A 116,735-nucleotide genomic window follows, 5' to 3' on the forward strand; every position below is an offset into this window, starting at 1 on the left:
AATAATTGTTAAAAGGTTATAACATGGCAACTGTAGAAATCATTAGTGCTATTTGTTGATTTCTGATTCTCCTCCTAAACACATAGTAGGGTTCCATTTCCCCACCTTTCTGAAGTTATGCATGGCCATGACACTTGCTTTAGTCCCAGAAATATGAAGCAACATGACAAGAGCCACTTCAAAATGGAAGACTTTAATAACAAGTGTGATTCTCTACCTTCCCTTCTCCCTTCATGTTGCCTAGAAATATTACAAATGGTGAAGGTTTCATTAGTCTGAGTCTCTAAATGGCCAAGAGCATTACAAGAAACAAACCTTTGTGGTTTTAAGCCACAAAGACTTTGGATTGTTTGTAACTGCAACACAACCTCACCCATTCTGATTGTGGCAGTTTTAACTGGTGTCGACAAATATTTACATTCCCCTCTTTAAGAGATGGAGCTTAATTTCCCTCCCTTTTTGTGTGAGCTGAAGTTAATAACTCATTTCTAACAAGTGATGGCATGTAACTTCTCGGATTAGGTCTGAGAAAAACATTAGGACTGTCTCTTGGATCACTCACTTTGGGGAAAACCAAACTGCTATAACTTGAGGACACTCAAGCAGACCTATGGAGATCCACATGCTGAGGAGCTGAGGCCTCCTGCCAACTATTAGCATTAGCTTGCCAAGCTCAGGAGTGAGCCACCTTGGAAGAGGATCCTACAGCCCCAGGCAACATCCTGAATGCAACCTCAAGAGATACACTAACACAGCTTAGCTGCTCTTGGATTCCTGATCTGCAGAAATTGTACAAGATGATAAATGCTTACTGTCTTAATCCACCATGCTTTAGGCTAATTTGATACACAGCAATAGATAACAAATACATTGAATGATATAGAAACACACTAAAATTGAACACTGAGGATAGAATGAAATCAAAGATAGTTCCTAGGCTTTGAGCTTTGAAAAATTTGGAAAAATTGTGATATCACTGACTGTAAGTTATTTAATTCCATTGTATTTTTGAGGCAAGAGCCATGTCTGCTCAACAAACATTTGCTGGAGTCTTGTAAATGTTTAACAAATGAAAAAAAAATGTTTAACAAATGTTCAGAACTGAAAAAAATATTCCACTACAGATAGGGGAGTACTCTCATCTCCTCTTGTCTAGACACTATACTTCTATTACAATTTTGTTCCCAGTAGTACCACATTGCTAGTACACACCAACTGCAAGTTTAAGTTCCCAAAGTATTTTAAGATGAAAGTAAGCCCACAGGCAATTTCCTGACTATATTTCCTCCCACTTACCTCAACAGTCATATGAGAGATGTGCAGTTATGCTACTTTTGTTTCCCTGATGATTACCATAGTTTCTAAACTAAAACCCTAAAAGGAAAAAGGGAGAAGTAGTATAGTTGAAGAATGAGTATTCTGTAATGAACGGTTTCAGTTCATGTATCAAATGCAGAATTGAAATATTTTCCAGCCATCGTTTTATCAGTCTAACAGCTTCACCTCACAGTCTACCTTTAAAATCCTTAAACTAACCTTTATTTACAATCAATTTTTAATCCTTCTATCTATTATCACATTATCTCTCCTGAGAACTCACTCTAAGCCTCAAAGATTTGGCTTGAACAGTGGCTAAATCCATTAGGTATGATCTCGGAATCCCACCAAATTTAGAAATATTGCCATCTTAGCCACAAATTTCACACTAACAGTAGACAAAAACCATCACTAAAGCACCACTTGTTAAAATGAAAACAGACTAGAAAGTTATGACTTTTATTAAACTTTATTTTTAAATAGTTTCAGATTACAGAAAAGTTACAAAAATGGTACAGGGAGTTCCCAGACACCTGTCATCCAACTTCCCCTATTGTTAACATCTTATAATACCGTGTACATTTGTCACAACTAAGAAAACAACACTGGCACATTACTATTAACTAAATTCCACACTTCATTCACATTTCATCAGTTTTCCATTAATGTCCTTTTTCTGCTTGAGGATCCCAGCCAGGATACAACATTACACTTAGTCATTATGTCTCATCTCCTCTGGTGTGACAGTTTCACAAACTTTGTTTTTCATGACCACAACAGTTTGAGTACAGTTTAGGGAATTAGTAGAAGGTCCACCAATTTGATTTTGTCTGATGTTTTTCTCCTGAGTAGACTGGGGTTAGAGCTTTGCGTAAGAATAACACAGAAGGAGGTGAAGTGTTCTTCTCATCACATCTTATCAGGGTACACACTATCAATATGACTTACCACTGATGTTGATATTGATTACCTGGCTTAGGTAGTATTTGCTAGATTTCTCTACTGTAAAGTTATGCTTTCCCCATCTTGCCTTACCCTACCCTTTGAAAGCAAGTCACTAAGCACAGCCCATACTCAAGATGGTGTTGGGGTAGGAAAGGGGGATTAAACTTTATCTCCTGGAGAGAAGTGACTTTTTAAAATAAATATAAAATTTACTCAATTCCTGAAATACATACTGAGTACCTCAAAGCATTTGCTAATGCAATTTAGTGCCCATTTAATGTGAATCACTCTGCTAGGCACTTCAAATAATGGTTAGAAACTGACCTGCATCATGAGGAGTTTATAATATAGTGGAGAAAATATACGACAAGAAAAATGCTAGTTAAGTACTATAATGCTAGTTAAGTCACAAAAAGGGAAAAATCAAATTCAGTTGGAGTTATGAAAAGTTTCATAGAACAAGAGATATTTAAGCAAGGTATTTAAAGCTGAGTATAATTTTGACAGATGGAAATTCAACAACCATTTATGATTTTAAAAATCTCAAAAAAGTGGGTATAGAGGGAATGTACCTCAATATAATAAAAGCCATATATATCAATCCCATACCTAATATCATACAGTGAAAAGCTAAAAACTTTTCATCTAATTTCAGGAACAAGACAAGGATGCCCACTCTCACCACTTTTGTTCAACATAGTATTTGAAGTCCTAGTCAGAGCAATTAGGCAAGAAAAAGAAATAAAAGGTATCCAAATTGGAGAGAAGTAAAACTGTCACTATTTTAGATGACATGATTTAATATATAGAAAACCCAAAGATTCCTCCAAAAAATTGTTAGAACTAATAAACGAATTCAGTAAAGTTGCAGAATACAAAATCAATATACAAAAATCTGTTACATTTCTATATGTTAATAACAAACTATTGGAAAAAGAAATTAAGAAAACAATCCCATTTACAATTGCATTAAAAAGAATAAAATACCTAGGAATAAATTCAACAAGGAGGTGAAAGACCTGTACACTGAAAACTATAATACACTGATGAAAGAAACTGAAGACACAAACAAATGGAAAGATTATCCATGCTCATGGATTGGAAGAATACTGTTATAACATCCATACTATGCAAAGCAATCTACAGATTCAATGAAATCCTTACCAAAATTCCAATGGCATTTTTCACAGAAATAGAACAACAAACCTAAAATTTGTATGAAATCACAAAAGATCCCAAATAGCCAGAGCAATCTTGAGAAAGATGAACAAAGCTGAAGGCATCATGCTCCCTGATTTCAAACTATACTACAAAGCTCTAGTGATCAAGAGAGCATAGTGTTGGCACAGAAAGAGACACATAGATCAATAGAACAGAATAGAGATCCCAGAAATAAACCCACACATATACAATGAGTTAATTTATGACACAGGAGCCAAGAATATACAATAGGGAAAGGACAGTCTCTTCAATAAATGGTGGTGGGAAAACTGGAAAACCACATGCAAAAGGTTAAAAATAGGCCACTATCTTACACCATACACAAAAATGAACTCACAATGGATTAAAGACTTGAATGTAAGACTTGAAACCATAAAACTCCTAGGAGAAAACATAGGTGGTAAGCTCCTTGACATCATTGACATTGGTGATGATTTTTTTTTTTTCAGTGCCATACAGCATGTGGGAACTTAGTTCCCTGACCAGGGGTTGAACACATGCCCCCTGCATTGGAAACACATAGTTTTAACCACCAGACCACCAAGGAAGTCCCTTGGAGATGATTTTTTGAAACTGACCCCAAAAGTACAAGCAATAAAAGCAAAAATAAACAAGTGGGGCTACAACAAACTAACAAGTTTTGGCACAGCAAAGGAAACCATCAAAAAAATGAAAAGGCAGCCTACTGAATGGGAGAAAGTATTTGCAAATCATATATCCTGCTAAGGAGCTAATATCCAAAGTATATAAAAACTCATACAACTCAATAGCAAAAACAAACAATCCATTAAAAAAAAAAAATGGGCAGGGACTTCCCTGGTGGTACAGTGGTTGAGAGTCTGCCTGCCGATGCAGGGGACACGGGTTCGTCTCCTGGTCCGGGAAGATCCCACATGCCGCAGAGTGGCTAGGCCCGTGAGCCATGGCCGCTGAGCCTGAGCGTCCGGAGCCTGTGCTCCACAACGGGAGAGGCCACAACAGTGAGAGGCCCGCATACCGCAAAAAAAAAAAAAAAAAAAAAAAAAAAAAAAAAAATGGGCAGAAGATCTAAATAGACATTTTTCCAAAGACATGCAAACAGCCAAGAGGCACTTGAAAGGATGCTCAATGTCACTAGTCATCAGGAAATGTACATCAAAAATATAATGAGATATCACCTCACACATGTTAGTATGGCTATTATCAAAAAGACAAGGAATAACAAGTGTTGGTAAGAATGTGGAGAAAAGGGAACCCTCATGCACTGTTGGTGGGAATGTAATTGGTGTGTAGCCACTATGGAGAACAGTATGAGGGTTCTTCAAAAAAATTAAAAGTAGAACTAGACGGTGATCCAGCAATTCCACTCCTTGGTATTTACTCAAAGAAAACAAAACACTAACTCAAAAAGATATATGCACCCCCATGTTCACTGAAGGGTTATTTTTAACAGCCAAGATATGGAAACAACCTAAGTGTCCACTGATGGATGAATAAAAAAAGAAGATGTGGTACACACACACACACAAAGGAACACTATTATGCCATAAAAAAGAATGAAATCTTGCCATTTGTGACAACATGGATGGATCTTGAGGGTATTATGCTAAATGCAATACATTGGACAGAGAAAGACAAACACTGTATGATCTCACGTATATGTGGAATCAAAAAAACAACCACCACCACCACCACCCATAGACTCATAATATAAACTCCCAGTTATAAAATAAGTAACTCCTGGAGTCACTACAACATAGTGACTATAGTTAATAATAGTGTATTGTACATTTGAAAGTTACTAAGAGTAAATCTTAAAAGTTCTCACCGCAGGAAAAAAAAATGTTGTAACTATGTATGAGGATGGAGGTTAACTAGACTTACTGTGGTGATCATTTCACAATATATACAAATATCAGATCATTATGTCGTACACCTGAAACTAATCTAACGTTATGTCAACTACAGGAAGAAAAAAAGAAAATAGATGGGAAATAGATGGAAAGACATTCAAGATGGAGAAAAGCATAAACAAAATATGAGGGTTCTCTCTCTCTCCCTCTCTCTCATTCATCCAGTGTTTTAGCACTTTAACCCAACACAAACATTCATTTTAAGATCTTCACTAAATCTTACTAGGTTAGCGTAAGTGAATGGTGTTAGGGGCTATATTGAGTCCTCCCGAAATTCATTATGCTTAAGTCCTAACCGCCCCCCAGTACCTCAGAATATGACTATATTTGGAGATAAGGTCTTCAAAAAAATAATTCAGCTTAAAAGAGGTCATTAGAACAGGCCCTAATCCAATATAACCGGTGTCCTTATAAGAAGATATTAAGTTATAGATAGGCACAGAGAGAAGAGGATGTGAAGAAACAGGCCCATCTACAGGTCAAGCGGAGGTCTCTGAAGAAACACACCTGTGGACACCTTGATCTCAGACTTCTAGTCTTCAAAATTATGAGAAAATAAATTACTGTTGTTTAAGACATCCTGTCTGTGGTATTTTGCTAGACCAGGCCTAGCAAAACAACACATGCTGTTAGAGTTTCTAAATCAAATCTAATTTGGCAAAATTTCCCACTGTGATGTTATTTAAACCTTATTATTGTGTAGTTCTTTCCATTCACTAGTATCATGAAGAGAGTAAAGTTAAGGTGAAGAAAGGAAAACGTGAGCCTTAAAAACAACTTTAGTTCTTTCAAATTTTATGCCCTATAAACTTGTCCATTCCGACCCTAACCATAACAAATTTTTGCCCTAAATTCTTTCCCCTAGAAAAGTATGTAGTGATTTCATGAAGCTTCACAGATCTCTCTTGTAGCACTTTATTCACCAGATCGCTAGATAACATTATCCCTGACAGCAACTGCTGCCACACAGTGCCCCAAATGGTCCACTACTAAAAGCTTCACCTCGACCCACCTTTTTGTCTCATACCGGAGGAAAATTAAAAGGGAAAATAGAAAATAAATTTAAATGGCATTTAACAAGCACATATCTAGGACTAAAAGTATTCCTAAACGTCTGTAATTCCCCTTTTCAAGAAATAGACCTACCATATTTTTAGCTGCATCCCCAAAGAAACGTACAGCAGGGAAGTTAAGACCCAGGTGTCCACTTGCAAGAGTCAACAGACTTTCTGGAGCGGCTAGATTGTGGACCACAAACCCTGGCTCCGAAGGCAACACGGGAAACGTTCACACACGCATGTAAAAGGGTCTCCCGCACGCTCGTCCGGTCTACTACCCTTTCCTTTTCCTAATCTTGTGTTTACAAAATCGTTTGGCAAGGCTTTCAGTAGAGTGCAAATACTCCTAAGAGATTAGGCGCCCCCAAAACAAAACAAAAACTGATTGCAGACCACTGACACCTGCGCTTCAGGAACAGCAATGTCGGCGGAACACGGGAAAATACGGAGTTTTTTAGCAGAGAGACCAAAAAAAAAAAAATCAGCTAATTCCATGAAAACCAACCAACAAAAAGGTTAAGCAGAGAACTATCGAACCTGGCGCTTTGGTAACAGGGTGACTTGTAAAGTAACTCTCCTAACAAAACAGCCCTTCCGCCTTCTTCACTCAGCGGACGCGCGAGTCCAGCAAGATTTCCTGATTTCGCGAGAACTTTTGGCAGCTCTGAATGCGCACGCGTCAGACTCGGAGGCCACGTGAGCAGCCCAGATCTAGCGCGGGGGCGAGGCGGGGTGGAGAAGCTGAGGAAGGGGAGGGCCATCAAGAAAGCGGTGGCCAGGCCCTCTCTGGTGGCGCAGTGGTTGGGAGTCCGCCTGCTGATGCAGGAGACGCGGGTTCGTGCCCCGGTCGGAGAAAATCCCACATGCCGCGGAGCGGCTGGGCCTGTGAGCCATGGCCGCTGAGCCTGCGCGTCCGAAGCCCGTGCTCCGCAACGGGAAAGACCACAACAGTGAGAGGCCCGCGTACCGCAAAAAAAAAAAAAGAAAGGCGGTGGCCAACGTATGGGGTGGAACCTCAGCGGAGCTGGGAAGGCGGGGCGGGGAGAAAGCGCGTAGGCCCCGCCCCTCGCGGCTTTTCCCCGGAATAGCGTCACCCGCTCTATAAGAGAGCGTGTGGCGAAGGATTCGGCCTTTTACATCCGGGACGCGTCGAGTTTAGGTGGAAGTACTCCGTTGTGTTTCGTGCGCTAAAATACTTAAGACAGAACTTTTGGCCAAGTTTAAAATGCAGGAGATGCAACAGTCTTGTAGAAGTAGATCGACGTCAGCTTGGAAAACCTCTAGGTTCAAACTCCTGAGTGGGCTTAAATGTTCATTGATTCGCGGGGCAGCCACGTTCAGCCGGGGGCGCTGAATCGTAAAACTAGCGCCCGTGGGCCGTGGGCCTTCCGGCAAAGGTTAAATGCAGCTGATGACTCCGGTTAAGGTCATTAGTTCTGCTGTTGGTGTCATGTGGCCATCTTGAATCTACTCCGACACTATGAAATAATAACACCGCATCCTGATAACCCGCCAGTTTGATCCAGGTGGTGAGTAGTATCTGTAGTTGTCCTTGCTGGTCTTTTCTGGGATTATGAATCTCCATGTATCTTTGGGACCTGTCAGCTGTGGCAGTCTCCCTTCCTAGCCATGGAAGAGCATATTCTTGTTTATTGGCAAAGCTGTCACCATCTAATTGGTATCAGATTCTGACTTGCACAAGTAACATTCTTCACTTTAAAAATCTGGAGGGTACTGGGTTATTGGGCAGACATCTAACTACTGTTCAAATGTTTTTAGGAAGCTGAGCTAATTGTTCCAGTGGATGATGGAAAACAACAAGGTACGTTCCTGTTTTTTATATTTATTTATTTATTTATTTATTTATTTCTGAATCTGAAACCCTTAGTGCTAAGGATTTGGAAGGCCAAAATTGGCATATTTTGCTGGCGTTTTGTAATTTAAAAGAGTAAATAGCCAACTGAATAGAAAGTAACTGAAGTAGCTGCTAAGACTCAGCACCATGAGGTAAGTACACAAATTAGAGTTTTATAAAGCTGGTTTTCTTCTCTTGCAGAAGTCAAGAAATCCAAAGCGATATGGGTGAAGTCTTATTAGCATCCTGAAGTACACTGCCAAATGTGATTTTAAATCTCAAGTATGGTATTTAAATGGAGAATAAATAAGTGCTTCCTTGCCATATCAATAAAATGCTCGATTTGTACAGATGTCAGCGTTCCCTGACTGAATGACTAATAAGTGCAAAGGTAACTACAAGTAGTGAACAGGCTACCTCCTGTTCCACTGTTGGGAGCTCGAGTGGAAGTAACATGAATTAGTATCGTTGTGTAAGGTGTTATTTGGGGAAAACTGTTATACATAAAAACCAGTTTACCCCTGAGGAAGAGAGCAGGGTCATTTAATACCACACAGAAGATTAAGGAAACTGCACGGTGAAAAGCTATGCACTTTATTTACACAGATGTGCACTGAACACGTGCATCTTTAAAACTCACACTTAACATTTAACAAGAAAAAAAATTAAGCTATAATAAATGCATATTTTATGAACCAAGCATTCTACCTCAAGGTTGAGCAAACTGCAGGCCATCTGTTAACTATCTGTTCTTTAAGTTTGCCAGCCTCTGGTCTAGTTAAAAAGCCAATATAAATGTTTGCATCAGTGCTGTAGTTCAATTACAAGGATGGCCTGTGAGAAACTTTCAGGAAGATAAATTTTCTCACCTGCATTGCAGGTTTTTCCTTTATCAAAGTCATGAGTGTTTAGAAAACGTTTTAATGCTATTCTGCTTGAACTGCATTGCAGTTTTGCAAAGTAGTAAACTATAAAGCACTTTCAGGTTAGCACCAGTTGTTTTACATAGCTCAGAATTTACAAAAGGGATGCAATATGATACAGAAGGGAAAGGGATGGGGGTGAAGTCCCTCCATGGCGAGTTAGCCATTGAAGAGGATTACTTAAGCATTCTTAATCCTATAGTTTGTACTCACCGCTTCACCTTTTTTTACTACCTGGGATTTTGAGAAGGACTCATGATAGCAGTCTACTCAAGTATCCTGAGGGCTTAGCTTTTATATTTGGGCAAAGATTTTGTGCAGCTACCAAGAATGCCCTGTAGGATACATAATAAGCAGCTATCCCTTACTCCTTTGGGAAACAGCCGGAGGGAAAACTTGCCTTTAGACAGGAGAACCATGGGTTAGAGGGGTGGGAGGAGATGCTCTTGTCTGCATTGGGACTCTTCCTGTTCTGGAGTTTGGATTCAAAGCCTTTCAACAGCTGTCTCATCTTGGCCTCTGCCTGTTAACCCATTTGAAAACTAGAAATATTATAAAATCTTACCTTTTATAAATTGTCAATGAGGTGCATAGCCACCTAGCACATAAGTGGCATATGGATTAAACATAACAGTTATTTTAGACTTTCCCAAACTATAGACAGGGAAAACATTTTTAATAGTCTATTTTTATTAGATGGGACTGTATCAGGATAGTCTGCAGGTTTAAGTTAGTTACCAGAAGGTTGCAGTAGGTGGCACTCTTAAATCATGGTCTGGAAAACAGCATGCTGCTAAAGAAAAAACATTTTTTTACCAAGCTGTAAATTTGAAGTGATTAAAAGTAATCAAGCAGATTGAATTAGGTTGTGCATTCAACAGTTTGAAGGCATTCTTTATTATGTTTTCAGGAATGCTGAAGTGTGCTAACAACATACAAGGTAGCTAGAATGTTTCTCTTTAGTTGCCATAGTGCTTGGTACAAAGGCTTCATTCAGGAATGTACTGTGACAATGATATTCCTTTCCAGTCAGTTTATAATAGAATTCCTTTATCTTTTTTGGCCTTCGATTTTCTCACGAAAGGCCCGAAAGATGTGGTCTGATATTTTTATCAGCCTAAGGAAAAAAGTCTGAGCTTAAAAAATTACATGAACAGAAAACAATGCCACTCTTATTTTTGGGGGGGGGGTGCGGTACGTGGGCCTCACTGTTGTGGCCTCTCCCGCTGCGGAGCACAGGCTCCGGACGTGCAGGCTCAGCGGCCATGGCTCATGGGCCCAGCTGCTCCGCGGCATGTGGGATCTTCCCGGACCGGGGCACGAACCCGTGTCCCCTGCATCAGCAGGCAGACTCTCAACCACTGTGCCACCAGGGAAGCTCGCCACTCTTATTTTGAGTATAGTAAAGAGTATTTTTTTATGTCAAATGTAGGCTCTTTATATGAATATATACCATATTGATTCAGTTACAAAGGAGTTCTCAATCCAAATAAATGTAAAAACAGCCTGACTGCACAATCAATATACAATAATCTTTGGAGAATGCTGAGAAACAGGCAGAGACAAGACTCATGAGAATAATGAATTTAGTGTCCATTAAACTAATTTGGGTAGGCAACAATGCTAAATAAGGATAATCATTACTACACTGAGGTATCTGTAGCCAAAATGTTCACATCACAAATTCTCAAGCAGCAAAGGGGTGCACAGTTCTTACGACAACACAGAAACACGGATCTCCGTTCCCATTAGTTGGCATCTCAGCTAAATGCCAATGTTGGAAAGTTTCCAACAGATTCTCTAAATATTATTTTCTTGAGGTTTCCATGAAGGATTACAGTTTGGTGATACTTTTTATCCAAGGTACAAAGGCTGAAACTTTGGTATAAACACCAGGGGAATCCTTGACCCCACAGCCATATCCCCAGGAGGTCACCCCATATACAACCCAGCTCTCTCCTGGCCGTTCACACATGAGTGGTCCTCCGCTGTCTCCCTGGCAGCTGTCCACACGTTTGTGTTCATGGAGGTTTCCAGCACAGAGCATCCTTCCTGTAAATCGACCCTTATAACGGTCTTCACAAAACCTCTTGGGAAGTAAGGGGATGGCTGCTTGTTGCAGAGTTCTTGAGTAGGCTCGTCCTATGCAGGCCAAATAACTGAATTAGATGCCAGGTAAAGATGGTAGTGAAAAGAGCTACATTTAACAGTTTAATGAACATTTAATAGCCCTATTAAAATAAAAAGCCCTATTGTGGCATTAGTGTAGTGATAACTATAAATGGTATTTTTTTATTGTTTGCACTTAACCATACTCTAACCCTTCACTATTCTGTTTCTCAGTACTGCATTTTTTGAAGAATACTTTAGTAACGCTTACGGACTTGCCCAGTAGAAAAAGGTAACCTACAGAAAGCACATTTGTGCAGACTTTAGAATTTGAATTCTTTATATTAAAACACTGAGGGTGCATTCATGCTGGCTCTGTATTAGCAAATCCACTGCTCTAGGACTCATCTACTTCACTGACTTGAGGATTACTTATAAATAATTCTATATAAGCACATAAGGTGGCAATTACTGTCCTCAATAGAAACATGGTATTTCATAAAGATGATTCAGAAACAACATTCTTACGTAGAAACAGGCTGAAGTTTAGCCACTTGTTAACATATTCTATTTACTAGTAAGCCACTCATTCTCTATTTAGTGGCTAAAATGTATAATTGATAGGTTCTCCATGATAGCCTTTTCTTGGATCTAAACTCCACATTATTCTCCAATCCTATTTACTCAACTGGAGTGATTCATCCATAATAAAATATTCTGTAAAATTTACTTTCTTTGTCATCTCTATTCAGATGTAGTGTCTAAAGGGAGGTGATTGATTCCCTTTCCTGATGAAGTAATAATTTCAACAGCTATACTCCAGCCTTCAGTTTGCCTCAGGTCAGCATAGCGTCGTGAGAAGGCATTTACTCTGACCTGATTCTATTTTATCATTCAGGAAATGTTTCCACTTTTTAAGGTTTATTTCAGGATTGGTCGCAGAGCTTTTTCAGTATTGTGTATCTGCTACAGATGTTCTACATTTTGCTGCTATGAAATAATGTAAGTTTAAAGCCCAGATTTAATGTAGCATGGGATAAAATGAAAACAAATACTTATATTTACTAAATATAACCTTATTGAAATTATCACCTGTAGAAATACTTATTTGATGTTTTCAGTTTTAATTACTTTTAATGGAGAGCAGTCAACCCAATCATTTCTCCTTACTCAGTCATTTGTGAGTCGAGCACCTAATCCAGGTGAGACCTAGATGTTTCGAAGACCATCCTGAGCAAGCACTAGCTGATGTTAACTCTAGTGAGGCAATACAGAAAGCTGTTTGCCTGAGAAGAGCACAGGCTGAACACTATCCTGCTTGGGGATGGGGAGGTGGGAAGAATGAGAAGGGGGTTGTGGAAGGAGAAACCCAAGTAAGTGAGCTGGATCCTTCCACTTGAACCTCAGCAGCTCTGATTTTTGTCTGTTCTTCATTTAGGAATTCTGCCTAAGATTTACTTTGATAAAGGGCTCCATGACAAAGAAACCATCAAACACCAAAGCCCTTTGCTGGGGTAGCTACATCAAAGTCATTAGGAAAACTTTTTAAAATAGAGACAGCTAGGCCCAAGTCCTGAGTCGGGTCTAAGTTCTCATGGGAACCACAGTACCCTCAGGGTATGAATCCAGATTACACGCATGCATCTCACACTTGGCAGAATTTCCAAACAACTAAGCCTGAACCCCCTTTAAGATTTTGCTACCCACTGAACACTCAAACGTATGGATAATCCCAGACACAAGCAGGTGCCCAGATTTTAATTGTTTCTTTGGGTTATTTGTTACCTGTGTCTCCCCATCCTGTTATGTAACAATTGGAGGCTGTTTTCCGTGGCCTCTCTCTCCGGAGTGGCAAACAGGCTGGCAAAACGTGGCTGCTGAATCTGGCACATTGTTCTTCTGGTCCTTGTAATCTAACCAGGGCGATGTCGTAGTCACTGCTGTCTGGTCGATACTCCCGGTGAATCACAATCTGCTGAACTCCAATTTCTTCCTCAAACTCCTCCGGCACCAGAGTATGATAATCCCCAACCCGAACAGCATAGTTCCTAGTGCTGTTACCATACCTGGGGGGCAGAGAGAGCTAATGGGAGGCTTGTTTCAAATGTTGTAAATTGGTAACTGTCAGCCAGGAAGGTTAATAGAGATGCTTGTAAGTCTTTCTTCCAAATCATTAATCCCTTTTATAAGTTTAACCTTCCTTTCCTTTTCTCTGATCCCACTGCTCTCGGGCTCACACTCTAAACCCACTGTCATCACTTTTTTTCTTCATTCATTTCACTATTTAACCCAGGTTACCATCTGTTTTCTGAGAAGGAGCAAATGTGGAAAGTAAGGACTAATCACTAACCTGTCATTTCCCCACCATGAAAAAGGATCAAAACAGGAACAAAGAGTATAGGGCAAAATTACCATCCTGTGTTTGCTGTCATCATTTTTCTATCATTTCCAAGATTGTTAGTTCATCATGAAATTCCATGAGGGCAGAAACTATGTCTGATTTAACTCTGTATCCCCCAAAGCACTTAGCACAATCCACTTTACTCCCCTTTTCTGTGAACTGAATGCAAACCAAAACTATCTTCAGGGCAACGTACATTCGTTATATGCTCTCATCTCTTAAATCTTTGTTCAGACATCACCTCAGTAAGACCTACCTTGCAATCTAAAATTGCAACCCACCCTTGCTTGTGCTCCCATCCCCCAGCACTCCCAATATCCTTAATGTGCTTTACTTTTCCTTTTTATTAAACACTACTTTCTAACAAATTATCTAACTTACTGTTTATTGTATTTATTGTTCTCTGCCTCCCCCCCCCCGACCTTGAACAAAAGGTACTCAAGGGCAGGGATCTTAGTGTTCACTGATGAATCTTACACATTGAGAATAGTGATGCCAGTTAAGTAGGAATGCAGCATATGTTTGTTGATTTAGTGAATGAATGAATGAATGTTTATTTTTAATGAATGTGTCTTTTTTTCCATAGGAACTATTCAATTAAAATAGAAATACAATATTTACTTGATTGACAGTTCTCAGCCTGTTTTTCAGCCAGCATACCTTGATTCTGATACATCTGCCTAAAGCAGTTTCTCAACCTCAGCACTACTGACATTTGGGACCAGATTATCCTTTGTTGCAAGGGGCTGTGCTGGGCATTGTAGGATGTTTAGAAGCATCCCTGGCCTCAATTCACTAGATGCCAGTAGCATGCACACTCACATACACACACCCCAGTTTGACAGCCAAAAATGTCTCCAGATATTTCCAAATATTCCCTAGGGTGCAAATTGTCCCCACTTGAGAACCGCCAACCTAAAATACATCATCCAACCCACCTCCTGATCACTTCCTCTTTCTCACTGAAGAGTATAGCACCTTGCTCGCTTCCCCTCTATAGCTACTTAAAACATTCTCAATGACTTAATTCCCAACACCTTTCCCTTTTAGTTCCCTAACCTCCTCACCTGCAGAGAGTGTTTTCTCTACTTGATCTCAGCCCCCCACCTACAGCTCATACTCACCAAATATTACACATTTTTGAAGTCTTGATTTCAAGCATCTCATCTTGACAGTTTTACAGCTCTACTCATACTTAAGTACCTCCTATCTTTACAGTTTTACAGCTCCATCCACAGCTCTTCACCCCCACTGGACTTCGATCCGTCGGCCCCACTAGTTTTTTCATGTCATTCTCACTCTGCTCATGACTTCTTACAAGGCTTGGATTCCATCATCACTCTCTTGCAAAAACTCTCAATCCTTCTTTCCCTGATCTGCCAAAACTCCAACTCTGGTTTCATCATCTCACCACCTACTTACCGCTAGCATCTGACTGTTCAAAGGGAAAAACAAACATTTAACAGCTCACCTTAATTTTTTTTTTTTTAATCAAAACTTCAATATCTTCCACTGGAAACGGGGCCTGTTCTTGAATGTGAATTTAGAGAAGTGGTATTCAAACACTGGAAGTTTCTAGTGACTGCCTATTTGAAATAACCTTTCATTTATTCCTATAACATTTCTGGAAGTTATAAGTTGCTCAAAGATTCTTATAGCCCTAAGTAGGGCTCTGACAACATTGCAATATATAAAGTGATTTTCTTAACTGTGTCAGCTCAAAAAACTGACCAATGCAACAAAGATGATTTAGCTTATACAACCACCTACCAGTGATCTATGAAACTAATAATTTCCTGTGGTTCCTTGAAATTCTCCATTTTCAACCTTAAATTATCACATATCTTTAAAGTTCAGAAGGCTTTTCATATATTGTACCTAGAGACTATCTTCTTATGGGTTCCACTTCAAACTTTAAGTTGAGGATTATTTCATATCCTGAAACTCTAAAAAGTAATAGTCATGAAGAATAATCAGATATTTAAATAACTCTCACTTCTACTTTCTGTGTATTGATACTAATGTATTATAAAAATTCAATATGACTCATTAATATATTCAGGTTTTAAAGCAAAATCCCAAGTGATTTATGTTTCTAACAAGAATAACTGTCAGTGCATCCTTGAAAGTGCTGCTGAAATGTTTCATAGATCTTTGGAATGGAATTTAAGAAATTATCTCAAGCTTCACTGTCCAGTACCGTAGCCACATGTGGCTAATGAAGCGCTTGAAATGCAGTTGGTCCAAAATGAGATGTGCTAAAAGTACAAAAATATGCACAAGATTTCAAATATTTACTATGAAAAAAGAATATAAAATATATTGTTTCTCTAGATAATAAGACTATCAGATATCTCAATTTTATATCCTATTTTGCAATGATATTTTGGATATACTGAGTTAAATGAAATATATATAATGATATATAATATATCATATGGGTGAAGTTAATTTCACCCATTTGGTTTTTTAATCTTTTAATGTGGCTACTAGAAACTTTAAGCTTATATACATGATTTGTATTTGTGGCTCACGTTATATATCTAGTAGATAACACTGGTCTAGAGAAATACTACGGCATAAAGTAGGCATCCTATTTTTAAATTTTTCTTTAATGCAGTTTCTTGTGTTGCTTATAACTTTTAAGCTCGAGTTATGAGACATACCCCTCATATGTCAACTTTTTATATTTAAGACAATTACATTACTGTTCAACCAAAAAAAAAAGTTATTGCAACAATATTTTCCATTCTTTGAAAAAGAGCTGTGACACAGCTAAAATAATCCTTGCATCTAAACTGGCTATATAAATACATCCTGCATTATCTAAAAATTGAGTCTTCAGCCAGTGAACAAAGAAACAGGACATTACTACAGCAAGGAAATTTATTTTTTAAATATCCCAGTTTTAAAGTCTTGGGAAATCTTGCCTTAACACGTCACTTCATGCCTGGATTACTACAGCAGTCTGCTAAATGGCCTTGCTGCTTCAAGTTTCAACTTTTTCAAGCCATCCTTCACATTGCAGCCAGAGCAATGTTTCTATCTAATAATATAACTACTCTTCTGGACACCCTTCCAGATAGATACCCATCACTGTCTACATAGTAAAGTTCAAATTCCTAAAATGATAGACAAACCCATCCAAGAATGGCCCTTGTCCACCTCTCTGATACCACCCTCGTCCTCGTGTCTGTGTCCCTGTCATTCTGGCCGCTTGAAGAGGCACCTGACAAACCTGTCTTTATTCAGACTATTTGCAATATCATTCCCTCCACCCCTTATCCTAATATGGCAAAAACTGATTTTATCTTTCAAGTCTCAAGATCTCCTAGGAAGCTCTTCCTGCCCTCCCCGAAAGCTAGCCAATCCTTCTTTTGAACACTCCCAGTAGCACCGTCAGAGCGTTTATAACAGCTTCTACAACTTGTTAAGATGTCAGGTCTCCCCAGTTAAAGGCTCCTTAAGTGTAAAGACTATGTCATGCTCACTTTTGTATCCTCAGCACCAAGCAAAGTGGTTTGCACAGAGAAAGCTCTTAATAAATATATGTTAAATGACTTCTTTTGGAAGACACGTTCTGTTCACATACACTCTGATCCCGAACTTACTGAAATGAGACCTCCTCTCACCAATTCCTACGTTATAACAACACCATCACAAAAGTTACTTTTTAAAAAAAGTCTCCACAAAGATCTAATGTTCTCATTAATACTGGCTCTTCATCAGAATCACCTGTACCACTTTTAAGAATACAAATGTCTAGGGGCTTCCCTGGTGGCGCAGTGGTTGAGAGTCCGCCTGCCGATGCAGGGGACATGGGTTCGTGCCCCGGTCCGGGAGGATCCCACATGCCGTGGAGCAGCTGGGCCCGTGAGCCATGGCCGCTTAGCCTGCGCGTCCGGAGCCTGTGCTCCGCGGCGGGAGGGGCCGGAACAGTGAGAGGCCCGCGTACCTCAAAAACAAAAAAGAATACAAATGTCCAGGCCACGCAAACTCTGAGAACATTAAATTAATAGGGCTGATGTAGGACCATGGGTGATCCAAATTCACAGTCAGTCTGGAGAATTACTGAACCAAAGACTTAAAGGCACGGGCATAACACCCGCCTCTTCATGCCTGGAATTTCACTGGGTGAAGTAGGAGATGACTAACAGACTGCCATAACACAAACACGTACACATTCCATACTTATACTGTGTTCTCAGGTCAGGTAGATTTCAGCGGGTATTTTTGAGTATATTCCCAAATTAATATGCTCACCAAGCAGGAGTTGATATTAACCTGAGAATAAAAATAAAATATTTACCTGACAAGAAGGAAAAATGCATCATTCTTGTTAAAATGAAGTTCCTTATTAGAATCTATACTTTTAAAGTCGTCCTGATTTAAGAAATGGACCAGCTAAACCCAAGCAGTGATTCCCACACTCCTTTCACTCCAGTTATTCTTAGAATAGATTTATGCTTGGAATTTGAAAAGCATCTGACACAAGCCTGGATTAGTTTTCTAACCAAATATTTGTCTTCCAGTGTCACCTCTCCTAGTGAATGCGATTATATATATATATACTTCAGGGATAACACTTTGGCTGAGGTTACCAGTATGATTTTGCACTTCGAAATCATTTTCTATGGTTCTAGGCTTCTCAAGAAAAATATATCAAGGAATTCTTTTTCAATGCATTTTAAGGTCTTTCTAGTTGAGCTTTTGTTATTTTGATACACTTTATTCAAAAACGCTTCTAAAACAAACATTTCAGGTTTTGGCTGACACGCCATTCAGTTGTTTGCTTTGCTGAAATGCTTTCAACTCCCCCTCAAATAAAAATTGGATGAAATTCCTGGACAAGTTTGAGCAAGAGAGGATCTGAGACAGGGCAGTTAGTAAAATCCACTATTCCAATTTCTCTGAGATTCTGGAATTAAAATAAACTACAATTAAAATTTTCTAGAATTAGAAGAGTTAATTCAGGTGACGGTCATTTTCTTTATGACGGTCATTTTCTTTCTTTATAGATTCATCTCTTTAAAAAGACAGTATTTTACATCAGCCTGTACACATCTGCTACTTCTAGAATCTTTTTTTTCTCTGTTGTCTGGATGAAACTCAAAAAGTAGTTGACTGAAATTTCTTGTGTAAATGGTTCCAGTTGCTTATGGAGAAGAGACCTTCCCTGTAGAACCTCGCACTGTCCCTTACATACATGTAGTGTGTGTTCAGGAAATGGTTTTAGCATAGTTGATGGTATTGTGTATATCACCAAAGACCATGTTCTTAAGAACTCTACCATATACTAGGTCATGGTTGAACATATGTTAAGTACCGCACACATTTTGTTCTTAAAAAGAAGTCCTGGGCTTCCCTGGTGGCGCAGTGTTGAGAATCTGCCTGCCAGTGCAGGGGACATGGGTTCGGGCCCTGGTCTGGGAAGATCCCACATGCCGCGGAGCAACTAGGCCCGTGAGCCACAACTACTGAGCCTGCGCGTCTGGAGCCTGTGCTCCGCAACAAGAGAGGCCGCAATAGTGAGAGGCCCGCGCACCACGATGAAGAGTGGCCCCCGCTTGCCACACTAGAGAAAGCCCTCGCACAGAAACGAAGACCCAACACAGCTATAAATTAATTAATTAATTAATTTTTTAAAAAAAAAAAGGTAAAACTTTAAAAAAAAAGAGGGCTTCCCTGGTGGCGCAGTGGTTGAGAGTCCGCCTGCCGATGCAGGGGACACGGGTTCATGCCCCGGTCCGGGAAGATCCCACATGCCGCGGAGCAGCTGGGCCCGTGAGCCATGGCCGCTGAGCCTGCGCGTCCGGAGCCTGTGCTCCGCAGCGGGAGAGGCCACAGCAGTGAGAGGCCCGCGTACCGAAAAAAAAAAAAAAAAGTCCCATTACTCTGTGGCTCATCTTTCTAATTATAATGTCTAATAATTTAGATATTTCTGATTTTCAGAGCAGCATTCTCTGACAATTTCCAGTTTCTTTGGTGATTCTAGGCAAAAAAGTCAAATAGATAAAATCAGGTGAAGCTATATTCTTGATCAAATCAAATTTGCAGAAGAATTACAGAAATGAAAGAATCCTTGTTTTGGGCACATTCTTTCCTCCAAAGTGGCATTTGTTATCAGAACAAGCAATTAAAAGAAATTAGTTTAACATTCAGGAATTTTTCTCTCAATTACATTGCCATACCACCATAGAGAGAGGGTCATTTTACAGTACTTGTAGTAATGATTTAAAGTAGAAAATAGTGGGAGTTCACTGGCGGTCCAGTGGTTAGGACTCCATGCGTCCACTGCAGGGGTCAGGGGTTCGATCCCTGGTCAGGGAACTAAGATCCTGCAAGCCACATAGCATGGCAAAAAAAAAAAAGTAGAAAATAGCAAAAGCAAGCAATTTATATTGTGTAAAATTCATAGGGCAACTGCAGAAAAAATTTATCCAAGTTTCTGCTTCAAACTGCCAATGGGATACTGCATTCCAAAGTCTGTATTAACACTAGGAAAAATGTGAAAAATGGGATAGAAGGCCTTTAAATGGTGATTCACCAACTACCTCAGTTACCCTTGTTAACGTTGGCATAAAAGAATGTTTTGGACACCTCACAATACGTGAAAGCCATGAATGTAGAGCTGGATTACTAGAACTGTCAGCCTTCCAGTAAGGTACCCTCATCTTACAGAGACAACTCTATAGGAAATGAGTATAACAGGATGGTGGATGTGAGTAACTATGTTCTGATCTCATCATCCGCAGGCCATCATTCCTAGATTATTCTGATACAAGGATTACATAAAAGAGTGACTACTCTGTGGGGGCAAAACAAATAAACGTAAAAAACTGTCATCCCGTAGAATAAAGTAACACAGAAGGTGATAGCAATCTGTGCCTATTGTTCAGAATGGCTATTCAAGAGCACTGGCCTACATCATCACTGCAAGATTTAGGCACCAAAGGAGGCCCCATGAACAAGAAGCTATTTTATATATTGAAGTCCAGTAGTTAAAGCAGCAGAGATACAAACAGAAAGGAAATGGGGGTGAGAGAGATAATTTCAAAATATGAAATCTAGGTCCCCTAGCAGTGGATCTTAAGTTAGACTCCCAAGAAATCTAAAAAAAGGTAACCTCTCAGAACCTGACCACATTGCTTCTGTAGTACAGTGTCTACAATTCCAGAGGAAAACTATTTTTTGCAAACTTCAGAGTTTCTGATGATTAAAGGAGGGTTGCTTTAATCCAGAGTCCCTGAACCCAGAAGACAAAATTTGGAGTTTGTTCTAATCACTGGTAACTCTCCTTATGGCTGTCAATAAACTTCCTGGAATAAAGATGTGAGTTGTAGCCTCCTTGGGCACTTCAGAACAAGTCTATGAAATCCGGTAAAGGTTACAAACCAAGTCAGATGAACTTGTAACGCCTTTGCAAAACAATTTTCTCCCTACTCACATTAAAAGAGTCTTGCGGTCTATCCAAAGCACATCAAAAAGTTGCATATCATAATCTGCTCCTCTGTTTTTTAATCAGCTGTCTTTTATACCGCACAGATACTGGGAAGAAACTCAGAATGACGTATGGAAGGAGTTATCTGTTGATCTAGGTTTAAAATACCACCATCCTCTAAAGAGTCCAACATCCTTAAATATACCCACTGCCTGGCAACCGAGCCCCACTTTCATCCTGCATCCATCATTTGGGAGGGTCTAGTATGTGCCAAGTAATACACGAGACACTTGTTTTATAAACACAAATGAGACCATTACTGACTTGAAGCAATAACCTAGAAGGCGCAGGTCAAGGGAGGAATAATGACATGTAAACAAACAAACCCAAACATGTACCTAAAAAAAAAAAAAGACCTTTGAGGGAACTTAAAGGTCAGATCAAAGTTTTCAACCTCAAGTGGAATTTTGGGGCAATTTCCTGACTTTAATACTTTAAGCCTTGGACCCCTAAGTCTATAACTTTTAGCAGAGAAAGATTTACTTGAAAGAGAAGGAGTCTTGAACAAGAGGAGAAAAATCTAAACTGAACGTACTGAATTATTTTGCTTAAATTCTAAGCGCAAGACGGGCTTCTCCAGTTTCTCTGCAGTTTCCTACCTAGTTTTTCTCCACTAGTCAGTGGGATAAAATCATCCTGAATTCTCTACTTTTGCTCATAATAATCTTTGATTCCTTTTTGTGAACCCCAACATAATAAGAGCCAACATTCGTTTTGAATTTTACAGTTTATAGAATACTTTCACATACTTTGCAGATCACTTGTTCCTCACTGTAGAACGTTACTGCCTTCATTTTACAGATGAGAAAATTGAGGCTCCCAGAGGTTAAAATAATCCCCACAAAGTGAAACAATTAACAGCTGGAGGAGCTGGAACTGTAACCTTGGTCTTGATGGCCAGGTCCCAGTCGCTGGTTACACAGTACCAAGTTCTATTGATTTCTATCAGGGTCTCTACCTTCCCTCCCTCCTTTTCTTTTCTACCTTCTATCTTTATTACAATAGCCTTATAACCAGTCTCCCTCCAGTTCCTACCACAGTGGGTTTAATCACTTGGTAACATGGACCAATTTGAGTCTCTCCAGGAAAAGGCACAGAAGCATGTATGCAAATATTTCCCATATAATTTGAAGCCTGTTCACAGACCCCTAGATTAATAACTTTGCTTTCCCCCCTGCCCCCAGATCTATCCCATACATCTCCTAAAACTCCTCTTTGATCATATTTCAAGCCTCAAAAACCTTTCGTGGTTTCCCACTGCCTAGTGAATGAAACAGATTCAGCACCCTGGCATTCCAGACCTTTCCTGCTTCTTTACTGTAAGTCCGCTATACAAATTCCAGATCCACGATCCTAACTAATAACTGGCATCCTTCAAATATGCTTTATGCTTTCTTTCTCACCACTGTGCTCTCAACACGAAATGTTATCTACCTCCAGCCTCTACCAATACACGAATCCAGCCTCTTTGCTTGAACAGACTTCATAACAGAACTCACTCCTCCTCCCACATACAGCCCATCCCAGCTTTGTCTTGTGTTAAAGAAATAAAAAGGAAACAACAGACCTCTTTCCTATGTTAAAATGAAAATTACCTTTCATTAGCATTTGTGGTATTTGAAGTAACAGGTAATGAATTTAATCTGATTCCACATAGTCTCACCTTTCTGCTTGCCTTCCTTAGTGCACCATGTCACTTTGTCAGAGGATGGCACTTGGAACTGAGCACAGTTCTCTCTGTTTGATAGCGACAGTGCTTTTGCCCCCTACAACAGCTTGAGCACAGGACAGAAGAGCAAGCATCTTGCTGTGCTGGCGCTGTTCTGTCAGGGCTGCCCAAGGCTGATTAACTTTGTGGGCAACCACATGGCATCCCTGACTCTATTAAGGTTGCAGGATGCTAAAACCCATAAGGTCTTTTTCACGTGGGCTGCGTTCAAGCCAGGTTTCCTGAACTAAAGGCAGCATTTTACTTCCTCTTTATTCCACATTACTTTTTTTTTTGTGGTACGCAGGCCTCTCACTGCTGTGGCCTCTCCTGTTGCGGAGCACAGGCTCCGGACGTGCAGGCTCAGCGGCCATGGCTCACGGGCCCAGCCGCTCCGCGGCATGTGGGATCTTCCCGGACCGGGGCACGAACCCGTGTCCCCTGCATCGGCAGGCGGACTCTCAATCACTGCGCCACCAGGGAAGCCCTCCACATTACTTTTTTATTAGAATCAGCCTACCAATATTCTTTACCACCATGGATCCAATCTTCTAAGATATTACGTGTCCCTCCCAATCTCCTGGCATCAAAAATATGATTAATTTATCATCAGTGTCCCGTTTCAGTTTAGTGATTAGTATGTTGAATAGGGCAAGGATAAGTATCCTGTTAACTCCATTATATCCTTCCTCATCATCATTCTTCAAAAGTCCAGACCACATTCTATTCTATCCAGGAGCAAGAGGGTCTTAACCTTTAACGTTCATGAGAATCATCAAAGATGCTTGATAAAAATGTAAACTCCTGGGTCTTAGCTCCAAAGATTCAGTAGATCTGGGATAGGGGCCCAGAAATCTGGATTTTTAATAAGCTGAATGTATTGGGTTGGCCAAAAGGTTCATTCGGGGTTTCCCGTAACATCTTACAGAAACACCCGAACGAACTTTTTGGCCAACCCAATACCTAATATTGCGGTGAAAAGACCACACTTTAAAAATGGTGCTCTAAACTTTTTTTTGATCCCATATGTCTCCCTCCTCTGGGTTCCTGTAGCTGCATTAAAAACTCATGGTACCAAGGGTCCTATCCATCTTATTCTCCAAGATATTTCTAGTGCATGGCACATTCCTGGGAACATTACAGGCTCAATAACTTTTTGTTAAGTTAATAAATGAATCTTTATTGTCTGTGCCATTCATGTAACACAGGACTATATTAAACCCACTGGTATACAGGTGAACTCTCAAACTCAATTATTACTGCAGAAATGACAAAGGCTATGTAAAATACAGATTTGTGTCTTCTGCAGCACCTTGAACATGGAATATTACTCCATAATATTTATCAAAATAGATAAGAGGAAGTGAATAGAGATTCTAGAAACAAAGATACATGAGAACTTGGCAAACAACACAGTTGACATAAACCAGCTGGTAAAGAATGGAATGTTTAGTTTTAAAAGGTACTGGGAAAACTAACTATCCATAAAGAAAAATATAAAATTAGGTCCCTTCCTTATACCATATACCATACACACACACAAAAAAAACTGTAAACAGATTAAAAATCTAAATAGGAAAAGCAAAATTGTAAATTTTTTTTGTAAAAAACTACCATCTTCATATGGGGCTAAAGAAGAATTTTTAAAATAAGATATACAAAGTTTTTATAAGACTTTAAAAATTGACACATTTAAATATATTAAAATTAAAACATCTTCATAAGAAAGAAACCTTAAACTAGTGAAAGGACATGCCCCAGATTGAGAAAAGTTATTTGTAACACATAATAACAAAGATTCTGTACAAAGAATATATCCCAAAATATGTTTAAATTACAAAAGACAATCGAATAGAAAAATAAGCAAAGGATGTGAACAAATAATTCATGAAAGAGGAAGACACTAATCAGGAAAATAGAATTAAGAAGAAATCCGAAAACTCTAAGACTGGCAAAAATTGAAAATGTTGATGGTATCAAGTTGGGGTAGGGATGTGAGGAAACAGGAACTTACACATTGCTCTGACATAAACTGATGCAGTTACTTTAGGACATAAGTTGGTAGTGTCTAGTAAAATTGAATGGCACCCATACTCCAGGACCCAGCACAATGCTCCCACATGTCTGTACCAATGAGACACGTAATGGATATCTAATGCAACATTGTTTTTTAATAATGAAAGAATGGAAACCACCTAACCTTCCACCAGTAGGAGAATAAATAAACTGAGGTTGGTTTTGTCTTACAATAGGAGTTAACACTCATATGGCAGTTAAAATCTACATGGATGGATTGTAAATACACAATGAAGCCATATATTTTCACATGCGAAAAAATACAAAACAAATTTTTGGTTGTAACAATTTTTCAACACTATGGTACATGTTTTACTTAAAACATTTTATGAGTATTTTTAAGTACACAGAATAGTGAAACCCCTTGTACTCATCACCTTGATTCAATAACTATCAATATTTGCTAAGCAATGGTATACATTTTTAAATACTAAAATTTATGCTGAGGAAATGGCCATTAGCCAGGGCCCACAAAAGAGCACAGGACAAGGAGAAAGGACCACTAGGTGCTAGTGCAGGTGCTGTCACCATAAGCAGTGTGACTCTGGCACACTGAATCTCTCTGCATATCTTCCCCTCTGAACTGGGAAAACTTCAGATTGGGCTGATAAAATGCCTGGGACAAACGGAAATAATCAGGATGCAACCTGACAGGTACAAATAGAGAAATCTAAAAGACACAGAACACCAAGAAGACCCAAAGGTTCTAAAATTCAAATCAAAACACCAAATCCACACACTAAACCTGGACTCCCTATTCCTTACCATTCATAATCAAATAATCTGAGGTCTCTTCTAGCGATATGGGGATATGATTTCATCCTCAGATATGTTCTTGGGGGAAGCACAAACACAGCTGCCTCCCCTTCAAAAACCGATCTTGTCTTCTCCTTAACTCTAGAGTTTGCTTTAACACCAGGTAGCAAGTAGCTTCCTGAGAGCTCTGTTCGCTCCTGATGTTACCCCCTCACTTCCACAGTGCCGCTGGTAGAGACAAGGAAGGCCTACAGCCTGGCTCTGACACCCCAAGTTTCTATCACGCTGTAGAGCAGGAAGGGATTGGAAGAACTGGCAAATAAGAGCCAAACCGAGTTGTTTGGAAAGGTGGACACATACCTCTTGAAGCAGTGTGCTGCTGTGAGGACCCAGCAGCTACTCAGGAGTGTGGCCCCGCAAAGGAGTCTGCCATCTCCATGGGATGACTTGAGCCGGAGGGACACTTGCCAAGGCCAGCCACCCCTAAGAAGAAAGTAAGCCACTCATCAATACCCATAAAAGGCCGAAAAGCAAGGACAGTCATCCAGCAAAACAAGGACTTAGAAGGCTTGCTGGTGGGAGGAAAGAAGTAAAAAGGGGACTCTAGGATGTAGACTCCCTTCCTACTTTGAGAATGAATATTCCTACAACTTTGAGCAGAGCACCCTGAAGACTTGCCTATAGCATGTGTATGCATCCCACCAAATTCTGACATTTTTGGAAACAATCTGTGTCTTCTTTATATTTCATGATTTGAAGCATATTTTCTCCCTCACCTAAGCAGCCTGAAGAAGTTTTTTTTTTGTTTTGGCTTGTGGGATCTTAGTTCCCCGACCAGGGATTGAACCCAGGCCACGGCAGAGAAAGCACCGAGTCCTAACCACTGGACCGCCAGGGAATTCCCCAGAAGAAGTATTTAATAAGCAAAGCACTGGTTTTTCACTAGTAAATTCAACAAATAAAAAAATTATATTAAAATGAGTCAAGTCCAAAACAAATATATTCTAAATTAAACGAATTTGTAGTTATACATTTTTTTCAGATTTCCTGTTAAATTAGTTTGTTTCTGCCACATAACTTTTCAGCAACCCAACTATCTCATAAATCAGGGGATAGTGATTTGAAGAACATGGTCTATATAAAGTAAATATAAGTCAAAGGACAGTGAAATTATCAGTGTAATCTGTATTTGAAGAACGTTTTACCTTAAAGAATTTTTCCCACCAATGATCCGCTTCTGCCGACGGTGCAGTAATCTCACACCACAAACAGATAAGAGAGACTCTGAAGCAGAAAGAGGTTTTTAATTAAACTATCATATTGCTGATAGTGGGGTAAAGACACAAGTGACACATTCCTGATGCTTAGTGACACATTCCCCTGATGCTTCCTCTATTTTAAAGTGCTTTTTCTCTTCAAATTATAGGCTATTTTTCTTACAATAAAAATTAAACTTTTTTAAAAATGTATTTATTTTATTTATATATATTATTTATTTTTGGCTGCATTGGGTCTTCACTGCTGCACATGGGCTTTCTGTAGTTGCGGCGAGCAAGGGCTATCGTTGCAGTGTGCAGGCTTCTCATTGCGGTGGCTTCTCTTGCTGCGGAGCATGGGCTCTAGGCACATGGGCTTCAGTAGTTGTGGCTCGTGGGCTCAGTAGTTGTGGCACATGGGCTTAGTTGCTCCGCAGCATGTGGGATCTTCCCAGACCAGGGATCGAGCCTGTGTCCCCTGCATTGGCAAGTGGATTCTTAACCACTGTGCCACCAGGGAAGTCCTATCTTATAATAAAAATTAAAAGTTGTTTTCTCATTTAACCAAGGCAACAATAATTTCACAAGTAGACAAGGAACTTTATGAGGTTTCCTACAATCAGCTCTGTAGAGGTTTCACAGGCTGCTGAATGATTTGGCCCTGTCTAGTACATCATCCTTGTGGTACACATCTCCTCCTCTGCTGATTATAGAGATTGTTCGGGAGTTCAGAAATATTAAACAAGAAAACTACAAAAGGCAACAATGCTCTGAATTATTTGATTTTCACAGACAACGCTCTTCCAAGCCACATACACAAATGTAACTCATAGGAGCAAAGCACATTCCCAGGATGAAATTCTGACATAAATTTACATTTACTCATATAGCATGTTAATATATGGAAAGGATTTACTAAGCCAATTTAAGTGGCAAATTGTATTTAAGGATATATATAGTCAAACTTCTCAAGATAACAGAATTCTGTCAAAAGCATAAAAAAAGAAGAGTTAAACTAAAAGTATATGAAAAGGTGGTGTATAAAAGAAGAGTAAATAAACTATGACTAGCTTTAAAAATAATTTTAGAAAGTAGGAGAATCTATATGGGGATACGCTGTTTCTTTGGTTAAGTACACGTGTATAAAGTATAGATATATACTGCTTTTCTATCTGTTTAAGAAGAGAAGGGTAGGAATTGTGCCAAGACCATGGAAGTCTAGTCAGCACTAATGTTCTCCCATAATAACCAGGTAGAAGGGAGCCCAATATGGAATCAGCACTAGTTATTTCTTCATGGAGAGAGAGGTTCAACAATGTGTACCAAGATCATTAATTTGTCAAAGGATCTCAGAGACATGCTGTCAAACCTTAATCCTCATCTCTTAGGTTATGAGTCCTCTACATGACACTGCAAATTATAAGATACCAGAAAAACAGAAGTTTCCAGTAATGTTCCAAGTCAGGTCAATGTATATAATGCCATGACAAGGAATGATGTAACACTAAGCAAGCAGAACTGGAAGTTTACATCATTCTGGAGTAAAGAAGAAGATTGCAAGAAAGCAAAATCTATTTAAAGCCATAAAACCCATTATTATAAAAAAATTATAAAGTAAAATGAAATTCATTTATAAAAGGATCCCATCAGATGACCAATAACCACTGGCTTGGGTTTGAATCACCTTATAGAAATTATTGGGTCTTGAGCCTCCACACAAAGTCAACAGGTTAATAATAAACCAGATTCAGTAATCCAGCTGGTCTAAGATGAAATTTTTTAATTTCAGATATGGTAGCATTAAGACCATGGAAAGGTATCAAAATAAGCAGTGCTACACCTTTGGAAGGCATTAAAACAAATGTATTAATAATGAAGAAATAAATATGGTATTTCATATTTTAAAATAGGTTTACATAGAAATATGGTAGAACATTTTACAATTACTGAATTTTTATGCTTTTCTGCTGCTTAAGAAATTTTCCATAATCCAAAGAATTAATTATGTTCACTTTGCAACTGTAGTTTAAATTATTGGAGGGAATTTAATACATTAAATTATAGTCAATACTTAGGAAAAATTGGCTTACCAAATCATATTTATGTCATGTAATATATATGTGTGTATATATATTATATATATATAAAACAAAGCACAAAGGGTTCTAAATATTCTTCTCCAGACTCAGAAGACCCTCAGATAGTGAAGAATCATATTAACAACATCCAATTTATTTATTGCATTGTCTTTAATGGTTATTAAAAGATGTTAGAAAAAGAGAATGCTCAGATACAGGTGCACTTGATTTTTTTTTAAATTAATTAATTTATTTATGTATGGCTATGTTGGGTCTTCGTTTCTGTGCGAGGGCTTTCTCTAGTTGTGGCAAGCGGGGGCCACTCTTCATCGTGGTGCGCGGGCCTCTCACTATCGCGGCCTCTCTTGTTACGGAGCACAGGCTCCAGACACGCAGGCTCAGTAACTGTGGCTCACGGGCCCAGGTGCTCCATGGCATGTGGGATCTTCCCAGACCAGGGCTCGAACCCCTGTCTCCTGCATTAGCAGGCAGATTCTCAACCACTGTGCCACCAGGGAAGCCCTAGATGCACTTGATTTTAAGAAAATCTTAAGTATCAAACCATGGATTCTTAATCCACATAAATAAATGACTGTTCTTTTCATAAAACATAACCATAGTTTTCTCCAAAAGAGCTAGTTTTCCTCCTTATTCATTTAAAGCTGTATTTGTTTCATAAAAATTAAACTCAGAGCTTTTAAGAACTCTTCTATTTATATATGTATGACACATCCATTACTGTATTATACTAGAAGATTACTTCTATTTTCCTTACATTTTTATTTTTATTTAAATTTTATTTATTTATTTGGTTGTGCCGTGTCTTAGCTGCGGCAGGCGGTCTCCTTAGTTGCAGCTCACGGGCTCCCTAATTGCAGCAGGCAGGCTCCTCAGCTGCAGTTCGCGGGCTCCTTATTTGCGGCATGCGAACTCTTACTTGCAGCATGCATGTGGAATCTAGTTCACTGACCAGGGATCGAACCCGGGCCCCCCACATTGGGAGCACGGAGTCCCATCCACAGCGCCATGAGGGAAGTCCCCCCTTACATTTTTAAATTTCAGAGAGTAGAATCTACAAAAGATAATTTTCTTTTTGCAATTAATTTTAAAAATTATCCTTGCTGTTTAAGATATTAATAAGAGTGGAAGAAGTGCCCTTCTGATTCATCTTTAAATTTTCATTTCTTCTTTTTATGAAGCAAATATAAATTCTGAATCTTCAAGAATACCAGCAAGTTTGATAGTTTTATTACATCCAGAGAAGGAACGGTTAGAAATGGCTAAGAATGTCAAAACGGGACAATCTCAGAGATTACAAAATCCTGTAAATCCACTCCTGCCCCTGAACCCTGCTCTCCCTTGTGAGTCCCATCCAGTAAAGTTTGTCAAGAACCACTGCCTCTAAATACAAGCAGAAGGAACAAGGGATTGAGTATATTCTTATGGAGGGGAGTTTCATTATCAAAGTACTGCTTAGAATAATGAAGTGTGCCTTTGTATTCTTTGACTTGTATAGGTCCCAGAAGGTTACGTACCTTTATTACTGTTACCTGATGCTTTCTTGTCAAAATAATCACAAATAACTCCCGCATCTTCACCGTGGCGGCAGTTGTGTCTTCCAATATCTTGTTTGATACAGTCAGCCAGGGACCTCTCATTTCCTGTGCACTTCACATTATCCACGTGGATGGGTCCTTTTCCTTCCCCAAAATAAGCCATGGTTCTTGCTCTGGCAGGACCCCTGGAAACAGAGCATTCTTGAGGATGTGGAGAATCAGTCAAACATACAATTGAATAAATCACAACATATACCCTCATTCAATTATATTTCTTAACTCATACATTAAAACACTTATTTCATGACTCTGTCAAAAAAAAAAAAAAAAAGCTTGAGCGCGCAATAACTATACATTCTTTGTTTTCATATCTCAGAACTTCTTGATTACATCTTAGCTCCTACTAAGAAAGTCACATTTAATGGCATGTCAAAAATTTATGGTAGTCTTAAACTCTAGTTTAATCAGGAAAAAAAATCACCTCAAAATTTTCTACTCCCTTCCAGAGCATAATACTCTCTTAAAGTTGGTATAGTAAGACTTCCCTGGTGGTGCAGTGCTTAAGAATCCGCCTGCCAATGCAGGTGACATGGGTTTGAGCCCTGGTCTGGGAAGATCCCACATGCCGCGGAGCAACTAAGCCTGTGTGCCACAATTACTGAGTCTGTGCTCTAGAGCCTGCAAGCCACAACTCCTGAGCCTGCGTGCCACAACTACTGAAGCCTGCGCACCTACAGCCTGTGCTCCACAAGAGAAGCCACCGCAACGAGAAGCCCGCGCACCGCAACGAAGAGTAGACCCCGCTCACTGCAACTAGAGAAAGCCCGCACGCAGCAATGAAGACCCAACGCAGCCAAAAATAAATAAAAATTAATAAAAAAGAAATTGGTGCAGTATTTCCAAGAAAATTATGAGAATTAAATAATTACCTAGGGAGCTAAGAATTTTTAAAGCCTACTCTAGAAGTACAAAAGCACAATTTTTAACTGAGAAAGAGAACACCAGGAATCATGAATAGAAGGCAGACTTAATTTGGTATATCACTTTTCTTTGGTTTCTGTTTTTTTAAATAATATATTACTTCTTTTTAAATATCCAAATACAAAATCTTTTTAGTGAAATATTTCAAACTAACACCATATTCAAAACTCAGCTCCTGCTAAATTAGTGACATAAGAACGGAAAAGTTTTAAAGTTTGAATTATAGGAAAATTATCCTTATAACCTCAAGTTAGGGAAAGACTTATTAAACAAGACACAGATGTATACCTTAAATTAAAAGATTGATAAATTCAACAAAAATTAAATTAAGAATGCCACTTTACTAAAAAACACCCACAGGAAAGTGAAAAGATAAGTTTTAAAGTTGACGAATATATATATATATATATATGTTGGTGGATGCATTCTCTGATAGAGGGACATAGCATACAATATACAAATAACTCTCAAATTTCATTTATAGAATAAAAAACCAGCAACCTAATAGAAAAACAGGCAAACGACAGGTTTTAAATCAAAAGAAACTATCTTATTAAAAATGACAATATGAACCAGATTTCTAACATTAAAATATTCTACTTAGTTAAGATAAGGTTATTATACTTTCCTTATAGTTATGCAAGGAACTCAGGCAAAGTAGTTTACTGATATGAATTATCTGAGGAATTTGCCTGAATAATCCTCTTTCATCAATGAGACCTGGCCTCACATGCTTGTAGTTGCCAGTACACTCATTTCAAAAATATACCCCATCATTTCTTCTGTATTGGTAACTGCTACTCTGACATAAATTGCAAATAAAAATAAGATTTAACCCATTAAAAATGCTTACAGTCATGGAAGATCAAACAGGTAACTCTAAAGTTACTCTTTTTTGAATCTGAATCGACATTTCTTCAAAGAAGATATACTCATGTCCAACAAGCACATGAAAAGATGCTCAGCATCACTGATTATCAGGGAAATGCAAATCAAAACCACAGTGAGACACCACTCACGCCTACTAGGATGGCCATTGTCAAAGAGATGGACAACAAAGAGTGTTGGTGAAAAAAAAAACTTTTGTATCAATTTTGATAATTATATTTTTGTTGAAAATGTACAGTTTCCTAGATAATTGTTCATTTCATCTAGATTTGCAAATTCATTAGCTAAAAGTAGTTCATAGTATTTTACAATTTTTAACCCTCTGTGTATCTGTGCTTATATTCCTTTTCTTTTCTCTAATGTTTACTTGTATTCTCTCCTTCTTAATCAGAATTGTCAGGAATTATTTTATTAATCTTTTTAAAAAATGGAAATAATTGCTGATATGTGCATGCGTAATGTAGAGCAACTTAAAATTCAAATAGGTATACTTTGAAGAAAGTTAAAAACTAATAGCATCCTGAAACTAATATCCCAGATGATTCCCATCAGTTTTGGGTGTGAGGATGAGTAGAGATAGAAGGTAAATAACAGTATGCTAAATCTCTTGATGTATTTCAGGAAGGGGAAGTTACAAATAATTTTTGAAATTGGTAAGAAAATATGCCAGTATATTTGCTAAAATTTTTTTCAAATTTCTAGTAAAACAACAAGAATGCTGAAATTCCAGACAACTAGAGAAAGGAAAGAAAGAAAATTGGATTGTTTGCAAATCAGAAAACCGAAGATTACACAAAGAACAGAAAATAAAGCATGATAAATAGCATAAAAGTAGATGACAGATGGAAGTAAACATGTAGAAAATAAAATTAGACTCATTAAATAAAACAAAAGGATGATTCCTTAGTAATTTACCAATCAATGCACAAACTAAAGAGAATGCACCATTTTAGATATATCAACAAGTAGAATTAGAGAACATTTTAACTAATGAAAGTACATAATTAAAGACATTTTCAATGATATAGTGAAATCTAATAAATTTTTTTTGACTTTTTAAAAAATAATTAAGGACTGTGTCACCTATAGAGACTTCTCACTGGACTACAAGCATGCAGTAATTCATAGCTAAGAATTCCAATGAGACAATAGGCTCTAATACATTAGTCTTTAAACTGAGTATCAAGTGCTCCTGGGAGTAGGTGATGACTTTCCAAGGGATATAAGGACTTTATGGGAACTGATATGCAGATCATCAAAACCCACGTGTATTCTCTCCTAAAACTGGTCTTGCTAAAGTCAAGGTCAACTTCTCTTTCAAAATTTCCCTTTTCCCACTGCGCAAAACAAAGGTATATCTTTCACTCATCCCAAATCCAATCACAGTGCATTGCTCCAAGATTTAAAAGACTCTAAAGTGGCCAAAAGAACAATTCAAAATAAATTTTATCCAAGGACCAAAAACCCAACCCCTCAGTCTAGGAAATGGAAGCTTTGGTCAACTTTTCTTTCCTATGTTTAATACTTATTTATCAAATTTTATTTTTTGTTGTTGTTTTTAATTAGTTGTGTACTAGAAATCATAAAATCCTGAGAGGAACTTGTTAGAAGAATTTAATTTCTCTCTTTCTCGCTCTCTCCATGTGTGTACACACACACACACACACACACACACACACACACACACACATACACACACACATACACACACATTTTTAAAAACATAGGACATTAGGATTCTGTGGGGAAAGAAAATTTAAACCACAATTTCAAGGAGAAAAAGGAACTATGTAAAATTTGTGAAGGTCAAAAAAGAGCTTGCTCATGTATTTTTTAAATGAATGACAGAGTATCAAAGCACTATATTTATATTTTGTTGGATATAATTAAGAGTGAAGTAACTGTTCTGTTTTTAAATGTCATATACAAATATGCCAGAAATTAAATCCTTTGCAGCTATTTAAATGTAAGATAAAAATTAGATATACTTACCTTTAGGTCTCTACTAAGACAATAGGGGTACATCATTTTTTAAATTCTTTTAAGGGATACTACTCTAATAAATACACAGTTCAAAAACAATGTCATATTGAAATATATGCTAATGGATTCACACAAAGTTCAGATAGAATGGAATTTCCATCATGGCTATTTAGTCTTTCTTAACGAGGCTGATAGCAACACATTCTCTTTCAGCCCTCTAAAAACAATGTGCTCATATGCTAGACTTTGTCAGACATCATGTAATACATCATTAAAGAGTGCCTTTTACTTTCTGTTCACTCTAAGCATATCTATGTTAGTTACCATTCATGTTCCTGGTTTTTATTACTTCATTTCTGTTTCTCCCATTATGAAAAAGCTTTCTAATGCGACTTTGATTCTCAGTGTTTCCAAGGACTAATCCTCAAGTGTGATATAGCTGGCTGGGGGACAGTTCTCTGGAATTCTTATTAATAAAACTCAAGCCTTTTGACAGTTTCAAAGTTTTCTGGATTGATTTCTACAAATAAATTGCTCTATTAAAGACTTTTATTAATTCGAAGTAACATGGGGAAAAAAAATCCTGTTCTAATCACATACCTATTTACAATTATATATATGTTCTTATATGAAATTCCATCTCCCCTTGGTGGAAAATTATAAAACGTTCAAGTGTATTTAGATTGATCAAATATCGAAATGATTTTCTTTTAAATACTATTTGATGGCAAATTGTAGCTTGTGCACTAGATGTCTATCCAATTTGTCACAGTTATATTAAATTACTGAATTATGTGTTAAGAGGCTTTATTTTAAAAACAATTATGAAGTATGATCTTCCTTTAATGCTTTTCTTGATAATTGTTACAGAAATAGTATTGAAAATTGCTACAAACTTTGTTCACTTAATCTAGATTGTTCTTACCTAAATTCACCATTTGAGTTGAATGTAAAATGGACTAAATGATAAGTAAAAAGCAATGAAAAATTTAGAAAGAAATCAAAGTGAAAATGCATTGATGAATATTCTTACAAATTTTTTCTCCTTAAATATGACTTAGACACACAATTCAAGGATCAAATTTGACCTTTTCTTTCATATTTTCCTTCATATTTCCAAAGGTAACACTAGGTTTCTTGGATCACCTCTACCAAAAAAATAAAAGTAAGCCAAAAAACCAGTCTCAAGCAGTATATACTTTAATGGCTGATTTTAGGTAAGGAAATTCACTGGGCATGTAATATAAGAACAATAATGTATATATGTGTGTATATATATATATACACATTTTTTTTTCAAATGGAGAACGAAATGTTAGAAATGTAGTGAGCAAAGGAAACTTAAATTGTTGACTGAATTCATCTAGGCATCTAATGTAGATGCTTCCTCCCTTCCTCTATTACCCCATATTTTGAAAGCTGAAAATATGTCACATACCACCAATTTTGAATACTGAAAATCTATATTACAAATAATGGACCCACTAACCATAGGACAACTGGAATTGCAACTAGGTCCAAAACTGAACCGTAAATTGAAGTAGTATCTGAGTAACCAAAAACAAACTCTGACTTAAAACTTCAGGGAAAAAAAAAAAAAAACACTTGAACTTTTATCAAAATAGAAATAATTTTAAAAATAAAAATGTATTCTGCATAGGAATAACCAGTTAAATTTATCAATATTTAGGATACACATAGATGTGTAATTAAGGATATATTTTAAAATCCAAACCACTATTAGTAATCCAATATAAGCGAGGCAAATTATGTATATTAGCTTAAATTTCATGACCCTCTAAACTGTAACATGTTCCATATATTTGCAACTCCAAAATCAATCAGCCCTTTCACAGTCATTTGCAGACATGCGTAAAATCTCAAAAAATTTGAGTTGCCCAGCTGAGGTCTCACAAGGAGATAAACTGCCTTTCTAGTTCAGCTCTCAAACTGGAAATAAGTGTCCTTTCTCACCTCATTTAGTGCCATATTTTTCGTGCTATAACTCATGCCTGAATGAAGCCCATTTAACACACTTATATTCTCTGTAAGGCATATCACAGCATTCCTTCATTCAAGAATGTTAGACAGCACTTCAGCAAAATTCTTGGGGACCATTTTAAACAGGGAAATCATCAACAAAAAGGTACAGAAATGGAAAAAAAAAAAAAGCACTAGGAGACTGCAAAAAGGGCAATTGTTTGCAAGCACGAGAGCTAAAACAAGAAGGCAGAACATGGCTTGGTTCAACCTCAGCTCTAGAAGCAATGGCTTGGTATTTTCTAACTTGATGTTCACAGTGACTTTAAAGAATGTAACTACTGCAAATAACAAGAACCAACTGTAATTTCAGTAACAGCAGAATCCCTTATAAGGCTACTGTGTTACGACATAAATCACAGAGAAAAGGTTAACACCTTTGGCTGACAGAAGCAGTAGAATGAATAGTCAAGAGTTATTAGACTGTTTGTTACTAGATAAAAGCTACGTTTCTTAAGTAACATAATGTATATTTCTTGTGAGAAAATAGAAAAATTTAGAGACTCTACTTCGTATTTCTTTATAATTCTGAATCAAATAAGCATGCTGCCAGTATTTTCAATTGAATCACAGAAGTTAATTTTAGGCAAAAACAAGGATAAAAAATCAGAAATTTTCATCAGATGAACATCCCAAATAGAGTTAGGTTTTCCTTACTTGTAGCCAAGCTGTCGACAGATCACAGTTGCATCCTTATCAGTCCACCCATCATCACAAATTGTTCCCCACTGGCCATTTATAAAAACCTCCACTCGTCCTTCTTTCTTATTTTCTCCATCCATCAGTCTGACTGGAAAACCTAAGTCATGATTCAAAAGTATTAGAAAAGCCAAAACAAGCAAACTGATACTAAAGCATGAGAGACTTTATAAAGTACTATTTGTTTGTAAAAGGAGCTAAAAATCAGCTGGGCAATGAGAGAGAGAGAGAGCGAGAGAGAGAGAGAGAGAGAGAGAGAGAGAGAGGAGAGATACCAATTTTTTAAAAAAACTGTATCTACTTTTGCAATATCTTCTGTAGCCTTGAAGTCAGAGCGCTGATCCTGTCTAACTTTGTATTCCCAACACTTGAAGCGGTGCTTGGCATTACAGTGTAGAGAGTACATGTAATAGCTGTTTCTTGAATAAATGAATATATATCACTGTAAAATCGTGGATTATTTTATTACCACTAACTTCTAGTTAGTAAAAGACATTAACTTGGAGTTGTTTTTGTTCTACACCTACTCACTTATCCATGAACACACCTAGAAATTTATACTCCAAAGCTAGGATTTTTAGGAAGGATTTTCAGATATACCTTTGCATGCATGAGTAACTTGAATGATGGAAGAGAAAAAAAAAAGGCAAGCACAAGGACAATTTCTATCTCAGCCCTCCTATTTACTATGGATTCCAAAGGAAGGGCTTAAATCATAAAAATTATTAAGATGTAAAAGTTGAGAAACTGACCTCTAGCAAATTGGGATTTATCTAAATTATGCAAATAAAGTGGTTTATAGAGTCTTTCACACATCTCTATCACCACCAATAAATATGGTCTTGTTTAATCAAAAGCCCTCACTATGGCTTGCATACTGCCAGGGGTTGAATTGTGAAGTCATTAGAGGCGGCTCTAATCCAATTTGTGCACAGAAATATACAGAAGGAAGACAGAGTGAAGAGACATAGGATAAAATGGCCACCTGTAAGCCAAGGAGAGAGGTCTTGAACAGATCTTTCCCTCCCTGCCCTCAGAAGGAACCAACCTCTGTGGACAACCTCAGTTTTGGACTTCTAGATTCCAGAAGTGTGAGACAATAAATATCTGTTGTTTAAGCCACCAGTATGTGATACTTGATTACAGTAATATACATACTTTAGATTACCTAGTTACTAGAAGGAGCCCTTAAGATTGACTGATAAGGATTTAGGGAATACCATCAAACACAGTGAAATTAGCAGAACCAAGGAGGTGAAGTAAGCAGCTAATGAACAGAGTATCATTCTATATGTGTTTAAACCAACATATGTAATCACTAGACAACATTTGTTAACTGAAGAAAAATACTGTTGGCAAGATGGACACATCCTACTTTGATTCGTCTGATTCTTCTTTGTTGCCCCCAGAGTTGCTGGCTCTCTAATTTCTGTCCCTGATCATACTTCGTGGAACAGGCATCACAGTAGAATCAACATAGCAAAGTCAAAATCAACAAATGTTTGTGAAGTGCCTACTCTATGCACTGCTTACATTAGCTGAAAATCTTGGTGTTTTAGGTGTGTCACAAAACACAGTGTATTTGAAACTTAACATTTCTTATTATTGTATCTGAAATGTGGGGATTCTCTGCAAGAGGAGCAGGGCCAAAAAGTGATTCTCAATGAAAAAATTTAAACAGATGAAATTCTTAAATTTTTCAATTTTTACACTTTTTAGATCTTTGGTACAAAATTAAGAAATCATATGTACATGGAATTAGACCTCCACATTCCACCCTAGTTGTTTTATGGGCAGCTTTTCACATACCATAAAAATAAAAATGATAAAGTGTTTTTAAAGCCTAAGTTGCATACTTTGTAAAAATAATAATACAGTATTCTTAACCTAATTTTAGCCATCCATTTTATAAAATCATTGGATTTTCAATGCCTGAAGGGAAACTGAATGACAGAAGCCATTCTATCAATACCACCCTACCGCTTAAGTTCTATCTGTTATGGCAATAATAATATACATGTTTTATTTCTAAAATCTTAAATAAATATAAAATGCTTGGGAAAACTAAACAGTCCTGTGGATATACAGCATCTTTAATTATATACCTCAAACTCTGATCACAGTAGAATTTTCTTTATTTCAATTTTCCTGTAACACTGATTTAATACATTATCTTAAGAAAGTAATATTTTTCCTAGAAAAAAGATAAAATCTAGCATAAATTAAATTAAAAGTCAAACTTTATTTGAGTAAGAGACACTCTCACTGTGAAAGAAATCTCTGCTAAGATTTAATACTCTAAACTTTAGAATTAAAGCAGTATTAAAATGAGAAATCTACATATTGACCATCCCACAAATTTCCCCCAATTCACATAGGCATTAACTGCATTCTTACTAAAATTACTTTTATTGACCTAGAATATTGCTTTTGAGCATTCCATCTACCACACACCCAAAATTAGAAAGTGTCTATTGAACTACTACTAATTTTGAGAAAAGTTTCATTCACATTTAAAGTTAAGGTCCACAAGTTACCCTTCAAATAGTTGAAAACTGTAATAGTCTAACAGCTCTTATCACAGTGCCAAGGAAGTAAAAAAATCTCAATTGTTTTTAAAATGCTGTTGTTTATACCACTATTCCATGATCTCCTCTTTTTGTCATGCAGTCCTTTTTGATAAGTGGGAAAGTAATGATCTCTTTGGATGAATAAATGGTAATCTGATTCTATTCCAAAAGGATAATTTGGCTCAGATATAATATCCTTTGAACAAATGAATGGTTAATAGATATATTACCAAAATTAGGACCAAAGAATTCATAATAATGATCCCATATTTTATTAATAATTATCACCCTCGGAAAATTAAAGATTTTTAGGGGAATTTTTAGGATTAGATGTCCTAACTGTATGTGTTTCATCACCTGGAACACTGATGGAATGTGCCTGAACATATCACTCCATGATCCAAATACCCGCTCTCTGGGGCTAAGAGGATCCAGTTCTAGCAAATAGGCTCTATCTCCCCCAACCACATGCAATGATTCATCACATAATCCTGGGAGGATCATAAATCCTTTATAAGAAGAAAGGTGCAAGGGAAGAGAACAAACAAAAAGAAACAAAATTGAAAATAGGACCCATAAGGGATGGGGTAAAAGGCTGTATTTCTACCTGGTGTAATGCTAGATTAGTGCAGTGAGTCACTATGATCTCACAGGATAGAGTACAATGAGGAATCAACCACGTACCTTGGCAAACTTAAGTACACAAAACAGTTAATACTGTGGGATTCAACACGTTCCATTATTTTATAATGTGAAGATTCCAGCTTCACAGTCTCAAAACAGGAGGATACAAAAAGGGCTGATTCAAGCCTGAGGTGAAACTTAAGAACCACCTGTGGTTATTTTAACATCTATGCACCAAAAAATACACGTATAGATACAAATAGAGCTATGGTAGAGTCCTGGCATGTCTTTTAAATATGTCCCTCTATATTTTTCATTCATATTTATTCTGCTCTCCTTGTTGGATGTTAAGTCTGTCAAGGATATATAGTTATTTGCTCTCTGCTCACAAAAGGACCTTCATCTACAAATATTTAAGACTGTTAGATGAGCTAGGTACCTTTTATCTGACAGTAAGTCTGAAGAAATTTGGAAATAGGGAGCAATAAAGGACACTAATGGATTTTTAGTAACAGGGTATCTTAAAAAGATAGGTGGGCTATTTACTCCAATGAATCCACCTAAGAGCCCAGTGAGAAACTTGAAAGATCTAGGTTAGGACAGAGCAAAGGCTTGTTGGTAACCAATGATTGATAAGGCCTCAGGACTAAAGAAGAAATGAATCATGGAGGGTGGGAAAGAGACCTATTATTTTGTTCTGATTTATTTTTAATACTTTTTCAAATAGTTCATTAGAATTCAAGGTAAATGAGAAGCAGAATAGGTGACTAATCAGTTGTGGAATGGACATCGTGACTTCTTTAATCCATCTTTCAGATACATGAGAAATTTAGGCTTACAGGTAAAGAAAAATTAGGAGCAGAAATTTATAACATTGGTGGAAAGACTCAAAAGACTATTTTTCTCTGAATGCAAATTACTAAAAATTAGAGCATTTGGGGAAACAGACAAAAAAAAGAAAAATAGACAAAGATGAGAAATGCTTCACATTCCAGACCAGTGGATAGAGGTGTAGTGGCTACTGAAATACGGATACTCAAGAGCTGTGGCAGGACCTCACCCAGAGACAGTCTGTGTCCATCCCTGCCAGGGTAGCAGGAGACAGCAACATCTTCCCGATGGCTGCAGTCATGCCTTTCCCAGGGTCTCCGAGAACACTGAAGGAAACTGGTTTCCTTTCCTGAGCAGGTGACATCATCCAACCATATGGGCCCTATGCTTTCTTCAAAGTGGTTTGCAGAGGCTTGTTTGCCATATCTGTGGCAATAAAATAAACACTGTGCATAGAACTTTTGTCTCTTGTTTCAAGGAACCATAAAACATAAAACAAACAACCTAATTAAGTGGCATGACTTCAGAGGGTAAGTATTTGTTCTTTCTCCTATCTTGAGAACTCAGTTCTCAGAGCAGTAAAAAATCTGCTAAATCTCCATCACAAATTTTGTTTTTTTTTTTTTTTTTGTGTGTGTGTGGTACGCGGGCCTCTCACTGCTGTGGCCTCCCCCGTTGCGGAGCACAGGCTCCGGACGCGCAGGCTCAGCGGCCATGGCTCACGGGCCCAGCCGCTCCGCGGCATGTGGGATCTTCCCGGACCGGGGCACGAACCCGCGTCCCCTGCATCAGCAGGCGGACTCCCAACCACTGTGCCACCAGGGAAGCCCACAAATTTTGATCATCTTAACAATGTTGGTTAACTAATCCACTAGTTAACCAACAATGTTTGCTTAACTAGTGGATAATTAAACCTTTTTTCCCAACCATTCTTGTGTTTTGTCTACAATTTAACCCACCAACCACAGAGAATGCAGACAGAGATAAACCTCAAATTCCTGACCATGGAAATAACACAGTGGACCAGAAAGTAAGAATGTGTGTCTTATATCAGCCTCTGAAGAGCCATCAAAGCTCATTTGATTTCATTAGCTTCTCCAGGCCTCTTTGGTATCCTCTCTTCCAAAATAAAAAGTGTGTATTAGTTCAGTGATTTCTCAAGCACCATTTCCAAACCATGATGAAACTTGGATTTCAGCCCATCAAAATCAGATTAATGACAATGTTCTTAGCTTTTCATAAGGTTACATAAATCTGATTTTTAAGATTTTTATAAATATATTTGTGTTTCAATTGACTTTATTTGTAACACTGCACTACAAAAAACCCTAAATGTATTAATAGAAATAGGAAAGATCTGCAAAATTAAAAATTGGTAACTAAGTCAGTCTCTACCTTCATTCATCCTCCCCTCAATTTTGTTTTCTTTTGTTCTGTAGAATACAAACAAATCTCCAGAAATTCCTGGGCTAAAAGATATTTGAAGTGTCTTTCAGTTCTCGGTCTATATAATTAAACTTTTACTCATAAATTTTATGTCAGTCACTTCCACCACTGAATGTTTTTATTATTTCTGTACTAAGAATATGAAGAGATCTTTATGTTTGAAAGATGAATTTTCCTAATTGTTTCCCCATGAATTTTCCTAATTGTTTTACCATGCACTTATTTATTAAATTTATTTAACAAGATAAACATTTCAATAAATTAAAACAATGCGACTTTGAATGAGTCATTCTAAGACTTCTATTGTGCTGACTAATCAAGTCTTAGATAGAAAAGTAATTATCCCTAATCCCATATTGCTATCACTTTCAACTTATACCATGTTTCCACAAAATGCATCAGTGTGATTACCATCTGTCCATATCAACTATATAACAGACAGCAGGAGGTCGCTTTACTTTAGGATTTCATTTGTATGAAGAAACCCAGAGTTCACCCTTTCTCATTCCAAGAGTATTTTCTTTCAGAAACTCCTCCATAAACTAAAATGTAAATGTAGCACATGCTTATTCTACCTTCTAACACATTTAGAACTTTTAACAAATATTGAGAACATTTTTAAAACCATTAAGTTCTGATACTCTGTGTATGCAAGAAAAACTGAATGTATTTGTGAAACAAAATAAATAAAATATGGAAAAAAAATCAGTCACTCAATTGTTTTAATTAATAAGGAAAAATATGAAAATAGTAAATAATAGTATTTTTGAATCTAAGTTTGTGACAACAGGATACAGTTCTCAGACTAACAGAGGTTTGCTCAGATGAAATGATATTTTTGAGTAATTCTTATTAATTAAACAACAATATTTATTTGGCTGGCATGTCATACCCCTTGACCTGACAATTATATAATAATAACTGCACTGCCCATGAAAATTCAAAATGTTAGTCAATAACATGCATCTATATCTTCAAGATGTCATTATTTATAACAGGAAAAATTAAACTAATCTAAATATTAAGTAAATGACAGTATGAACATTCAATAGTTAGTATGTTATTAAAAATTATGACTATGTAATAATATAAAAGTAAAAAACATGAATAGAAAAATTACATATCTACTACTAGAGCTGTTATAAAGTTATATACACAAGTTATAATAATGATGGTGTAAGAATGGAAAAATGAGGGGTATTTTTTTTTTAAGGGGTAGATTTTTATTTTCTTTATTTTCCAAACTTTCTCTAAAATTTTATATTACTTTTACAAACTTAAAAATATACGTTTAAACATGGTCATACCTAGCTTGAATGAAAACATATTTTTAAGGTTTAATAAATATTTTCAATGAGGTCTATCTCAAGCTGAAATGAAATAATTTTGCTCATTTTTTCAAGCATGAGACAATTACTTCAAGCATGACACAGAAATATGGAAAACAAGAAAGAATGGGCATTCATGGGTTTCATTCAGATATTCGCTCAAAGGCATCATTTGCAGTTACTTCAACCAACTTAAGTCTTTACTCTGGAATGCATTATGTGTGTGACATGAAATGTATCGCCCAAAGTGTGATACTCAGTTTTTAAGAGAGTGAGGTCAAGGGTGAGTTCTAAAGGTCATCTCATGACAAGAAAGCTGTTTTTCTCAAATAAAAGTGATAATTATCATCACATTCTGAGAAAGGAAATAATGTAATACCAAAGCATTTGACACTGGACTTCTCTGCAATTTTATATACAGTGATGTCAGTACTAACAACATCCAATAGTAGTGAAGCATCAGAATAAAACTGAGCATTCAAAGCATACAGTCTTACTTGAAAAGACACAATGAGACCTAAAAGTCATCCATGGCTCCATTATTCAAGAAGAGGGGTGGAACTTCCCTGGTGGCGCAGTGGTTAAGAATCCACCTGCCAGTACAGGGGACACGGGTTTGAGTCCTGGTCCGGGAAGATCCCACATGCCGTGGAGCAACTAAGCCTGCGTGCCACAACTACTGAAGCCCGTGTGCCTAGAGCCTGTGCTCTGCAACAAGAGAAGCCACAGCAGTGAGAAGCCCACGCCCCGCAACAAAGAGTAGCCCCTGTTCGCTGCAACTAGAGAAAAGCCCACGTGCAGCAAGGAAGACCCAATGCAGCCAAATAAATAAATAAATTTATAACAAAAAGAAGAGGGGTGGTGGCAGGAAAGGCAAATGAGATAAACAGCAAGATATGGTTATTCATCATCAAAGAAAATGTTATTGGTTTTTTTGTTGTTGAATTTCCATATAGAGAAGGTAGATAAGGTAGGTAGGAAGGTAGGTAGAATAGATAGGTAGATAATGATTGTGAACACATATTTTTAGTATTATAGAAATTACAAGTAAGGATTACAAAATGAGACTCTTAAAGATATAACTTGGCATTTAGCTGCCTCCTGTCAATGGATCTTACTTAAATCCCAGCTGTCGGCAAACCACATATGTATTCAGCTCAGTCCAGCCGTCATCACAGACAGTGCCCCACTGTCCCCTGTAATACACCTCCAGGCGACCCTCATGGTTGCCTTTACCACCTGCAAGTCTGATGACCCCATCTGTGACAAGAAGGAGACATAGAGACTAATCAAATAATTATCAAAAAAGGTAGAACAACATTTTAATTGCACGAGAAATATCACCCTACTCAGATCTCTCTCTAGGCCTTTCGTTAAACTTCCATTAGAACTGTGCTCAATGACCTGAGGTCACTGGATTGTTTCTGGAGTAAAAGCCATAACACATATCTGTCCTAACAAAATAGTCTTTCCTTTTTATTTGTACTCCTATTTCTAAGTAGAAAAACGTATTCTGATATAACTCCAAAGTAGTTATTTAGATTTTTCCAGATTAAATCATATTTGGGAAATTTCCTATGGCTTCAATCTCCTTAAGTATGAGCAGTATTAGTCATTTAAATTTAAAAGTTAAAAAAAATAGTAACTTGGAAATAGTTCAAAAATTTAACTGTGAATGAAAAAATATTGTAATATGGAGACAGAAAAAGCTATTCTGGTTAAAGAGTGATCTATCATATCAAGGCATTTATTATTCCTTAGGCATTCGTAAGTTACAAAACTGGGGTTCATGTTTTCCCTTTGTTCTTTTATCAATAATACAAATCTGAATTTGAACCTTGTGAATTCAATGAATAATTAACTCCCAGAGAATTCCATAAAAAGCTTCTAAGCAGATACACAATACAATACACTTATTCCCAAAAAAGTATATTAAAAAGCTATTTCCATCCAAAATAATCCAAACACCACCCCCACCAAATGAAACATAAATAATCTTGGGTAAAAGTCATACTTCTCATGACTTTCTGGGATCTTTTAAAGTAAATGAAGGTCTCCTAGCAACAGAATCACTTACAAATGTAAAACTTCACTGTCTGCAAGGCACTGTTACACCTATTATCTCATCTGACCATCTCAGAAACATTACAAGACTATCCTCATTTGAAAGAGGAAAAAATGGAGGGTCAAGAGAATGAAGTGCTCTGGCTTACAATCTGGTGTAAATTTTCTATTTCTATTGTGTATAAATGTGTTATTCTAATTAAAAACAACAGTGTGTATAGAACTATGTAAATAAAAAAGTAGAACTTCAGCATTTCACAGTCCCTAAGAAGTGTTTCATTTGATTTTTTTAAAGAAAGATTAAAGCCCCCAATTTTTTTCTTCAAGCTCTTTTTACTATAGAAACAACAGATTTGTGATGACCCAACTTCTCTTGCCTCTCCATTTCCCTCTTCTTCCCCCCAAACATATAAGTGCATACACATACACTCATTTGCACTTAGAAATGTCCTTCTTGCAACACAAGACATATCTTGACAAGCATGCTGTGATTTGGAATAGTCTGAATATTGAGCACAGCAAAGGTAACTTGCTTCTTTAATAGTGTGCTTTAATCAACAATCCCATCAATATGGTTTTACCAGCTACAAACATATTCCTAGAATCCAGATAGGTTAATGTATGAATGGACTAAATATAGAATTATAATACCTAACACATGAAATTTATCAATGCACACTGATTTTGACTACTGGGTACTATATATTGCAACAAGATCATATTTTCCCACCTAGCTTTATAGGACTGTATAACTTGCAACTGAAAAATTCAGAAATATCTATGTATCATTTGTATTACCTTTTTTTAAAGTTTTATTTGGGGGCTTTATTTGTAAGCTCATTTAGTAATATCAGCTAAATTGAGGAGAAGGGAAGGTAAGCCCAAATGGTGCTGGGGGCAAGAGTTGGTTAAGATTAATGGGGTGAAGCTCTTACCTGTTAGAGGGGTACAGGACACTCCAGCATCTTCTTTATGGCCACAATTATGCTCTCCCCAGGAACTCTTTGGACACTGCTCAATAGAAAGCTCGTTCCCAGTGCAGCGTACTTCATCCAACATTACTGGGCCAGATCCTTCCCCAAAATATGCCTGATTCCATGCTTTGGCAATGCCGCTGAACAAACATAAGAACATAAGTCAGACCAAAGGTTGGTCTGACTTTTTTCTTTTGCCCCTGGCAAAGGTAAAATTATGATTAATTCATAATTTCCCTTATCAATTCACTCCATAGGTCACACGTGACGTGCTCTATTTCTTTTTTGTTTGCTTGTTTGTTGATCTTTATATTTTCAGCTATCACAAATCTTTCCAAGACTGCTAGTTATTCTCCAATATTTACTCCCCTTTTCTTCATTAGTAATGGAACCTCAGAGTTTGAGGAGGATAATGGCTATCCAGAATAAAGACCACATTTCCCACCTTCCTTACAGTGAAGTTTGTTTGTTTGTTTGTTTGTTTTAAAATATGCATAACGTAAAATTTACCATTTTAACCATTTTTAAGTGTACAGTTCAGTGGCACTAAGTACCTTCACCTTGTTGTGCAACTATCACTAGCATCCATCTCCAGAACTTTTTAATCATCCCAAATTGAAGCTCTGTACTCATTTTATATGACTATGTTTTGACCAATAACATTTAGGTAAAAGTGTCATGTATCACTTCCAGGAAGTATCCTTGTCCCACTTCCTCCTTCCTGCTGACTGTTAGAGGTGATGGCTAGAGCTTGAGAAGCTATCTTGGTCCATAAGGTGCCACACTGAGAATGAAAGAACTGCAAGCAAGAAAGAGACTGGGGCCGTGATGACTGTGGAACCACCATACCAGCCTTGAGCGATCTCTGGTCTCTTGAGAGAGAAGTAAACTCTTGTCTTGTTTAAGCCACTGTTATCTTCAGTTCTCTGTTACTCATGGCCAAATATCTCTTCACTCAAATTTATTTGACTAAATTTACTTCTCCCACAATTCAACGTGACACCATCTTCTAGAACCCCAGATTTAAATGAAGATCACGATTGCCTGTCAAAATGGTTAATGACTTCAGAAATTGCATCTTCAGCCGCTTTTAGCCTTTTAATTTTTAGACTAGAGCATTTATACTTGCAGTTTGTTTTTCAATGATTCTGCATCTATTCCCCATTATTTAAGTTGCCCTTTTCTTATAACATTATAACTATCTTAAGAATTTACAACCAAAACAAGAATATAATTTTTATATATGTAATTCAAATTTTACTGTCCAGAAATAAGGTTTTATCGGAACAAAGGCACACTGATTCCCAACTTACTGTCTGTGGCTGCTTTTGCACTACACAAAAGCTCAGTTGAGTAGTTGGAAAGTCTAAAATACTCAATATCTGGCCCTTTACAGAAAAAGTTTGTTGACCCTTGCTCTAGAGGAAAGAGATTAATGAAAGCAAATATGGAAACTGATTTAGAGAACACTGAAAGTTGGAGAACAGAGGAGGAGGAGACAGGATGACTAATGCATAATGCAGGTCATGGGGAAGCCAGATAGGAAAGCTTTGGAGAAAGGCAGATTAACAACCTCCTTGGATCTTTGCCCTGGGATAAATGCTAGGAAAGAAAAAGATCTGTTAAAGAAAATTTCAATGGGTATAATTCACTGAGCCAAGATTAGGTGCTATAAGAAAACCAGGGACCAATATGAAAGAATATAAAATTTGATCCCAAACTCATAACAGAAACAAAAAATAAACTCCAGATGGTTTAAAGACCTAAAGGGAAGGGAAGGGAAGGGAAGGGGAGGGAAGGAAAGGGGAAGGGAGGGAAGGGGAGGGAAAGAAAGGGGAAGGGAGGGAAGGAGGAAGGAAGGAAGATGGCTAAAAAGTAATATAATGAAATAAGAAGAACATAGTTATTATAACCTTGGTAATAAGAGAATTTCCTGAGCAAGATAAAAAATAAAAAACCCAGAAGTCAGAAAACAAAGACTAAAAAAGTTAAATTTAATCACATATAAATTTGAACTACTGTATAGCAAAATACACCATAATCAGTCAAAAGGCAGACAAGCTGGAGGATATATTTGTAAAATGTAACCACAATCAAAGAAAAAAACACTCCTAGAAATAAATAATAACTTATTATTATCATAATGCAAGACAAAATGGCCAACATAAAAAAACAGGGCAAAGGAGAGGGACAGGCTATTTACAGAAGAAGAAATACCCATGGCCACTGACCATATGGTAAGATGCTCAACCTTACAATGGTCAAATTAAAACAATAAGAATGCATTCTTACATATCCTTAATATCATTTTCATTAAATATTTAGGCTAAAAGTTTACAAACTAAAGCCTTTTTATTCTCACGAAAAAAATAACAAACCAAGCCTAAAATATTTGTTAGTTGGAAGTGACTTGAGATGGGCTGGACAGAGTAACTGAAATATATTGTATTTCAAATGTGTTAAAGATTATGTGATAGAGGTCCTAGGAAAAAACAAAAGGCCTGATTAACTGCCTCTGAACTGTGTCCCTTCCTTAAGGGAGGACACAGGATGGGAGAGCAGAAGCCCCAAACAGTGACTCTGGGGAAAGTCATCTATGTTATAATGCAGTCTTTTTTTTTTTTTAATATTTGGCTGCATTGGGTCTTCCTTGCTGCACGTGGGCTTTTCTCTACTTGCAGTGAGAGGGGGCTACTCCGTTGCAGTGTGCGGGCTTCTCACTGCGGTGGCTTCTCGTTGCGGAGCATGGGCTCTAGGCGTGCAGGCTTCAGTAGTTGCGGCACGCAGGCTCCGTAGTTCTGGCTTGCGGGCTCTAGAGCGCAGGCTCAGTAGTTGTGGTGCATGGGCTTAGTTGCTCCGCAGCATGTGGGTTCTTCCCGGACCAGGGCTCGAACCCGTGTCCCCTGCATTGGCAGGTGGATTCTTAACCACTGTGCCACCAGGGAAGTCCTATAATGCAGTCTTAAAACACCATTTGGGTGTTTTGTTTTCTTCCTTATATATTTCCATATTTTCCATTATTTACAAACATTATTTTAATGATCACAGAAATGTTTAATTAAAATAAACTAATCAGAAAAACTAATATAATAAATTCAAGAACCAAAAAAGAAACTGACTAGGAAACTATGATGTAAAACAAAGTAGGTTTCCTAGCTAATTTTTGAGTCTATTAAAATTAAGATTATAATATTTATAAATACACACATTCCTTCAGCCAGGCACTAGTATTTCCTGGTGCCCTGGACTGTGCTGGCTCTCAGGGGAATACCAAAGAAATTGATGACTCTGCCCTTCAAGAGACCGTGCAATACTAGGGAAACAACATAAAACTCATGGGTTGGGGGCTTCCCTGGTGGCGCAGTGGTTGAGAACCTGCCTGCCAATGCAGGGGACACGGGTTCGTGCCCCGGTCCGGGAAGATCCCACATGCCGCGAGGCAACTAGGCCCATGAGCCACAACTACTGAGCCTGCGCATCTGGAGCCTGTGCTCCACAACAAGAGAGGCCGCGACAATGAGAGGCCCGCGCACCGCGATGAAGAGTGGCCCCCGCTTGCCGCAACTAGAGAAAGCCCTCGCACAGAAACAAAGACCCAACACAGCCAAAAATAAATAAATAAAATTTAAAAAAAAAAACAAAAAAAACTCCTGGGTTGTTAAAGGCAAATAAGTGTTATGTGAATTCGATAAAGCTGTGTATTCTCTGTCCTTCCTTTATGGAAATTATGTCCACACCAGCCCCGGCAGTTCATTTGTAGTAATAGTCCCAGTGTTACCTACTCTCTTACCCTCTGACCGCAGAATAAATTTGTGGGGTTCTCTGATATAATACACGGAGTTATTAGGTTATTTTCTGTAAAGCTGTTTGACCTACATAGCAGCAATCCCCAATAAACACTGAATTGATTCTATGTCTGATCATTACCCAAAACATTCCTAAACCTACTTAGCTAATCTGACTGTATTCATATAAAGTTTGTTTGTTTTCCATAGAAAAAAAGCAGCAAATAAATAGTACCATCTGACTAACTCAATCCCCAGGCTTAGCCACTACTTTGAATAGACACAGAATAGAGTCAGGCAATTCTATCGTGCAAGATAATTACTTGTTAGGTTATAAAAGATTGGTCCTCTGACTGCAAATATCAGTTTGTGGCACTTGTAACATATGGATGAAAAAAAGCTCATTTTTAATGATCAAAGAGCCTATATTTCTCCCTGGAAAACAACCCCCTCCATCTCCAGTTATGATATTTGAAGTACGCTGAATGATTACAGCATGCCAGACACTGGTCTAACAGCTTTATATGTATTAACTCTTTGAATCCTCCCTACAACCCCATGATGTTATTATCCCTAATTTACAAATGAGGAAACTGAGGTCCAGAAGTTAATAATTAGCCCAGTATTACACCACCATGAGATGGTAAGGCTTGTCTGGCTACAGAGCAGACCCTGAAACACTTGGCTTTCTTGCAGTCTGCTGGGGCATTTTCAGTGAGACGGCTATGGCATCGCAAATACAGTCTGTCTACAATGTGTTCATCATTGTTTCTTCCTACAATTAACTTTTCTCTCTTGACTTACCTATTTCTTTCAGCCCTATATTCATATGTATTCTTATTAACACCTGTCTATTTTGCAAACAGTATAACATGAAAGAAAAGAAATCCTACACTGGAAGCCATAAATCTCAAGATTCTGTCCCTCACTCACAGTATGATTTAGGGGATTTGAGTAATCTCAGAGGGCCTAACTTTCTTATCTTGTTATATAAGGCCTCTTTCCTGCTCAATAATTCCACATACCAGTAATGTTTATAAAGTATTTTAGAAATTAATAAACAGTAAAATAAGAGAACAAAGAAAGAAAGAAACTTTTTTTTTTTTTCTTTTGGCGGTACGCGGGCCTCTCACTGCTGTGGCCTCTCCCGTCGCGGAGCACGGGCTCTGGACATGCAGGCTCAGCGGCCATGGTTCACAGGCCCAGCCGCTCCGCGCATGTGAGATCTTCCCGGACCAGGGCACGAACCCGTGTCCCCTGCATCAGCAGGCGGACTCTCAACCACTGAGCCACCAGGGAAGCCCCAAGGAAACATTTTTAATTGTACCAGAAGAATTTTTATTCTGACCACTCAGTAGTATGGTTCTATATGATAATTTTATAGCAAAAAAAAAAACCTAAGAAGAAAAAGTGTTCAAAAATTTTAAATTCTTATGTAAATTATGGCGTATCCACACATAAAATATGATGTCACAGTTCTACACTACGCTTTTAAGAGTTCTAAAAGACATAGGAAATGCTTCAATGTTAAGTGCACAAAAGGAACTCCAATTAAAATGTCTCTACCTGAAACTTCGCTGTGTACATATGCATTCTCAAGTTCAATTTTCTAACATCAGGCTGCCTCCTTTCCTGCTCATCTTTCTCTGAGTTCTAGGCTAATCAAATTTCAGTATCATAAGTACAGTAATTCCTTTTGCGTTTTAGGAAGCTTGCCAGCTACCAAAATCTACAGACACCATTAAAAGATGCGGGTCAACAAAGACAGCATCTCACAAAGAAATTGTAACTAGCACTCCAGAGAGGCATGGTGTAGTTTCCCTTTGGGAATTCGACAAGGCAAGTATGACTGAGATGAAATTTGCTTAAGAACAAATCATAAATGGAGATAAGCTATGATTATGCTGTCTGCTATCAATCTTGTAACGTTAAAAATTACTTCATCTGAAAGTACTGTGCCTTTAAGTGAGCAAAACAAATTCTAGGGGAAGAGCAGTTGCAGAATATTGCTTTGTTGCAAGCGTATGAGAGAAGTATAAAATCAAGGGAAAGAAAAGCAAACGAACAATGTCAGCTCAGAACCTGGAGTACTTATAATAAAAACAAATCTCCACCAAGCTGGATTGTTGGTGATTACATAGGCTTGTGGAGGATCTTTGCTGCCTTGAATATTTGAAGATATTTTTCCTTTTAATCATTTTTCTGAACACAAATCTTCTCATACAAAAGATAGCAGTGAGCCAATGCCTGAGAAAGATGTAAACACTTTACTCAACCCACGCATGTGTTCAACATTAATATAGTCTTCCTTGTGATTCTATCTGTACATTCTTTCCATGTAGTAGACTCCTGTTTGCAACATGGTCTTTGTTTAAACAACAGTTTATATGAGTGAAAAAAGAAAATTTGGCTCTCAAGAAAGAACTCTATGTTAAAACATGAATTTTTAGAATAACTATAAATGTAACTAAAATTTAGTGTCATTTAAATTTTCTACACATTTTTCTAAGCAACAAAAGCTTGCCTTTTCCCACAGAAATATATAAATAATAATAAATCCCTTATACCTTAAATTTAGAGTAATCTATACTACAACTTGTAATGTTAAATATTACATTACTATACCCTTAAAATTCTTGTATTTTTGGCAAAGACATTGATTTCTTAGTAACTAACATGAAAATCAATTAGCATACCACTGATACCATAATTGGTAACACAGTAAATACACATATATCCACATTAGAGTCTTTTAAAAATATGAAATGCATAGATACAGCTAACTAAATAGAAGTTCTAGATAGAGGAATGGTGTTTGATGATCTCCTACCAAATGTCCAGCTTACTTTGAAATGTTTAATAACATTTTTCTTTGAATGTTTAATAACATCTTTCAGCTATAAGTCCCCAATTATACTCAATGTATACTGTATACCTACTATGTGTGCTAACTGCTTTAAAACCACTAAACTCTACATCAGGAAATGTGTTATAGATGAGGAAACTGCGGCTAAGAGATATCCTGCAATTTTTCTTATCTCCAGAAATACAACTCAAATTCAGGTCATTCTGAGTACAGGGCACATGCTCATAATCTTATGCTATGCTGACTCTGACACCATCTAAATTTTTGAGAAAAATTGGTCTTGAAATTGATACCCAGTCAGAACGTTTTGAAAATCTAGTCTCAAAATTTAATGATTAATAACAGTTTTTCTCAAAAAGAGCTAGTTGGCCCTATTCCTGACCCATCCAAAGAAAATGATCATACCAGTCAGATCATACACCACCAGTAATTATAAGCCCTATGGACACAGGACTTTGCATGTTTATTCCTTTCCCATGCATAAACTGTGAAAGAGCATTTAGGTTGCAGAATCAGTTACAGGGGGAAAATGTAATCTACAGTGAAGGATTAGGCTGATGCCACCTTAATTCAGTGCTTAACCTTATCCTTATCAGTGGAGAAAACCAGAGCTGTTCTGTGACTCCTGATGAGGTGCAAGATGAGAACATATCACCTGTGATGGTTTCTAGCCAAAATACTTGATTGATTTGATCTAATCAAGCTGTTGGACCTAGCCTCCCATTTCAGGAGTTACAAGAACCAGAGGAGTAGGCTAAATGATACCAGGAGGAAGAAACGAGACAAATCCAGAAGGTGGGATAGTCTCCAAAACAACTGGCTTGGTTTTTGGTCTCTTCAACAAGACAGTGTCATGAAAAACAAGAGGCTGTTCTAGATTAAAAGAGATTTCAGGGACATAACATCCAGATGCACTGCAAGGTCCTGGACTAAATTCTGCTGCGGACAAACTGTCCGTCAAGGACATGGTGGGAACAACTATGGGAATTTGAGTATGACAGGGTATTAGACAATTTAAGAATGATTACCATTTACATTAGTTGTGATAATGATAATTTGGCTGTGTAGGACAATGTTCTTATTTTTAAGAGATGCATACTGAAGTATTTAGAGGTAAAATGTTGAAACGTCTTTATTTTGCTTTAAAAGACTTCAATATTAACATACAGTTTTGAAAAATAGGAGGGTCAGCTGCAAAAACAATTGCAAAAAAATTACTGTAGATGGTTCAAGGTACAAAATTCATGCTCTAGTGTCAAAGATTATGCTTAAATGGACAAAATGATACATAGAGAAGATTTAGAGGCTCCACATCCACCCACCCCTACCTGCCACGACATGCTAAATAATTTTTTTTTCTAATTTAAAGTAAAATATCAACTTTCAAAAGATTCCCTAATATAATTTTAGAGAAACTTTTAGGCTTGCTATATCAATGTTCAACATCACTAAAGACAGGGGTTAGAGGATCCAAAATTATAACATAGTATTCCAAAATAATCACAACTAAAGCAACATTTAATGTTGGTTTTCATATTGCTGTTTTTATCGCACATGCTTCATTGCCATATCCTGCACAGGAATTATTTCCTTCCTACATTAATAAACATCCTTTGTTCTAAGCACATACCTCACAAATAAGGAGGCAAAGGTCAAAAGTTTAGACAGTATCTGGAGGAAAGGAATTGAACTTCAGTTAAAGCCTAACAACTAGTTTCATCATATGACTCTGGTTAAGTCGCTGCAGCTGACAATGCTAGTCATTACCTGGGAGTAATGTAAAGGCTCGTGATGAAAAGTGGTAAAAGGCTTAGATTCTTAGGGATATAAAGTCAGCTGAATTCAGATACAAATAGGTTAGACCTAAGAGTACATAACCGTTCTCTTCAGGGAGCCTACAGCCTAATACAAAGATCAAAAGGTGGCTTTTTCCATTTGTTCAAAGAAATCTGCAATATAAACACACCTACCGGGCTTCCCTGGTGGCGCAGTGGTTGAGAGTCCGCCTGCAGATGCAGGGGACACGGGTTCGTGCCCTGGTCTGGGAAGATCCCACATGCCGCGGAGCGGCTGGGCCCGTGAGCCATGGCCGCTGAGCCTGCGCGTCTGGAGCCTGTGCTCCGCAACGGGAGAGGCCACAGCAGTGAGAGGCCCGCGTACCGCAAAAAATAAATAAATAAATAAACACACCTACCTTTGGGTATGGAAATAATAAACTCAAAAATTCAAGCAAAACAAAACAAGAACAAGAAAGACCAACCTCAGGCCCAGCTGCCTGCAGACCACTTCTGCATCTGCATCATCCCACTGGTCGTCACAGACAGTCCCCCACTGACCCGCATGGTAGAGCTCCACTCGGCCCTCACGCGCACTGCTGCCCCCAGCAAGGCGTAGGACGGGGAATGCAGGGCCTGCACAACGTGAAATTAACAACAAAGTAAACCTACGGATTCACACTGGGAGAGAAGATCAGGTATAGTTTATTTCTTTGCCATTCTCTATAATTAAGTTATATTTATTAAGTGATATGGACATACCCCCGCATGTCTAATATATTTTATGGTACTCTCTACCAATTAAAATACCTCAACTTGAATTACGCTCATACAAATAGCTCTCAAGAGGAAATAGTCTAAATTCACTTACCCCCAAGGACCTCAGAAACCAGAAAAGACACACTCAAAACTGCAGTTATTGGAAACCCATTTGATTTTTACGGGGTTGCTGCCACCATTGTGGTGGTGGCATTGGTTTTTTATTTACAGTAACTTGAGCATTACCAATATGTAATTATTAAGAATGGCGCTTATGTCTATTAGATACTTGTTTTCAGCATAGAAATATTTTTACATTTACATAGAAATCAAGACAAAGTTAACATCTAACACATTATAACAAGTTGGTGGACATCACAACCAACACCTTCAAAAAACAATATTGAAAATTCATTTAGGTATGAATCAGTACATACTCTGTGAAGAACCACCAGAGGATTCCCACTGCAAATTCCGTATTGTACTCTACAGTGCCCTTATCTAGCTTCATCAGTTTCTGAATTTCTCTCTCCCTCTTTTTTTTTTTTTTAATATTTATTTATTTATTTGGCTGCAGCAGGTCTCTGTTGTGGCGTGTGGGATCTTTTAGTTGTGGCATACGGGATCTAGTTCCCTACTAGGGATCGAACCCGGGGCCCCTGCATTGGGAGCACGGAGCCTTAACCACTGGACCACCAGGGAAGTCCCTGAATTTCTCCCTCTTTATCCTGGTCTAGAATTGAGGACACAGGGAATGCCCTTCCCTTTTGCCTGTGTACCTCAGATACCCAGCTATACAGAGGCATGTAATAAATATTTGTTGACTGAGTGGATTGGCAAGTGATAACTAAAAGCCTAGAAAGGATATCCCAAACAAGTAAAAATAATTAGCAATAGCCGTTCATTCAATTCAGTTTATTAAACGGGTATTAGGCAGAAAGGCACTGCACAGACACTACCCTCAAGAAGTATACTGCCTCAGGACATGGACAACATGAGTACAGACGAGACAGCATCGAGAAGACCCTGCAGGGGTTCAGGTGGAAGGGGTGCTTGCTCACCAGTGGGGGTAATTAGAGAATCTCTTCTGAAGAAGTTGGTAGCTGAAAAGGGCCAAGATGATGGATGGGATTTCAGAAGTCAGACACGGGGGAAGTGCAGTTTAGGCAAAACGAACAGTATGAACAAAAACAGAAGCACAAAGCCATACGTATTGGGGAAACAGTATGGCAGTCTAATTTTTCTGGAATAAAGGACGTGAGATGGTAAAAGTTTCAGAACAGGCTGGGTCCCTATTAGGAAATTTAGTTGACTCTTTTGCCAAATGTTCATCATTTATCCACATGAAATGTGCTCCTAATTCTTCCACAGTGTTAGTGGCATCAATAAATGGTATTTAGACATTCATATTTATATTCAAATGTCACACTTGAGGAGGGATTTAGAATAGTGCACATTTGCATCTACTCATATACTAATACTTGTAATATAGTTTTCTTACATAAGTCAACTAACACTTGTAATTTGTAAAAGGATACAAGACAGGTTTAATAAACATAACTGGGCTTCCCTGGTGGCGCAGTGGTTGAGAGTCCACCTGCTGATGCAGGGGACACAGGTTCATGCCCTGGTCCAGGAGGATCTCACATGCCGTGGAACGGCTGGGCCCGTGAGCCATGGCCGCTGAGCCTGCATGTCCGGAGCCTGTGCTCCGCAACGGGAGAGGCCACAACAGTGAGAGGCCCGCGTACCGCAAAAAAAAAAAACAAAAAAAACTGGTCTCAATATTGTATATTAGGTTCTTATAATGACTGATCACTGAATTATGCTAATAAACTTAAATTTGCGTGTTATTATATTTATTTTTCCTTTAAGAAGCTTAGAAAATATAGAAAAATGATGGAAAAAATGTATAAATTTCTTAAATTATTATATTCTCCTCTACCTCCCCTCCCCCCATCTGCATGGTAAGCTTGGAGAAAACAGAAAAACAAAATTTTTTAAGAGGAAATTTAAAATCACCTACAACCTAGAAACATTGTCGCATATTACCTTACATTTTTTTCAAGGTCATGTTTTACTTTAAAACATACAGTTTTTCCACTGGTTGTATAAGTAATTGTGAAAATATAGAGAAGCTCGAAGACAAAATTTAGTCAACATCTCACATCTTCCCAAAAAATACACACACACAAAAAAAGCATTTGAAAAAGATTTCAGTGAAGTAATTGACTCATATTTAACTTATGGATAAATAAAACTCCCAGACGTTTCATTTAGATTGCTATTTCCTACATCCAGTACTCACACACGATCTTCTACTTTGTAAGCGTTGGAAGAGTACTAGATGCCAAGACGCCAAATGTAAATTCCAAACTAAAAGACTGTATTAAAAGTCTACCGCTATGCCTTAAGATGGACTCCATGTTTGCTGAGCTATTTGCTTTCACATTCTCATTTAATTTACCATAAAAGCATCTTTTTTCACTCTCACTTCTAATTTATCTCAACCTTCTATGTTTTATATATGCTTACAACCAACCTTAAATTTATCTTTGCAACCAGAGAATAAACAAGTGGACAGATCACAGAGAGTAGAATTAGGTTTTTTTAAAGTAGATAGAGATCCTGGAAAAAAAAGAGATTGTTTTCAAGATTTTACTTACTTCACGACTTGAAAAATTTTAAACATATTTTATCAATTGGGTTGAACATAGAATGCAAGCAATATCTACAAAACGCAGTGCACTGTTTAGCCCAATTCACAGCATCCCTGATGTAGCAATGTGTAAACACGTATTTGCCAAAAGTAGTATTACCCAAAGGTGGAGAGGCAAAGGAAGAAAAGGAAAAACTTATAAGACATCAAGCTGTAATATGCAAAAAAAAAAAAAAAAGATGTAACATGCACCTTGCCTACCCACAAAAGGATTGTAGCTCTCTGAGCACACACCTGTACCATATCCTGTACCATTTCCACTGGTTCTTCCAGCCAATTCACAGGAATGACCCTAAATTGGGTCTCTGTATGTTTTGCAGTGGAAACTTTTCAATTCCTCCCCTGATACTTGCACTCAAACAGAAACCACTGCCCTGCGCTGCCTGCTGGCATTCTAAGACCTGGGACATCTGGTCAGGCTGCTATCTCCAAGGAAAATGTAAAAGGGATACTGTGACAGTGTGGTAGCCTCAGGTTGTGGTCACACATTAAAACAACCATGGACCCCAGAAAACCCATCCGCCATTGTGAAAGGCAGCTATTCCCTCCTCTGCTTCCTTTCTCATGAACATATGCATACTTGTTACTGAAACCATACTCTAATCACCTCATGCCTATTATATGGTGCTTAGAAGGAGCCCTTATCCAAGGAAGCTCAATTTGTTTTATGAAATGTGCCATCTACAGCTCAAAAGAGAACACTGGTACCATGATTCTATTCCATTCTATAAAGTGAGAATATTTTGTTGTAATTGCTGTATTTTATGTTTGGTTTCAAGATGATTTTTAACTTGATTCCATCACATTTTTCCGTTACTAAAATAAGTGTTTTCATATACAGTATATAATATTTCTATAAGCAAATTAGATAAAACAGAAAATACGTAAAAAGTGAGGTCAAATGGAAATCCAATTGTTAGATGAAATCCTATTGAAGACTATCTAATTAGACTGGAGATAGACTATGATGGTTCCACTTAGGTCTGTATTTAAACTCTTTTAGGAAATGATTTAACTGAGACACTTTTATCATCTGGAATCAGGCTGAAACCACAATAACAGTAAAGCAAGAGAATAAATATTTTGTTTTACCATGGGAAAAGCTACACGTGACAGCAGCTGCCTTCTTCTGAGGACACGTCCCACCCTGCCAGATGTCTTTTTCACAAAGCAGTATATTTTCTTCATCTCCTCGGCAACGGACATTGCTCCAATAAATGGGAATAAGGCCCAGTCCAGAAAATGGAGTTTGTCTTGCTACTCCTTTACCTCTGTAAGTACAATGATAAGGTTAGGTTTATCAAATGTAGGCTAATTTTTATCAAAGCACTAGGACTTTTAAAAATGGAAGAAATCAATAAAGACAGATATGGAAGAAAAAGAAAAACATAATGCATTATGTAAATTTCAAGCAAATCAAAACATCAGATCAGAACCTGCATTGATTACCTATGGTAATCTTTTAAGTTAATCTTGAATAACTAATGGTAGGCATGTGCCTTTACTATCTATGGCTGATTTTAGAAGAAAATGGGCAAACACTACAGATATAAATAAAGAGGGAGTCTGGGTGGCTTTGTGGAAGAAGTGTGTCGTGTGGCCCAGTGGGACTTGGATTCTAGTCTGAACTCAGTTGCAAATCACTCTAAAGCCTCTCTAAGCTCCGCCTTCTGATATGTAAAAGAAGTCTGGATGCTTGAAGAGTCTTTCCTACTCCAGTATTTCAGGCTCTCATTTTCAAAACGATTATTATTACCATGTCTAAGCAAGATAATATCAAGAGAGGCAATCCATTCATATTTTTTAAACTTTATATATAGTATTTGCTAGCAAGACTTTGAAACCAATTCATAAGATAATAACTCATATAATCTACATATTTTTAACTCTGATATGTACAAAACTGGTATTACACTTTTAAAAGATTAAATGCTTATCCGAATAACATGATAATCTCTAGAACTGTCTTCATGCAACAGCTTCCATTAACCAAACAGTAAATATTTGGGGTTTATCTACAATATGAATGTGTCTTAACAGCAATAAAGCTGGGTCGCCCTGCTCTTATTGTGCAATCCTTTTTTATTAATGGACTTCTAAGAGATGATAGAAGGAATCAGGTCAGCTTATCTGAAGTTTATGTTTGCAGAAGGATAGTTTACATTCTTTCATCAATCAAGAGACTAGTAACCTACCACTGTAATTCACATCTCCATTGCAATGTTCTTGTTTTCTTTATTTTTTTTTTAATTTTTAATGGAGTATAGTTGATTTACAATGTTGTGTTAGTTTCTGCCGTACAGCAGAGTGAATCAGTTATATATATAAATATATCCACTCTTTTTTAGATTCTTTTCCCATATAGGTCATTACAGAGTATTGAGTAGAGTTCCCTGTGCTATACAAGGTCCTTATTAGTTACCTATTTTATATATAGTAGTGTGTATATGTCCATCCCAATCTCTCAATTTATCCCTCCCCCCTTTACCCTCCGGTAACCATAAGATTGTTTTCTACATCTGTAACTCTATTTGTTTTGTATTGTAAATAAGTTCATTTGTACCTTTTGTTGTTTTCTGTCAGAATCTCATAGAAAATTTTATTCTTCCCTGATTTTCAGGGGTAATAAAAGCACAGGTAGAAATGTACATAAAGGAAGATACTGACACCAGCCTACAAATTTGTTACATCTCCAGGCCCTCAAAAGAAAAAGCAGCTAGTCAACATTCTTCATGACTTGCCCACCTGTCAGTGACTGTTTGCCAGACAAAATACTCATTGATAAAATCAGTAATTAACATCCTAAACACCATTAACACTTCGTAGTCTCTCCCCTTCTTCGTCTCTCCCCTTCTTCATTCTTTTGTCCTGATTTATTCCAACAATAATTTTTTAAGATTAGTTAACTAATTAAGTACGGTAACCCTATTTGTTACGCTAATAGCATCACAAGTCTGAAAAAAACTTAAGCCCTCAAGGTTTGCCTTTACTAAATACTCATTCTCCACCTTCCTAGTGGGAAGACATTTAGCTGGAAAATTAAAATTCTTACTGGGACTTCCCTAATGGCGTAGTGGTTAAGAATCCGCCTGCCAATGCAGGGGACATGGGTTCGAGCCCTGGTCCGGGAAGATCCCACATGCCGCAAAGCAAATAAGCCCGTGCACCACAACTACTGAGCCTGCGCTCTAGAGTCCACGAGTCACAACTACTGAGCCCGTGTGCCACAACTACCGAATCCCGCATGCCTAGAGCCCATGCTCTACAACAAGAGAAGCCACCACAATGAGAAGCCTGTGCACCGCAACTAAGAGTAGCCCCCATTTGCTGCAACTAGAGAAAAGCCCGCGTGCAGCAACGAAGACCCAACGCAGCCAAAAATAAATAATTAATTTAATTCTTACTGATTTGACTGGAGTTGACTAACCTTTTCATTTGTGTCATCACATTAGATATTACCACTCACTGATTATTAATCCAAAATATTTGCAAATTGAAAACTTTTCTTTCAGTTCTTTTAAGCTTCATAACAAGATCTTTTCCATGCTTTCTAAAGATCTCTGGTGATAAAGACCAAGAAAAATATAGGGCATGTATCTTAGAAAAAATAAATGAGACACAAAAACAGAACAATAAGAATAACAACAAAACCAAAAAACGTTTGTTCCAAAATGTAACCTTCTGCCCCTGGGAAACCCCTTGAAACGAGGCATAAAGGTGCAGGGCCTAGTGGGCGTCAGCATACACCAATCTATTTTAAGTGCGCCTACAGTCGTGGAAGGGCCCGCAGCTTCTCAGAGGACAGTGGATGCTGCCGGAGCTGAGCGAAGCTGCCATCTATTACAAGACCTCCTTGGCACAGAAACCTATGTCCCAGGATATCACCCCTTACCCAGTATGGGATGAAAGCACGAGTGAACCTCACCTCCTTCACATACACACAAATGGAATTTGTGGGTGGCTCAAGGTAGAAAGTTAAAAGCAAATGACAGCAACCTCAGGCTGCACAGGCTGCTGAGAAAGTAAAACTCTTAGGACCAAATTCCTTGCTTCCTAGCACTGAACAATTATTTTGTTAAAGTCAAAGACCAAAAGCTGCTTTGAACTTTGGACCACTTAGCATTTGCCCATTTCCTAGTCAGTAGGGCTAGTAACAAGTGAAGCGCATTTGTGTGTAAAAGAACTCACTCCTTCCATTTGGGGCCCTTTCTTTACATCTCTTCTGAGAAAAATGAGAGTGAGGAAAGTGAGAATGAGGAAGGAAGATGTAACCTCTCCACAGTAACGATGGGTGCCCAGCATTCCTCTCAGATATCATCAGACAGATTTGGTCAAGGATGGGCGAACTCACCCCAGCTTCAGCTGGTGACAAACAACCGATGCATCAGAGTCATCCCAGTGGCTGCTACAGACTGTGCCCCAAACTCCATTTGCATATACTTCCACTGTGCCTTCAAACTCGTTTTTGCCACCATGAAGTCGGACTGACCCTAAAGTGGAAAAGAATCCCAAAATCCTTTAATAGCAAATAACCATTTGAACATACTGAACATACTGATAACATGATTTTTCCACTGAAGTGGTGAGAGATCCAGTCTCTCACTGTTCACAGCATGTGTTTCTTTCTTTAAATGAGGATTTAGCAGGTTCTTTTTTTGGTTTTGGTAATTAACATCCTGATGTCAATGCTAATGATACTTTCTTTTATCTAGGCAAAGTCCAATTATGATTTTCAAAGGGAAAAATTGGAAGACTATGACTAATGGCTGATAATTGCATCCCAAGTATTAGATCACATCACATATTAAGTTCTTATCATTTATGGATCACTTTCCATCGTCACATGAGGTCACAGATTAAAAATAAAAGAGAAACTAAATTCAATGTTCTGTTTATAAATTACCTTATTGGCTGTTATATCTTCCTTCTATCTGATTTGTTCTTCCACTAAAGAAGAATAAAACGCTTTTCCCCTTTTAGCCTCCAGCACTAGTCGTGACAAGTCTAAAGATTATGTCTATAAGTTCAGAAAGGTGTTAAGTGTTGAAAACATTGCCTAAAGTTAGTCTTAGGGAAACTGCCACTAAGTAGAGTAGTTGGGTGTAACTGAATGGCCCTGGAACTTCACTTCCCCTTACATACCATCCCACTCAGCTGCTGCACAGTCCACGATTTGAGTCATTCTTTTCAGTCTTAAAAGAGTCAAAATTTAAATTCAAGCACCCCTGGGGAAAATAATATTTTAAGTCTTATCCCTTAAGTGTGGATCAAAGTGGTTACTAGACTTATCGTGGTGATCATTTCATAACGTATGCAAATATCCAATCACTATGCAGTAAGTACATCTGAAAGTAACATAATATCATACATCAAATATATTTCATGTTTCTTAAAGAAGTGTGGATCAAAGGCCTACATTTCTCTTCTCATTGTCATTGGTTTTCAGAGTGGGTACTGACTGACGGGCAGCAATTGGGACACTTGCAGAGACAGAATCAAACTCAGACAACTTAAAAATTTCATAAAATTCTGTGAAAAGTTGCTTAGGATGGACTTTTTTTCATAGGTAAAGAAATTAAGAAATTAAATTCGACCAAAATTTTCTGGCATGTTTTGCATATTTCAAAGTCATTATGGATGGCTTTATAATGATTTTCCAAAAACATTACATTCACAAATCATCCATACATTTCATTTGCACGAGCCTAGTCATCTACCATTATTACTTTCCACATAATCATCCTTAAAAAATGTAACTATTTAAGAGAAACATATCCTATTTCTCATGACAAAGTGTCAATTTTGTATCAAAATTGTCAAAGAGAAGCGTCAAACAAAAGGCAATAATAAATGGAGGCAAACACAGCACTGCCAAATCCTGATTATTTAGGAGAGAACATGGGTGTGGGTTGTTCATATGGCAGATAATCTAAAAATCATTCATATATTCTAAACTTCTTTAATTCGACCAAGCAAGAGGAAGCCCTGTCTAGCTCGGTGAAAACTGTGAACTGCAGAATATTTTTAAAGAAATATGTCTGAAGAGTTTAACGAAATTTAATGATTTTTTTTAATCACAAAATGTCTTCTATAGAGACCCATATAATATTATGCACAGTACAAATGCCAGCAGTTTATTTCAAAGAATTCATTTGTTCACCTGAAACAAATGTTTATTTGAAATGATATTTAATCTATTATCTGTTTATTAATTCCTCCACCACCACCACCAAATTATTCACGTGAAAGCCGTGGAAGAAATTTCTAGTAATGAAAACAAACTGGAACTCTACTTATGCATGTTAAGTAATCATAATAAAATGTAAAATATTGCCTAAATCACTAAAAAACTATCAAGAAGAAATGATGCTTGCGTATCATCTAAATGATTAAGGCATCTACAAATGAGAAGGCAAAGACTCTGCATAAAGTATAATTGTTACCATAACATCATTATAGTGAAAATGATAACACTGGAAATAATTTCCAGGTCAACTATCAGTTCCACCATCATTTCTCAGATGCTCCCAACATGCTGTGAAAGCCTGGATTCATTTAGCTGCATCTGCTATATGGCAAGAAAGGTGGAGTGCTCATCCAATTTTCCTTTAACTAATGAAGACAAATATTTGCAATTCTGGAAAAGCAATTTGCATGTCAATGACTAATTAATTCTCTATCAGAATCCATTCCCAACACCAACATCCCCAAGGCACACACCTTCCTAGCAGCACCCCTCCACACAGTCTATCCTTTCCTTAAGGCCATAAAAATTTCCAAAATATTCTGAGTAATCATCTACCTTGAACTCAAAGTGAATATTTCTTACTGGTATGTAATTCTGTGAAGTTCACAATTCTTCTAATAATTTTTTGAAAGAGCTTTTTTTAAAAAAATCAGCTTAATAATATGCCTAAAATAATAAAAGCATGAACACACAATTCACACTATGCACATTTAAAACAGGCAGTAGTTTTTGTTTGGTTTTGGTTTTACTCTGTTCTTGCTTCATTGACTCTCTTAGAATGCTTGAGATGGTTGAACTGTAATTCATTTCCCTTTATTTATGGATGTGTAAGCTATGGACCCAATCAACTGAGCAGTTGCAGAGCCATGACCTCCTAGATTCCCACCCTTGCTATGGTCCCCTTGTCTCTCAATCTGAGAAAAGACCCTGTGATGCAATAAGCACCTTTCAGTACTTCAGCTACCAGTTTATGCATTCTGACATGTTGGTTTTCACCATTCTATTTGAAGTATTACAACTAATCTACCAAACATTACATGGGGATAAACTAGCCAGGCAGAAGCATAAGACAGCCTGAAGAGTTTCTCTACACTGCACAACAGGAGAGAAGTGGCTTTCTGGTGATCTACACTTGAGGCTGATACTCCAGTGGAGGCTGATTTGTCCTATCGGCTGTACAAATTTGTAGGAGAACTATATATTTGCACAAATTTATAGGTGCACAAATTACAAGAGGAAATACCCTTAGCTCAATGGAAAAAAAAAGAAAAACAGAGAGAGAGAGAGAGAGAGGATGAAACAATAAAGCAATCCACAAAGCTCATAGCCTGGTAAACTCATTTCTATTGCTACCTTACTAATAATAAAGTTCTTCAGATAAATTCTAGACCAATTCTTTGGCGATATTGCTCCACTGTCACAGTCTCTTATTATCAAAAATTGATCGGCCCGTCCTCCTTCGCTCACACTCTCCTACTCCAGCCCAGGACTTTGCGATGTCCCTCATAGTCTCTGCTAATGCCTCTGGGCCACACCCCAGTGAATCCAGGGCTGCACAGTCTTAAAGTCTCTCATGTGCCAATTTGATGGAAAATATTCTATTCTAAATATTCCTATTTTTAAAATGTGGTAATAACAATAATTTAAAAGTTGAAGTCTCAAACTGAGGTTTTAAGTCAACTATAATAAGCATTGCAAATTTATAGGCTAAACCAGTAACAGAAGAAAGTCTGGAACTATGAAGCTATGCATGATGGCATGCCATGGAGAGAAGCCCCGGAGTTCATGAAATGAATTGTTGCAAAAAGCAACAACGACAACAACAAAACCCAGTCAGCTGTACCAGTCTGCTGCTATTACAGCTACCTAAAGGCAAAATGTGCCAGTGCACAACAATGGTAAGAATTCCACTACCTTAATTCCCTGCCAAAAATGTTGAGCTTACTGTCATTTTAGTTTACTATTATTTTTCTTCTATGTAAATGTATCTCCAGTTTTATAAAGGAAAAGGAACATAAAAGATTTTTGTTACAGAAATTTGCTTTGTGGACAACTTTGCTAAAAAACAGGAATTCCTAAAACAAAGAGACATTCCCGAGGGGCTCCCTTTAACCATGTTATCAGCCTCTCTCTTCTAGAGAAGGACAGCTAACTAGATTAAAATTGTCTTCACAAGTCTCATTGGTTTTATAGTTTTTAAGGCTATTGTGATGGGCTGAATACTATTCCCCCAAAAGATGTGGAAGTACCGACTTCCAGTGCCTATGAATACCTGTGAATTTATTTGGAAATAGGGTCTTTGCAGATGATCAAGATAAGATGAGATCATTAGGGAGGGCTCTAATCCAACATGACTATATTCTCATAAAAAGTAGAAATCTGGACAGAGACACATATAGGGAGAATGCCACCTGAAGATTGCAGCTAACTTCCACAAGCCAAGGAGCTATCAGAAGCTAGGAGACAGCCCTGGAACAGCTCCTTCTCTAGTGCCTTGAGAGGAAGCATGGCTCTGCTGACACTGACCTTGGACTTCTAGTCTCCAGAACTGTGAAATAATAAGTTTCTTTGTTTAAGCCACTCAGTTTGTGGTACTCATTACGGCAGCCCTAGCAAACTAATAGAGCCATTATAGTATTACCCCTCCTTGGACAGCTGGCAAAACCTCCCTTCTCATACTCCATACTTCAAGGAGGCCTAAAAGAAATATTAGGAAAGGAACCAAATAGGTCAGCTATCTTTGCTCTCTAAATCCAGCTCATTCCAAAACCAAATGAAAAGACATGCCTATTTAGTTAACTCCTTAAAATATATTTATAGAATAACACTCACTTGAAGACAAAGAAAAACAGCAAAAACAAAAAGATCCATCCCAGTAGTGTTTTCTGAATAGAATTAATAACAAATATTTTTAAAATCTTTTAAAATCACAGTTTGATAAATGAGTAAAAGAAAATTAATGTTATCACACAGATCCTATGAAATTCTCATCTATTACTGAACTTCAGAGAGGCACAAAGTAATTAATTTTAGTCATTTCTATTTTTCTGGTGGAATCAGAAAGAATCCATGCTGGTGACATCAAGCTATTGTTTAGATCCTTGACAAAAAGTATACTTGAAGCTGAAAATGATGCAGAAATTTCAGTTTATGAACTATTTAAAAGAATAGAAAAAAGCCCATTACATGTTGGACAATTTAGTACACATATTTGACAATGAAACATAATCTTTTGTCTTATACTAAAGGCAACACTGGAAAAATATACTAAATGATCATTTCCTATCTTAATTATAAAATACAGACAAAAAATCACACTCCCTAAAAACAACTGAATTGGGCAGCAGTTAGCTGAATTTTTCAAGTACAGTGGGGGGGGTTACGTTAATTTTGATGGGTTTTTTTCCTACACTTTATTTGATGGTACTGAGGTATTCTGTTTTGTCTATGATTACATTTACCCATAACTGAAACCAGTTTAGCATTGCGAAATAGATTTTATTCAAATCATACCATGTCAAAATGAAATCAAATCATCTTTTAACGTACAAAGCATTCCCCTGAACTATTACCCAACTGAACTATATTTGCCTCCATTAGTTCACATCTATAATTCATATTAATTGTTCATTTATTATTCATGTAGATACCTTTAGTACTGAGAAAGAATAGGAACTGGTCTGGTTCAAAATGAGAGCATATCCTCTGTAAGCAATTCTACCCATTTACAGTGGGCTTATTAGAAATTTATGAATCTTATCAATTACTTGTGGGTTTAAAATGTTATATAATATTATGTAAAAGAAGACTCTATGCAAGGTTAAGTTACGGTACACTAACAATACATGCATTTAAATAACTGGAGCAGGAAATTCCACAAATTGTTTGTCTCTGAACTATCCACACATAAACACATGGTATGGGTATTACCATTTTATTGTACAACTCTGAATGACGAAATTAAACTACACTTAATAGGAATCGTAGCTGTCTCCCAAAGTACATATCACAGGAAAGGTAATAAAAATGCTTAGTACTCTCCTGACATCTCAACCAGAGAGTGGCCGTCCTCAACTAGAGGACACAGGTGATTTCTTATTCATCTTTGTAAATTCAACCCCTAGTGTGAACTCAGTAAATGTTTAATGAAATCCACTCTTGCCTTTCTACAAGAATCAGCATTTCTCAGTCTTTGTGTCTCTCTGGTGATCCTTATAAAAAGCATGAAGCTGAATGTGCATACATGGCTTCTGGCAGGCAAATCTCATTACTTTAGTGTTTTGCAAACAATAAAATTTTTATTAATATTGTTGTGCTAATTTTCAGGAAGAGGAAGAAGAGGGGAGAGGAGGTGACTGCTCTGGAAAAGTTAGATGCAAAGGAGGCAAAAATCAACATTTCCTGATTTTCTAGCAACAGCGTGTCAACCATGTAGAAGGCAGTCTACAACAATTGTTCATATAGTGCACAACTAAACTCTCGTCTGCTATGCAGACTAAAGGGACAGGCTTCAGAGGACTTCCTTCTTTACAGGTTAATTCAAGGGGGAAAAAGTTTAAAAATTAGAATTAAATTAATTAGGTAATGTTAAATTACCTAACAACTGAACCAACGTCCATATTCTTAACAATGGAATTATTCATTTCAGACATAAATTGCTAGAGCTGCAAATAGCATCTTAAAACAAGTAAATATGCTCTACCAATTAAATCAATGTCTAAATGTTATTCATCTACATACGGCAAAAAAAATGCGTGAAGCATTTCACGGTGTAATTTTTTACATTACTTATAACTATTTTCTAATTGCATTAAGTTTCCCCAATGCAGGTTTTCCCCCGCTATCCAAAAGTAGAATTTTCCTATGAAACCTTTTGTAAGTCAAAATGGCATAAAGCCAAGAAGCAACTAACCTTAGGACATATCTTGCTAAGAGATGAACAAAATAAATTGAGAAAAAGCACAGATGCTCACAGACACAGCTCAAAGCCTGACAGCAGCCTGATGCTGAGATACTGAGCGTAGTTCCTGGGGAAGGAGCTTAGGGGCGCCACTCTCACTGCTCTGGGTGTGCGCTGCCTCTATAATGGCTCACTGCAAAACAAACACTGAACGCTCTTTTCAATTTTCACCTTTCACCTTTTGCTCTTTCATAAGAGCAAAAATTCTCTTTGGATTTCTTTTCTAGCAGAAACAGGTACTAATGTAGGTCTTCTGTAAAAGTGAAGTGACATAAAGCAAACTTTCACAAAGTGGGGGATACCTGTATAAGGACTGTATGGTCAGGCCACCCAAGACGGCAGCTCTCCTGCTCTCTGTACATCCCCTGCTCAACCAGTCCCTGCTTCACCTACACCCTACTCACGTGACTGACCTTCCCTCTTAATCATAGAGCCTAACAGTAAACGCCTACACACTTGCCTCAGCTCCAGCTAGAGACTGTTTTAGCTTATCAAAGGGGTGGTGAGGGGCGTGCTCCCCTGCTGGTTTCCCTGGTAACCAATGAGTCAACCTGATGTCAATTCCCTCTGTAACTGGTAACCTCCCTCTCTACCCCCTCATCCCCCACCCTCACCCCTACTCCTCCCACCCCCCAGCCCCCTATACACACACACACATACACAACACACACACGTACACACACACACACCTGTAGCAAAGACTGCTGCCATGTCCTGCCCACCCCCTGCTGCATACGGTGGGATGTTGCTCCAGGACCTTACTTCAGAGATGTGAGATTCCCCATCCATTAAACCACTGATGTCTCTGTCGCTGACTCTGGGCTCTTTCTTCAGTCAGGACACTGGGCAAGTACAGGGCTTGCAGGCCTGAGGGGTGCAGGCCAACAAGGACAAACCTCAACCACACTTCGTGGCAGACTGTTGGTTCTCCTCAATAACTACCTGCTTCTCCCTGCCAGTATTGTCCCCATGTGTTCAGAGGTCAATTCTGACTAATCTAGGCAAGCATGGTAATTGCATTTTCCTTCCCAGATAGTGCCAGGAAGGTCTGGCCAATGAAATACAGGAGGAAGTCTGCGGGGGGGGGGGGGGGGGGGGGGGGGGGGGGGGGGGGGGAATTCTGGGAAGGTCTCCTTGCCTTTTCAATGGGACATACATGAAGAGGGGGCTCTATCTTTCTTCTTCAAGTTGTTCTATCTCGATATGAAATCTGGAATAACCATTAGCCTAAGGATAAAAGCCACACTTTGAAAATAAAGGAATCAAGAGTAGCAGAGAAATAGAGCTGTACCATGTTGGAGCCTGACTTCTTGTAATATGAACAACAAATCTTATTTCTTCAGTCATTTTGAATTGGGTTTTCTATTCTTTGCCACCAAAACCACTTTAACTGATCCAAGCCACACTCATACCCAAGTTCGTAATTATCACCTATTTCCTCTTCCAAACTTTTCACAGCCATCCTTGTTTTCAGTTAGTCATAATGTATATAAATTTTGTATCCATATTTTCCACTTAACATTATTGTGAGCATTTTTCCATTTTTAATAGACAATCTTTGTGATTATCACTTTAGGAGCTGCAGAGTATCCATCGAATAAAGAGATCGCTGAGTAATACCTTATTGTTTGATATTTAGGTTTGCCTTCACAGTTATAAACCAAATTACTTTTGCAAAAGTTAACTTCACACACACACACACACACACCCCCCAAGGACTGCATATATATGCAGAGAGAGTATTTGTGAGTCCAGGATAATCACTCATAAAAGGCAGTAGTAAGTGGATATCTAATTTTCTTCTTAAAAAAAAAAATTCACACTGGTAAAAAGTCTGATAATGCCCCAAATCAAAGTATTTTATATCTGCCTTAGCCTGAAAAGCAGAGTGAGCTCAATCCAGCCAGGAAATGTATCAAATCTGTTATTGCTAATAAATGTTTTTCAGCGCCTGCTACATAGAATCAAGATGCAGCATTAAAAAAGTTTAAAAAGGGACTGCTTTCAACCAACTTTTTTAATTAACCTTCACTTCAAACACCAGATGGACTTCAAAGAGTACAGCCTGTAACATCCCACAAGTCCGCTATCTCTATCTGAATCAGGAGATTTGGGTGAAATAATCTGCATGACATGACAAAAAGTCAGATCTATGAATCACTCTTTCTGGTAAAATTGAAACCATTGAACTCAGATTGGGACTTGAACCCACGTGCTGGGACTCAAACCCGGCCGAAACCCAGACTGGGACTTGAACCCATGGTCTTTTAATTGATATCACACAGCTCAGGTTCTTGACATCTAGTGCAGAAAGAATTCAGTGAGAGACAAAGTAATAGATAAGAAGTGGATTTATTTAGAGAGAAACACATTCCACAGATAGAGTGTGGGCCATCTCAGAAGGTGAGAAGCCCTGACGTATGGCGTGGTGAGTTTTTATGGGCTGGGTAATTTCATAGGCTAATGAGTGGGAGGATGGGATTTCCAGGAATTGGGCCACTGCCCACTTTTTGATCTTGGATCAGCCTCAGAACTGCCGAGGCATGGGTGGGTGTGTCATTTAGCCTGCTAATATATTACAGTGAGCATATAATGAGGCTCGAGGTCCACTGGAAGTCAAATCTTCCGCCATCTTGGACCTAGTGGGTCTACCCAGTTTTTGTCATGTCCTGTGGCTACGTCATTCTTTTAAAGGTTGTGCCCTGCCCCTTCCCTCCTGTTTCCAAATCTCAATCATTAGAGCATTATCGTTTATTATACCTATTTTACCCATCAGTCATCGGTCACCTATGGTTGAGTTCCACTTGGCTGCTTGTAACAAAGAGGAGCTCCTAGCACAGTGCAAGCAAGTTGCCCCACCGGCCACACCAACTGGAGACTGGAAAAAGGATCCCTCTTTCCGGTCAGGAAGCTCCAAATTATTGCAAGGTACTGTTGGGGGGAATCAGTTGCCTGTTAATTCTTCCTATAGAAATGTGAAAATAATCTGGCTCACATTCAGTCAATAATCATATTCTGGTGAACTAAGTTGTTATTATCCCACACTGGTCAAACAAAACCATTTTCTAAAACCACACAAAAAGTTACCGTAGGCCTGCCTTATGCTTGATCCTAAATCTAGTGGGATTAAGTCACAGAATGGTAGACTCCGCTGACATGATCACCCATGGCTACACAGCTTAGGTGGGTTCCGATGCCCTCCCACGGTTTTCCCTGACTGTGACAAAGGGTCTTCAGCCTCCAAATCACCTTGACTGCTCATTAGAAATGCACATTCCTGAGCCGAATTCCTTAGCTGACTTAATCAGGGTCTCTGAAGGCTAGAGCCCAGGTATCTGCATTTGAATAAGCCCCCACGTGATTCTAATGCCCATAGTAAGAACTAACCCCCAGGGCTGATTCAGGGTGAATCCCCCAAACGATTCTTTATTACTAATTTGCAAGTTTCACACAACCAGGGCCCAGGCATCATCTTTCTTGTTCTCAGATATTTGAGCCACTGGAGTGTCCACGCCCTGCCCTGGCTCACCTGATATCCCCCTGCCACCCCTTCAACTTGGTTTCAACCAACTCTCCACCTCAGGGGCACCAACTTCCTCATTACTCTTGATGCAAACAGGTACATGACTCTAGCCTCCAGGTTTTTGTTTTTGTTTTTGTTTTTTTTTTGCGGTACGCGGGCCTCTCACTGCTGTAGCCTCTCCCGTTGCGGAGCACAGGCTCCGGACGCGCAGGCCCAGCGGCCATGGCTCACGGGCCCAGCCGCTCCGCGGCATGCAGGACCCTCCAGGACCGGGGCACGAACCCGTGTCCCCTGCATCGGCAGGCGGACTCCCAACCACTGCGCCACCAGGGAAGCCCCAGTTTATTTTTTAAAGGAGGGATTTCGTTACAATTAATTTTCTTTCCTTCTATTAATTTTCTTTCCTTTTTTTTTGGTTAAAAAAAAGAAAGAAAAGAAAAAGAAAACCCTGGATATTCTCAAGTCAGAAGAGACTGGAAATCATGTACATTGGACCAAACATAATTTCCTTTCTCTTTCTTTTTAAACTAGTCTTTAAACTACAAGAATAGGATCATTAGACAGTACAGATATTTCTACATGTTTATATAATTAAAGAATAGAATGAGCTGTGGAGTGAAATGTGCACTATCTTATAATGCTGCTATAAGATTTAAATGAAGGACTTCCCTGGTGGTCCAGTGGGTAAGACTCTGCGCTCCCAATGCAGGGGGCCCGGGTTCGATCCCTGGTCGGGGAACTAGAAACCACGTGCATGCTACAACTAAGAAGCCCACATGCCGCAACAAAAAAAAAAAAAAAAAAGATCCCGCATGCCACAACGAAGATCCCGTGCGCCACAACCAAGACTCGGCGCAGCCAAATAAATAAATAAATAAATAGGTTTTTTTTTTAAAAAAAGAATTAAATGAGAAAACTAATATATAAAATGCTTAGCTCAGCATCCAACAAAGAGTGAATGCTCAATAAATCCTACCTGTTATTATCAGGCCGGGGTGTTTTGGTACATACTCAGTGCTGGGAAAGTCCTTTGAATAAATCTGTTTCAAAGCTGCCTTCCTCCGGATAAGGAAACTAAAGCTCTGGGGGTTGAGTCTTACTCAACACTGCATAGCTACTGGCAGAGCCAAAGCGGACACCAGTGTTTTCTAAAGCACAATTCCATATTCTTTTCACCACTCCATGACAGCTTTGTTCACACTCTTAACTGAAATGTGGAACGAAAAAAGTCATAGGTTCAGAATATGCCAGTCATTTTGAAGGTATGAGTTACATCCAATCAGAATGTGAGGAGTAAATGACAGAATGGGTTAGCAAGACTAAGCCTGTGAGAGTAATTAAATTATTACATAGCCAGCAGATTGCTGTCCTGGTTTTTTTTTCTTCTTCTTTTTCTTTTTTTTTGTGGGGGTGTGAGGCAGGGAGAGAATTTATCTCCCATCTTGGGTGTTTTCTTTTGTTTCTCTTGTGTTCAACCACTTTACTCCAGGAAGTACACACACTATTACGCAGTGTTCAGAGTTCTGTCTAGTGAGAATTGACTATGAACACAAAGGAATCACAAAGAGTGTGTTGCTGTTAGGTTTAAATTTCTTTTCAACACAAGAGGGTGGGGAGAATCAATGAACAAGCTACTCTCCTCATTTGGAATATAAAGTGAAAAGAATCATGTGTCAGAAAGCACAATAGATCTAGTGTTTTAACTCTGAAATACACTTATTTATGTCTATGTATATACAATAGGAAATATGAAATATAATAATAGAAAGATGAAAAAACTGTCAGTTTTTGCTAAACATGAGATTTTACTACAAATAATCCCTCACAGTAAATAGTGAAACAATGCTAGGGCTCTCTGCTTGATATCACCTCAAAATTTTTACAGCCACATTGGCATTCTGTCTGTGAAACACAAGTATAGCGATGACTTCATTCTCTAGGATAAAGGATAATTGATCTTAACCTTCCTATCACTTTCCTTTAACGCAAAGCACTAATGCAATTGAAGGCACAGATAAATAAAAATTTCTGAAGGGAAAGAATGGCCCTGTGAAAGTTAACCTCCAAATTACCTCCAAAAGGTACAAAGTACAACATATCTCTGAATCACAATTAGTGAAACAGCTGCCCCACAGCTTGGATGGAGAGCTGCCAAAAAAAAAGAAGTTTTAAAGAAAATCCAAACTCTGAAGGACATGTAAGGTTTTTTCCCCACAACTATTAGAGAAAAAAAAAAGCCCTAATGTTAAACAAAACACCAACTCAAAACAAAGCACTGTTTAAAGGCCGATTATTCACTTACATTAAATCTATTAATGTGATGCTTTTATTACCACAAAACCAAAATATCTTACCAACTTTATCTCTTTACCAATTGATCCCGATTTTCCACAAACAATATATACAGCTGAATACTGGCACTTTTGAAAACCGCACTTGACTATATCAAGTTGCTTCTTCCCTAAGATAGTTACTATTCCGATCTCTTTTCCCTTTCTTTTTTCTTCACTCACTGATGATATTTATCACACTGTGCCCCAGAACATGAACATCATTTTGACAAGTTGTATTTTGGCCGGGAAATTTTGCCAAACTTTTTCAAATATATGTCAATGGTGGGAGTAAGGCAGAAATTTTACCACGTTTTCCCAAATCGGGTGTGTGGGGGGGAAAGTTATTGATTGTCATATTAGATTTAATATTTCCCTTTCCAAAACAAGTAATTAGAAACTATCGCCTCCTCTGCTTTGCCTCTTCTACGTAAATATGGTAACATTCTGAAGGCAAGATGATCCAGAAAACACACATCCTCCCAACATATGCGCGCGGCCACACACACACACACACACACACACACACACACACACACGGCAGAGACAAGACCTTATCCAGGAACCCAGAGCGCAGCACCTTCCAGAGAAACTATCACCCCAAATAACCTTCACACACGAAGCCCGCCTTGCTAATTCAAAGTCAAGGTACCAAGGTACTTGGATGGTAACTCAGGGGCAGCCCACCATCACACTGAGAGGCAAACCCTCAATCGCACCCCCTCTCACTCTCTCTCTTCAAGGAACACCTAATGCCCTCTCCTAGCTAGGGTGGCTCCCCGCCAGTCCAAGTCGCCGCCGCTGCCCCGAGGCCACTCACCGTGTCTGCAGTCGCAGTAGCCCCAGTCCACCTTGCCGTGGGCGTTCCCATAGAAGCACCAGGGTCTGCCCGTGCCGTCGGGGCTCCGGCAAAAGTTGTGGCTCTGCCCTCGCAGTTGAGCCCAGCCCGCCGGGGGCGACCGCTCGAGGAACGGTGGCACCTCTGCCCAGCGCAGACAAGAGGCGCCGAAGTCCGTCACGTTGACCCAGGGCTCGCCGGCGGGGCAGTCCCCGGCGCGCGGCCCGGGCGTGTGCCGGGCGTGGAGGGCCTGCAGGCGCGGGGTCCGGAGCGCCGCCGGGGGGCGCGGGACGCGTGGCAGAGGCGTCCTCTGTGGACGCTGCTGGGTAGGAAGGTAGTAAGGGTACTGGGGACCCAGAGGATAACTGAGGACCGGATCAAAGCTGACCACTCCGGGGAGCGCCCCGAAAATCAGAGCCACCGCGAAGCGGGCGAGCGTCATGGTGCCAGAGCAGCGGCGTTTGCTCCATACTCCCCCTGCTCCGCGGGTTCTGAAGGGTAGGAGAGGAGGGGGCGAGGGCGGGGCTGCGCGTCCCTGGAATCCCCTACTCCAGCCCCCTCCCGTCCCCCGCGCGCGGTCCGCCTTCTCCTCCCCACCTCGCCTCCCGCCGCGGATCCCCGGCCGTGCCTCTGCTCCTGCGCCTCGGGAGCGATCGCGGGCGGGGAAATCCTGTGTTCCGCGGAGCCCTGGCTGGTGGAGAGGACCTGCCAAGAGAAGACGCGGACCCGGCGGACAGTGGCGGGGCCGGAGCCCCAGGTAGCCTGTAGTGACACGGGTCCGGGAACTCTGCCCCCTGGCTGCCGGCACGGGGCGCGCAGTCTCGCCCCGGAGCCGGACCTCCGCGCGGCTCCTGCCTGGCTCCCGGCTGTCAGCCCGCCCGGCCGGGCCGGACCAGCTGCTGGCACCGCTGCGGCCTCAGTGTGCCCGAGCCAAGCCCGAGGGTGCCAACGAGGGGGACGGTCTTGCCCGCTCCTTGCCAGCAGGCGACACCACCAGAGCCCCGCGTCTGGCGGCTGCCAAGCCTGCCACCAGCCCCTGCAGCCATGTCTCCTCCACCCCCTTGCCGCGCCTCTTTTCCTCTATTCTGAAATCGTTAAAAGTGTGGATGGGTTTACCTGCAACTCTCCCTTGATAAGTCCCGGGGAGAAAGTTATCAAAGCCTACTTGGAATGCTGAAGCCATTTTCCTGAACTGTGAGCTCCTCAAGGACAAGACCACGTTCCGTTCCGCTTTATATCCCAGTGCTTCACACCGTGGCCAACACTTACTAGGCTCCAGTAAACATGTGCTGAAATTAAATTCCTGAACCGACGCAGGGAAAGCAACTTGAGCCTTTCTACTTCCTGCCACCCACTTTCCACCCGGTGCCCTGAAAAACACCAGTTGTTTGGTTATTATTGGGGTTCCGTGAGGCCCTCTTAATACCAAATTTCCTTTCTAACCAGAGAAGACTTCATCCGTTCGGGTCTCCATCCTATCCAAAAAGGCCATCCCTCTAACACCTGCTTCGTTTTTGCCCGGCAAGGGACTTGAGTTAAGCCTACTCTTTCGCCTCTCCAAAGTAGACTCTGCCTGCCGGCAGTTTTGTAGCTGTTAGCTCGACCTTAGCAAAGCCCTTTCAACTGCTTCCCGCCGCCAAAAAAAAAAAAAAAAAAGTTGGTTTAGAATTTTTTAAAAATCACTGAAAAAAAAAAAAATCACTGGAGCTGGATGTTTTAGGATTTCCCCTATCAGTTGTTCCTGACACTTAAGTTAAACAAGAAAATGGAAGGCCGTAAAGAAGGCAATAGTTTACTTTCTGGCTTCAGTGCGCGGTAGAACTACTGTCCCATAGTATATACTGCACTGTGAAGAAAATTTGAGCATGACTTAAACGATTATTGTTAAAACCTAGATTTCAGTTAGAAACTGAATTAATTTCCTTCCCCCAGCTCAAATAATAATCTTAGTTTAACCTTTTGGAATCATCTGTTGTTTTTTTTTTAAGTTTGTTCACTCCTATTAATGAAACATTTGATTTAACTTCAGAGAGAAGTGGGCAAGTGAATGATATTAGGAATCCAGGAATGTATTTATCAAATCTTTATTCAAGATGTTTTTACCCACTATTTCTTTTTTTTTTTTTTTTTTTTTTTTTGTGGTACGCGGGCCTCTCACTGTTGTGGCCTCTCCCGTTGCGGAGCACAGGCTTCGGAGGCGCAGGCTCAGCGGCCATGGCTCATGGGCCCAGCCGCTCCGCGGCATGTGGGATCTTCCCGGACTGGGGCACGAACCCGTGTCCCCTGCATCGGCAGGCAGACTCTCAACCACTGCGCCACCAGGGAAGCCCCATTATTATTATTATATATATTTTTAAACTAATAGTTTTCTGACTCCAAAAGCATAGTTAAAACTGTACTTGGGGAAGAGAGTGAAGGTAAAATCCTTCTTTGGGGGAGGTTGATTTACTTATTTTAGTAGGGTCGACAGAGTTCACCAATCACAGATTCTTGATATAATAGGTGACAATTCTAAAAGGAGTCACCCTTTTCCTTCAAAACTGGCTCTCCACCTTCTGCCACTCACATCACGGCCCAGGGAAGGCTCATCTTGGGATTCTGGCTGGCTTGCTTAGACCCTGCTGCCCTCCCTTCCCTGCACAGCTCCTACACCTGTGGCTTTCACACTTCCTGGGGGTCTGGAGGCAGACCCAATTCTGATACACCTGTGTACCTTGGAGAGAAGAAAATAATGCGAAAGAAGTAGAAGAGAAGATGGTTGGAACTGAGTTCCAAGGAGGAGGGACCCTGGTTTGGCCTCTCCTCCAGCTTCCTATACACCTAAGAGGAGCTGAAGATTTTCCAAGGTCTACTTAACATTTAACAGATTATAAAGCTGACACATACAAAGTGGAGTTACCCACAGAAAATTCCACATCTGGATTTAATCGCTTTAATTTTGGAGCATATCTTTCTGAGAATATAAAATGGCACGTCTGTAATTGGACTGTGAAGTCAGGGGCCTCAATTTGGGTTTCATCCTCTACTTTACAGGCAGAGTATGACTTAAACAGACCTGCTCTTTACATATTACTCCCCTCCTCTGCTAATCTCTTCTTTCATTTCTCCTCGCTGCTACCAACATGCAGATGTTTAGGATTTCCAATTCTCCATCCAATCCCTGAAATGCATTTCTCCCTCCCTCCTCCATCACATCATGTGTGTTGGGGGAATGGGGAGAAGTCCCCTCCTTCGACCTCTATTAGTTGCCACCTAGCCACAACTCCCTCCTCAGAGGCTGCTGACCCTCTGTCACACACATCAAAGCCAAAGGTGAAGGGGAGGCAACTCAACTCCATTGTGTTACAACTGCAAGAACCCCACTGCCAATTCTTTCTCTGCTTTCCAATCCCTTCAGCAACAACAAAGGAGCAAGGAGAGGGAAAAGAAAGAAACAAGTGACATCTTGCAGGCATTTCCCATCACAACACTTAGAAAGCCCCACGAGGCCCCCCAATCTCTCTTTTCACCTCTGCAACCTCCAATTCCATCAAGCAACCTCGGTGATATGGGGCCCAAGAGTCCAACTCTCCCCAGCTTGTCAGCCTAAAACCTAAAAATGGGAGTGAAGAGGAGAGTCTCCCAACCCATATCACAGCAGGGAGGAGGTGCAGCCTTGAGGGGTGGAGGTGGGGCACGAATACATGTGCATATCTGTACTTTCCTGTGGTGACTACGTTACAGTAAGAACATTTGATTTTATGGTGGTTTGGGGGGATCCTTTTACTTTACATACATGATGGGCTGAATAGTGTAGTTCGATTTAGAAATACAACCAATATATTGTACATTTTATTTTTACAGAGTTCCAAAACCAATACATCAAATAACTTTTGGAAAAGTTCCATGTACAGTTTGGGTACTGCCGGTATTTGGGAAAGCAAAGAGCGTTCAAACATATGGCAAAGAAGCAGTATTTACTTGGGACAATTCCAAGTGCAAAAAAAAGTTGTTAAAAGAACACTGAGCATTGCTGTATCACATAAAAGAAAAAATATATTAAATAATAGCAATAATATAAGTCCCTGTCTAGGGACTGTGGGAAATTTAAAATGATAAGACATTATCAGGTCTTTGTGGCGGGGAATACAGTAAAAGAACATATAGTATTTGGTTAAAAGTACAAGAAAATAAAAGAAAGATCCAGAAAATAAGAAATGAATTGCTAAATGAATGGTACAGTGATTTGGGCCGAGGGCCTCTGTTGGCAGGACGTCTCTGGCAGCAGAGGTAAAGTTTACACCTCTGCCTTGTATCAGCCCCACTCTTCTTTGCCAGCCCTCCACCATGAAGATGTCTGAGGACCCACAATTGCAACAGGTGTTCTATATTTAACCATATATAACCATGTGTAAGGGCTGTTGACCTTACATACAGTGTCCAAGAGCAAAAGAAAAGTTCTGCTTGACTCATCGTATTCATAATGCTTCTAAGAGGCATTTTATCTCTATTTTTCTCATTTTTCAAAATGAAATTTTATAAAACTTTTTTGTTTTACAAATTTTTTTGTTTTATAAATAAAAAATTTTATAAAACTTTTTTGTTTCCTTTTTTAAAATATTTATTTTTGGCTGCATGGGGTCTTCATTGCTGTCTGTGGGCTTTTCTCTAGTTGCGGCGAGCAGGGGCTACTCTTAGTTGCAGTGCGTGGGCTTCTCATTGCAGTGGCTTCTCTTGCTGTGGAGCACCGGCTTTAGGCACACAGGCTTCAGTAGTTGTGGCACACAGGCTCAGTAGTTGTGACTCATGAGCTTAGTTGCTCCATGGCATGTGGGATCTTCCCAGACCAGGGTTTGAACCTGTTTTCCCCTACATTGGCAGATGGACTCCTAACCACTGCGCCCCCAGGGAAGCCCTTCATTTACTTTTAAAAACTCTTCTAACCTTGGTGTAATCCCTATATGGAAATTAATTCTACAGATTCATTTCCAGGCTTACCCAAATTATACATACTCTATATGAAGAATATAGATGTAAATATATAGATAGCTCCCAAAAACAGAAAAGAAAAAAGGTTAATTTGGCCTTGAAATCAAACTGGTGGTCACGCTGGCTCTAGCTCCTATTCACTATGGGATCTTAGGTGAGTTCCCTTAGTGCTCTAAGCCAAAGGCTCAACATCTGTGAAAAAGGGACGGCAATCCTCTTTGCAGGATAGCTCTCTGGGAGGGGTAGTTGAGATAATACATGTGAATTGTTGAACAGAGTACTCAGAAAGTGCCAACTGCAACATGGTAGATTAGCCTCAGTAACTGCCTTTGAATTCTTTTTTTTTAATTAATTCATTTATTGTTAGCTATGTTGGGTCTTCGTTGCTGCGCACGGGCTTTCTCTAATTGTGGCGAGCAGGGGCTACTCTTCGTTGAGGTGCACAGGCTTCTCAATGAGGTAGCTTCCCTTGTTGCAGAGCATGGGCTCTACGTACGCGGGCTTCAGTAGTTGCAGCACACAGACTCAGTCGTTGTGGCTCACGGGCTCTAGAGCACAGGCTCAGTAGTTGTGGCACACGGGCTTAGTTGTTCCGTGGCATGTGGGATCTTTCCGGACCAGGACTTGAACCCATGTCGCCAGCATTGGCAGGTAGATTCTCAACCACTGCGCCACCAGGGAAGCCCTGCCTTTGAATTCTTAACCCCGAAAACTAAGTCACCCTGTGAAAGCCTGCCTCAGTGAAGCAGGAAATCCCCTCCCTATCATGCTTCTGCCTCTTGCCACACCCCATTTAAGAAGGATGACAAACATGCGGCTGCCCCAGCTCTGCTCACTTGAGTACTAGTTCTCGCTGATGGGTTTTCTCCTCCTCTCAACAGGTTTGATCCCTGAAAGCCAATGAACTACTAGCTATTTTGAGTTAAAACACTTTTCATGAGGAGTCTGCCTAAGGATAATGAGTGGTTTTCAAATCCCTCAGTTGCAGGAGGGCTGTGGCCACAGATGAAAAAAGTAAACAGATTGAAAGAAAAGCCTGGCTAGAACTGCTTGCCTGTGATCTGGGAAGCAAAGAATCTGCGTGTTGAAAAGGACTTAGAGCTCCAACTTTCTATCAAATGTAGGAATCGTTTTCAGAACATCCTGACAAGTGTACTTCCAAGTATTTCTTGAAAACTATGGGTGGAGGAAATTTCTACTTGGAAGCCAGGACACTCTACCTCTAGAAAATCCAAATTGTTAGGAAAATCTCCCCATCTACTAAGCCAGAAGTTGCCTCCAGGTGGAAACCTACTTTATCCAGCTATGATTCTGGTTCTACTCTCCTATTGATTTGGTGTCAATTTAGAGTCCAGCAGATCTGGGTTCAAATCCCTGTTAAATTGTTCATTAGCTTCAGGGGGCACTAAAGACTCCTTTCTCTGCCCCTTCTTTTCACCTTCAAGAAAGAGCTGTTCTGAGACTTCCCTGGTGGCGCAGCAATTAAGACTCCACACTCCCAGTACAGGGGGCCTGGGTTCGATCCCTGATCAGGGAACTAGATACCACATGCGTTCCACAACCAAGAGTTTGCATGCCACAACTAAGGAGCCAGTAAACCGCAACATGACCAAGTGCAACCAAATAAATAAACATTAAAAAAAAAAAAGAAAAGAAAGAGACGTCCTGATTGGGAGCGTGCGGATCCAAGAACAGCAATTGATTCACACTGCTAGACTCCCTTACTAGTATTATCATGGGAGATATAAATATAAGTCTGTATAAGCATAGACAAACAATGCCCTATTTTCCCTCCTTTACTTAGTGTTTTTTCTACTTCATCACTGGAATCTTAAGGACCATAAAGTTGCGATTTGGGCATAGGTTGGGGCAGAAAGGGAGGGAGAGAAGCTGTTTAGCTGTGTGGTCATTGGCCTACTGCTAGGAAACTGCTTTGGGGTTTGGGATCAAAGCCTTCGCTAATTGTAAAAGTCCACATTTGCCTGGGCTTGCATACTATGCATAAATGCCCTCCGGGAAACTCACTGCCTGAGGATGGGGGGTGGGGCCTGGGGGGGAGGGGGGAGTGGAGATGGGATTCAGGGATCCTGGCTTCCCGTCATCCATCAGTCACTGCTAACCTCTTTTAAAATATAGTTTGCCTGTCTGTAATATGGAGATAATTCTATTTTACGAAGTTGTAAGAATTAGAAGCAGTATGTTAAGTGCTGGACAATGAGCAAATGACTATCATTTAAGTATGTGAAGACAGTTATCAGGACAAGTGTGGCAGTAAACTGCAGCTCATAGAATTAAAAACCGTACCTCAGGGCTTCCCTGGTGGCGCAGTGGTTGAGAGTCCGCCTGCCGATGCAGGGGACACGGGTTCGTGCCCCGGTCCGGGAAGATCCCACATGCCGCGCAGCGGCTGGGCCCGTGAGCCTGCGCGTCCGGAGCCCGTGCTCCGCAACGGGAGAGGCCGCAGCAGTGAGAGGCCCGCGTACCTCAAAAAATAAAACCCAAAAAACAGTACCTCAGATATTATTTGCCCATTGCAGATTTCAGTGGAAAAAAAAAATGTCGCCCTTGCTTCAAATACCACACTATGATTGCATTAACTTTTCCACAGCCACATAATTTCTGGCTCTTATACAACAAAGTTACCTAAACTCTTGTCAGTTTGACAAAATCCCACATATCCTTTAAAGCCCTGTTCAAACTATGAAATCTTCTCTAACCAAATTCTGCTCTTGCAATATGTGTTAGCCTGGCATGCTGTACACACAGAATTTCTACAATCACAATCACATTGTTCCAGATTTGTCTACATTAAAAAATCCCCAATGGAAAGAATTATGCATTCCACAGTGATTGGCCCTTAAATGGCAGCCAATAGGCAGTGAAGAATTATTCAGCACTGAAAAGAGTTACTCAGCATGAAAAGACATGGAGGGATCTTAAATACATATCAACTAAGTGAAAGAAGCCTATCTGAAAAGATGAAAAGACTGTATACTATATGATTTCAACTGTATGACATTCTGGAAAAGGCAAAACTATTGAGACAGTAAAAAGATCAGTGGTCGCCAGTGGTTGAGGTGTGGGGACAGGAAGGAACAGGCAGAACTCAGAGAATTTTTAGGACAGTAAAAATACTTTGTATGATACTATAATGATGGATACATGTCCTTATACATCTGTCCAAACACATAGAATGTACGACACCAAGAGCAAACTGTAATGCAAACTATGGACTTTCGGTGATGATGATGTGTCAATGTAGGTTCATCAACTGTAGCAAATATAATCACTCTGGTGGGGTATGTTGATAATGGAGCAGGCTATGCATGAGTGGTGCAGAGGATATTTGGGAAATCGGTGTACCTTCCCCTCAATTTTGCTGCAAACCTAAAACTGCTGTAAAAAATTTAAGTTAATTTTTTAAAAATGTCAGCCAATAAACAGTGAACAAGTGAGATCCTCAAATAAAATGCAAACAAGCTTTTAAAATTTTTTTATAATGTGATAGTGTAGTGTCTCCAAGAGATGTCACAAACTAGCAGCCAACAAGATTGACATGCCATCCAGATATATCAATATTTTGTTTGGTAGAGAATCATTTTAATAATTGAACTTTATGCATTATTTAAAATCAGTAGCTCATCCATAAAATTAAGGACTACCTGCCTCCCTTGTGTATCTGTTAGAAAGCTTTTGGCTGCAAGTAAAAGACACTTCAAATCAAACTGGCTTAAAATCAGGTATTTTAAAGGATTATATGATCTCATACAATAGGAAATACCAACCAATCCAGGTTGATTGCTTCAGTGCCTAACCATGTCTTTGAGGTGCCAGGCTCTGTATCTCTCTACTTGGTCATCTTAGGGTTGGCTTCATCTTCAGACTGCCAGCAAAGAACAGGACATTACATCTAGATAGAGTCCATGTCCAGAAGAAGAAAAGAGACTTGTTCTTTCTGTGCCTCTTTTTCAGGAGTGAAGTAATCTTTCCCAGAAGCTTCTGAGGAGATTTCCCCTCACACCTTATAGACCATTATTGGGTCACATGCCTGTTCCTGAAACATTCACTGACTGGAAGATAGACTTACTGTGATTAGCTTAAACTAATTATCTGGGAGCTTGGGAAGAGGTCAACCTATGTATACCTTGAAAAATCAAAAGATCTGGCAACATTGCAACCCTAATTCCTAATTTGTATGATACTATAATGATGGATACATGTCCTTATACATCTGTCCAAACACATAGAATGTACGACACCAAGAGCAAACTGTAATGCAAACTATGGACTTGGTAACAAGTCTATTGTTACCAAGACATGGTAACAAATGTCTATTGCTGTTTCCATCCTTAGACTTAGGGAACAGTCCTCAGTTCACCATTGATCACTACTTGCCTGGACTTTTTTTTTTTTTTTAATAAATTTATTTTATTTATTTATTTTTGGCTGCATTGGGTTTTCGTTGCTGCGCGTGGGCTTTCTCTAGTTGTGGCGAGCAAGGACTACTCTTCGTTGCGGTGCGCGGGCTTCTCATTGCAGTGGCTTCTCTTGTTGTGGAGCACGGGCTCTAGGTGCATGGGCTTCAGTAGTTGTGGCTCGCAGGCTCCAGAGTGCAGACTCAGTAGTTGTGTCTCACGGGCTTAGTTGCTCCGCGACATGTGGGATCTTCCCAGACCGGGGATTGAACCCATGTCCCCTGCATTGGCACGTGGATTCTTAACCACTGTGCCACCAGGGAAGTCCTGCCTGGACTTTTTGAGCATTTGGGTTTACTACACCTAGTTTATACTTTTTTATCTGGCAGGAGTTTTATGCTAAATTATGATATTTCATAGGTATTTCAAGCCTATGGATTCTGGAGACTAATGATGAATGGGTAATTATGGGTAATTATGTTAGTATCTATAGCGACATAAGTTTTTGTCCCACAACTTAGTGGCTTAAAACAACAAGCATTTATTATCTCACAGAGTTTCTGGGAGTCAGGAATCTGCGAGTGGCTAAGCTGGGTGGTTCTGACACAAGGTGTCTTATAAAGTTGCAGTCCAAGTGGTGATGGGGCTGCAGTCATCTGAAGACTTAGGGAAAGTCTTGTCCAAGTTGCAGTTGCAGTCCAAGTGGTGATGGGGCTGCAGTCATCTGAAGACCTGGGTGGGCTAAAGGATCTGCTTCCAAGCTCACTCATAGGTTGTTGGTTGGAGGCCTCAGTTCATCACCACATGGAATTCTCTATAAGGCCACTCACAGCATGGTATTGGCTTCCCCTGGGGCCAGTGATCCAAGAGAACAAGAGTGACCAAAACAGAAATCACAAAGGCTCTTATAACCTAATCTCAGAACTGACATATTCTATTGCTCACAAAGTAAACTAACCCTGGTGCAGTGCAGGATGTGTGTGAGTTCCAGGAAGTGGAGATTGCTGGGGGCCGTCTTTGAGGCTGGCTACCATAGTTACATTCTGCAAAATTGATCTGTTGACAGGGAATTTAAACAGATACTTATTTGTAGTGTGACTACATGAATTTTCCAAATGCTAAATATTTTGGGAGTGCATTGTCAATTAAACAATCACTTTACATGAAACATAGGGTCAGCTGTAAGCAAAGTTGTCTTAATTTCCCCAGAATTGCATCTCCCATGCTACATTATAAGCAGACTCAGTCTTGTTTTTTATCTGTTTGCAAGAAAAAAAAAAGATTGTATCAATGAATCAGGTATCTAGACTCCTAGTAAAAGACTCCCAAGTGTATCAGCTGCCTGATAAGACTTAATGTGTCAGCCAGTCTGGAGTTATTAACTTTTCAACAGGGACAAAAGAATGCATGGTCAAAGGAATTATGGGCTTTCAGGCATCCCCTGAACTGAGTCCCAGGAGAGCAGGAATTTGGATAAAGAAGATGCCTCCTGCAATTGTATCACGTGTAAGGCTGTCCATATTAGAATATTGCTAAAGAAAAAGAAAGATAAGACAAAACAAAAATAGCCATGGTTTAATTTGATGAGAAGATTACAAACCTTTTCAGCTAAATTATATTCACCATCTGTAAAACAACTCCCGGCATTTTGTAATGCAACAGTTTCTTGTCTAAGCAATTAAGCTATATACATTACTGTTGCTTCCCTACACACCCTCATTAAAAAAAAAAAAAAAAAAAACCCTAAAGCATCAAAAGGCTTATTTGTGTATAACACTGTTATAACAACTGGAAACAAAATTTTCTAGTGGAGCTGAAATCAGAAAGAATTTCTTTTGCCCCCACCCCTCCATGAAACAGTTACATTGTGAAGGACATTTTGCCCTCATTTGGGGACTGAAAGATAAGATACAGTTTTGAAATAGAGACTCATTGGCAGTAATTATAGCTGAGTTGTGTAGTAAAACAAACTCAGGGCATTAAAAATATGATGCTACTCTGTGGGCTTCCCTGGTGGCGCAGTGGTTAAGAATCCTCCTGCCAGTGCCGGGACATGGGTTTGAGCCCTGGTCCAGGAGGAGCCCATGCCGCGGAGCAACTAAGCCCGTGCGCCACAACTACTGAGCCTGTGCTCTAGAGCCCGCAAGCCACAACTAGTGAGCCCGCATGCCTAGAGCCTGTGCTCCCCAACAAGAGAAGGCACCACAGTGAGAAGCACGTGCACCGCAACGAAGAGTAGCCCCTGCTCTCTGCAACTAGCGGAAGCCCGTGTGCAGCAGCGAAGACCCAACGCAGCCAAAAATAAATAAATTAAATAATAATAATAAACAAAAATATAATGCTACTCTAGACTAGTCTTTATTTTTAGAAGGCTTAGAAAACCTCTACCCAGTGTACAAAGGCTCTACATGTGACTAAATGTTCCTTGCTATCAAATGGTCATCAGAAAAATGAAATATGGTCAGACAGTCAACAAGAAAAGCAATACTTGGCACACAGTATCAGTTCTGTTGCAGCTCACAGCTGAGTCTAAGCAAAGGCAACTTTATGGAAGATGCTGGGTTCCATCTGGGAGCCTGAAATAAGACGTTAATTAGTAAGGTTTCCTTCTGTGACAGAACGGCTGTTAATGTAATGGCATGTGTCTTGTGGAATGCTTGTCTTCAGAAATATTTTAGGTAAATTATCTCAGAGACTCAACAATAACTTTGAATAATTTTAACCTTTGGAACTTAACTAGCTCAACAGGGCATATAATAATAAAGGCAGAAGGAAGAAATCTGTTAAGACATAGATCTCTTGAAGATGTTAAAATGTTTAAAACCCTGAACATCAACAGAAAAACCTGAACAATAACATCAGTTTTAAGAATATAGATAATGCCATGATTTTTATTTTTGATTGTGATACATAATAGTATGTGTAACTATAATTTGAAGCTATGATGTTATACTTTATAATTTTCTATATTCTTTCATTTTCAAAATGTTTGATAAATATTTAGAAAGAAAGAGCACAAAAGGTAATACAAGGATCTTTAATGTACACCAATTTAGTGGCATCCAAATGATCACTTAAAGATATACTGACTTGGGCTTCCTTGGTGGTGCAGTGGTTGAGAGTCTGCCTGCCGATGCAGGGGACACAGGTTCGTGCCCCAGTCCGGGAAGATCCCACATGCCGCGGAGCGGCTGCGCCCGTGAGCCATGGTCGCTGAGCCTGCGTCTGGAGCCTGTGCCCTGCAAGGGGAGAGGCCACAACAGTGAGAGGCCCGCGTACCGCAAAAAAAAAAAAAAAAAAAAGATATACTGACTTTTTCATAATGAGGACTTTTACTCAAGTGGTTGGATGGATTTGTGCTCTCCTTAAGAAAGCTCTTGAGTGAGCTATAGGATCTTATTCATTTCCGGATCCTCATTACTTACTACAAGTTTCTAAATAAATATTTTTCACTGACTCTATATCCAGTTTCTTATCTACTTCTCTCTTTTTTTAAAATTAATAATTAATTTTTAAATTTTCTTTATTTTGGCTGCATTGGGTCTTCGTTGCTGCATGCGGGCTTTTCTCTAGTTGCAGCGAGCGGGAGCTACTCTTCGTTGCGGTGCACAGGCTTCTCATTGCAGTGACTTCTCTTACTGAGGTGACTTCTCTTGTTGTGGAGCACGGGCTCTAGGCACACGGGCTTCAGTAGTTGTGGCTCACAGGCTCTAGAGCGCAGGCTTAGTAGTTGTGGCGCACAGGCTTAGTTGCTCCACGGCATGTGGGATCTTCCTGGACCAGGGCTTGAACCCGTGTCCCCTTCATTGGCAGGCGGATTCTTACCATTTTGCTGGGCAAATTTCTAATAGGTAACTTTTCCATCAGAAAAGCGGTGTGTTACAATTAAGGTGACCATTCATAAGCTGGATTTTTTCTTAACATTAGTAAACAAATTCTTCTTATCGTCACTGTTACATCTAAATAGGGGATACCGTATTGTCTGGTGGACAGCACATAGACTGTCAACCAAAGGATGTTATAGCAAATTCTCCTCAGCCATTTAATAGCTCAGACGTTTGCTAGTTTCTCTCCAAGTTGCATCTGGGGGTGACAGTGCCACCCCAGAGTGCTGTTGTGCAGGGATATGAAAAGTGCTGTGTTGGCTAATTCATGGCCACTCAACAGATGGTATGTTTTCTGTTTCATTTTTGTCCCCTTTGTCTAAGCTCAGTGTTTGTCCTATATTATTGAAAGGCTAAGAGTTTTTTCCTACCAAAGCATGCTGAATCAAGATGCAGTTTCACAATCCAGGCTGAAGTAGAACTGGTCAGGAAAAGTTGCTACAGATCCTTGAGAACATGCTAACCTTTAAAAAAATCTCATCCAGTCTGTATTTGGGGCCCCAAAGTCCAGTAAATAATGTGTAGTTAATTAAAATCTCAGCTTCTTTGGGAAAGAAGTGAACTTTCTTTGCCTTTCAAATTGGTAGACAAAGGAATTCAGACCAAATTAAAGTGCTGTTAAGCCTTTGAAACATAAAACAAATGAAATATTACCTCTAAGGACTAAATTATGCACTGATAATTTTTGGGGTTCTCACACAGGAGTTTTAACATTTTTACTTTATTAAAAATCTAAAGCACTTAGGCCATTAAATTTTACCTATGTAGTTTGTTGTTGTTTAATGAAGATATCAGTGGCAATCATCTCCATTTCCCGCTGGATTTCAAATACCAACTGTGGCAGCTACAACATTGTAGTTTGGGTTGATCACTGATCCTTACCTGCTGCCAACAGCAGCAGTGAGGGTTTTGCCTTTCCTTCTGGAGCACACATTTGTAAACCAAAGCTTTCTGATACTGAGTGTCAACCAGGTTTTAGATCTTGTCTTTACTAGTATAGGGGCGTTACACCCAGGGTTACTGTCTTTTCTCTATATCCTCAAAAATGCTGTTTTAACAGATTCTTATTTTTCCTGAGTCTTCTCGGGATCTAAATTGTCCTCTACTTTAACCTTCCTTTTAAATTCTCTTTGTGATTAAAAGGAACTGTTTCCTGGTGGCCTATCCTACTAACTTCGTCTTGGACTTTCTGTCCTTTGTTTACTTTCTTTGCCCACACTGTTTTTTGTTTTGTTTTGTTTTGTTTTTTGCGTTATGCGGGCCTCTCATTGTTGTGGCCTCTCTCGTTGCGGAGCACAGGCTCCGTACGCGCACGCTCAGCGGCCATGGCTCACGGGCCCAGCCGCTCCGCGGCATGTGGGATCCTCCTGGACCGGGGCACGAACCCGTGTCCCCTGCATCGGCAGGTGGACTCTCAACCACTGCGCCACCAGGGAAGCCCTGTTTTGTTTTTATTGTTGGTGTTGTTGATTTTGTCCTCCAGTGTATCAAGTTCATTGCTATTTCAGGCCTCTTGTACTTGCTACTCCCTCTTCAAAGAATGCCCCTCCTCTGGGTCTTCACAGGGCCACTCTTTAACTCTTAGATCTCAATCAAATCTACCTGCCCCGGTAGTCTCTGCCCTCCGTACCTAAAACACTCGCCGTCAACCTCCCCCCAGGTCACTTTTCATCCCATTAAACTGTTCTCCTTCCTCCATAGCACCTATTACTATCTGAAGGGATCTTTGTCTTTTACTGTGTTTGTCGTCTGCTCCACATGCTGGAAGGTAAGCTCCATATAAGGCAGGAACCTTGTCGCTTTTGCTCTCCACAAAATCCCTAGTGTTTCGCACAGTTCCCACAGAGGCGTCATGAATAATTTCTTGAAGGAATAGATGAACGAATCTATGACTGTCTTCATCCTCTTCTCCACCTATTTAATGTTGCCAATTAATCAAGGTCCAGGGACTTCCCTGGTGGCACAGTGGTTAAGAATCCGCCTGCCAAGGCACGGGACATGGGTTCGATTCCTGGTCGGGGAAGATGCCACATGCTGAGGAGCAACTAAGCCCATGTGCCATAAGTACTGAGCCTGTGTGCCACAATGAATGAAGCCCGCGCACCTAGAGCCCATGCTCTGCAAAAAGAGAAGTCAGCCCAATGAGAACATGTGCACTGCAGTGAAGAGTAGCCCCGCTCGTGGCAACTAGAGAAAGCCCGCGCACAGCAACGAAGACCCAACACAGCCAACAATAAATAAATAAAATAAATAAATCTATTAAAAAAAAAATCAAGGGGCTTCCCTGGTGGCGCAGTGGTTGAGAGTCTGCCTGCCGATGCAGGGGACGCGGGTTCGTGCCCCAGTCCAGGAAGATCCCACATGCTGCGGAGCGGCTGGGCCCGTGAGCCACGGCCGCTGAGCCTGCGCGTCCGGAGCCCGTGCTCCGCAATGGGAGAGGCCACAACGGCGAGAGGCCCGCATACCGCAAAAAAAAAAAAAAGAAAAAAATCACGGTCCATTTTTTTTCCCTATAAATATCCTTTCAGAGGACTCTCGTCCACAATGTTGATTAAAACAATGGCCTTCATTTTAAAAATATTAGACCACCTGTTAGAATTCCTCACGACTCTGCCCTAAGTTTCAATGGCTAGTCAGTCACCTCACCCGAATGATTGCCCTTGATTTAGGTTGGAATCGATCCGTTTTCATCCCAATCAGTTCTGGGAGACTGTTTGGTGAGTCTGTAACCCCTGAAGGCATTAGTCCAGGATTCTTAGCTCAGGATTCTCAAGACTGCCCCCAGACACTATTCCTATTCCAGACAGTAAATTTTAGGAAGGAGAGCAGTGTAATCCCTACTTTTTCGTACCAGCCTGCTCAAGACAGTAAAGACCCCACCGAGGCCCATTCCAATCTTGGTTGTTAACTGACAGCAAACCAAGTTAAGCCTTATATAAAATAGATAAGTTAAAAAGAAATAACTAAACCCTGTACTTCTTGTTTTTCCATATTCTTCACTTTGGGCACTCTCTGCCCTCTGTAGGAGTATGCCTCCTGAACGGGATCCCGGGGCCTGCATTCCCAGGTCTGGCACTTTCCAGCCATTCGTACCCAGAGGTGTACAAGCTGCAAACTCTCCTCTCCCTGCAAGTCCCTTATCACAAACACTGTCTTATGGACAACATCAGGCCCTCAGTGTTTGCCTGCTGTTGATTTGATACATTCCTTTGTGCTAGACTAAAAGAACCCTCAGGGCCTCTTCACCTCCAGCAGTCTTAATTGTAGCTTTTTAAGATAACCATCCACTTTGGTGTGTCACCTAAAGGAATGAGAGAAGAGGTTAAAATTCTAGACCAGGTAAGAGGCGAAGGCAAGTAACAGGTTGAGACAGATGCTTCTGATGAGTAGCTTGTTGAACAGCTCAAATTCTGCTGGGTATGTGGCCAACGACTTTCTCTCACAGCCTTCCAGAACTGGATAAAAAATCAACTTGAGCACATTCTTTGGGGAAAAAATAAAATGATCCACTTGATGCTTTAGATTTTCTATGGGAATTTTTAAACATCTACATTCCCAATTGTTCTCCCCTCAGCCACTTTCCCCCTGAATGTTCTCTTTGTCTCTTCCCATGTCCATATCTGTGATATTTTTTTTCTCCATAGCTTACTCAGCCTGAAATTTTTCTATCCCTACACCGTTTGTATTTTCCTCATTCCTATAAGCTCTATCATTAAAAAAAAAAAAAAAAATCCCTCTTTTGGGATCTGTTACATGTATAATGGACATACCAGCTCTGAAATATTCCCCTCAGGAATGGAATAAAGGGAAAAACAGAGGAAGAAAGATGAAAGAAGCCTGGATCAGTTTCTCATCTTCCTCTGTGGGGCAAAGGGAAAAACAGAAGCCAGGCCCTCCCTCTCTACAAAAAACCTACTAACCTTGGAGGTTTCTTCATCTCCCTTGATGGATTGAAACCTTAATTATCTGTCTCAAGTCATTAGGCTACTAAATAATTATTTTGCCTTTTATTTATGCTCTACTCAATTAATATTATCATTATTAATATTGATCATAAGAAAAACAATGAAATTACCTATATTTTTTGTTATTTAACCTTCTCTAATATCTAATTCGGTCATTAATTTTTTGCTATCATTAAAATAGGGTAGTGTAAAACATCAACATATTAAAAGATTAAGAAAACTATTGCATCTTTCAATTAAGCATCCAGTGGATATTTTAACATAATAGAAGAGAAATATAACATGTTCTATAAAATTAATTAATTACAGTATAACTTTTCACACAAACAAAATGAAATTTACAATTTCAGCTTTTTGAATGAAACAAAACCTCTCTGAGATTTAAATTATAAAATATGAGTGACATAAATATAAAATATGAGTGGTGTGACTATAAGATTTTATCTCGACTTTTCTAGAAAGCATGAAAAAATGCAGCTGCATTTTTTACCACACTAACATTACATTCACTAGGTCTGTTGAAATTACAGTCAGGAAGAAGCCTTTTGTCTCTGTCTATAAATGAACTCTGTAGAGCTGCAGTGTATTTCTTCAAGCTACTGAGGATGGGCTTGTTGCTAAAGAGATTTAGGTTACTATTTAGGGAGCTTTAGTTAGTGTGATAATGAGGGCACAAGGGAGATTTTCAAAAAAAGTTGGGTTTTAAAAAGACAATGTGAACTTAGCTGGGAAGAGGCAGACGTCAAAAAACAGGAGTTAGTACTGCGTTCTAACAGCACAGTGGTGAAAGGTAGCAAGAAATGAATAATGAACACAAATGTGGACCAATTCAACCCAGAGTGCCGAAACAGTACTCAAATCTCTCCATTTAATTAAGGTGTCAACTAAAAAGATAGGGAATCACTTATTTTTTAGGCAAATAATGACTATGAATACATAAATAAATTCTAGTGGAGAAATCACATGCACTCTATTCTGACTTGTGGCTTTTTGTCTGCTTTTTGTTTTGTGCCATTTGGACAGTAATAGTTCCCATAACGTGATTAATTCTTAGCAATGATAAATGAATTTAATATGCTATCTCAGTTTAATCAATCTGGCAACCCTTGCATGATAGACATTTTACATGAGGATACCGAGGTTTGGTGAGGTTAAGTAATGTGCTGCACCTTAAGAGGTGACCCAGGTCTTACCAGATGCCAAAGCACTTGCCCTTCACCACTGCCCTGTGCAGCCTCTTGTGTTGGTAGCTTGCAGGCAGTGAGAAGGACACAAGATTTCTTCTGACTTTCAAACAGATATGTACAGTACTTTGTGAGCTCACTAGTGAAAAACTAAACCAAAGCAAAAATATGACAGCCCTAAGGTTTAAGAAAACCTAAACAAAGCCCATGGATTTCAGAGTCTGAGCTTTGGTTTCTTTGATTGGTGATGAAATATGGTTGAACTTGTGAGCCTCTCCCAAAAATGGAGATGTTTGTGGGAGAAGATATGCAAAACATGATAATCCCTTGAACTGTTGTTCTTATAAAATATAGCCATCTCTTTCAGACAGCAACAAAATTAGTTCATGACTTACACGTTATTTTTAAAATATATTAGAGTCCATTTAAAGTTCCAAAATGTGGTACTCAGCACAGAAATATAATAACAAATGTTATAACCAAATTAAGGGCTCTTCTCAGACATCTTTTATGGATAGTAGGTTGGTACAGAGGCACATTAAAGCCTTTGAATAAAGTACTACACTGTCAACCTAGAGGATTTGGTGGGAAATAACTTCTGGAATTGATGTTTCAACTTCAACTATTCAATCCAAATTGATGTTTCAAGCAAGTGACATTCTAGTTAGTGAATATGTTTACAGATACTTTAACTCTTGCTTAATGCCTTGTTTCCACTCTATTCTAGAATTGATCACATTCCTGAAATTATTTGCCTACTCTCCCTCACTAGACTGTGAGCCATTGAGGTGCAGGTGCTGTGTGTGAACCGTCTTTGCATACCCAGGGCCTTGATAATGCCTAGTAACAAAATTTTTACTTTTTAAAGCACATACATAGAATGGAGTTTCTCAGCCTCAACACTATTGACATTTGGGGTCATATAATCCTTAATTGGGGGATGTGGACTATACCATACATCAGTGGTCCCCAACCATTTTGGCACCAGGGGCCGGTTTCGTGGAAGACAATTTTTCTGCGAGTGGGGTGGGGGGGTGTCGGGGGAGGATGGTTCAGGTGGTAATGCGAGCGATGGGGAGGGCAGATGAAGCTTTGCTCCCTTGCCTGCCACTCACCTCCTGATCTGTGGCCTGGTCTGCCATCCGGGGGTTGGGGATCCCTGCCACACATAGTAGGATATATAATAGCACTCCTGACATCTACTCACTAGATGCCAGTAGTCCCCACCCACCTACCCAAAATATCTCCAGACATTGTCAAATGTCCCCTGGGGAGGGGAGAATCACCCCCAGTTGAAAACCACTGACATGGAAGAATGCACACACATGCACAGATAAAAACATGATGCTTTTAATTTATTAATTCACTTTTTCAATTTTCTTTGTGTAGGCAACAAGTACACAGAACACAAGAATCAAAATTACAAAAGTATATATAGTAAAAGATAAATCTCTTTCCTTCTCCCATCTCCCACCCAGTTTTTTGTATATTATTCTAGACCCTAGATGTCCAATGGATGCCCCTAGCTACATGTGACTATTGTAAACTTAAGATGTGGCTTGTCTAACTGAGATGTGCTAAGTATAAAATACACAATGGATTTTGAAGACAATATAGAAAGTGTAAAATATACCATTAATAACTGTTTTACATTTACATGTAAGAATGACAATATCTTGGATATATTAGATGAAATAAAATATGTAATTAAAATTAATTAGTCCTGTAATAAAGCCATTTTACTATGGCTACTGGGAAATTCAAAATTACATCTTTGACTTACATTATATTTCTGTTGAACAGCACTTTATTTTATTTATTTATTTTTCTTTTTGCGGTATGTGGGCCTCTCACTGTTGTGGCCTCTCTCGCTGCGGAGCACAGGCTCCGGACGCACAGCCTCAGCGGCCATGGCTCACGGGCCCAGCCGCTCCGCGGCATGTGGGATCTTCCCAGACCGGGGCACGCACCCGTGTCCCCTGCAACGGCAGGCGGACTCTCAACCACTGTGCCACCAGGGAAGCCCTGAACAGCACTTTAAAAGAAATATTCCATGGGGTTATAAGCATATAAATATGTATATATAATGTTAAACTTAATACATATATATTGTTTTATTTTATACTTAGCATAAACATTGCGTATGGTACTTAGTAGATGCTCACTGATTGACTCAATAAGTAATCGAGGGATTATATGTATACATATACAGTTGACTCTTGAACAACGTGGGGATTTAGTCCAAAACTGTGTATAATTTATAGTTGGCCCTCCAACTATGCTGTTCCTCTGAATCCGAGGTTCCAGATCCCCAGATGAAACCAGCTTTGTATTGTGTAGTACTGTAGTATTTACTGTTGAAGAAAATCAGCATATGAGCGAACCCAAACAGTTCAAATCCATGTCGTTCAAGGGTCAACTGTATAAATATTCACATAAATAACTATCATATACATCTGTAGTGCTTTTTACATAGGACTTTCACAAACTTCATTTTATATGATCCTCATAACCTCACGATACAAATATTTTATTATGATCTTCATTTATCTCATCTGTAAAATGGTTATAATAATAATATTGTTTGAAAATTAAATGTATTTATATAAGAACTTAGAACAGTACCCATCAGATTACAATAACCATATATCATTATCCTTCTCTTCTTTGTTATCATTATTGTTTTTGTTGTTACTATTTTTTTTAAAGATGAGGAAACCAAACATCAGGGAGGATAATGCCCCTAGGTTACACATCTGGCAACACAGCTGCTCAAAACTGGAAGCTTGTGCTTACAAATTCATGCACTCATCTCCATCTTATGCCGCGTCATTACATTCATTTAAAAAACACAAAAAAGAAAACATGTAGTGCCCAGATCCTGTTTTTAAATTCCATTACCTTATAAAAGGGACCAAGATCCTTGGAATATTGTCTATTTCAGGGTCAGGATTAGCAAAGTACAAGCCTGAAATACTTTGGTGTGTCAGTAAGGAAGTGCTCAAAAACTGTAGGTATATGGGATGTTTGCATACATTTCTGAAACTTTTAGGTAGATTTCCAATTATTTCAAAATATGAAGTTTAAAAAATAACAAAACCAGGGCTTCCCTGGTGGCGCAGTGGTTGAGAGTCCGCCTGCCGATGCAGGGGACACGGGTTCGTGCCCCGGTCCTGGAAGATCCCACACGCCGCGGAGCGGCTGGGCCCGTGAGCCATGGCCGCTGAGCCTGCGCGTCCGGAGCCTGTGCTCTGCAACGGGAGAGGCCACAACAGTGAGGGGCCCGCGTACCGCAAAAACAACAACAACAAAAAGATTGAGCAGTTTGTGGATCATTGTTCTCAAGTAACCTTGTCTCACCTGCAACGTAGTCTCCTTTTGTCCACCCCATTGCTACTCCAAGTGTCCTCTCCTGCTTGCCTGTCACCTTTCTATGCCTGCCCCATTGCTAGCGTCCATTAAATACTAATAAATCCAGACAGACATTGATGTCATGATTCCAAATATAAATCATTACTACTACTACTACTAGTAAGTAGTCTCCAGATATTTTCCCTGAGTCTTCCCTACTCTTTGAAGGGCCATACAACTTATTATCTTTTATTCCTTCTTTCTGTATAAAAGAGGAGGTCTCACTATGTTCTAGAACTAATCTTACCTCTGGAGGCTGGAAAAGAAGTTCTTTCTTTTGAAAAATTTCAAAGCATTAATTCAGAGCTTTCCAGTTGGGTTGCTGGAGCACAAATAGGTGTTAAGTGTGTAGGAAATAGCTCCCCCTTCAGCTTCAGGGTAGTGGGGCAAGACGTCCAGTGCAGGGCAGTTACCTCTGGCTGCAAGCAGCTTCACAGGTCTTTCTCTGGGTGTTTTATAAATATTATCATATTTTATGTTGCCATGGCATGAAAAACATTAGAAAGAAGAACATTAATATGCTCAGAACATTTGTATACTGACCCACTTTTCAGTGAGTTAGAAAAGAACATGAAATATTGAAAAAGAATCACAAAATTCTGAAACAATAAGAAATATATATATATATAAAACATTATTAGGAATATTTTTGACAAGCTCCAAGACATTTTAGTAGAGATATTTAACTCTGATTAAAGAATATTGTTTAAAATATTAATAATGAAAATCATATTATTTCTAAAATGTGAAACAGTCGTAGGAAAAGATGGTTATATTGAACACTTTCTATTTAACCAAGAAAAACATCCATGAAAGCTTCTAAATGAGGTTGGACTAACAAAAAGTAGCGCTCTTTGAATATTACAGTCCATAGAATTTAACCTTCATTTCATTATATAGAGGACATGGCTATGATTTATAAAGTACAATGTGGACAGAAGTGACACTATACCCAGGAGACATTAAAGAGTCTCAGATTAATACCAAGAATACCAAAGCAATTGAATAATGCAATATGCTAAGCACAACAGAGCAGCATCTACAAGCTATAATTTGTAGTATATTGTTCACACAAGAATAAATGATAGGGAAAATTTTATTGATGAATAAAAGGTTTAGTCAATGAGTATGTGGAATGAGATAATACCATCAGAAGAAAACAAACTGATGCTTTTTAAACTACTACCTGACAGATTACATGAAACTCAACAAAAGGTAAACTTTTTACAGAGTATTTTGCATTTTCCAGTTTACAGAGCAATTCTCTTCGAATAATAAAAAATCACATTTTCAAATTTCTACTCCTTTCCCAGACTGATTGCTGGAGGCAAATTTCAGATTAATTTCTAACACTTTTGATGGAGAAATATATTTAAAGCAAGAATTTATACTAATCAGATATCCATCTGTCTTCTACATAAGACCACTCAAATCTTCCAAGAATCTGTTTTTAAACATGTGCATCCTTTTGCTTGGAACATTACTTATTCCTCTCCCAAATTAGGACAAATATGCTAATTATCCATGAGTCATATGGCTCTCAAATACACAGATTTCATTTTCTGCTATTATAAGTCCATGCAACACCCTTCTCATTTTATTTCATTATTCTTTCCCCTTTGTCCTACCCATTCTCATTTACATTGTCCTTCGCATCAGAGAAGTTTACAGTAGTATATTCAATATATGTCCTTAGGCATCTGAAAATATAACCCTGAGAAATAATATATTATTTTCTATGCGTGTATTTTTTTTTTTTTCCGGTACGCAGGCCTCTCACTGTTGTGGCCTCTCCCGTTGCGGAGCACAGGCTCCGGACGCGCAGGCTCATGCCTGCACGGCCCAGCCGCTCCGCGGCATGTGGGATCTTCCCGGACCGGGACACGAACCCGTGTCCCCTGCATCAGCAGGTGGACTCTCAACCACTGCGCCACCACGGAAGCCCTATGCATGTATGTTTTGAATGTACATAAATTGTTTTGCCCTATAGAATTCATTCTATATTTCTAAGATCTATCTATATTGCTTAAAATGATTAACTACTTCTTATTGCTGTACTGTATTCCATTGCATGTATACACCACACATTCTGGTTATTCATTTCTCTAGGGACAGATATCAAGGCTTCTTGTAACTTCTTGATAACACAAATAGTGCAATGATATTTACCTCATAAATGTCCCCTTAAAAACTTGTACACAGTATAAACCCAGATGAAGGAATGATGTATACTGAATATATGGCTAATTAATTTCACTCAGTGTTATGAGCTTGCTCTCCCACCAATAGTGCATAAAGTTTCTCATGCCTCCTCATTCTAGCCAACATTTGGTATTAGCTGACTTAAAAATTTTTCCCAATACTATGTTGACTTAATTTGAATTTCTCTGACTTCATGTGGAGTTGAGCATCTCTTCATACACATTTTGGCTATTTAGAATTCCTCTTCCATGAATTGTCTATTTTTACTCCCGTCCAATTATTGTTTCCCTGTAGATTTTAGTAGTTCCTTTTGTACTCTATTTGTTAATAATCAGTTTTCAGATTTAAATTCTGAAAACATCTTTTAATCTGCCACCAGCCTGTTAAGTTTGTCTATCGTGTCCTCTTCATACAGAAATACTTAATTTTAATATGAACACATCCATCAATTTCTACCACCCACCCTTAAAGTTGATACTTTTTTAGTCTTGTTTAAACATCCTTTCCCATCCTAAGTTCACAAAGATAGCCTCATATATTTTATTACTTTATATATACTGCCTTTTATAATTAGGTTTTTAATCTATTTGGAATTTATTTCTGTATTTGGAGTGAGGTAAGAATCTAAATTTACTTTTCAGCTGGTGGAAAGCAGCTGCATAGCACAGGGAGATCAGCTCGGTGCTTTGTGACCACCTAGAGGGGTGGGATAGGGAGGGTGGGAGGGAGGGAGACGCAAGAGGGAAGAGATGTGGGAACATGTGTATATGTATGGCTGATTCACTTTGTTATGGAGCAGAAGCTGACACACCATTGTAAAGCAATTATACTGCAATAAAGATGTAAAAAATAAATAAATACATTTACTTTTCCCTATGTATTGAGCCATATACTAAATAATCCCTCTTTTCCCCTCTGATTTGTGATGCTAATTTCTGCTACATTTCACATCCTCATATATAACAGGCACTGTTCATTGCTTTTGGATTCTGTTGCATCTATTTTTTTTTATCTGTTCCTATACTAGTACCATACTGTTTTTATTGCTATGGTTTTATAAGATGTCTTAATATATCCAATAAGACAAGTTTCCTTTCTTTAGTCCATTATTCTTCCATGCACAGAAACTATTTTTCTAGTTCCTCACAAAACCCTGCTAAAATTTTCATCAAAACTGCATTGAATTTATAAGTTCATTTATGGAGAATGATATTTTTACAGTGTAGTTTTTCCCGTCCATGAACATGTTACTTTTCTCTTTTTACCTAAATCTTATTTTGTGTCATTTAATACAATTTGAAAAGTACTTTGTAAAAGATTAGTACTTCTTCACTAGGTTATATCTTATGTACATTGTAGTTTTTGTTGCTAATGTGAGTGAAGCCATATTCTCCATACTTATTTCTAGTTGGGTGCTGCTAATACAGAAGACTGTTTTGATATTTACATGAAACCTATTACTTATACTAATTACTTATACTAATACATTAGTATAAGTAAAATATTTATAAAGTTTCTTATATAGTACTTAGTAAGTGCTTACATGTTACTTAGTATTTGCTATTATTATTGTTGTTGCCTATTATTGATCCTGCAACTGCACAATCTTTCTGAACGCTATTAATTCTTTTTTTTAAAATAAATTTTAATTAATTAATTAATTTATTTATTTATTTTTGGTTTCACTGGGTCTTCGTTGCTGCGCACGGGCTTTCTCATCAAGCGGGGGCTACTCTTCGTTGCAGTGCATGGGCTTCTCATTGAGGTGGCTTCTCTTGTTGCAGAGCACGGGTTCTAGGAGAGTAGGCTTCAGTAGTTGTGGTCCACGGGCTCAGTAGTTGTGGCCCCCGTGGGCCACACTGTAGAGTGTAGGCTCAGTATTTGTGGCGCATGGGCTTAGTTGCTCTGTGGCATGTGGGATCTTCCCAGACCAGGACTCAAACCCGTGTCCACTGCATTGGCAGGTGGATTCCCAATCACTGTGCCACCAGGGAAGTCCCTCTTCTATTAGTTCTAATAGTTTGCCTATTGATTCAGTTAGGTCTTCTAATAGAAGATCACCCCATAATCTGCAGTGACAGACTTATCCATTCTATCCTATCCTTATACATCTACTACTTTTTTCTTGTCTTATTGTATTTGCTAAGAACTCCTCACTATGGGAGCTGTGATAACAAGCCTCTCTTCCCTGTTCATAATGTGTCATAATCTTTTCATAGGTTTTTGTTAAAAGCTTTTATCAAGTTAAGGAAAGTATCTTTCATTCCTAATTTTTTAACACTTAAAAATATAAATAAGTTTTAAACTTTACCAAATATTCTTTCTGCGTATGCTGAAGTAATTTTTACCCCTTTAGGTCATTAATGTACTAAATTGTATTGCTATCTTTTCTGGTGATGAACTCCTTACATTTCTAGAATAAAATTTACATCACCATGTTTTATTTATTAAAACACTGTTGAACTCAACTAATATTGATTTAGGGTTTCACATTTTGTTTATAAGTGAAATGGGCTAATAGATTATTTTCTTGTACTGATCTAATCTAGTATTGGTCTGAAGATTATAATTAATAAGTTAATTTGAATTGAGACCTAAAATGAGTTGCACAGCTTTCCCTCATTTTCTTTTTTCTGGAACACTTTATATCAGTTGGAATTATCTTTACTTTGAAAGTTTTGAAGAACTCAAAAAATTGTATGATCCTATGGATTAATTTTTCAATCTCATTCTAAACATTTTATAACATGCAGAAACTGAAAGTAAAATCTACATGTTTCAAATTCCCTGACAGTTAGAATTCTGAATGTGATTTAAGGTCTGGCAATAAGATTCACTTGTGGGAGATTTTTTTTTTTTTTGCTGTACGCAGCCTCTCACTGTTGTGGCCTCTCCCGTTGCGGAGCACAGGCTCTGGACGCGCAGGCTAAGCAGCCATGGCTCACGGGCCCAGCCGCTCCGCGGCATGTGGGATCTTCGCGGACCGGGACACGAACCCGTGTCCCCTGCCTCGGCAGGCGGACTCTCAACCACTGCGCCACCAGGGAAGCCCTTGTGGGAGATTTTGATTCAAGATTGAGTCTCGTGGAAACAGGGTACAGTGCATTCACTTCTTTTTCTTCCAGTTTTGCTGGGATATATTTGACATACAGCACTGTAAGTTTAAGGTATACAGCATAATGATTCAACTTAAATACATCACGAAATGATTACCAGATAGAAATCTCTTTCATGGTTAGCACATTATCCACGTTTTCTATTTCTTCTCAGGCAACATTTCTCCCTGAAAATTATATTTTTATTTAGATTTTTGATATTATTGTTGTATAGTTTTTGTTGTTTTTAAAATCTCTATTATTTCTATAGTTAATTCTCTTTTGGGGGTTAAATTTAATTTATACTCTCTTTTATTTGGTTGATCAGCTTTGTCAGATATTTGTACTTTATCTCTTCAGAGAAATAGGTTTTGATTGTTCATCATCTCTATTGATTTCTTTTTTTCTTATTGATTTTTCCTCATTTGTATTATCTCCTCCCTTCTTATTTCTATATGTTTTCTATTGTTTCCTTTTCCAGTTCTTTGAGCTTAATTCTTTCTTTATTTTTCTCAATCTTTCGTGTTTTCTGATAAATGTATTTAAAGTTATTCATTCACCTAAAAGAATTTTTAAATTTCCCTTAAATTTTTTCCTCTTCTTTTTAATCGAGGGGTTATTAATCATTTTTAGTTCCTAGACTTATAGGATTTTTTTCCAGACATCTTTTTAGTATTTATTCCTAATTAAATTGTTAAATGATGAAAGAAAATAATCTATATTTCATGGATACTTTGAAATATATAAAGCTATCTTTATGACTTAATCCTGGTTAATTTTTGTGGGTGTTCCATATGTATTTGAAAATAATATGTATACTCTGTTGAGTGTAAGATTCTACATCTTCATTTCAGTTTATAAATCATGTTATAATTTTGTATAATTTTGATTTTTTTGAAAGCTTCTTCAATCAGTTTTTTTAGAAGGATGACAAAATCTCCAGTTTAAATTGACTTATGAATTTCTCTCAGTAGTGCTTTCTGCTTCCTTATATAATTCAAAGCCGTATTGTTTGTTGCTAATATATTCATATCATTACAGTTTACTGGCATATGATTATTTAAAGATTAACTTTAGCCTTAAATTCTATTTTGCTATCATGGCTTCTTTTAAAGAGATTTGTTCATATTTACCTGCTATCTCTTTTTCTATCCCTTAACATGTGACCTTTATAAAATATTTCAGGTATGTTACTGAATTTTTTCTCACCACATAAAGCCACAGGAGGTCTTGCTTACAAAGACCTTAAGGTCTACCTTGTAAGTATATAGCTTCATGGAGAAAGATGAGATAACATAACAATACTGAGCCAGACACAAAATCTATATACTTCCAACATGTTCCAGATGCAAGCTTAGTTTCCAGTTTAGCAGTGGGCATATCAAAAGGTAAATGGGCAAAAGAGGTATTTATACTATCTTGGGCTGCCTGCTTTTAGAATAGCAGCAGAGGTCCTCCTCAGCTTAGTAATGATTATCTAAGGAATTTTTGGTTTCTTTGTTGCCTGATTGTACTTGGCCAAGCACTTAGATTGGAACAGGGATGGTCTTGTTTTGTCCATGTTGACAATAATATCTCAGTATCTATAGAATTATGGGAAACAATGAGAATTTACCTTTTGGACTGAACCAAATACCACACCTGAAAAGACTCAGTTGCAGAGCTGATCTGGTTCACTGTGAGCAGAAGGCAATGGCATGGGACTTCCCTGGTGGCGCAGTGGTTAAGAATCTGCCTGCCAATGCAGGGACATAGGTTTGAGCCCTGGTCTGGGAAGATGCCGTGGAGCAACTAAGCCCATGCGCCACAACTACTGAGCCTGTGCTCTAGAGCCCGTGAGCCACAACTACTGAACCTCCGCTCTAGGGCCTGTGGGCCACAACTACTGAGCCTGCGCTCTAGGGCCCATGTGCCACAACTACTGAGTCTGTGCTCTAGAGCCCGCAAGCCACAACTACTGAGACCATGTGCCACAACTACTGAAGCCCATGTGCCTAGAGCCCGTCCTCCACAAGAGAAGCCACCGCAGTGAGCAGCCCGTGCACTGCAACCAAGAGTAGGCCCTGCTAACCGCAGCTAGAGAAAAGCCCACGCGCAGCAATGAAGACCCAATGCAGCCAAAAATAAATGAATAAATTTATTTTAAAAAAAAAAAGAATGCAATGGCATGACTTCTCATCATAACCTTGGAAATTTGCTTTGGGTTTGTCACTATGAGATCAACTCCTACCACCTGGAAAACTGATGCTGGGGAACTTCTTTCAAGTTTCCCAGTCATCCTTGTCAAAGGATGTTAAATACATAACAGCACTACACCACCAAATCATCCTTGATGAAAAACTTGTACATGTTTGATAACTAGTCAGATATGATATGCCAGCTAGAGTTAACAGAGGACTTGAAATCCAGGTGCTATTTCCAGCCCTGGAAGAACCAGAGGTACTTTCATCAATGTCAACGACTTTATCCATGTATGCAGCCTTTCCAATGATATTCTTTAGCAGCTCCAGGGCTTCACCATTCTCTAGGACATTTAGAGAAAAACTCCTATGCCCCGAATTGGCAGCATCTTCCTTATTCCTCCTTGATGACATTCTTTTGTTTTGTTAGACCTCAGCTCTGGTGCATGTGGATTATCTGAAGTTTGCAGCACCGATAGGGAAGGATTATGAAATGCTGCATTGTGAGCTTGTTGCTGGTGTAAGATCCATTCTTGAGCACACTGAAAACTGGAACTGACTAGATGACATCTGAATGGCCAGATAAGTTGGTAATGAGATAGGAGAGGGAGCCCCTTTTTCAGCAGTTTCAGCCTTGACAACAAGGGGAATGCCTAGTTTGACAATTTTTCTATTTAAATTCCTTCTCAGTGCCAATTTGTCATCAGTTTGTCAATCTCCTATTCATAACACTCAGCCCCTTGTTTACTAGGCAGTCCCAATAGTTTCATTGATGTGTTTGACAGCTTTTGTGGCACTTTTCCTCATTGTTTCCCAGAGCTTGAGGGCCTTATATACACTGATTGACATGCTATTAGAAGAGCTCTGAAGAGAAATTTTCTGATGTAAAGCTTAACCTCAACACCAAGCTTTCTAGGAAGCTTTGGCAATGATCTTGAAAACAGATATGGTGAAGATCTGGCTGTAGGTTCTTGATGTCCAGTAATGAGGGAGGACAGTGCTGCTGATGCCAATGAGGATACAAAGCTCACCCATGTATCTCTCTGAGAAAAAAAAGAGTCTCTTTTAGGAAATATATTTTTTTTTCAGAAATTGTTATATTTTTAATCCAATCTGAACATTTCTGCCTTGTAATCTGTAAATTTAACCCACTGACATTGATTTAAATTATTGTAATATTTGGAATCTTTTCTGATCCCTTACTTAGAGTTTTGCAATTGCCATATCCTTTTCTTCCTTTCCTACTTCCTGTAGGATAATGCATATTATCTTTTGCTAATTTAAAAGTTATGTATTGTGTTATTTTTGTTCTTTATTATCTCTTCCTAGAACCCAAAGGGTTAGAATCAATTTCTCCTATAAACTGGTTAAGCTTATCAACAAATATGTCTTGCCTCAAACAAGATAAGGACCTTAGCATCAGCCCATTTCTTTTCTTTTTTTTTTTCTTTTTCTTTTTTGCGGTACACGGGCCTCTCACTGTTGTGGCCTCTCCCGTTCCGGAGCACAGGCTCCGGACACGCAGGCTCAGCGGCCATGGCTCACGGGCCCAGCCGCTCCACGGCAACTGGGATCGTCCCGGACCGGGGCACGAACCCGTGTCCCCTGCCTCGGCAGGCGGACTCTCAACCACTGCACCACCAGGGAAGCCCCAATCAGCCCATTTCTTTCTGTTCTGGCCCAGCCCTTCACCAGGCCATATTGGTTCCATCTAGCACTTTTGTTCTGAATTGGTATGAATATCTTTTAAGTGTTTATTTTGTGTTCTTTTCCTTGAGTCAATGCTTAATTAACTTACTGTTCACCTTTAAATATAAATATATAGTTGTTTTCTCTAGGATTTATTTCTCTCTTGATGGAGTATTTCTTCCAAGAGTGCTCTTGAAGAATTTTGAGGGATAAACTTTTGCCTCCTTGTATTATCAAGCCCTTACACACAAATGTAATTTACCTACATTGTACAGCAGAAAGTAACATAATATTGTAAAGCAATTATACCCCAATAAAGATGTTAAAAAAAAAATCTCGGGAAAAAACAAACAAACAAAATGTAGTTTACCTAGAAGTGAAAATCTAGGTTAAAAGTTGTTTTGCTAAAATCCTTTGAAAGAAAATATTACTACATTATCTTCCTGCATCTAGAGTTGATAATGAAAGGCTGATGTCAAACTGATTTTTGTCTCTTTATAGGTGATATGCATTGTCTCTCAGAAATCTTCTAAAATGTTTTCTTTGTCTTTGATGTTGCAATGTGGACTGACCACTCCCATTACCACACTTTCCATGATCTACCAGGCAATCCTAACCCTTAGGAGACCTTCTAACACCTTTACCAACCTGGGCACTGCTCTTTCCAGCAACTGTTTCCTTCAGCTGTAATTATCTGGCCGAAGAGTTGGGGTGAAGGAGATGAAGGGGTAGAATGAATGCTCAGGGCATAGCCAGCTTTCCTGCATTAGCTGTTATATGCTACCATGTCATTACCCTGGGCTGGCACTGAGCTGATGCCACTGTTTTTAGGCCCTGAAGAGGCAATGGGATGGGGAATAATTGGCCAGAACAATGTAAGAGAGAGAAAAGGGCAACTTTTCCTCCAACCAAACTTCCATTCCTAATGCCTAGCTCTCTTCATCTGTAGGTCACCATTCCCTGTCATCACCTCCTTCCTCTTCCAGGCACATACACACAGGCTTTGTATCTCAAAAGAGGTAGACACAACCTTAGAATAAAACTTTTGTAAATATCCTCAGATGATTCTGAGACACAGAGAAGTATTTAAACCTTTGGAGCATGGATCAAATTTACTTGCTTATGATTAAGCAAGTAATAATTGGGCTAGAGAGAGTGAGAGAATGCAGGCACAGGAGTATCTGCGACTGAGAGAAAATAAAATCAAGAGAGAGAGCAAGGTAGACCAAAATTCTGGGCAGCAAGTTTCCCAGAATGAGGTCCAAAGCATGTACCACTTGTGCATCCACTAGCTACTTTTATGGTGAAAGCAGGTGGACTTGCTGGGTCTACTTCCTTGAAGAACTGTAAAATTCTTGAGAAGGGCAATGGCTGGCTTAGCTATTTATTTATTTATTTATTTATTTATTTATTTATTTATTTTTGCGGTACGTGGGCCTCTCACTGCTGTGGCCTCTCACTGCTGTGGCCTCTCCCGTTGCAGAGCACAGGCTCTGGACGCACAGGCTCAGCGGCCATGGCTCACGGGCCCAGCCACTCCGCGGCATGCGGGATCTTCCCAGACTGGGGCATGAACCCGTGTCCCCTGCATCGGCAGGCTGACTCTCAACCACTGCACCACCAGGGAAGCCCCTGGCTCAGCTACTTTTGGTAGCTGTTCCCTGGCTCAGGTGTAAGGTCCCTAAATCATTAGAGAACAGGATCTAACCTTTAACCTCTCAGCCAGAGTGTCAGATGGAAAGAAACTCTCAAAATAAAACGAAGAATGGAATAACGTCATTTTGAGGAGAGTTACATTATGTCCTAATGGCACAGACAGATGAGGAGCAGGGTGTTTCTTCAATTCAGGGAAGAACAGATGATCAGAGATCTGGTGACATAGGATCCAAGAGGCCATTAGCAGCAGCAGAAAGGGAGGCTGCTAAGAGAGGACTAAGAAGACTCAGACTGTAAATAGATCTAAGAGATATTTTGGGCACTTCTCGATCCTGAACAAAAGATTTAGGAGTTAGGTTCCCATGATTCTGCCGGTAGAATTGAATCAGAGAATTATTCTATTATTACTATTACTGTGACTGTACTTAGCCACTAACACTGTTCTAACTTCTCTCCTCTCCCACCAATCTACTTCTATCTTTCAGTTGAGAGAGACTCACAGAATTTCTGATTAAATTAATGATATTCAGTATTTGTCATTTTACTGTGCGACCTATTTAACTACCCATCTATATAGAGAGATTATTTAACTATTATCTAGCCATAAGAAAATTCACCAAAAATAAATATGTTTTAAAACAATGAAAGAATTATTCAATAATGAAAAGTAGTCAAATAAAGATAAAGGAATAAAAAGCTCTCATCACATCACTCTTCAGTGGTATGCTAAAGGGTGGCATAATTTCTATTCATTTTTCAAGCCATTCTCCAAAAAGTTATTATTACTCTTTGATATGAAAAATTCATTGCTATGATTTCAGATTTCACATAGCAACTAGGCTTTAAAAATGATCACATGTCAAGTTTCCATGCAGTATGAAGAAAAATATCCATAGTTATCTTAAAAGAATATTAAAGTTTTAAAGGCTTAAACCCTTTCCAAATATCTGCATAAGGCCAGATTTTCTTCATATGCTTTAGCCAAAACAACATATGACAGCAAAATTAATGCAGGAAAAAATATAAGAATCCAGCCATTCTTTAAGTCAGACATTAAACAATTTTTTTATAATGTAAAACAATGCCACTCTTCTCAAAAAAAATCTTTTGTTTTGGAAAATATAGTTATTTTTCATAAAATATATTGTTTATGCTAACATATAGTGAAATAGTTATTTAAAAATTCTTAAGTTTTTCTCAGTCTTAATTTCTAATATTGTAAATAATGATTGATAAATCGTCACAAACATAAATTGAGCTCGTTAAGGTCCTCAGTTTTAAGAGAGTAAAGGGGTCCTTGACCAAAATCTTTGAGAACCACTGAATTATTTCATTCCCTTTGAATTACAATTGAGGAACCTGGGATACAAAATGGTTAGATCACTTGATCCAAGTCATAAAGCTAGTTCATCTTCATGGCTCCAGAATTTTAAAAGCCTACTTTATAATTTATAAATAAAAATTCTACTTTTATAAATTAAATACATTTGTTATTTTGCTGAATTCTATTACAATATTACTGCTAGTTATATTAAGGTGACTAAAAGACTCTTGAAATGTTAAAATTCTTTTAAAAATTCTACACAATGCATTTTATGAAACTGTAGAGTATATTTCAAGTTTCAGCTTCTTTGAAAATCCTTTCAGAATCAGACTTACATCTTGGATAAGTTGACAGTTTTTTTTCTATCCCTGTGTTCTATTATTGTGTTGAGTTCCACAGGGTTTCAAGTAAATGAATACTAATAATATCAGAAAGTTTTTTCATTTCAAAATAAGGAGTGTGTCTTCAATGTTCTAATTATGTAATAAACACACACATACACTTTATAAAATTATAAGTTTATAAGATATATTTCACTGATTTTCTACTAAAGTTTTGAGGCTATCCTGAGATATCTGAGTCTTATTCTAAAAACACAATTTAAAATGATCCGAGACAATTTTTCAGCCTAGCTAAATTCCAAATTTATCGTTAGATTTAGTTGCAACACAATCCCCAAAATTAATTTACCAGACGTAACATAATCCCACTAGTATCTCTAAGAATGTCGCCTGCTTTGTGGCATAACTCTTTTGATGCCATTGTGTAATAAATGTCCTGTTCCACACAAATATAGACACAAAATCATACAGTACTTGGAATAAATAGAAACTGTTTTACATAGCATCTTGATGAGGTAAGCTTGTGTTATATCCTTTTAACACAGCAAGACACTAAGCAGTAAAGACCTGTTCAGACTTGCCTAGCTTAAATCATAGAATTACTGGTGAAGTCAAAGGATAAAAATTTCCATGGTTTCTGAAACTTGTGAAACACAATAACAGTATCCTGTCTTGCAGTTAGAATCAAGATATGTTTGAGTTATATATTGTTCTACATTTTTAATTTACTTCATGAAACATGAATAAAGGACATGACTTAGTGGTAGATAGCATGAGTTGAAATTATCAGAAACCAGAACTCACCTTCTTTGTTTCTGTAATTAATTAGAAACATTATATTATAAATAGTCCCTTCTGAGGACATACTGAATCTACCAATAGTTGAATACTCAAAAAGAAAATGGAAATATTAAACATTTAATAAATAGTATTTGAATGACCCCTATGTGCTTGGTGTTTGAGATGTGGTGAATATGAAAGGGAAGGCCACTGCTCTGATAAAGGTGGGCCAACTGCCCACCTTTAAGTGGGGGTAGATGAAGTAAACAAATAACTTCACCTGGTCAAGTGCAAAAAGATAATAATAGTGAAACAGAGTAATAACACAAAGTGATAAAAGAAACACAGGCTTCATTCAATGAGGCCATCAGTGAAGGCACCTTGGAGCAGTTGACCGTGGAGAGACCTAATGAGGAAAAGCTAGTCCTACAAACATTGGAAGAGGGACCTGTAGATGCTGGGGCCAAAAGTAGGATGAAGCTTGTTGTATTTGAAAGACAAACAGAAAAGAGTTTGGCTGCAGTTTAGGGCACTAGGGTGAGGTGCAGGAAGATCAGAGGTTCGTATACCGGGGTGAGGTCAGAGATGGGCAGGCCAGATGAGGTAAGTTCTCATAGGCTGTAGCAGAATTTGGATTTCACTCTAAGCCTAATGGGAAACTTTTGGAGAATTTTAAGTTAAGGAATCACATGATCTAATTTACAGTTTTAAAATAGGGAAGGAAGGGAAGAAGGAAAATAAATTGAGTGGTGATGGTGATTTGAACCTGGGAGATAGTTGTAAAAATGGAGAAAAAGTAGACATATTTAGGTTATATTTTAGAATTGTTTCTTACAGGATGTGCCAATGATTTGGACAAGGGAAGTGAGGGAGAGGATGCTTATTTCCATGCAAAAAAATGTTACCTATTACTTTATACCACAAGTACGATCCATAAAAATAAAATTTAGACTTCATCAAAATTAAAACTTTCACTTCATGAAAGACTGTTAAGAGGACAAAAAGACAAGCTACAGATGGGGAGAAAAAATTTGAAAACTGTGTGTGCAACAAAGGACTAATATCTAGAACATACAAAGAACTCTTAAAACACAACAGTAAAAAGCAAACAATCCAGTTAATAAATGGGTAAGAGACATGAAGAGATATTTCACCAGAAAAGGTATGTAATGGCAAATAAAGAAATAAAATGATGTTCAACATCATTATTCATTAGGGAAGTGCAAATTAAAACCACGAGATGCTTTTGGTAACATCAGAAAGTTTTTTCATTTCAAAACAAGGAATGTGTCTGCAATGTTCTATGCTTCATCAAATTGCTATGTAAGCCACACTGTGTGTGTATGTATATAAAATATCAGAATAGGTAAAATAATAAATGCACACAAGGATGTGGAGAAACTGGATCACTTACACATTGCTTGTGGGAATATAAAATGATACATATGCTCTGGAAAAGTCTGGCAGTTAAAAAAACAAAAACAAAAAAAGTAAACATGCAACTACCACATGACACAGTAATTGCACTCTAGGCATTTATCCCAAAGAAATGAAGATATATTCACACAGAAGTTCTCTTGGACAGCACTGCCCCAAACATTGAGGAGACATGTAAAAATTTTGAGCAGAGTTGGAAGTGATAAAATTATAATTTTCCACAAATCTCTAGGAAGAATCTGATAGGCTGGAAACTGGTAGCGAAATTAGGATATGAATCAGGTTATGTATCGTCAGAAGTTGTGTTTGCAGAAATGAAGAATGGTGTGTGTGTGTGTGTGTGTGTGTGTGTGTGTGTGTGTGTGAGGGTTGAGGTTAAGGGTGGAACTACAGGCACAGAGTAGATAAGGAGGCTGAAGAAGAGGTAGAGTGCTTTTTATTTAGGAAAATGGGTGGATACTGATCTCATTCACTGAAATAGGAAACACCTTAGGAGCAGAATTAAAAAATTATTTTTGAGAAGATGGGGGTGACTGACAAATTCAGGTTATATCCATGTTAACTTTGAGATTGTGAGGGACACTTTAGTAAGATGGACAATAGGCAGTTGGATACATAGATTTGGAAGAGTCATTCTCAAGGAACTTAGGGGGAATGTATGGTCAGGCCACTCAAGATGGCTGTTCTCTTGCTCTCTGTGTGTCCCCTGCTCAACCAGCGCCTGCTGCACCTACAGCCTACTCACATGACTGACCTTCCTTTGTACTTGCTCCAGGCCCCAGCTAGCCTTCTTATCAAAGGCGGGGAGGGGCATTCGCCTCTATTGGTTTCCCTGGTAACTAATGAGCCCACCTGACATCTATTTCCCCTGTAACTGGTAATCTGCCTCCCTTCCCCACAGCAAAATGGCCACCTTGTTCTGCCTGCCCTCCACCGCACCCGGTGGGGTTTTGCTCCGGGACTTTGCTTCAGACGTGTAGTCTCCCCCATGCATTGATGTCTCTGTTGCTGACTCTGGGCTCTGTCTTAGTCTTAAAGCTGGGCAAGCACAAGACTTGTAGGCCTATGGGATGCAGCTCAACAGGGGAGATGCATTCATTGTTACGTGGATCTCTCATTACTTCCTTAAAATAAGTGCCTAGAAGTTAAATTGCTTTTTCAAAGAATATGAATTATATGTGGGGACTTTCTAAATTTCTTCTCCCCCTTCTCCCCACCACACACATTCCCTAGTGGTCCTTATGTTGCTGGATGAACAAATGTTACTGATAGGCATGTACAGTACTCCACAGGTGTGGTCTGGTATTTTAAAATTCATTGGTTGGGAGACAGATTTCAGAGTTTTATCCCTTTCTTTGTGGAAACCGGGACAACCCTCTGCTGCATTCCAAAGACTTTGTAAATACTAAAGGTAGTTCACATTTGCATCTTCATCAGTACAGGTCCCAGTCAAGAAAACAGAAATCAAATTAAGGAATTCTAAACAGACAGCATTTGCTATGGAGAAATGTTGACGGCTAAAAGAGCATTAAGGGGAAGGTGAGATTAAATCAGAAATTCCTAACTGCAGGAAGTGGCTACTAGTCCTAGAGCTGGTAGAACAGAGGGTGGAGGTGGTATTATCAGAGCCCAAGAGCAAATGCTCTCTTGGGGATGCCACGTGAGTGTAGGGAAAGGGAAAACAGGACCACCAAGGAGGGGTTGCTGCAGCTGGTGCTGGACTTTGTAAAGGGCACAGACACTGCCCTGAATACCAGAAGCAGAGAACTAAGGAACAATGGCTTTCCCATGTTCCACCTTCTGATTTTCTGCCTGTGCAGAATTCTTACCAGAATCTTACAGGAAACTGTCTGACAAGGAAAGTTGGGAACTACAGTTTGCAAACTCCCAGCCCAACCATCGTCACAGAGCAGAGTTCAGGTGAGTATGGGGCTTAAATACCACTAGCACCTGCACTACACTTTACCAGGAAAAATTTTTTTTCCTCCTTTAGGTAGTAAACTCCTTAAAGAAAAACTGACTGATTTGGTTTTTGGTCTTTGATAGACTCAAGGGTCCATCAGAGTGTCTGCCATATAAAATGCTCAATAATTTTTTTTTTTTTTTTTTTTTGTGGTATGCGGGCCTCTCACTGTTGTGGCCTCTCCCGTTGCGGAGCACAGGCTCCGGATGCGCAGGCTCAGCGGCCATGGCTCACGGGCCCAGTCGCTCCGCGGCATGTGGGATCTTCCCGGACCAGGGCACGAACCCGTGTCCCCTGCATCGGCAGGTGGACTCTCAACCACTGCGCCACCAGGGAAGCCCTATAATAAATTTTTGAGTGAACAAAATGTCAATTCACATCACTGAAAAATGGTTCAAATCAGTACTCAGCTTACCTGACTGGCAGGTGATGCAGCTGACTGTTAAAGAAACACACTTTAATTCATATGTACAAATTAGTATTGTCTTTTACAGTATAGGCCCCTTGGAAGTTAACATACTTTTTCAAACAGTGCTGCCATTACTCAAGGGATTTTTAGGACTCCTCTTTTGAAATTGCCTTTCAGAGCTAGTTCTTGAGAAAGACATGACAATTAGTAAGAGCCTAGTCTGCCCACTTTTGGCCTAGCCTGACCCACCTGCTTTTGATCTGGAGGATTTAATACTATTTTCAAAAATTAAATCCTCTCTCAAAGAAACAGACTTGTTACTAATCTTGGTAAGTATGTGCCACAACTTCCAATTAAACTTGGGGCAACATGACGTCTTAGTCTACTTCTGCTACTTTGAATTTGGAATAAGATGACAAATATGGTGTATAATGGTAATAACTTAAGACTTTGGTCCTGGGAGGGAGGGAGGGAGGGAGACGTGAGGGGGAAGGGATATGGGAACATATGTGTGTGTGTGACTGATTCACTTTGTTATGAAGCAGAAACTAGCACACCATTGTAAAGCAATTATACTCCAATAAAGATGTAAAAAAAAAAACAACTTTGGTCCTTGTTGCCTTCCTATGAAGAAAGGAGAATCATCACTGAGCCCCCCCGCCACAAGCATCAGTAGGCTATTTGTTTTCATATCTCAGGGTTATTTCCAGCTAAGACAAATGCACAAGCACAAAAAGGGCCCCCGTAGCCTCTGACCTCTAGGACATGAACCAAGACAAATTTTACTATCACCCTCCCACCTCTCTAAAGAATCCATAAAATGCATTATGGTAAAATAGGAAACTTCTCAAGGGCTAGTGAGTTGTGGAGAAGATGCAGTTGCTGTTCCCTGCCTCAAGTGGAAAGTAACAATAAAAAGCTTAATGAACACTTGCATGGCGGGATGTGTT

At 38.9% G+C, this 116,735-nt stretch overlaps 1 protein-coding gene, 1 long non-coding RNA gene and 1 other non-coding gene across 5 annotated transcripts; 2 read left to right on the forward strand and 1 right to left on the reverse strand.

The window, feature by feature from the left end:
• Positions 1–7,550: 7,550 nt before the first annotated feature.
• Positions 7,551–11,569, forward strand: LOC113619048 (uncharacterized). Its single transcript, XR_003432260.1, has 4 exons — positions 7,551–7,962; positions 8,213–8,255; positions 8,490–8,679; positions 11,555–11,569. It is a non-coding gene; the product is annotated as an uncharacterized LOC113619048 (long non-coding RNA).
• LOC113619333 (small nucleolar RNA SNORA24) lies at positions 8,013–8,143 on the forward strand. The gene has a single exon (XR_003432361.1). It is a non-coding gene; the product is annotated as a small nucleolar RNA SNORA24 (small nucleolar RNA).
• On the reverse strand, positions 10,494–77,820 carry PRSS12 (serine protease 12). 3 transcript variants are annotated; one of them, XM_027103595.1, is made up of 13 exons: positions 76,865–77,690; positions 63,336–63,474; positions 60,077–60,255; positions 55,992–56,142; positions 47,042–47,220; positions 45,161–45,302; positions 41,498–41,694; positions 37,202–37,343; positions 30,632–30,837; positions 26,968–27,046; positions 26,123–26,245; positions 13,106–13,386; positions 10,494–11,353 (listed from the first exon to the last, which is right to left on the reverse strand). In XM_027103595.1, the coding sequence occupies exons 1-13, from the start codon at positions 77,322–77,324 to the stop codon at positions 11,046–11,048; spliced, it is 2,586 nt and encodes an 861-aa protein (XP_026959396.1). In that variant the 5' UTR covers positions 77,325–77,690; the 3' UTR covers positions 10,494–11,045. The 3 variants fall into 3 exon arrangements, with proteins under 3 accessions (XP_026959396.1, XP_026959397.1, XP_026959398.1); XM_027103597.1 differs by lacking the exons at positions 10,494–11,353; positions 13,106–13,386 and adding an exon at positions 17,631–18,005 and having other exon boundaries at positions 76,865–77,820; XM_027103596.1 differs by lacking the exons at positions 45,161–45,302; positions 47,042–47,220 and having other exon boundaries at positions 76,865–77,816.
• Positions 77,821–116,735: the final 38,915 nt, after the last annotated feature.

Source organism: Aethalodelphis obliquidens, unplaced genomic scaffold (assembly GCF_003676395.1).
Source record: "Aethalodelphis obliquidens isolate GAN/ISIS:26980383/991018 unplaced genomic scaffold, ASM367639v1 scaffold6, whole genome shotgun sequence".
Lineage (NCBI taxonomy): Eukaryota > Metazoa > Chordata > Mammalia > Artiodactyla > Delphinidae > Aethalodelphis > Aethalodelphis obliquidens.

What these genes read in the sequence shown, in the direction of transcription:
- PRSS12 (XM_027103595.1), bottom strand. Translation starts at nt 77,324, where the DNA reads ATGACGCTCGCCCGCTTCGCGGTGGCTCTGATTTTCGGGGCGCTCCCC. An exon ending in CTACTGCGACTGCAGACACG is followed by an intron (nt 63,475 to 76,864) that starts GTGAGTGGCCTC and finishes TTTCCACTTTAG; the next exon opens with GGTCAGTCCGACTTCATGGT. An exon ending in GTCCTGTACCCCTCTAACAG is followed by an intron (nt 45,303 to 47,041) that starts GTAAGAGCTTCA and finishes TTCTTGTCACAG; the next exon opens with ATGGGGTCATCAGACTTGCA.